Source organism: Artibeus jamaicensis, unplaced genomic scaffold (genome assembly GCF_021234435.1).
Source record: "Artibeus jamaicensis isolate MK-2021 breed Jamaican fruit bat unplaced genomic scaffold, CSHL_Jam_final contig_354, whole genome shotgun sequence".
Lineage (NCBI taxonomy): Eukaryota > Metazoa > Chordata > Mammalia > Chiroptera > Phyllostomidae > Artibeus > Artibeus jamaicensis.
The window spans coordinates 44,249,447-44,393,625 of NW_026521803.1; positions in this window are offsets into that span (position 1 = coordinate 44,249,447).

Sequence of the window (144,179 nt, forward strand, 5' to 3'; positions counted from 1 at the left end):
AGGGCTGAGAGGTAAAATCTGGACGACAAGAGTGTTCTTGCAAACACAGTCAGGCTGGACCCCCACTCTCCTATGACTCGTGTCCACACACAAAGGGGAAGTTTGCACACAGACACGCACAGGAGAGCTCAGTGTGAACGTGAAGGCAGAGGCCAGGGTGGTGGCTTGCACAAGCCAGCGAACACCAAGGACGGCGGCAGGCCCCCAGGAGCCAGAAGGGGACCCTGGCACAGACTGTGCCTCACAGACCTCAGAAGGAACCAGCCCTGCCGACACCTTGACTTTGGACTTCTGGCCTTCAGAGCCCTGAGACAATATACGTTTGTCGTTCAGGCCACCTTGCGAGTGGCACTTTGCTGGCGCAGGCCTGGCAAACCAATCCTTCTCCTACACTGTGACTCAGCCACCCTTCCCCCACCAGTGATTCCTCCCTGTTCTTAGTTTGCTTCCAGAATCCATTAAACTGTTTCCTTTCGCAGCCTCCCCACGGTGGTGTTAATGGGAGTCACCCAGAATTGTGTTTTCTTCTCATCTCAGCGGAAACTGCCTATTTATATTTCCAGCACGTAACAACTTCTCCGAGAGTAAATACACATTAGCTTACTAGTTCTCCGTGTTACCACAAAGTTCTTTCTCAGATTGGCTTCCTTTATTGTCAAGGACGTTTTCCACTTACACTCTTTTGTTGTTGTTAGTGATTTATCCCTGCATTAGAAATGGTTTTTATCTTTGTCAATAAATGTAAAGTCCGCTGGTTCTGTCTCTAACATCAGTCAAAGTGAAGGAATCCACTACAATCAACCTCGGTGCCCGTTTTACGGGTCCCCCGTTACAAGTGATGGTATTAAGAGCATTCTAGAGAACTACTAAAACATTTCCTCCCCACGAATGTCTGGTCTGGTGTGGGTCAGTTGGTTGGGCATCCCCCTGCAACCTGCGGGGTCACTGGTTCGATTCCTGGTCAGGGCACATGTCTGGGTTGCAGGTTTGGGCCCCAGTCAGGCTCACGCAAGAAGCAACCAATCAACATCCATCTCTCACATCGATGCACATCGATGCTTCTCTCTCTTTCTCCCTCCCTTCCCTTCTCTCTATTGTCAATAATTTTTTAAAAATACTTTTTATATAGGCAAATTGGATGGCATAAAATAATTTGGTTTTATTTGATTTTATGTGTGAAAAGTTTTATGAATATTAATAGAAATAAGAATCTAAATAATTCTTCCCAGTTTATTTTAGCAGTAGCTGTTCTATCATTGTGAATTACATACATTTACTTTAGTTGGAACTAAACACAGTCAAAATCAAATTAATTTCCCTCTGCTTGTGTACATTAGAGATTTTTTATAACCATGATTTTGTTTACAATATACATGCCATGGCATTTCATGATTTTTTAGTTATTAGGTGTTCTAAGTAGCAGTTAGTAGTCATCACTCGCGGCTAAAGTTTTTTCAGAAGTTTTGTAGACATTGATCCATACCCAGCCACTTCTTCAAGGTCCGTAATAAGCACCAATTCCTCTATAGGTACTTTTCAAACAACACTAACAGATATCAAAACTAGTAATGGCATCTCTTTAGGGAGTTCACAAATTATTTCCTTGCATATTTCATATTTAACGTTTTTTCTTTTAAACTGTTGTTTTATGGTTTGAGTGCGAGATCACTGAACACAGACAGCAGGCCCTCTATTTTGTTCCTTGTCTACAAAGCCCTGGGTACGGGATGGCACCTGGTGGAACACAGGTAGAATTCCAGTTAATTTACCGTATCAGTCTCGTTTTCGATATATTTTCAAAGGTGCTACTTCACAAAACGAAGCTGCTTTAGAAGAGTCATTTTGTTTTCAGAAATACAAAAGCACAAAGAAAACTTAAAATTCATGTCAGATTTCATGTGGTTTCAGAATATTCAAAAATTTATGAACATAAAATGTTTTACCACAGCACCACAATTACAGAGATATTTTTGTATCATTTTTATATCTTTAGATTTCTTAAAATTCAATTCTGAAAAAGCACTTTAGCATAAACAGTGACATTTGTTAGTCTGTCAAGAAACATTTATTGAATGTGTACAGTAGAGGCAAGAATGTTATAAATCATTTTAGTGTTTTTCTCAATAATTTTCCTGACGTGATATGTTTTCCCCAGAGAATGAATGGCAGGCCTACTCTGGTTTCGGATGGCCCTGCCGCACGTGACCGGTGTCACGGTTTTGTGGAGGTACAAATGCTGTTTTGTTTTGGGGGCTTTTTTTTGAAGACACCATTTTTCTCTCTTACCCTGAAATGATGTCTCAGCGTGTGATTGATAGGGTGGCAGGAACAATCAAATGGTGACATTCTTTAGTGTCAAATTGAAATAGCAATTCTCTAAGTTCAGAGATAATTATGTAGAACTGTTTTTAATACAAATATAGTATTTTTCTGCTTATATAAGACTGTAAAGGCAACAGTGACTTAGGGATGAAAAGTGTTATTAGCAGCACATGAGTCACACACATCATCAAAATGTCACTTAATACAATAAATGCAAAGACGTGTCAGGTGGGAGAGAGCGGCGTGTGCCAATTACCAACGGCAACTGCAGAAACGCAGGGTGGTGGCAGGAAGCTATCATTATCTCTGAAAAGAGAGTTTTTCACTGCAGCGACTACAATAGGGTTGATTGTGTTAATGTTATCACCCAACGTGATTGGTGACAGGTGTACCACATTGCTGAAACATCAGCAAGCATAACAGTTCAACATTTGTGATTGTTGACACCATGTGAAATAGAACGAGACAAAAACAGGGCCAGAGACCCCAGGTTGCTGCATCATGGCTTCCTTCTCAGGGAGGAAAGGAAGGGACAGGGTGACAGCAGAGGATCATATTTTATATTTTACAGAACAAATGGACAAAATATAGTTCACACCTAGTAACGTATTTCTGGCAAACTGCTGTCATCCCAACATTTAACGTTATTGAATTGATTTAAATTCAATTTGTATCTCAAAATGTAGCACGTTTTTCTTTTTTTCCAGCTTTATTGAGATATGATTGACAAATAAAATTTTGTATATTTAAGGTATACAAAATGATGTTTAGAAATATGCATGCATTGCGAAATAATCACCACAGCAATTTCCTTCCTTTCCCTCCTCCCTTCCCCTTCCTACATACAATTTTATCAACAAATTGCACTCGGGAGACATTTGACGACAGGCTTTATAAAAAAAGGTAAATGCAGCGAGAGTATACCAAGTGTGCACCTAAGTGTACAGGGAGACACCCGAGGGAGCAAACAGGCGGGAAAAGCATTGGATGCACAATCAGAGAATGGGTTCTAGATTCTGTGGGGTCACCCAGAGCATCGGTTCAACTCCCAAGCCAGACACCAAACAACAATGCCCATTGGAGTAATCAGAGCACCCAAGACATGGAATCCACTCAAATAACCTTGGATGTATATGTGTGCATATATATATATATATATATATATATATATATACACACACACACACATATACCATATTCATAATACACATAAATGCATAAATAATATATACAATATTAAAGATGAATACATCACAATACAAATACATATACAACGAGGTATTATTCAGCACACAAAGAAGGAGACCCTGACATTTGGGACAATATAGATGGACGTGGGGAAGTGAGACACGTTGACACATATAGCGAATGAGCTCACACATCCTGTACAAACCACGAAACACCACGCTGTACACCTTAAACATCTATGTCTTTGACTTGTCAACTATACCTCCACACAGCCAGGAGAAAACATGGACTAGCGGGTAAATTATTTAAGTAGTCTGCGTGGTTTGGCTTAGAAAGACTGGAAAAGTCAGAAATATTTTTAAATATTTATCTCATTATCATCACCATTCTTTTTTACTACAGAACCACAAATTCAAAGTCAGAAGTGAGCTAATACATAAAGAATGAACCTTTTTAATATGAATGACGCTTCTCGTAGGAACCTTAGAACCAGCCGTGTGCTGGCAGCCGCCACATGAAAAGTGGATCCGTAACTGGTGCTCTGGAACTGAACTTCAGATTTGCACCGTGGTTTTCCAGATCCTTCCCTGACAAATCGCTCAGTGCCATCGTATAAACTAAGAGATTCATGGTTTCCTCTGATGTGAAGTGTGAATAATAATGATGAGGACTTTGCAAAGTTTTTGAAGAAAAGATTGAGGTCATTTATTAAAGTTTTAGTGCAGCGGACAACAGAGTAAATACGGAATATTAGCCATCGGTACTATCATCGTTCCTTCATTGGAATGCATTCCTTAGGGTTTTGTTCTAGATAAACTTTGTGATTGTATGAAAGTGTTCTTTCTAATATAGTAGCCGCTGAACACATGAGACCACTGAACACTTGCTAAGTGACCAGTTTGACTGATGGCGTTTTATTTTACTAATTTAAATAGAAATAGCCACCTGTGGCTAGTGTCTACTATATCACTCCCTGCAGTTCTAGGGTCTTTCCTCATCCCATGCTTTGTGTCTGGGTGAACCGCCCCCCCCCCGCACCTGCAGGCTGTGTGAACACCTGTGTTCTGGCATCCCCCACTCTCCACAATGCCCTGTCTATTTATGGACCACTCTTTAAGAGCAGACATGATTCTAAAACCTCTGCATGCAGTAGGTCACCCCAGCCCTCAGCATCCCTGTGACAGAAACACAGTTGTTCTGTTTACACCACAGATGATAAAACCAAGAGCAAGCCGATTATTATTTGCACGAGAAATTGAGCACAATACCCTTTGGGGTGAATGTGATGATTTGAGCATGGGGACCTCAGTGGAAAGCTTTTTGCCCAAGGGCATGGCAATTTCTAACAAACCCAGGGGGCACTCAGATTTCCTTCCTTCCACTCTGCCACCCAGGGTCAGCAAAAATGCAAGAAACCTGTCCAAGGAACTACAGAGGCAGGCAGACCTTCCTGAGGAGACAGGTGAGTGCAGAACAAAGATGCTAAAACACGGGTCCCTGCCTGGTAGAAAAGGGACTCTCTGTGACCACGTCTGAGTTTGTAGCAGGAAACTGGCCTAGACAAGCTCAGACAAGTCAGAAGCACACGGTCCCTTTGCTGAGCCACTAAGATAAGGAGGGGTGAACAACTAAGTAACTAAAAAGTAAGAACAAAAGGACATTGTATGACCATATAAGCAGCCCTGCTTTCTCAGCAGCCCTGCTTTCTTGCTTCTGTAAACCTGCTTCTGCCACATAGGCTTGGTAAAATTGCTTCTGCATGCCACACTATATAAACAAGCCCCTTCCTGAGCTCAGGGCCCAGAATTTGGAGACTGCCTCCTCTGAGTCCATGCGCATAAATAAAGTTCTACTCTGTACACCTGAAACCGGCTGAGTTGTTTTCTGTAACAAGTTTATAAAGGATAAAACACAATATGTCTCTCTGAACCTTGTCACACGGGGACAGATTTTGAATGATTAGAAGATGGGACTTTTTGATGTGAACTTGGAGGGAACTAGGTTAGAATTTGTTTTTTTCTAGCTGGTCCCAGTGCAGGCTGGGGTGCAGTTTGTCCCCCAGACTCAGAAGACTCCTTCTAGTTCTCTGATCGCACGAAAAGTCAGACCTTAGCTTGACTTTAATTCGAATAGCTTAAAGAACATGTTGGAAAAGAACACACAAAGAAGTTCAAAGTGAGACACTGGAGAGTACAATAGATGTTTATGCTCTCCTTTGTTCAATTTTGGAGAACTAAAGATCTCTTGAAGCTATTAGAAAGAACATTTAAAAAGGTAATTTCTCAGCCAGGATGGCAAGAATATATTTAATCTCAAAAACATCAGAGAACATAATCTTCTTTTAAGAGCTAATGCCTCTTATTCTAACCCTAGAGCACTATTACGCACATTGGTAAAAAGTTAAATGTAATTTAAAAAAATAAGAAATTGGCTATGGCATCACGGTGGTCTGAAATACTCAAAGAAGCAATTGCATTGGCCGGATTTATCGACAAACACTGGCTTTTTTTTTCCTGCCAAACTAATATGGTAAAACTCAAGGTAGAAATTTGACAACTCTGCCTAGAAATGTTTATTTAGAGAGAACAAAAATATTCATATTCTGGAAAGGAAAGCATGCCTTGAAACTACAGAACAATAGGATTTGCCTGGTGTTTATACAAATTTATGAACTTGTTTATAGTGCCAACACATTTTTAAAAGATCACGTTAAAGTTTGTATTTTTAAAAATGTATTAACCAGAATGATGTAATCTTTATTGCCTCCAAAGGAGATGTGGCTACATTTTATAGAGTGTGAAAGCTAATTAGTGTCATTGCACTGGAGTTGGCCTGGACCAGCTCCTGAGAGCAGCCAGCAAAACCCGGGCTCAAAGCTAAGGCTCCCAGAACCTATGTTTTCTGACTTGCTGACCAGAGTTCACTATTTCAAAGCATGCCTCGTGAAATCCAGAGCATATGCTGTTAATGCATTAAAAATTTGAAAGATGCAGAGAGGGATTGTGGGGGCAAGTTTGCCTGCCAAGTCCCCCCGTCTGCCACAGATGAAAGTGAAACTACCAAGACGTGATCTGCTTGGGGAGGAAAGGTGGCTGATCCCTCAAAGGAGAAGGGCCAAGAGCCCCTGCTCAAGGGGCTTTTACTAGGTTCATTTGCACAAGAATACAGGTAAGGATCAAACAATAGATAGCATTCAAAGAACTATGAGGGCTTATTCTCAGTCAGGTTCAGATAGTTAACCAGCCATAAGACTTTGAGGAACAAACTTCTTGCTTGGACCCTTATCATTTAAATGAGAGCATTCTAAGCAAAGCAGGTTTCATGGGATTTTACATATTCTTTCTAAGGCCTGATCACCCCTGGGAACCTGCCCTTTCCAGCACAGGGGGGCATCGCCTTCCCCATCAGAGGTTTTTAGGCTTAAGTGGATTAGAGCCAGGAAGCATCTCTCCCAGATGGAAATGGGGACTCAGACTATGTCGCAATAGGGGGGACGCAAGGGTCCATTGTTCCCTCTTTGTTGCAGCCCCCCTGAGTCCTTCCTTGTTGGCCTCCCAAGTTATCGTATCTGGCTTAGGTTGCCCCTGTCTGTGTGAGAAGTCGTACCCATCATGGACGTCGACCATGCTTGGCGGGCAGGGGAATAAGCTGAGACGGCGTTTGCTACCAGAGACAAGCTTTGTCTCCTGTGGCTCGCATTCTGGAGGTTCCTTGTTCATCCTTAGCCATGGGGGTTAGTTACAACTGCTGAAACCAGGCAGAGTGGTCCCCAACAAGAGATCTCCCTTCCCAGATGTTGCTATGTGTATGTTTCCTACTGTTTAGAGTAAGCAGACCAGTGTTACCTGCAACCTGTTCTCTCAGGAAGGCTTTCTGACTATGACCATCAGTTTGGGGAAGCAGACCCTCCAAATGACGTGTTCTATAACAAACTACCCACATGTTTATCACTGCTTTTACTATATAACCATCATCATCACCATCATCATTATCATCTCTTTACATGTCTGATCTTTTGCTAAGCTTGGAAACTTTCAATGGCAGAGTCTGAATGATAATCATCTTCTAATTCCTGATACCAAAAAGCTAATTTGACATTTAACAACTGTAATGAAATTATGCTGGGGGAAAAAAAACAATAAATCAATGGAAGAGTAAATGCATGAATGAATATAAATTTGACATAACAACTAATGTAACTTCAGCTTTGTGTGGAGGAATTAGAAACCAAAATATTTCTGTCTTATACCAAGAGTTTTTGATTCTTCTGCCAGGGACAGTTTAGAAATCCACATGCATTTATGTTTTTGACTTTGCTTTTAGGAAATCCATACTACTCCATTAAAAATGATCTTTACTCCTCAAATTAGTTTCCGTGACCCCATCAGAGAGGACAGGTGTCAGGACTTCTCAAATGATAATCGATCAAATCATTATTGCTTCACAGAATGTCCACGCTGGAGATGAACTAGAGTGTGGTGGCTTGAGACCACTTGAATGAGCCCCGGGTGTTGGGAGCGAGACACCAGAGGACGGCGATGAGGTGTCGGATCGAACAGCGGTCACCAAGGGCGTAAAGGACCGGAGCGGGAACACGGCTGCCTGCCTGCGGAGGAGCAAGAGCAGGGGAGACACACCCCTCCTCCTTGGGTGTCTCCTCTAGACTTTGCTCACGGCATGTGCGGAGCAGATTCAGAGAACCTGAGAATGTGCTTGGGCTTCACCCCCCCAGTTCTGAGTGCCTACTGTCCAGTGATTGTGTGGCCAGGGAACAAACTCAGTTTGAAAAAGACACACTGCAGGACACATTTCTGTCCCATCAAAGGGACACAGAATAAGGAATGATTTTTCAAAGACAAAAATTGAAGCAGACATCTTCTGTAGACTGGGAATGATTTCTAAGCACAAATTCAGGCAAGGAAGGTAAATGTGACCATGTTTTAACATTTTAATGTCAAAGTGATCATAAAATTGTAAAAGAAAACAAATCAGAGAATTATGACTCATGCAAGTATAATTGACGCATTCTTGCAAATAGAAATTATAAAATCTATAAAAGTAATCCATCATCTACTCATTCGTTTCTCCAGCATAAAATTTGGAAGTCACACTTGACCTTGCCTTCCTTTAGCCCCTCAACTACCAATGTAGGAACAGCTTCCTTCTGACCATCCTCCCAGGTCCCCTGTACCAGGAGCTGGACCTGCCTTCCAGACCCTCTGCTTCAGGCAGGGCCCAGGCACCGACCGGGACTGCAGGAGTCATAGTCCTGACGTCACACAATGAGATCCAGAACCATCGCTGGGATTCAGCCACAGGGCCCCTCCCAGGCCAAGGCTGCTCTTCCTTCCAGGCTCCGCGGCCTGCCTCTGAGGGCCAGCCTCCCACCATCACTCCAGCTGCTGCTCCAGCAGCCGCAGACTGTGCATCACAGAACGGTGTATTCTGTCTGGACAGTGCACTGGTCTTATTATTGGCCGAGACAGGCCTTACACACACACTGTCTACCTGTCTACGGTGCTCACTCCTCCATCTCTATCGAAAGGAGTGTGTGTTGTGTCGTTGGTGGTGCATTGCCCTTCCAGCAGCGCCCCACATTCACTGCTTGCCATCTCTGTCCACCCCACTGCTGTCTGCTGGATGCAGGGCTGGCATTGCCTTTCCTGTTCCATCCACAGCCCCCTGGAGGCGACATGGTGGGGAAGGAGTGCCTCCTTATAAACGGCAACTTCTCCTTCCCTGACCCCTCCAGCAGCCCTCCTCTGGGGCTGCCTCAGCTTCAGTGCAGAGCCAGGCTCCTGCACAGAAGCCCCTGGCCAGTGACTGAACGCTGCGGCAACACCAGGACCAGGCCATTTCTGCCTGGTGCTTGATGCCTCCGACGAATGATCTGTGGCTCCCATCTGCGTCCTGCAGCTCCTCGAGGGGCCGGCCGAGACTTCCTCAGCTCCGCATCCGCACTGCGTGGCGGTCCTGCCTGCCTGCCCGCCCACCTCTCTCCCCACTTCCCTTTCCCAGGCACCGGGGACCAGGATTCCACACCCTAACTGATGTGAACAACACCGCAATGGGCATAGGAGTTCTGCAAGTGTTCTTTTCAAATTAGTGTTTCAAGATTCTTCAGATAAATTCTTAGAAGTGGAATCACTGGATCAAAAGGCAGTTCCATTTTTGAATTTGTGAGGAAAGTCCACACTGTTGCCCACAGCAGCTGCACCAGTCTGCATTCCCACCGACAGTGCACCAGGGTCCCCTCTCTCCACATCTTCATCAGCGCTTATGGCCATTCTGACAGGTGTGAGGAGATATCTCATGGTGGCTTTAATCTGCATTTCCCTGATAAGTAGTGGCACTGAGCATTTTTTCCTATGTCCACTAGACGTCTGTGTGGCCTCTTTGGAGAAATGCCAATTCAGGTCCTCGGCCCATTTTTTATTGGATTATTTGTGCTTTGGGCATTGAGTAGAATGAGTCGTTTATAAGTTTTGGGTTTGGAGCCCTCATCGGCTGTATCACTGGTGTCTGCCTCCTCCCTCTCACACTCCTCCAGGCGTCCGCCCTGATCCCCAACAAACCCTCAAGCCGCTGGCTGCTCAGCCCCCCTGGCACCTGCTCCCTGGAGAGCAGAACAGGCACAACAACAGGTGCCCTGGGGCACATAACAACAACTTAATGGCCTCTGTGGCCGGGATAAATCAAAACCACTAAAACACAATGAAAAAAAGAGAAGCAGGAAAAGAAAACCCACAGCTGAGGAAACGTGTTCCATTTCACTAGGAATCAAAACAAAATAACTCTGAAGCAACCAGTACAGCAGAATTGCAAAGAACATCACTGTTGTTTTCCTGGCATGGAGGGGGGAGATAAGCCCGCGCACGTTTAGCTGGTGTTCACAAAAATACAGCCGCCCTCGTCCCACCCTGTGGCTGATTTCCTCAGAGACGTGAGGGCAGGCTCAGATCAGATGGGATCGCGGGCCCAGATGCGGGCTCATGAAAATCTCACGAAAGACAATAGAAGAAATGCAGCTCCCTCTCTGTCTGATGTCTCTGTCCCTTGCTTGTGTTGTGTCTTTCTGTGTGTCTGTGTGTCACTGTCCTCTTTCTCTGCATTGCTCTGGGTCTCTCTGTTTTGTTTTGTTTTTTCAGACACTATGTATTGAGTCCCGTTGTTCAAAAACAAAACAAGGCGGAGACAAAAGCTTTGATGAAATGAGAAAAATTTAACTGTACATTCAATTTCTTTCAATGGTTATGACGAAGCCTCGGAGTTCATTTAAACAGTATCCTTAATTTTGAAGAGCCTCGTGTAGCCAAATTTTCTGTGCGATGACTGAAGAAACCAAGCCCAGAGGGCCCCGGGCACGTGGAGCCACCCTCCCATCCTACCAGCCTCCCTGGGCGAGGAAGTTGATGAGTCCTCCTGAGATGCTTAGTCGGCTGAGTGGTTAAAAGAATCTGATTGTAAAATAGGAAGGCTTTAATTTAGAACACTCTGATCTATTATTTAAACAACCATAGGACTCTCTGAGCCTCATATTGTCCCATTTTAAAATAAGCCTGAAAAGAGAATATTGTGAGCTCAAGTGAGACAACTTGATAGAATGTAAAGTGCGATAAAATGTCAGTGAAAAGATCGTAGATTTTACATGTCCCATTCAATTTAAAAGTGGCTGTTTTAAAGCAATATTGTAAGGTAGATCTTAAAGTTGCTTGCTTTTTTACTTTTCAATTGTTCGTACTTAAATAATTTAATAATCAAATGATAAAATGCGAGGATAAACTCCTGCAAAGTGTCAACAAAGTGACTTGAGTTTTCTGTCCTCACCTCATTTCAGGGACTATACAGTTAGTCCCACAGCTAAAAAAAAAAAAAAAAAAAAAAAAAAAAAAACCATAGAAAGAAACCATAAACCTTGATAATAAACTGAAAAAAAAAGAAATATTTAATTTTAAATTTCTAAAATGTTTCTGATAGAAGAAGCTATTGCTATCTTTTAAAGAAAAAATCGCTGTAATGTTTATTGGCTATATTTTAAAACTTTCAAACAAATCAATTTTGGGGGAAAATGTACAAAACCATCGACTCCTGCTGTTTCTATGTTCCCGATCGCATTCATCCCACATGTGTGTGCTATGTGGGAAAACCAGAATACAGCACAGGCTGTTCTAAAGAATTATGGTGAATTTTGCCATTTCTGTGGGATATTCCTGAATGGACACGTAAAAATAAATTTGGTCCTTTTCCTTAAAATGATTATAAAGCGCACTGTGAATTTTAAATTAGCTTTTGTGAACTATTGGTGACCATGATCCTAATTTAAATTAGATAAATTATTTGTCAGACACATGAAACAGGATGATGGCCCGACAAACTGAAACTGATCCAACGTAAACTTGTAACAAACGCGAGGTGCTTCCCACACATGCACTGTGCCGTGGGGGCATGTGTGTGGGCATGTGTGTGTTGTGGATGCAGGTGGTGTGTTTTGTAAGAATGTGTGTGTCTTTGTCGGCCCAGGCTGCTGTGACAAAATACCGCCGACCAGGTGGCTTATACATCATGTGGACGTCTCCCAGTCCTGAAGGCGGGAAGCCCACGATAGGGTGCCAGCAGATCGGATCCGGTGTCTGCCGAGAGCCCTCCTCGGGCTCCTGGGCCCTGCAGGGCAGAAAGAGAGACCATCTTCTTGTCTCTCTTTCCAGAGTGTGAGCCCCATTCTGAGGATTGGTCCCATTATAGGGGCTCTACTCACATGACCTAAGTATGTCCCCAAAGGCTCCATCTCTTAGTACAAGCACATGGGGGGTGTTGGGGCTTCCATATATGAACTTTGGGGGACAATTCAGCCCATAGTGATAAATGTATTAAGAACTGGAAAAACTTCCCCAGAGAAGAGAATGATCACCACTGATTTTGACTGTACATCAAGGGTGTCCAAACTCATGGCATCTCTGGACCACACTGCAAGAAGAGTTGTCTTGGGCCACACATTAAAGACATTGTGACACATAATCCAAAAAAATTCTGCAATATTTTAAGCAAATTTATGACTTTATGCTGGGCCACATTCCTGGCCATCCTGGGCTGCATGCAGCCTGTGAGCTGTGGGTTGGACACCCCTGGATGGTTATAGTTCAACATTGTCAGAAACCGCCCTGCCTGGTTTTAGAAGCTATGACCCCCCATGGCTAAGGCTGAGTAAAGAGACCTTGGGATCCTAAACTACTAAAGAGATAAAGCTTATCTTCCCGGCAGGAGCACCACCTCTGCTCCCTTTACTGCACCCTGCTTGGCCTTAGGTGGATGACCAGTTAGCCAACGATGAGTAAGATTCTTCAAGGGAGGGCCAACCTAAGACAGGCATAGTGGTGAAGAGGCCCTCAGGGAAAGACTTAGGGGACTATAGAAAAAGGGGGTGATAGACCCTCACCCCTCAGCTTAGACAGAGCCTGAGTCCTCATTCTGTCTTTGAGAAGTCTCCTAATCTCTTGGCTGCCTTATTTCCCCTGCCTGACTTAAATGTGAAACAATGCCGGAGGATGGCAGGAACAGGCAGTTCCCCAGGGTGATCAGGCCTAAGAAAGAATGCATAAACTCCTGTGAAACCCACTCTGCTAAGCATGTCCTCAATTTAAATAAGGTCCAAGCATAAAATGACTTTGTTTCCCAAAGTTTTATGGCCCTTTAGCTGTCGGACTCTGACTCAGAATAAACCCTCATTGTTCTTTGAATGTTATCCATTGTTTGATCATTACTGCCTGACAATGACTGATGAGCTTTACATGTATTCCTGTGCAAATCGAACCCAATAAAAAAGCTAATTGAAGAGCAGGCTTAAAGCCCTTCTCCTCTGAGAGATTGACCGCCTTTCCTCCCCAAGCAGATCATGTCTCAGTACACTTTTTCTCATCCGTGATGGCCGGGGGTGCTCTGCTAGACAAAGCTCCCCCACACCAAATAAGGATCATGCCATATAAATTATTACCATGAAACATATTCAAAACAAAAAAAATTTAACTTAAAATCTGTTGAGTTATATTAATGTTTATTAAAAAATTGAACATTGGAACTATGAATGTGCCTACTACTTAAATTGCTTAAATATAAAATATGTTTTTGTGCTTGGTGTTTTTCAGAAAAGAAATAGGTTCCTACTTTTTTAGGACACAAAAGGCCTGATTACTGATTTAAAAAAGCACTTGTAGAAAATGCCTATAATCATACAAAACAATATTGTAAGAAATTAAATTGAACAATAAAATAATTTTTAAAAAAAGAAAGTATACGGCACTCTAGAGTCTTATATTTTTCTTTATTTTCTTAATAATATTTCCATTTTAAATCATTGTTTACTTTAATATCAATTTTAATATCATAATAAAATTTAGAATATTTACTTTTAATTATAAGTTTATAACTAAAATAGCAAATTCTAAGATTATTTTCTTAAAATAAATGCTAATTTTTGATATTGGATTCCATTTCTTTCTTAAAATAAAAAACAAACTTATATTTTCTTAACTAATGTTGTTAATCCATAAAATTTATATTAATCTTATTTTATTTTCTTTGTGCATCTGAGAATTACAAAGCAAAGTATAAAATCAAAATCAGCAACTTAACAAGGCTGAATTAATTATTATATAAGGTGTTTGAAGAATGCACTCTACGTAAAAATTCCACCCTTGCAGTTGAACAACTAAGCCTACACCTAATTCCTAAATAGTTTAAAAACAAGGTTCTGCCCAATGTTCGAAGAGCAGATAACTCCCATCTTATAAAAGTATTCTAGAGAAACCAGTGGAAAAATACCCACATCACTTCCTGATACCTAACTAACCAAGGTGCTATGCCAGAAATAATAGCAGAAGAAAAAAGACTACAAATCTGTATCAGTGATGAGCATAGAGATGCACAATCCAACATAATATTTTACCATAATGCATTCAAACATATTAAAATAAAAAACACTCCATTGCCACTAGCATTTAGCTCTATAATTCAATATAGTTCCAATTAGATAATATGTTACTGCAATTATCTACAGTAATAACAGCAAAACTGTAATCATTTTAGGTGCAAAACAAGATAAATGAAACATTCAACATTCACTCTGTATCACATCCAAGAAGAGTTATTTAAGAAACATAACAAAATAATAAAATTTAAAACTTAATGAAAGAATAAAATTTTATGAGAATTTTAATAAAGAACAAAAGATGAGGTTATGTCTTTCCAGATACTAAAAAGTCCATATGCTTAAATCTGTATGAATGGAATATTGATTGAATCATCTTGGTATAGGGCAAGAACCAATATAAATGGAACAGATAGCCACAGAGCTAGACACAGTGTTATAACTATGTTGGAATTTGGTTTATGTTTCTAATAGTTAAACGTGCATTTGGTTGTGTTTAACAGAAAACCCAAATAACACAAAGTTAACTAAATTAGGCCCAACATTTCAGCACTGAAAAGAGGGGTTTAGTGGTGCCGTCAGACTCCGCTGCTGTTACCCTTCTGTCCCACCGAGCTTCCTTGTACATCTGGTCACACTTGGGTCTGAGATGTTTGCCCCTTCAAACTCACAGTCACATTCTAAGCAGGAAGATGCTGCGGAACAGAGGCCAAGGGGGCGGGCTGGTTTGAGTGTGGATGAACCTTCCAGGGAGACCCCACCCCTCCAGTCACTGCAGCAAACATCAAGTTGGCAGAACAGAATGAGCCTCGTGACGACCGCTAGTGGCAAAGGAAAGCAGGTCAGGGAGCGTGGAAGCTTCCTGTCACCTACAGAAAAGGAAGCACCGTGGGCAGGAGGTGGTAGCTGGCTTGTGTGGCCACCTCTCTGACAAACTGGACAAAGTCTGGCATTCAGATCAATAGGTGGGGGGGCTACTAAAACTGATTGTATTTATACTATTGTCTATTCATATAAAACTATAAGGCTAGAGTCACCCATCACTCCATTAAAACACGTTCTGGATGGATTTCAAACAAAAACATGAAAACATGGGGAGACAATATTGGCATGTTTATAAGCTTGGGCTAAACTGAGATTCTAAAACTAAACACAAAATTGAAATCCACAAAGGAAAAAAATGGATCCAACAGATTGCTTCAGGTTTTAAAATTGCTGTATGACAAAATATATTATCAATATTTTTAAAGTAAAAGGACAGATCGGAAGATACTATTGACACATAAAAATCAGAGAATTCATATGCAGAATATTTTAAAAATCCCTGTGTATCTTTATGCAAAAACAACCCAGTGTAAGAAATAAGCAAAGGAGATAAATAACTGATTCACAAAACACATCACTAAGAAAACTAGATGATGCTCAATTTCAATGATTATCAGCAAAATGTAAAGTAAAAATGGGATATAACTTTTCTCAACTGCCACTCTGGAATAATTAAGAAGCTAGAAGAAAATTGGCTGTGGAGATGTGATAAATGATGATAAAATTTTGAAATGTTACATATCATAGAGTGGGGAGTTCCGCCAGCCTATTCAAAGTTTCCCAAAACTGAATATCATTGACACGTCACTCAAAGATCCCAAAACTGCAAAATTCTGCATCAGTTTGGAAAAAAAATATTGGCACGGAGATAAAAGACATTTTTAATGAAGTATATTGCATGATTGTTTGAAGCAGAATAATTGTGAATTACCTGAATTTCTCCCAAGAGACTGGTAGACATATTTAAAATATATGAGATTCTATACACAGAAATATGAAAGATCTCTACAACATGGTATTTGTTAAGTGAAAATAAGCAGGATATAATACCATCTATGTTTCAAAATTAAAACATAGATTATATAGGTGGGCTGATGTTTGACAGGTACCAGATACCTCTGTAATATTCACGTTTTGTGTGTGTGTGTGTATGTGAAAGGATTAGGAAAGTTACAATTCACATGGTAACGGTGACTCTTTCCAGGGAGCAACACCTCTCCATTGCCTTTTTTTCAATGAAACTATGTCTAGCCACTTGTACAAAAGAGCAAGGTTAAAAAGTGTAAAAGAAGCTGGTGGGAACACAAAATACTTTCAAGACAGCGTTTCCTCTGCAACTTCACCAGGGACATAATGAAAGGGGAGACCTGATCTGCAGTTGACACTCCGACCCCTGGAGACGACCGTCACTGCAGAACAGTGAGATTCAAGTTCAGGCATCGGAGCAGAGGCAAACACAGAGTGGACACGAAACAAGATGGCTGCACACTCAAACACAATTAAAAGAGTAAATTGCACATCGTGTGTTTTTGCTATGATTAGGAATAGAAACAGAACAAGCAAAAAAGGAAAAGTACAAAGTAGTACATGCAACTTTTAGTTTATAAACGAACACTGTGAAGTCCACACAGTGACCGTAAATGTGCACTTGGGTAGAGAGAGCTGGCCGTGATCAGAGACAGAGAGACAGATAAGAGGGCAGGTGGAATGTGACCGGTGAGCCCGGAGGTCACTCTGGGATGCTGTACAGCTGGCTGTCAGCACAGGGAAACATATACCAGGATGCCCGTGGCGTTCATTTCAAAGTAGAGAGTGTTCCAGAATCACTTAACTCATCATTAACTGGAAGACAATGATTTAACGTGTGGTGCACATTCTAAAACTCGAAGTAGATCTATAGTATACACCACAGCATATCACACAAGGTGTGGACTAGTGAAAGGGCCGAGGACCAGAGGGGGACAATGAATACAGAGTGTGGGCCCATTTCAGATCATCTGAGCAATGGCTCTCTATTCAAATTTTATCAGATATTTTGGTTGTCCTTGATTCCACTTGTCCTTTTGAAACCTTCAGATCATCTGTTAAGAAGGGAGCTATAACATGATTAATTTAAGCCAACTGAAAGTCAAAGAAAGTCACAGCATGGTGTGCTGACGCGTACTTCTCTGGAGTTCACGGAGACTTAAGTGGCAGAACTCAGTCATCACACAGAGAATGTGGCAGGATGCCCAGACTCCTCTCCGGAAGAGAAATTATTTCAGCATCTTGTACATTAAATGCATCTTATTAATTTAATTTTTTGGTGTTACTTTGGTGGGGGGCGTTCACTGAATTTTATTCTCGAATATGTTTACGAAGTTTGTTTTTCTCTTTATATTAACATACATTTAATTAAAATTACAATGGAAATATGTCCACACTGGATGTCACTGAGGCTACAGCACTAAATTAAAGTGCTTAATTATTTCATTTAGACTTTCACGCACGCCTGTGTTTTGCCCGTGGGGGAGCTGGAGCGTAGGCAAGCTGTGACGGATAGTTCTAGCATCAGCTCGGTTAAACTAGAATTACATGTCCAAAGTCTTGTTCCTGTATGGTTCTCAGTGACCCAATGCAAAATGTTACAAATGCTGGAAATTGAAGAGAAAGTGACACATCAAACCATTGTAGAGAGTCAAGATGCCCCGAGGGAATTAGGGAAAGCTCTTTGCCAGAAACTCTTGACTGATGCCGCCTTTGAGTGGTGGTTGCTGGGGGCTAGGTGGCAGACAAAATGGAGAAGGATTTTAAAGGGAATCACACACATAGCATTTCTAGTATTTTATCTCACTTTGGACTGGATGCATAACTATTGCAACCCTATCCTCTCTACATTGATTTCTTGTTCCACAACTAATGCTTCCGCCTAATCACAGCATCATCCTTTAGTCTCTGCATAAACCCGTTTTGGCACCACCTCGAAGCAGGAAAATGCCAGGTGCTCAATAAATGTTTGCGAAATATTAGCAACATATTCTTTTCCATTCCCAGGGAGGTCGTTTAACACTTGAGAAGACGGTCAAGTCACTTGCATAGGAGAAAAGTGGAATGTAGATGTTTTATTGTCATGTTACAAACATAACGAACCTCCTTAAGGAGACAGAGTGCCCAGTGCCAGGCCAAGCATTCCATGTTTCTACTGATGAAAAATTCCTCACTTGTCACCCTTTGTCACCTCCTTCTGATGCCTTTCTGTGCTCCCTGCCAAAACTACCTCTCACCTCAACAGAGCAGCAGAATCTCATTGTTTAGAACAGGATCATGCTTCCATGGCTCCAGAACCTTCCTGGCTTCAGGGCGCTGCTTACTTTCGGGCTGAGCTCCTAACACCGCTGGCTTTGATCAGGGACATTGTAGGACTGGTAAAGCTTTAGTCAAAAGAAATTGCTTGCCCTGGCTGGTGTGGCTCAATAGATTGAGCACCAGCTTGCAAAACAAAGGGTCACCAGTTTGATTCCCAGTCAGGGCACATGCCTGGGTTGTGGGCCAGGTCTCCAGTAGGGGGCGCATGGGAGGCAACCACACATTGATGTTTCTCTCCTCTTTCTCCCTCCCTTCTCTCTCTCTTAAGGTGAATGAGTAAAATATTTTTAAAAAGAAAGAAAGAAAGAAAGAAAGAAAGAAAGAAAGAAAGAAAGGAAGGAAGGAAGGAAGGAAGGAAGGAAGGAAGGAAGGAAGGAAGGAAGGAAGGAAGGAAGGAAGGAAGGAAGAAAGAAAGAAAGAAAGAAAGAAAGAAAGAAAGAAAGAAAGAAAGAAAGAAAGAAAGAAAGAAAGAAAGAAAGAAAGAAAGAAAGAAAATGCTTTATCACATGTCTAAGGACCTTTAATGTCAACATTTTCAGGGATACTAAAATACACTATAATAGAAAGTCTTTATTTGGGCTTACCTTTCTAACCTAAGTCAGGGATATAAAATTATACAACTGGGACTTTACAGGAACGAATCAGTTTACAGGTACAACTGAGTCTCAAAGACGTCAAAGACACAAGGTTCACACTTATTCCAGCACGATGCCTCTAGAAAGTTTGAAGACTGTTTGACTTCAAACAGTCCAGTGTGTCACTGCCACCACAGGGATAAAAATCTCAACAGCCTGGTTTATTAGTCCATTTATTAGTCCATGAAGCTACTCAAGGTCTGACCCTTGCCAGGTATTCAGACCACTTTTATACAAGCTTCTGTCACTTTGTAGCTGAGATGCGATCAACGCAAAGTGCATACATTTTACATGCATTTCTACAAGTCATGACAAATGATACACCCATGGAATCACGCTCCCAGCAAAGAGATAGAGCATGCCACCGTTCCAGAAAGCTCCCCATGTCTCCTTTCAAACTGCACACACCTCAGCGGCCAGCTCCGCCATGCCCCCACCTCAGGACAGCTACTGGTTTCATTGCTGTTACTGGAGATTAGATTCATTATCTCTGGAGCCTTATGAAGCCCTTAAAACTAAGACCTGTAAGCTAAACCCGGATGGTGTGTCTGGCCGCTGAAATAGAAGGTCGATGCAGAGGAAAATCTCCTCTGGTCAGGCCCAGAAGGCCCAGAACACAACTGAAAGCTAAAACACCACACCCAGAACCAGGACCAGCCCAACACGAAGGAGAAAGACACTCATTTTACACCCATCTAATGTTGGAGGTCCCAGTTAGGACACCTGGCTGCAGAGGGGGGTGGGCCTCCTGGCCAGCAGTCTCATCAGCGAGTGAGGCTTTCTTGCCAGGTGCCAAGTAAGAAGCCGCCCTCCCCGCTTCCAGGCAACAGAGTGGGAACCCCCCAGTCCTATGTGTGGACATTGAACTACTCATGAAGGTGGTCAAGGACTTGGGGAGAAATGGCTTGGCCTCGAGTCTCGTGCCGTTCCCTCTTCACAACGGAAGTTTCTCGGACTTTTCCCACATGAGGACCCACTGCCAGATGAGGACGTCAGGCCTGAGGGTCTCAGTCTACCCCTGGAAGAGACAAAGTGTGTGCGCCGGGGCCAAGCGGCGAACGAAAACTGCACTGGAAACCAAAACAGCCCCCGGGGTGGGGAGTCCGGGAGTCCAGATGAGTGAGAAGCAGCAGAGGAGAGCCCTTGCCGAGGCTCTGGTCGGGGTTCCGGGAGGTCACAGCCACTCACAGCCCCACGTGGGACCTCAGGAAGGCAGAGTTCGCCGTGCGCTTACAGCAGGCTTCACTCGCATGTTAAGCTTTGAGATGGTTTTTTCTAATTTTTAAAACCCTCTTTGAGACTACAAGAGAGAGTACGCTATACTTATGCTAATTGTTTCAAGAGGGTATTTTAACTCTGTATCAATATTGTCAAAGTCCTTATGTTAATAATTTTATAAATTAGCCATAACATATGCAAGTTTATTTCCACAGATATCTGCCAACATAACTGATATATTGATTAAAATGTTGTCATCAATGGCAACTAATGAATGCACTTAATTTGACATTAACTTCACTGTAGTCCTTGAATTGCCTTTCTCACCAGTTTCCTGATTACTGAAGGCGAAGCTCCTCCCTCCCCAGGAAACCCCTGTAACTACACATCACAAGCAGCCCCATCCTTTGGGGATCGCTGACCGCTGTCTGCTCTCGCATCTTGTTCAAAAAAATGCCATTTTCTGTTTTCAGCTTTTCCCAGTCATTACTAACCAACACAAATTTTTCAGGGAAAAAAATAGCTTTTCTGTTTTTATTGCATCTCTCTCGGTGTTAGGTATGATTGATGTCAGAAATATGAATCTAACAAAACTTCCTTGGTATTTTCAAATGTCCAACAATAAAAAGTTTTCTTTTTTATCAACTCATTCCCCTCTGTAAAGATCTGCTTGGGAAATCTGTTGATAAAAGCATTAGGGGATAGGTTTTTGCTTCTTAAATTAGGAAAACAGATTTTATTTTGATTATTTTAATGAGCTTCCTCACTATTGAATTTCCCTACTTTAAAGTTACTTTTCAAAAATTTACTTTAACAGGTTATTCTAAAGTTTAATTGGAGACTATTTTTCTTCTGCATTATCTTTGCTGACGCCATGTTTAAAAACCTAGTTAAACGTCTAAATAGTTCTTTTGGTTACTTAGAATCACCAGTGCAGAAGTATGGCCTTAATTGAAATCTAAGGGGTCATAGTAAGGTTTACAATAAAATGTACACTGTCCTTGTTACGCAGGTAAAGGTCAGCATGAGGTATGGGCATTTCTGATACCTCAGCTGCCTGGAAATTATTAAACTACAGTCAGGTTAAGTGGTTTTAAAAGCTCCAAAAAACAAAAGGAAGCTATTTCTTGTTGGAGTTTACGGGGTTTGCATGTACCATGATGTAAGTAGGAGGTGTTCCAGAGAGGCCGAAGGAGATGAGAGAGAGAAATTTTAAAAATTAAATATTAGCTTTTTGGCATTGACGTCTATCTGCCACAAGCCAGGGTATCTCAGGACCGGAATGGAAATTAATGTTCTTTAAATGCCACGGTGCTGAGGTGACTCGTGGGTGTCTGAATCACCAGGGTGATGAGAAAACACACGATCTGGGCCTTATTCCGAGATTTCTGCATCGGGGCTGGAGGGAGACCCAGAATCTGCATTTCTAATGAGTGTCCCTGTGAAGCTGATGCCACCGGTTGGGATGGAGAACACGCCTTGAGGGCGATCATTCTAGAAAATGAAATGTGATGATATATGCCGGTTCTAAACCGCAGCTAGCTAACAGCAGCGGCCACGGCGGAGCAGAAGTGTCATTGGAAGCAGCAGGGCTGGGGCTGTGGGGACAGCTTGACTGGGCCCCTTTGTCTCCTCCCCACACCCTCCCCCCCGAGCGGGCTGGCTCTGTCCGGCCCTGGCACTGCCGGCATTAATGGAAATTTCGTGTCCATTTCCACCTTTATGGCTTCATACTCCCCCTGACCAGCCATAAGAAGGGGGATGGGAGAAAAGAGAGGATTTCGGTTCCTAGTACGTCCATAAATTTAGAAAGAAAGCACTGAACAACGGGAGGAGGATGAGGAAGGTGAGGCTGTTGTTCAAGAGCCACACATTTTAGGCCAGTGTTGGATTCTGGCAGAGTGCGTGGGGACAAGACCCAGGGACGGGGCGGAGCTTGAGTCTCGGGATGACACGGGCTGCGTTTTCTCACCACGTTGCCATATAAAAGCATCAGTTTGTAGAATCAATGAATGTGATTGACCAGGGTTGATTGAAATTGATAAACAGGGAATTCTAGAAGGCTGGATGGAGGAACACGTGTGTGCTGACTGAAAACGCCAAACAGTGGCAGGCACAGGACCACTGCTAGGTGGAGAGAAGTGGCCGGGGAGGTTGGGGACAACCCCAAACTGGACACCTAAGCAGGGGGGTGACCAGAGGGTCCGGTCAGCGAATGGGAGGACAGATGAGCTGGGGTCTGAGAGAGGACCCACCAGGAAGCCGGCACGCACTTCTGGAAAGTGTCGTGTCGGGTGTGCGAGCCGAGCTGTCCCCGAGGGAGTCATCTATGGAACCCCCGTGGAATTCGGGAACAGTCTAGAGAGGGGCTGATGTCTGAGCGCCATTCCTACACCTGAGCAGGAGTGTTCTGGTGGGGAAGGAGAGAAGATTAGGCGCACTGGAGGAAAGGGTGCTAGAGAACACAAGGGCACACAAAATAACAGGGTTGACCCCAGAGGAAGTTGGAAATCACTCATCACTATAGTCGAAGCCACAGGAAACCCCGCATGTGTGTACGCACTATGCTTGAGTGCATTACAGTCGTGCTGTGGTGAGGGGTCATTCCTCCTTTGAATCACTCAGCACCCGGCTGTCCAAAAACCTGGCTCGTCCGTTCCCTTGCCTGCGCCGAGCCCACACTCATAAGACTGGGCGTAGTCAAGTACAAACAGGTAATCATGCTGGTGTGTCCCATTTACACCACACACACTCACTTCAGGTGACTCCTCCACATGCCCTGCTGCTCATCGGACCATCCCATAGTCAGCGAGCATCTCTGAACCCCGAGATGAAAATTTCACAGTTCCCCATCTCTCCTCCCCACAGCCCGGTCCTCACCCATTGCACCCAGAGCCTGGCGGACATAAGACCACGGCCCTATTTTTCCAGCGCCGGATCCAGCCCTGCTGCAGACAGAATGCGTGAACCCCCCCCCCCGGCCCCCAATGCCTGTGTCGGGCCCTCGCATCCGGTGTGATGGTATCAGGAGCTGGGGCCTCTGGGAGGAGATGGGTCCGGAAGGTGGGATGAGGGTCATTACCAAAGAGGCCCAGAGGGCTCCCTGACCCCTGCTGCAGGAGCAGTGAAAAGACACCTCCGCCCTGGAGCGGGCCCTGGCCCGCAGCAGACCGCTGGCTCCTTGGTCACAGACAGCCAGCCCCCAGGGCTGGGAGAGTCAAACGAATGTGGTTTATAAGCCACCCCGTCTGAAGACTGAGCTGCCCCAACTCTTCCAAGTAAAATTCTTTAGTGGCCACCACGTTCAATGTGTTACCCTAAAACATGAAGCGCTCACAGGGCAGGGGTGTAAATCAACCCCATCTGTATTTATTGAGTAACTGCTTCACAGAACTGGTCCTCATTGAGAGCTTATCAAGCATTAAAATATATTACATCATAAAAATGAAATAAATCGCTCTAATCGAAAACCTAGCTCTTAAATTTTCTGACTAGCCATTTGAGAAGCTAAACTCTCAGCTCCGAGGATGGAGCCAGAATTTTAAGTGTTGTCTAATGAACTGTGGTTCGCAAAGAAACTTTTTTAAATCTTAAAAAAAGCTATTCCATTGATCACTACTTAGGAAACAATAAAATAGCACTGCTTTTCTTTACTAGTACAGTTCATTTTGATTAGAGAGGCCCTCCATTAGAAAAATCTTAATCTCTTCTCGAGGTGGTTCATCAAAAATGGATCTGATGTGCTTTGAGTGAAAAGTAATTGAAATGATATGAGGAATTAGTCCAAAATTAACTTACAGAAATACGAATTGTTCACAGATTTGTTTTTCACATTAATGATATGTCCTAGAAATGCTTCGACTCATATAAATTCAGGCAGGACCTGTAGAAAAACCTGACATATCAAGAATTACATTTTAACTTAGTTTAAATCTTAAAAACATCACCAAACTCTAAATGTTGAATGAAGCGATGGCAAAAAGATGGAAACTACCGGATGAGGAGGAGGAGCCATGCCCTAAAGTGTGCGAAACGGCCTCACAACCACTTGTCACTGGATACTCGTAAGTCTCCTGGAGCACAGGTGAGGAGGAGAAAGGTAAAGAGCAGATAAGGGTCTCCCACCCTAGAGACTGAGTGTGTGATCTCAATGGATCAGTCATGTGCCCACAGGGACAATGGCAGGTAGGGCCAGAGGGAGGACTGACGTTCTTTGTTTATCTTTGTGACAGGAAGACGTGACTCTGATGACTTAGATTTGGGGCTCGAACTCTGCTTCCCAGGCTGCACACACCCAATCATGTGTGAAATTCTATACTGGAAGTTCATTCGCCCATCGGGCTTTATGCAAGACCCCAAGGAAGCCAAGACGAGAAGAAAATAGGAGACCCTCTTTCACTGGAATTCCATGCCACTGAGGTGGCAGGTGTCCAGCAATCGTTCCCATGTGTGTTTAACCTACTTAGTGTATGTGCGTGTTCATGAATGTGGATGCATGATTCTGCTTCTGTCACTCACTAGCAGTGCGCCTGAGCCACCCTCAGAGTCTCTCTGCCCCTTAACATCCTCACCTTCACAGTGGGGCCCCTAATAGTGTCCCCAGTGGCCGCAAAGACTAAGTGGAGAATTCTGTGAGTGCTGTTATAGGCCGGCCTGGACAGCTAGCAATTTTTCAGCGAATTTTGATACCATTCTATTATAGTGATTATTATCACTCCCCTTATGCAAATAAAATACCCTTCTTACATAAACACATAGGATTTGAAATATTATATGTACAACTGTTGTAGAATAAATATATATTTATTAAAGTGTAGAATATAGTTTCAGATACATTTCTCAGAGGACTGTGTTTTTTACCTTCTAAAGAGTCGTTCAGAATCACCAATGAGCCATTCAATTACACTTAGGTTAATTTGAGGTGTGAGGTAAGTTTGTTTACTACTCGGGGTCAGTTCTCATGAAATCCACGTGAACAGTGAGTTGGAGGGCGCTGGGTCATCATCGCCCCTAAGGGAATCGTAGGGCTGGTTTCCTGTCTCACTTTCACCAACAGATCAATACAATAACTTGTTTAGCATGTGTTTTGTTTAAAGGCCCCTTAGCACACTGTGGATGCGCAAACATTGAACTCACCACCCACAGGGCTACGAGCCCCACAGTAATCACCAAGGGGGTCTCTACCCACATTTTCTCTGGGAGAGCCCAGCCTTTTCAGTCTAGGAACACGAGACAGAACTTTGAATGGCAAAATCATAAACACACGCCCACACACAGGAGAGACAAACGTGACGCTGAATAGACCGAGACCACGACACCAGTCTACAGGACAAGAGCTGGAACCAGTGGGCAGGTGAGCCCGGGGAGCCCCCTGCCGGGAAGGTGGGATTCAGATGACCAGGCATGCCCAAGAAAAGTCGGCCAGCTGGCACTGAGTGCCCAGACTGCCAGCGACTCGGGACTGCAAATGAATCTCCTCAGTGAGGTGATTCTGCACATACAGAGTCTGGGAAATGAGGATCAACTCTGCTTGCTGTCCATCTTCCTGGAAGCGAAGCTGGCGGAAACTGGGAGCCCTGAGGGTGCCGCGGAGCTGCCCTGAGCTGCGGGGCCTTCTTGATCCCAGAGGGACCGAGTGGAACCGCAGGGCTAGCAGGAAAGAGTGTTCACACTCGCTCCTGTGTCTGGGCTCCTACTGCTTTACCTGGGTGGATGGCCATGATGGTTCGGTGAACTTTTAGAAAATAACTACAGGTCTCACTCCCATATGCTGAAGTGTATCTTTCCAGTAGACAATGGGAAAATAGAGTTTGATTTTGAAAAGCATAGGACGATTTGGGGTTTTTTTTTTAGTCCATACTTACAGAAGCAGCTCAATGTTTTATAACATACCGTGGTCATCAACAAGTACCAAGTAGAATTACGGTTGACCGCAAACTGTCTCACTGGTCACTGCGTTTTCCCAGAACCCAGGATTGCAGCCTGTGGTTTCAGTCTGACGCCTCGGCCAGGCTATACCGTTTTCTGCTGTTATTCAGAGTTGAAAGAACAGAATCCTGAAGCATCTCCTTCATCTCTAACAAGGAACTAGACATTTTCAATGCACGGCAAAAACAGTGCTGTTTCTTGAGACAGAAGTTTGACCCTCCCATCCATCAATTTCTGCATCCCTGGGTATTGGTGTGTTTCAGAATCTCCCTCTCTGGGGCATGTACATATGTGGGCTTACAAAACGTAAGCTTTATTTAAAGCTCCAGAGTGCTAAAATATGTGCCATATCTCCTACTTTTGAACTATTTGCTCATTTCATTCCTGAGGCAATTATATTTCTTTCTTTTCTCCCTTCCTTCATTTCTTCCTTTATTTTTCTATTTGTTAGAAAAACTTTTTTGAAATACAGCGAATCTTTCCAGGATGATATAAAAGATTGAAATGTGTGTGTGTTCTGTGCGTGTTCACGCACACACAAGTGCTTCTGTTCATAACACAAGCAAATGTTTAGCACTAACTTAATATTCTAAGATTATGTTGTACACTATGGGGAGGAAGGGAGGGAGAGAGGGAGGGAGGAGGAAGGAAGGAAGGAACAGGCCTGAACAGTTTTACCTCAAAATAGAAACTACCAGCCTTTCTTAGAAAGAAAAAAAACAAAATAAGGTTCTGAAGAAAAAAAAATCTTTCAGGAGGAAAATTCTTCAAACTCTTTAGAAATTTCCTAGAGAAAATGTCACTTTCCAAATTCCAAAGAAGACTAAAAAAGTATTCTTCAAGGGAAAAAGGCTTTCACTTTTTATTGCTGCATTTCATTATCTGTGCTATTCACATTCGTAGGTATGTTCACACCATTCTTAGATGCAACAACTCCTGCGTAACATCCTTGGTTCCAATCCCTTCTAGGTGTGCCTTCTCCATTCGTCAGCTCCTTGTTTTCTGTAATGGAAATGTTCTCCCCGCCATCTGTCCGCATGAGTCGCACCCACATGCCCACGGCAGGCCCGCGCCGACGTGCACACAGCATTTGTACACGGGCCAGATGCTGTCAAAGATTCGAATGAGAAATGCACCGGAAGTGCTGGAAGGGGGCCCTTGTCTGTCGTCACCACTTAAATGTAAAAAGTGGGGAGAGTGTATTCGCAAAGAGCTCTGTCACCAGGCAAAAATCATTCCTTATTTGGATTCTGAACTGAGGTTGAAGATAGGAAAGTGAGAGGAGATGAGTGACCCAAGAGGTAACAACATGAGCAAATTATTAAAATTCTGTTAAAAAGAAAACTAGTGAAAAGCCCTGCTCCTAGAAGGTGTCTGAGATCAGGAAAAAACGTTACAATCTGTGATATTAACAAGGAACTATACCTATTCGTGTATTCATGTACATGTATACAAGGTCTGTCCAGAATATATCCAGCTGTGAGCTATGAAAAATAGAGACATTTATTGAAGAAGATACAAGAAACATTGTACACAGGACAATGATACCTCAGTCCCCCTCAAAGTAGGCATCTTGGGACCTCACACAGTTCTCCCAATAGCCATCCACTGCCCCATCATATTTTCCTGAATCTCATCCATGGTCTGAAATCTCTTCCCTTTCAAAGGTGATTTTAGTTTTGGGAAGAGCAAGAAGTCTCAGGGCACCAAATCTGGGCTGTACTGGGGCTGAATCTCCTGGGTGATTCCATGTTTCACCAAGAAACTCTGCAAGAGATGTGATGCATGAGCAGATGCATAATGAAGCTGTCAATCACCACCTTCCTGTAGCTGTGACCTTCCGAATCATCCGAATAGTTTTGTTCAAGCTTAACGCAAAATTTGATGCAGATTCTTTGCTCTACTCAGTCATTTTGAATGTGATGGCCACACAGTACACACACTCACTCAACATCTACCGCCCCCACTGACTAGTACAGTGAAGTCGCCAGGGTTCACACATGTGCATTCCAGTCCACTCCTTGGCTGCCAGGTGACATCGATGTTGCGCAAACTGCTCTGATTACATTAACAATAGCTGGACTTTTCCCAGAGAGACCTTGTATATTCCATGTTATCAGGAGTAATCACACAACCATCTTGACCTATTAAGTGGGATGAAGTGATAACCACACCCAACTTCCCCAACAAATGTGATGATATTAAACTACCCATTTCTCACATGACCACTGCCAAAGCTTACAAAGCCAGATACCTGTTCTTTGTCTTCTCTGTCACCTGGGGCACAGGCTTGTTGCAAAGGCACACACTGCCTTGTAGGACTTTAAGTGGGATTGGTGTTTATAAAAATCTCGTGCAGGTCAGAAAACTATGCACAGCCTACAATGGTGATAGTTTCCCATCCGGGTTCAGTGGGTCAGGTTTGCCAGTTTTTCTGTTCGAACCACCTCTGTCCTCATGAGCATTCCCACCCTCTGGTTTTCTGTCCAAGAAGAGGTGTGTTAATTAGGATTTTGGTTCAAATGTGACTTTGGAGTGGTTTTTTTCCTTGTAATTCTGTCAGTCTTTGCTTTATTTTGAAACAGTCTGATTGTAAGAATATATTATTTAAATTACTTTATATTCCTGGTGAGGTCAGATCTTCCTCACTGTGTAGTGGCTTGTATGTCCAGCAGTCCTCTTTGTGTTAAAGCCTATTTTGTCAGGTAGTAATAGATCTAAACTAACTTTTTTACTTAGTATTTTCTTGGTATATCTTGGTGGGGGGGTTTTGTTTGATCATTTTACTTTAATTCTTTATAGTCTTATGTTTCATGTAGATCTCATAAATAATTCATAGTTGGACTTTTTAACCAGGTCCATACAATTTATTCTATGAATCTTTTCTCTATCTTCCCTTGCCTTCTTTTAGATCATCTTGTAAAAGTATTACACTTATTCCTCTCTTATTTGGAAGTTATCTACACATGTTTCTGTGATATAAACCACTGACAGCTTTTTAATGTATCAATATTTAATATTAATCAATACCTATACACTCCCTGAGGACAGTACAAATTGAGAACACTATCTCCTCTTAATTTACTTATTATTCATGGTGTGGGTTTTAATTTGATATTTATTAAATACTGTAGAGTGCTATATTATGCACTTAATTTAGAGTTACCCACCTATCTGCTATTTTCATTTTCTTTTCAGCTCAAAGTTTCATTAATATTAAGTAGATTTTTCAGTGTTCATTATTCCTCAATATTCAGAGTAAGTTCTCCCCACCCCTCTCTTTTAATCACCTCCAGGCTTATATGAAAATAATATCAGATATTCTTCAATGTGTAGTCCTCTCATTCTGTTTGATATAATTTTTTATTATTATGTCTCTCTTCCTCCATGGGTAATTTCTTTTGATCTGGTTATGTTTCACTAACCCTCTTTTCATCTATGTCTAATGTGTTTTTAAAGTCCTACAGCAAGTTTTCAATTAGGGTCTGGCATTATTTCTTAAAGTTTTATTTGAGATTACCTTAACTACAATTGTCTCTTTTCATAATTTTTACTTTACATCTATATTCAAGCTCACTTCTAATTTCTTGTAACACACTCTTTGTAAGTCTATTTTTTGTTATTTTTCATTCGAAGATGCTAGATTGCTTATGTGCCTAGTTATTTTTGACTCTGTGTTAGACAAAAATCGTGAAAAAAACTGTAGAAATAATGTAAGGCTCACAAAGTTTGTTGCTATGGAAAATGAGTTGAGTTTGTTGCTGTTGGTTACCCATAGATATTATTTCAGGACAATCATAAGCTATTCCAGGATTTGAACTTTTCTAGACTTTCCAAGGCATACAGAATAGTGAGGGGAGGTGACCTGTGAAAGGAGGTAGTTTAATTCCACTTTGCTTTACCCAAGTGTGTATCTCCTTGGGTACCAGATGAACGTAGGTGGTGGTGACCAGCTTTCCCTCTTGGGTCACCGTCCACCTTCAGCCCCACCCCTCCACCCGAATCCACACCCAGGCAAATGCCCTCAGGCGAAATCGCTTCACCTTTCATTTTACCTTTCCTGTAAAATGAAGCCTTCTCACCTTTTTGCCCCTGTGACTCCTCCCTGTCCTCTTAGCTTATAGAAACTTCTGAGAAGGTTGTTATCTTTCCCCTAGAATTATAGTTGTTCTTACTGAAAACACGTCTCTTAGTTTTTCTGGCCCACTGCAAGCTGAAGTAGTACGATCCTTGGCCCTTTCTGAAAATAAACACGCTCCGACTCACCTGCAGCTAGCCTGACTCCAAAGCCCTATAGTCAAGGCAGGACATTTGTGATTTCCAAAGAGGTCCCCAGGTGATTCAGACAGAAGCCCCCTCACCCCACGCCCCTCACCAACACTGGTGGTTTTGAGAGCCCCTCATTCAAACCATGCAGTCTGCACAAAGGACTTCCTTGTCTTCCATATACACACCTACTGCATGAATCGTACCCCTCGTGTGCAGTGGTGGCTCACAGCTGCAGGGCGTTTGCTCACAGACAGGAGAGTCTGGGGGAGACATGAGTGCACAGTCTGAACAGGCACAGGGCGGATGGCAGCATCCTCGCCACCGGCTTCTGCTCTCGCTGTATCACCCACCCCCTCCATGACGTAGACTGCTTCTCGCAGGTTGACGCACTTACAGAAACCAACAAAACAAATGCTGATGCTAGTTCTGTCTGTAAAGATGACGGCTCTTCCTGCTTCAGCATCCTTTGAGTATCGTAGTTCTCACGCCGTACCTTTTTATTTCAGAGGGTGGTATGTGCATACAGAATGCAGAAAAGAGATCTTTAAAAGTCCTTGTTGCCCCCAGCCTACCTGATGTCCCGCTTGAAAATAATTTCACAAAAATAAAGGGGAAAAATAAGACAGTTTCTATTATTTTCTCATCATGGCTATTAAGTCCTACGGGAAAGGCATGCAAATCAAATAGTGATTTTACAAATGAGGCACCTAATAACCCAGATGACATTTAACTAAAGCTCAAGTGTTTGTAACAGATCTGCTGCTCTTTTCAATAGCAGAAATCAGCAGCACACAGAGCCAAGGACAAGGGAAAGGCGTGACCTCTAGAAGGCCTTGTCCACTGCACCGTTCCCTCACTCCTAGGCACACTTCGGAGATGTCAATGTGGTAAAATGCACTTAGAGTGATGTAACTCTCAAAGTGTTGAAATGAGTTCTTTCCACTGGGTGAGATGGTCTTGAAGAATCCCTGCAGATACACCTCAGGTGCACGCACTCCTGGTGTAAACAAAATCGACAACAGGTGCAGTCAAGGTAACACAGCAGGAGGTTCGAACGAGGGCCTCGCCAGATCTTCACTGTGAAATTCATTCAAATGGCAAGATCGCCTCATGTGACTCTCCTTGGATAGGATGGAGACAGAGAGGCGGGGTTCTGGGAGAGACAGTACGGGAGCACTGTGAACAAGTAATGGGAATTTGCGGAAAGACAAGGGGGCTCGGTAGGAAACAAGTTGACCACAGAGAACAAAGCGAATCGTCAACAGGGCACTAAAAGGTCCTTCAGTGAACTGCACATTAGCAGAAACCTGGGGGGTGGTCACAGTTTGAGCATGAAAGAGGCCTAAAGACCGTTCTCAGAGGGTGCCCAGGCCATTGTTAGTTTCCTCTGTGTGGGAAGACTCTGTGGCTAATCCAGCCAAGAGTCCAGGCTCAGCCCACTGACATGACTGGTGCTAAAATGATTCTGGAGTGGCAGGCTAGCCCAGAGCTTTTCAGGCAGTAGGGACAGAGTCCCACACTCACACTGAGCAGAGAGTGAGGGAGATGTATGTGTGCCACGGGCAGGCACGAGAGGAAACATCAGAACCGCAGCTTCACGGGAGCACAACGGGTTGGGGACGTGATACCTTGTAGGGAACAATGGCAATATGCCCAGGCCATTTACAGTTTACAGCAAGCCCCAGTGCCCAATGGGACGGTCTGCGGAGATGGCACCTTTGGGGGTTGATTAGGTCCCAAGGGAAGAGACTTTATGAGTGGCATCGTAAAGGTGACCCCAGAGAGCCCCCTGCTCCTTCTGCCCTGTGGGCTCACTTCAAGAAGACAGCTCTCCATGAAGAAAGGCAACGTCAGGAGAATAAGAGTACAAGCTACCAACTGGGAGGAAATATTTGCAAAAGACAGATCTGATAAAGAGTTTTTATGTAAAACATACAAAATATCTAAAACTCAACAATAAAAAAATCCAATTAAAAATGGTCCAAACCTTAACAGACAGCTCACAAATAAAGATACTCAGATGGCAAATGGGCATATGAAAAGATGTTCCACGGCATGTGTCCTCAGAGAAATGCGGAGTAAGACCGCAATGACGTAGGGCCGCACGCCTATGAGAATGGCCCAAATCCACAAGACTGACAACACCTAGGGCTGGCGAGGCTGCGGAGCAGCAGGAACTCACGGTCACGGTCACAGCCGGTGGGAGTGCCACACGGGGCAGTCCCTCTGGAAGGCAGTCAGGTGGCTTCTCACAAAACTGAACACACTCTTAGCATGTGATCCAGCGACCACGTTCCTTTCTGTTTACCCAAGTGAGCTGAAAAGTCACGTTCACAGACGAACCTGCCTGCAGACGTTTATAGCGGTTTTATCCATAATCAAAACACGGAGGCAGCCAAGACGTCCCTCAGGAAGTGAGTGGCTGAAACAGTGGGCCATTCAGACAATGGAATATTTCAGTGCAAAAAACTATGAGCTATCAAGCCGTGAAAAGGCACAGCCCAAACCAGAACACATTTTGGTAACAAGCATTTACTTGGTGAGAGAAGCCAGTCTGAAAGGCTACACTCTATCCACAGGTTCCAATTGCCTGACATTTCAGAAATGGCAGCACTATGAAAGCATCCGTGGTCCCCAGGGGTTTGGGTGTGGCGGGAGGTGAATAGTCAGAGGTTTTTTACGGTGCCCTGTATGACACCATGGTGACAGACACATGTCATTACACGTGTCCAAACCCAACAGTGAGCCATAGGGGCAACTATGGACTTGGGGTGACAACAATGTGTCTCCACAGCTTCAATTGTAGTCAATCAGTCTTAACAAATGTACCACTCTGGAGAGTGACGTGATAGCAGGAGGGGGTCATTCATGTGTTGGGGAGGGTCATATGGGAAATCTCTCTACCCTCGCCTCGATCTTTCTGTGAACCATGAAACGGCTCTAAAAAGAGTCTTGGAAAGATTCAGTCTTTACATAACGCCGCCCCATTACTGCCTAACATGTTACAACTGATCTTACCCAGCACAAGGCACAGGTGAGGACGGGGGCCACTGTGTCCCGTCCTTTCCAATGCACTGTCAGGGGGCAAAGGCCAGTGTGTGCTCTGCGTGTCAGGAAGTGTCCTTGTGCAACACGTCGAACACAACAGGGCGCTTTTTTCATAAAAGGCGTCTGCCTACGTGCTCTGCCATGGCTGCCTTTTCCCGGTGAACGCCACCACACAAGTGGAGCAAACCCAGACGGGCACAGGCTTCCTGATTGAAGGGGTAAAGCTAATTCAGCCGTGTGGGGAGTGATGCCTCTCTAATTTGCTGGGCTGTTACTATGAATTAAACAAAACATACGTGAAGACTTGTCATGAGCTACAAATAAATGCACAGCATGCTGCCAATTTCTTAGCTATACCCATTATCTTCAGGTTGGTAAACAGAATTACTCAGACCAAAGGAAAAACTAAAGATGTGTTCTTGAGTGCTAATGTAAGCAGACTACAGGACTCAGGGCCTCGGGGTGACCAGCCTGTTGTTGAAAGTCCCCCATCACACATCCACTTGTCCTCAACTACAACAGGGAAGACACACGACAGGCTTCACAAAACATAGGCTCAAACAAATGTCTTTTTTATTAACTACTCTATCCAGGGTGTGGAAACTGTTCGAAGTAACGGATGGCAAACATTCTGAGTCACTGCGGCCATCGGGAGTCACGGAGTTTGGCACCATGGGTGGATAAAATGAAACGATGACAGAAAACGTGCAAGTGACTGTATAAAATGTTCACACAGGGACTCGTGTTTCACGCTAGTCTCCCCCAGTCGCTTGTCTTGGCTCCCCCTGTACGAGTACGGGGTCTCTGCTTCAATTTAGGGAGGATGGTGATGGAAAGTTGTAATTCTGCGCTGTACCTGCAGCCCCGGCCCCAGGGCTAGACAACATCGGGCAACTGATGTCACGCTTCCAACACAAGGGCAGCTGTCAGGGCAAGAGACAGTAGGTTGGCACTTGGTGGCACCATAATTTGGGGTGCTCCAGTCAGGGGGGCCAGTTTGGGCAATGCAAGTGTGCAGCACCTAATTAATTCAGGTACAATTTTCTGTGGAAGTACGTTCAAATACTGCAAGGTCTCTTTAAAAAGGATAGATATGTGTGCACCTGAAATTCAGATCTAACTGGGTTTCCTCAACTTCCCCCAACGGACTGAAACTCATTGACGTCCAGCGATGACGTTAGAGAAGAGACCTTATGTCCCCGGGATGAGGAACGTTTGGGACATTGGACAAATGGTCAAAAGGCAACTGACGCAAACCCGCACATGAAGTTAACTGCACATCGGCACGACTGAGCACAGAATACGACCTAGTTTTAGGGGAGTACCAGGCACCCGAACATTTGAAGTTTATGGTCTGGGTTCCAGCACTCCCTGTGTGGGTAATGCAGGCCCATAACAAAATCTTTCATAGCCTGTTGAAAGATGGCAAAAAGATGGGCTATTATACCATCTTTAATGTGGGAATACTACTAGTACTAATAATATTTTGTCTTTGTAATTACCATAAAATTGCCCACTGAAAATAGGTATATTATACATTATTGTCCCACTTCTTTTGATTTTATGAGGACTAGAAGGCCCCTGTGTTTCCAAAATGAATTTGCCTCTTGTTAAATTTCTACTTAAACTCACATCATTACAACATTTCTCGGCTCTAAAAGATTTCGTCCTTTAGCAAATGCAAGCAGTAAACGCAACCTGCTACCCTGGAAGCTGCATCCATCTTTACTGGAGAAGCCCCGATGATGTTCCGGTCCTCAATGGGAGACGACACAATCTCACTGAGCCCTTAGGCAATAGAGGGAATTGCCAGAGAACCGAGGTGGGAGACAGACAGGCTCGGCTTACCTTGAGATTTCTACCTGGCCTGCTGCCTTGATGGCTATTGAGATGTGTGTATGAAGAGCAAACAGATTTCTTAGCAAAGATTAATTTTGCAACAGATCAACCTGTTTAAAGCCAGAGACGTGCCAAGAGTCTGGCCTGGAGGAGAGTCTTAAATTTTAATGACAGGCCAGAGAAGTGACCCTGTGTTTTTATGTCAGGTCTAGGTCAGTGTGAGAGTCACACGTTCAGTTTTCTCAGGGTGTCACATGACCCCAGGGCTGATGATGTGCAGCAGAGTTTTGGGGGGTTTCTAATGTAGGAGATGATTGGGCAGGTCTCATGAACAAGAGAATTGATACAAAGACTAGAGATTTTTAAGAAATGAAGGTATGGGTCACCATTAATATTCTTCCTGAGATGAAAGTACAATATTGTGGTTTCTTTTCTTAATACTTTTGGTTTCTGGAGTGTGAGTACATACTGGGGCCTACGGTCCCACATACAAGGTACTAGAGTAACATCTGAAAGGTCCGTCCCTGCAACATCCAAGGGCTCTGCCCACGCAGGATAACGTAGCCACAACTAGAAAAGAAGAAAAGGAGGCAGGGCCCTTTCATTTTACTCCATTGGTAAGACAATGAGTACACTTTTTACTTTCTAGTCTTTAAGGTGTGGGAGTTTTCAAAACATGTTTTCTAAGCAATATCAGTCTATACAGGAATTTGGAGAAAAGATACTGAAATATGTATTTGTACATTTCAGTTGTACTGGTTTGACTGTTTTAATAAAAACAGACTTACTGTTAAAGAATGAGGAAATTAATTGTTCTCTATCTACTTAGGAAGAGAAGAAAAGCTTAACCTAAGTTGGTTCTTTAGTGACAAACATGTCAGTTGCCTTTTGATCATTTGTCCAAAGATGGTGCTCACCATTGACTGAGCGCCAGCACCCCCGGGAGGCACCCTGCCTTGACCACTGTGGCAATTGCTGAAGTGTGAACAAATATTCTAGGACGTCGGTCAAAGGCAAATGGACAGAAATTTCGCCAAAGAAGACAGACAGCAGGAATAGGAAAAGTTGCTCACCTCACGAATCGTCAGGGCAACGCAAACCAAAATCTCAGTATCACCTCACACTTGGTAGACTGGCTATTGTCAAAAAGACAGCAGATTAAAATGTTGGCTAGGATGTGGAGAAAGAAAACCCCATACACAGTTGGTGAGTGTAAATTGGTGCAGCCACTATGGAAAACACTGTGGAGGTTCCTCAGAAAATTAAAAATAAAATTACCTTACAATCCGGCAACGCCACTTCTGGATATATATATATATATATCAAAGGAAGTGAAATCAAGATCTCAGATATCTGCGCCCACGTGTTTATTATCTACAATAGCCAGGACACGATTGGATACAGGAAATGTGACACATCACACACACACACATGCACATGCACACACACACATGAAGTGCCATCCAGCCCCATAAAAAGGAAATCCTGCCATGTGTGATAACATGCATGAAACTGGAGAACATGAGCCGAGTGAGGGAAGCTACACACAGAAAGATAAGTTATGCAAAACCTCACTCGGGAACGCACCAAAAAGAGTTGAATTCATAGAAGCAGAGAATACAGTGGCGGCTGCTGGGGTCTGGCAGGGATGGGGGTGCTGGTCCCCGGGCACAGTGTTTTAGTGACAGTAATAAATGAGTTCTGGGGACGGGATGTGCAGCATGGTGGTTCTGGTTAGCAAGTTGTGTTGTCCGCTTGAAATTTGCTGTGAGGGTAGAGCTTAAGTGTAAGAAAGAGAGAGGGAGAGAGGAAGGAAGGGAGGGAGGGAGGAAGGAGAAAGAAGGAAAGGGAAGAAGGGAGGAAGGGAGGGAGGAAGAAAAGGAGGAGGAGGAGGAAGGAAATGGTAACTACGTGATGTACCAGACCCACTAATTATCCTGACTGGTGATTTTTTCCAAAGCACACCTATTTTAAAGCATCAAGTGGTACACCTTAAATAAATACAATTTTATTTGTCAGTTATATCTCAATAAAACTGGTAAAAAGATAAATTTACTGAGGTTTGAGGTGCAGCTTGAATTGAAATAAATTCAATAATATTAATCACTGGGATGACAACAGTTTGTCAGAAATGCATTACTAGGTCTAAAACCATTTTTTGTTAATTTTTTCCGTAACGTATAAAATAGATCTAACCTGGGGCTACGCTGTCGATTCTAATTAGGCTGCTGAATGACAGAAGACGGGCCACTCAGTGCATTCTCGTGTTCACAGTGGGGTACTCATACGAGTTATTTAATCTTTGGATAATTACTCCTTTGGCTTTTCAAGTAACTAATTAGGTCAATTTTTAGCAGCATACAACTTTTCAGTTCCTAGGTAAACAATTACGGATTTCAGCTGGGAGTCGCCTGTAAAATAATTTACATCTCCAAGATAACACGCAGGCGCGTGTAAGGGTACAAGACATTGGACAGTGTGTTTACGGGAAAATACTTGTGGCATATATCCGATTGTTCTTCTATGAGAGGTCTTTTGGGTCTTAAAAAGCTACCTGGTGAAAGATAAATAAATACTTCTTTACTAAGAAATATATATTTTAAAATCACACAAATAAGGGATGTTACATATTTGGTGGGAGAATCAACATAGAAGCTTCAAAAAAAAAAAGTATGTTCCTTTGTATGAGAAATAGGACGGCTGGTAAATTTCCTCTAGAAATCACACCTTTTATCCAGACAATCAAGTTCAGAGATATTTAATCATCAAAAATGGGAATTTACAGCAAGGCTGAATGTCTGTTCACCGTTTTTAAAGGAAAATGATGGTCTTTTATTCTCTTTTCCAGCCCACTCTAACCCATTTATTACTATGTTATTTCTGGAAAATTCAATCCCCCACCCTTTTTTTAAAATTAGCTTATCGTAGCTTTGGTTAGTGGGATGAAATTAAAGCTGCCTTCATTTCTATTTCCCTGCCAAAAGTCTCTGTTTCAGTAGATTTTATGGCACTGACCACTCCTGTCCTTGGGAAGGATTTGAACGTATCACAGTGTTGTGGTATTTTGCAATAACATTACAGCAAAGTATGAATTCCCAAGTACAGTTCAGTGAACTTCAACTATTTTTTAAATTTAAGATCACGATCTATGACTATAGTATTTGGAAAAAATCATCCAATGATAGGTAAGTCTTTGGAGGTCTTATTAAAATATCCTGAACCTACTTTGTATTTAAAAGAAAATAGTTAATAACAGTTTGTCACATTTTAAATAATTGATTAGGCATTCCCTGAAAGCTAGCATCCCAAATTAAAAATTGAACATTATTTCATTTCTAGTCTGCCATTAATTAGGTCTTCCATACTCTGAGGTTCTTCCAATGTGATGTGCAACATTCCAGTGAAACTAACCACCAGTTTCCTCTCTGGGTGGCCTCTCGCTTGGTCCCGTCTCCGGTCTTTAAGGGCAGGGCATGGTATCGCCCCTCATCAGAGAGCAACTGAGATCCAACATTTGCTCCTAACAGTCATGGTGGCTTGGATGCCAGGCCAAGGCTGTATATTCAGAAACACAGTTGATTCAAAAGGCGCCAAACTCATCAAGTTAATGAGGGTTTTTCAGCACCCTCTGTGATGCCTGTCACACAAGGGAGCGTATCTATGAATGACGAATGGACAACTCAATAAACATGACAAGGTTGTGCATGGGGACTCCAGGGTGGCGTATCACTAACGCGTTCATCGACTGAATTTGCACCGACTTCCGGCTTTGCACACAGCGCCACTCTGGGGGCTGCAACAAATCGCTGTCCATGCAGCAGGGCGTTCGTATCATCTGATGTCAAATCTGTGGCCTCAGAAACTGCGCGTTGTCTGGGAACTGTAACTCCCTGACTCACTGCTCCCCCACAGTAACTTCCAATTTCCCTACTTTAGTGTAGACTAGCAAAATTATCGATAAATGAGATTAAAGGGCTTCGCTATGAGTGGCTTACAACTGCCAGTTTTTCTTCTATTTTTCTGCTCTATGCCTTGCTAATTGGGCATTACTAATGGAGGGATCCGAGAATGCGTTTGAGTCGATTAGAATGAAATTAGTGTTGGGTGGGAACAGCCACTCTCTGTGACGGGCCCGCTGGCCAACTTTCCAGGGAGGCAGAGAGGCAGGGCTGACTCAACCAACACGTGGCGGAGACATCGCGGCGTGGGTGAGCTCTGCACGCCTGGTACCAGCCCTTCACTGATACCACAAAGCACCAGAAGGCATCTCGACTTCCTCTTATCCCACGGATGATACTTAGAATGTGCACTTATCACAAGATTAAAATCGTCATCATCTTTGCAATGCAACTGAGTTAAAACCTGGAGAAAATAGTCACTTAACATACAAAATATATTAATAAGGTGACTCCTCAGTAAAAGTTAGGAATGCGGCTATGTGTACTCCCATAAGTATCCAGGTTAAATGTTTTTAACAGTTGGCGATTACATATAATTACGCTTCAGTCATTTTATTCACAATAATGTCGCCTTAATTTTGAAACTGACAAACCCTAATGTATAACATAATGAAGCGTAAATGTGTTTTCATCTTTTAGACAGTTGTAGAAGGGATGGGCATGGAAAACAGATGACAATGCTTAACAGGTCAAAGAGAAGGAGATGCCAGACTATTGGCATGAACCCTCTACTTCCCAGGTCACGCTGGGGCCGTGATGAAGCACAGATCGACAGGTCACGTGACCAACAGGCCATGTGCAGGGATCCTTGGACGTGTGGCCATGTCGGTGCACTTCTTTCTCCATGACAAGTACACTGAAGGCCTGCGACAAGCCATCTTGTGTCACATGGATAAGAACATCACATTAGGCTGGATGACAAGACAGAAAGAGCTTCGACTCCTGATGGCTGGCAATCTGCTAGAGCTGGGCTGCCACACTGGCCTGAGAAATAAGCATCTCTTTCCTTTCGAAATAATGATTCACGTGCCCCATCATATTCACACAAATGTACACCCTGAATATAAGTGCACACCATCACGTTTGAATAAAAATCTTCACCCTCTACTAGTAATTTCAGTCCCTAAACACAGGGCTGGGTTTGTCGGCCTTATGTGACTGTTTTAATCAATATATCCTGGTTATCTTCTGCTAAGGTCATGATTAGGTCATTTTTCTTAAGACTGAAGATACAGGGACTTCTGCAGTGTTAAAGCCAAAATCCGTGTCCACCTGGAAACTCAGAATATGATATCCTTTGCAAAATAGAGTCTTTGCAAGTATAATTAGTTACAGATCTCAGAATGAAAGCATCCTAGGTACAGTTTGGGTGATACATGCAATGGTCGATGTCTTCCTTAGAGAGAGGAGAGTGGTACATGCAAACACACAGGAAGGCCATGAGAAGACACGGATGGAGACTGGAATGGCACAGCCACAGCCCAGGAGCTGCCGGAGCCAGCAAGAGCTGGGAGGGGCGAGGAGGGACCCTCCCCTGGGGCCTTGGGAGGCAGAGTGGCCCTGTCACCACCTCGATTGTGGACTCTTGGCCTCTAGAACTGTGACAGAAGAGCCATCTCTTGTTTAAAGCCACCAAACTTTCGGGGCTTTTTAACGGTACACCCAGGCAACTAACAGGGGAGCTAGCAGATTTCGGAAAGGCCTCTGTCAGCCCTGGAGGTTTGGTGTGCCAGGGGGTCTCAGCCAAAAATGAATGGCACACTCGAGGGTTAAGCTAAAGGAAGTCAAGATGAAGAGAATGGAGGGAAGCCACGAGAGCCCCCGGGGAAACCGCCTCCCCCTGAGGACCGGTGACTCAGGGATAATGCATTTCCAGAAGGGCCATCAGGGAGGTCCTGCAGCGGACAGCCCCTGAGTCACAGGGCAGGAGAGGACAGAGTAAGGGTCCGGATGCAGGCGCCGCAAGTGGACACAAGAGAGCAGGGGTCTGAGGAATGGGCTGGCCAGGACCTGCAGCCATTCAGGAGGGCAAACTGCACAGTGCGCCCCTCAAGGGCCATAGACCTCGTCATTTTTGCCAACCCAGGGTCTGCCAGGAAGCTGAGGAAATAAGAGGCAGCATCAATCTACTTAGATACATGAATCTACAACCCTGGTAGTAAACACTATTTGTGGCAACTGCACTTACTGAAGATTGGAATGTATGTTGTCACCCTGGCTGCTGTGGCTCAGTGGATGGAGCTCCCACCTGCAAACTGAAGGGTTGTCTATTGGATTCCCAGTCAGGGCATATGCCTGGGTTGTGGGCCAGGTCCCCAGTAGGGGGCGTGCGGGAGGCACCCACCTACACACACTGATGTTTTCCTCCCTCTCTTCCCCACATCCTTAAAATTAATAAATAACTTTTTTTAAAAAGAATATATGTTGTCTACAATTTGGTCGGATATTAGGCACATGGTACATGAAGTGGGATGGCCAAGTAAATGAATAAAGCGACTCCGTGTGAGGACTACCTGATGGTCCCAGCTTGCACACTAGGAAAAGTGTGTACACGCATGCGCAGCTGGTGGGAGAACGATTTCTCAGAGCTGTGCAGTAAATTTCTGCAGGTTTTCGGGAAAGGCCAGGCCCAGCTCGCTCCTGGCCCAGCTGATCTGCTTGAAGAACACCCCACATTTCCTTCAAAGAACTTTTTTCAACCACAAGGAAACATTGTACACCCGCAGCCCCCAGAGACCCCGACTTCGCATTTTCCAATGGAGTGGAAAGGCGGGGCACCGGCCCTGCTGCAGCCCGGAGCTCCCTTATCTGCAGCTGCGCTTCCAAATGAGGCAGCCAGTTCCCAGCCACCGCCCCTGGCGGTGCATCCGGGAAGCGCTGTGCGCCCTGCAGGTTCAACGGAGAGGAAATTAATAGAATGTGTCACGCATTTGGTGCATTAGAATTGAAGTGAAGTCAACATGTGGAGAGAAATTTAGGGGGAAATGAATTAGAAAATTGGCCAAATACGGAAAGGAATAAAGAGGGGAGCACATTCACCAAACCGGAAAAATGAAGTTATTAGATGGATTCAGGCCTGACCCCGTAGGCCATCGCATTCTAGGAAATGGGGAAGCAAAGAACATCTTTACAGGCGGCAGCTTCCCCTTCTCCGCCCTGGGAATTTCATCTGAGGAGCATGGACCGGTGATCAGAAAGTGAAGCAAAACTCCCGACGGCTCACAGCCTGTGAAGGAATGCCAAAAATGACAAGGCCCCTCGCAGAGTCAACAAACACTGACAGAGTCCCTCTCGGAGGCCAGCTCGCGGGAAGTGGGGACAGGGAACCTGAGGACACAGTGCCCACTCTGAAGGATCTCTGGCTTCTGGGTGAAAAGAGAAGCAGAGCATGACTTCAGTGTGATTTCTATGTGTGATAACATTCTCAGGGTGGTATAGGAATTGAGAGGCAGCTTCAGGAACTTGGCCGTGCTTCCAAGAAGAGCTGACACCAGAGAGGAAACGCATGGACTTGTGGAGGCTGAGCGAACGGGTGTGGGAATGAGGATTCCGCTGGAGGAGAAATTCACGTGAACAAGGACAAAGAGGCACAGAGGGGCTTGAAAAAGGTAACTCAGACAGGTGCATGGCTGTGGGAAGGGGCCTGGCTTAGGGGTGGGTGGGGCTCAGCCAGGGCGCAGTGAGTACTGGGTGAGCAAGGCTGCAGTGAAGAGGCCGCTTTGGGAGGATGAAAGAACATGAGGCTAAAGTGGATGGAACGTGAAATCTGTGATAGAGCGTATGAACTAGATAAATGCCGAAAGAATGTCAGGCCATTCTGAAGGTAATGGAGTGAGACTAGAAGTCTGTAGTTACAGGAATCTCTTCAGCCACTGTATAACAAATTGAGACAGAGAAGATTTGGGGGGGGGGAAAGAAACTGGAAAACTAACAGATAATCCAGAAAAGGGACAGAACAGCATGAATTCGAACAGTAGCAGTGGGAACGGAGCGAAGGTGACAGATCACCATAAAAAATGCAGCTGCAGGGCACCGAGTCCTGGGGCTTCACCCAAGCCTGGCATCTGCTGTGCCTCAGGGAGCCTGTCCCCTGGCCACTTCTACCCTCTGTCACCTCTCAAGAGTTTCCCTTCTGGCATCTTTAGGTGTGTTGAGCCACCTCTTGCATGAACTGTCTGTCAATCCTCAGAATCTCTCCATGACATCTCTTGTTTGCCTTCACCAAGACCACCGCAGCCTTTGCAGTTTCTTCAGACCCGCCCTCTTTCGTGGTCCCTTCCGTTCTGCCTCTGTCGCTGGGAGGTGCCAGGTGCTGCGCCGAGGCCCCTCCTCATCCCAGGAGACTCACCTGCCTCCTCCCTTCAAATGCCACTCCTGGTGCACACAGTTGGAGAAGGCCGTCCCTGACCCCTGTGCTGACTTCCAAGTCCTGCACAGACGTCCCTCTCCTGGACACCTGCTCCTCTGTGCTCTGTCCCCAACCAGCTCCAGGGCTCCACCCCCCACCCCCACACACGTTCTGAGCCTGGCTCATCTCGGAGAAGAACCCCGTGAAGTCAGGAGGCTGGGCATCCAGCCCACGGCTCCCTTTCTCTCGCCTCCTGTGTTTGCTTGGTGACTGTCCTATGGAAGAGTGCAAATGAAAGGGGTTTGTGCTTCATTTTTTTAGTCTGGGAAAGTAGGTTTCAAGATGCACTTCTAGGCAGATGAGACACAAGCATAAATGTGATTGGGCAGTTCAGTTAAATCCCAAGGGTCGTTTTCCAGCCGAGAAACAAGAGAATGAAAGGAAAGCAATTTCTACAGTTCCCTTCAGTTTGGATGTGTTTTAATTTACGATCTCTGAGTGCAAACTTTTCAGAAATACATACTTTCAGATATATTTCTCAAATTACGTCTCCAGAATTTTACACTGAAGATGCCTCAGTATTGAAATCTCTCCACACTTAGAAATTCAATCTCACCTTCTCTCATAATTCTAAGTCCATAAATCGATGTAAAAAAAATACAGACGGGCACAAGAGGTAGAAACCCGCACTCCCCGGCTAGAATATGCCAAAGTGAAAAGCACTTAGCAGAGTGAATTTAAAAGGTAAAACATCAGCTGCCTGAATGGAGGCAAATGTATGGGAGTTGGGGCATTGCTGTAACCAAAAATACATTCATATAAAATATTCCAAAAGCTATTTTTAACGTGTAGGAAATCACATAGACTGTGACATGCGACCTTTTTGAGGCTGCCTTATACTGAGCTGGGATTCCAATCCAGAAGGGGTCAGAGGTTGATCAAAAAGCCTCAGGCTGTGTTCTGTACAGCAATATTCTGTACAACAATGTCTCGGTTATTTACTCATTGAGTAATCTCCTGTCTTCAGCAATGATATCTGAATGTTGTACTAAAGGAGGGCTGGGTTGTTGAAGGCAGAATCCAACTGGCATTGCAAGCTGAGAGGAGCATCTATAGGATCAAGATCACTTCCGAAATGTCCAGCTCTCCAACACATTGCCTTTTTTCTAACCGCCGCTCCTTCGTATTAACCCCCAGTTTCCCAGTTGGTGGCACTGCAGTAGACACTGAGAGGTCAGGTGTCGTGCCTCCTGAAATGTCAACCACTCCCCTGTGACGCTGTGACGCGGCACTTCTCAGCATTACCTTGAAGACAGAACAACATCGCTGGTGTAAAGATCCCACCACCTGCCTGATGGAAAACTCATTAACTGCAGTTCTGATGACGATGAAGGGCAGTGGGACACCGTGGCACCTTCGAGCCAGATGGTGACACCCATGGCGGTGAAGAAGGGGACAGTGCAGGGGGAGTGGATGATGATGGGGGGAGGGGAAGAAGAGAGGGGGGAAGGGGGAGATGGAGGAGGAGAGGGGAGGGGAGGGGTGGAACAGACAGTCCCCCCCACCCTAGACTGACCAACCAGCTGCTACCTGGAGTCATGAGTGTGGAACTCAAGGTGAAGTGGAAATAACCAGGTAAGTACAGACAAAATACTCCTATTAATAGAAATGAAAAGTGTGAGTTGTCCTCAAAAAGAAAAAGTAGTTCACCAGTGAAACTGTCCTGAGAAGAATCGGTTCGTCTCCTGAATCACAAGGTAAAGCACTCGCCAGCTAACACGTCAGACTCTTGCGACAGCTGTGCCCTGGGAACCTGTTGTAGGACCCGTGGCTGGTGGAAGGAATGGGTCGCACGCATGTCCGGTTTGTGCCTTACAACTCTCTGTAGCCCGAGCCAAGCCTGGGACGATGGGAAGAAAGTGAGGTCACGTGTTTTATGCCTTGGGGTGAACTTCCACGTCCCCAAGCACCAATGGCTGAAAACTGAGAATGCTACATTGAGCTAAAAACTTATAAATAAAACATCCAGTAACTGTCAGAGGACATGACATTAACTGTGAAAAGGGTTTCTCTACCCCTTTCTCAGCCTGACTCCTACAGTCAGCAAAAGGTCAGAAAACGACCACAGGAATGAATTTTTCCTTTTTAAAATAGCATCCCTACGACCAAGAACGGACCCTCCGTGCGGGGCCTGGGCACTGCACACACAAGTGTGTGTTTGGAGGAGAGCATGACCTCAACGTCAGGATGGTCGGCGTCAGACTGCGGCCATGCAAACCCCATCACCTACTAACCACGGGGTCTTGCGAAAACCAAGCCCTTTGAGCTCAGGGCACATGTCTGGGTTTCTGGCCAGGCAGGTGTCTGGGTGGGGGCCCCGCTGATCGATATTACTCTCTGACATGGATGTTTCTGTCCCTCTCTTTCTCCCTCCCTACTCCTCTCTCTAGAAAAGGAGAAAGAAAAAAAGTTAAGATAGCAGTAATGTCTACAAAAACTTTATAAATGTCTGCCATAAATTAAGCATTCCATACATGATAGTTTTATCATTATTTACACATATACCTGTTAAATAAAGAAACAACTTTAATTCATTTATTCTTATATCATAAATGTTCAACTCAACAGAAAAAATACCAGGAAAATAAAATAAATAGCACAAGGTAATATATACAAATGCATTATATATAATACGTGTGTAAAGTGCAAATATATTACATAAATAAAAAATTTATATTTCTGTATTTTACATACAATTACATAATTATATAAAACATTTGTATATAATTATATGTGCATTGTATGTAATTATATATAAATTGTGATTTATATATATTATATATCACTGTGAATTAAAAGGAACCCACACAGAATGACAAGAACTGGAGACTTACTCATTGAAAAACAGTGTTTTTCCCAAATGAAAACAAGGTTGTTCCTAATGACCAACTGTCAAGCAGATGTCCCGTCTTCCTTTGTACGTGGCACAGCCACGTGAACCAGCTCCTCACAAAATGACCAAAGCTCTGACCGAAAGGAAGACGGCTGCCCGGTCTGCGGGGCTGCCAGGTCCCTGCACCGGGTTCCTCGTGGGCAAGTTGCCAGGATGAGCAGGGCCGGCCTGCGGCCACCAAGGGCCAAACAACGAAAACACAAAAGTCCATCTCCTGTGTGTGAGTCCACAAATGTCCTCTGATATCGAAAAGAGGTTAATCAATAACCTAGAGAAAGAGGAGAATTAAAATCAGCCCTAAAGTATTCTGGTGGCAAGTGTTTCACAGTTTTACCCTCAAAAATATCGACACTGTCCATGTCGTCTCTCTGGGAAAAAGAGCATCAATAACTGTACGAGACGGAAGCCAGGACAAAGCGCAGGCTGGCCGCTATTTTTATTCCATCATTGAATATTTCCCAGGGGCTGTCATCCCTACAGACAGCGGCAAATGTTAGCACAGGCTGTGAAATAATCAGAAGCATCTTTCTGTTGTTTAAAAAGACATAGGTTCAGATAACAACACTGAAAAGAACACCACGAGCTGTTGTTGGGTTAATGATCATAGACGACGGGATCGCTGCCCAGGCCCCTGGGGACACTCCAGGACCCTTGGACTGAAGCTGCCGCCCAGCCTCAGCCAGACTCACGGCCAGCCCCCCCCAGCCCTGCCTACTGCCCTGCAGCCACCCCGCCCCCGGGCACCTGGAGGCCCTGTCCTGTCTGCTCCCGAAGCACGCCCTGCCCTGCGCCTGGCGAACACCGTTCAGCCTCCTGCTCTAAGGAAGAAGGAAGAGCAGAGAGATCTTCAACGTCTCCTCCTGATGGCCCCCTTTCATGTTTGCTGCTGTTGCGTGTTGGGTTCCTGCACAGGCACCCACAGAACGAGCCTGCGGGACAGGGCGTTTTGATTCTCCGAGGTCACAAGGTCAAACGTGGCCTTTCTGCACTTGTCTGTGGGACAGTGGGATTGGACCCAAGGTCCCCTGCAGGGCCTTCCATCTCCCTACCTCGCTTCCTGTGCAGCTTGTTTTGTAACCTGGGAGGGGCTACACTCACCAGTAATTACCAAATGCCAGAAATAGGCATTTCATGAAAAAATACGATTTCATGTGGAGCACTTAACAAGAGAACAAACACGAGTGGAAAAATCCAGGCTAACAGTTTAGGAGGTGCTATGACATATTCAATCTCAGAGGATGATTTAAGATAAACTGTTTGTATTAGGAAGAGTCCTCTGTAGGGAGAAAGACAATCAGTTGGAAGTACATGCTCAGTCGGGAGGTGCCGAGGATAACCGCCACCTCGTCACAGACAAATTCCTGGTGCTTCAAAAACAGCTTCCTTTACCGATTCTGAGGACAGGGGTGCAGACACACTCAAAAATCGATTCCTGTTTTTAGGAGGGAAGTCAGACGAAAGAAATGATCTCTCTTCTTCGAGAACACGCTCACGTCTCACTCACCCTGTAAGCGAAAAGCCTTCCGCTTTACCTGTTATGTTTTATTTACTAACTCAACAATCGTTCATGGAGCACGTCCTCTGTTCCGGCTTTGGTTTTAAACTCAGAGAGGATTCTAACGCACGGTGGAATCTGTCAAAACTCCTTATCCTCACGGAGCACAAATTTCTCTCTTCTCATTCCAGAAGCGGTCTTCATGGCTTCCCTTCCCATTCAGAATAATCTCATTAATATCTGGCTTATGCCACCTTATTTGTTATTTTGTGACAGCTTTCATGACAAAGTTAGACTACAATGTCACCAGCAGAGTGATGGGTCATTGGGTTTTTTTTTTTATTCATGAAGTTGTGCAAGCGCCACACACTGGGCTGGAGATCACACACCACTGTAGCTGAAGGTCTGCAGGGAACAAACCAGAAGGGCACGAGGCCACTCCTGTCCCCTGGGACAGCTGACAATGGCATGCATGCGGTGGTGTCAGAGGGACTGGGCACAGCTATCCTGGGCTTGAGAGGACACAAAGGTAGAATTAGTGGCTTATTGCCAAGATAATGGGCTTCCCTGCAGCCGACTGCCATTACTCTTCCTTCGGAACACTGTCTTCTCCCGGTGCTTCAGGGCCGTTTCCGGCCAGGGGTTCTCTCCCGCCTCCTGGTCACTTTTCCTCCGGGACCCTTCACTGGGCATATCCTGTCTTCCAACCACTGCCCTCCCAGCTTTACATAAATGCCCATCTGACCCTAATCCTTCGGACATGAAAACTATGAAGTTTCTATCTCCACATACATTGAGCAAGAGAAGGGTGGTTTCTTCTTAGGCAGAAACAAGGTTTTTAAGCTGGAGAATTCTTTCTCTCCAAAGGTCCTCACCTCACGTCTCAGCTCCCACCCCCTCTCACCAAGGGCCCAGTGACCCAGTGGGTTGGGTCGTCTTGAACCTTGCCATGCAGGGACACTTAGAAACAGTTCTCTGATTTCACGCACCGCCATGGTGTCCCTGTGATTATAAAAAGTAGGATATGCTACTAAAGTCACCCCAGATGCTTTCTGGTTCATCACCCAGGCACCGGGACAGGAATTCAAGGTTGTTCGTTGATCTCCATTTGTTCAGTGTCCACTGCAATGAGTGGGTTTTCAAGGACAATCAGAAAGAGCCAGCTGTTTTATATTCTCTGTGATCTCTCTTGCCGCCTGCAATGGTTTAAAATACGTCCGTGACCCTCTCTGGAGCAAAGTGGGACCCCATTCCCCGCCTGCGGTGTGTGGGCTACACGTCGTGCCTTCCCCCTAATGAGCGGAATCAGGCAGCCGTCACGGCTTCTGGCTTCCACACCACACGCTTCCACAAAAGGGCACTGCGCTCCCTCCGGGCCAAGGCGGTCACGTGTCAACACTTGACGGTCCCTACAGAGAGGCCTGCCTGATGAGGAACTGAGCCTTCCTGCTAACGACCAGGAAGAAATGGAGGCCTCTTTCCTACACTCACCCGGGTGAGCCGTCTGGGGAGCAGATCCCTCAGCCCCGGTGAACACTTCAGAAGGACCATTGCGACCCCAGTGGGCACCCTGGCTGCAGTCCCCCTGAAGCTCCTGAGCTAATGGAAGCTCCTTGCTTAGACCCTCCTGACCTCCTAATCCCCAGAAATTGTGAGACGGCGGTTTTGCCTTAAGCCACGGCTTTTGGGGTTATTTGTTATGCGGTAGTGGGCACCTCAAACGTCTGCACGGTGACTAAGTATCACAGTCTGTTGAGCTCCGAAGTGACTTGTCCTTCCCTCCATCCCACGTCAGCGTCCGGAGAAACTCTCCTTCTCCTGGTGTTAGTTCACAAGCTTATCACACGTCTGAGCGACACAATCCCAGAATCCCAGTTTGGAAGTCAGTTTCCTGGGTCCACTCTTGAAACAAATTCTGCGCATTCATGGATCATTAGAAAAATGGCTAACTTGGAGGGGTAATTCATTAAGCAAGAGATTATTTGCAGAGTTGTAAAAGATGAAGGTAACTGAGAAGGAGAGTGAAGCACCGGGGGACTAACAACAACAGCAAACCTCTCTTTCTGCAAACCCAGAGGTCATCACAGCCACGATTCGAAAAAAAAAAACTGTGGCCACAGGAGGGGGGAAGTGAGGAGGAGGAGTACTCTGGCCCCTCCCTCCCCCTCCTTCCCAAAGTCTCATCCTGCCTCCCAGCAGCCAGAGTCAACCAGGAGCCACACGGTAAGGGGATCTGGTGATGTATGTAAACAGCAGACAGCAGCATCTCAGGTCACAGAGCAGGTGAGAAGACCGCTGAACAACGGGCCTGGAGAAACAAATATAAAGTAGCAAGCACGTGATTTAAGCTACTCACCAAACCGCTGCAGTCAGCGATGCTCTGCACAGCCATGCTATAGTGGAGAACACAGTTTCCCTGGCTGACCACGGTCACTCAGTGCTCTCACTCCACAACGATGACAATCAACTGAGAGCAAAAAACCCATTACTTCTCCTTCCTAGAGCTTACCACATGGCAGCCATAGTTCTGAATTTCCCATGGGACAGAAAGACAACAGAAATGAGGGGTTGTTTGTTGTTCAATGTGTCCTCTTACCACTCAGCCCAGAGTACAAATGGCGAGTTTTAAAAAAATAAGAAAGTAAGTACCTAAAAACTCATATTCCTCCAAATAGTAGTATTATCTATGAGGTCTTCCTAACAGTTATGGGAATGACTGAAGCCCATAGACTCCAAAAGAAACAAGTTAAAACTAACTCTTGCAGTCGATTTCTCAATGTCGTTGGAATGCAGGGGTGTTACGCTGCATTTCTCCTCCTCCTCTTTAACCTGACGGTCTGTATAACCAGGGTGTCCTTAAGCTGGGACCCCCTTCTCCCACCCGCCTCCTCTGTCCCCAAGCCCTACAGTAAATGTCAACCATCATGAACTCATCCCCCCAAAAGAATGAAATGCTGAAGCATCAGAAAGCCCTTCTGATCAGAAAATAGTCCTGCAGTAGGACACATAACATGTGCTATCACCTAAAGGCATGAGAGGAAAGTGAAGACGGAGCAGAAAGACTTGAAAACGCTCATAGTCTAGTTAAAGTGATGTTCCATTGCAGTTCCCGCTGCTGCCGTGATGAAGCCAGATGGCGAGCTCATGTGCTCAGAACACCTAAAATCTATGGACCACCAAGGAGCAGCCACACAACCTTACACCAACGACAGAAGTGATTACAAGGAGGGCTGGCCTCAGGCAATATCAAGAGGGCAAATTTTGGTTTGGGGTCCTTTACTGTTTTCAGAACCCCACCCTTTTCTAAACGGCCCCTCCAGAACCATACTCTCTTCCCTCACACAGATAACCCAGCCCCCCCCTGTTGCCCATAGGTCTTTACCACATTCCTAACTGTAAACCCATCCAATATTTATGAGCACCTTATTCATGCTGGGCACTGTGATGGCTGCCACCCAGACCTAAGGACGGCAGACAAGGAATAAGGGACATTGGATGTAGCGAGAAAGTAGAAGCCCTGTGCGCACACAGCAGAGGAGGAAACAGAGCATGGAGTGGGTGATGCATGACTAGGGTCTTGAAAATAATTCACACCCATAGCTCCACCATTCTTCAGTAACCAGACACACGGAATTCACTTACTATACATGACCATTGGTTCTCCACAGCACGCTCTGTGGTCGGTACGGATACAGTTATCTTATAGATGAGGAAAGTGGAGTTTCAATGGGTCCATTAAGCATCTTGTCCAAAGTCATCACATGAATACTCAGAGTTGAGGAAGGAATGTGTTTCAAAAAACAAACAAAAGGAAGAAAGGGTGATAGTAAGTGGGGTCGCAAAGGAGGACTCTGGGTGCTTTCTAGACCTTGAACCTAATCGTGAATGAAGAGACACCAGTCTGGAATCAGAGCTCAGCGGAGTTCTCAGAGAACCCACCCTGGACTTCCCAGGATGTGTGGTCCTGTCCAGAATGGAGCTGGGGACATGGTGGCACTTGGCAGTCCTAGAACCAGAACTTTAAGGATCCTCTTAGTGTTCTCATTCAAGAAAGATCGTTATTCAGCCATTAGTCTGTCTCAGGCACGCTACTGAGTACTAAACACAGAAGTGTTTACACCAAGATGTTATACTAATCTGTACAAAATGGTATTCACTCTATTCAGCTGCACCTCGCTGCTCTTCTCTCTAAGGCACATTTAAACAGTGGTTCCTGAAAACAGATCTTGCTGACGTTGTCTCAGCCATAGAAGTGACTGTGATAACAGGAATTACAGATCAGATGAGGGCAACAGGGGCAATTTGCTTCCGAATGCTCGAGGTGGGATGTTGAAGGCTGCTGAGGCCGACTGGTGGCCTCAGCTCACACCTCTGATGCCCTGTCCTTGCCTCTCTAGGCTTCTGGGGGTTGGCAAACCGTGACTTATAGATGTGTCACTCCAACCTGTGCCTCCGTTGTCTCTCCGCATGGCCCTGCCTTCATATGGCTGTGTCCTTATTAAAAGGAGACAATGCTTCAGTCATGCTGAATGAGGGGCCCACCTTAATCCAACATGACCTCATCTTAACTAACGACATCTGCCACAACTCCATTTCGACGGAAGGGAGGTCACACTCAGCCTCAGTGCATCAGCACGCATGAGTCATGCCGTGAAGGGTCACTAGCGGGACGAATGTGAAGTGCGATGACCGTCAGTGCTCTCGGGCACGGCTGGGGTCCTGTGCCCTCTTTCTACCCTGACACATTTCTAAATGAGATCCGATCAGCCCTGTCTCGTATTTGGCATAGTCATTACAGCAACTAATATGGCTTTGAGATAGAAAGATTGCTATAAGTGATTTGAAAACATTTTTTCTCAGCCCCTTTGAATGAGTTGTGTGTACAGTTTTTTTAGTGAATTGCAAAATCCATTGAACAGATGTAATACGTGTATTACACAACCAAAATGTGAAAAGTAAAATCATAGAGGGATATACAGGGATAAAAATCCCTCCATGAAATGAAGACATTATATACTATGCATTTGTCTTTAGACGCTTGTGAATATGTGTCTTGCTCCTATAGAGTCACATCTACTTTATTTCTTTTGATAGTTATGGTCAGAATACAAATAAATCAAACAAATTAAAGAAAAAGATCTATGTTTGAATAAAACTTGACCTTCCATTTTTTGGGGGAGTACTGTTTTATAACCATGATGAATTTTTAAATCAGTGATGCCACTAACACACCTTTCTGTTGCACCAAGAAAGGTTAATTAATAAAAGGGTTTCTGTGCACTGTGTTAAGCAGCTTCTAGACCTGAAGAGCCCTGGGCCACTGCACCTCTTAGACCAATGCCTGGGACTGCCTTACTCTCACTCCGCCCATTAATTAAATAGAAAACTATTATGAGATGGAAGAGTCCATCTCCGTGCTCAAGATGTGATGACCCTGATTGGAACTCTGAAAGTAATACAACAAATGTAATAAAGTAAGTGATCAAAGGGTGTGCGAGAGCGAGTCGAGGTTGAAATGTCAACTCCAGGGTCACCACTCTCCGAAATGACAAATGGGGAAAGCGTGACGACGGTGGAAATGCTGGAGACGTGGCCACCAGAAGCTGCTACTAACAGAATGACTTCAGTGAAGGACCCTCGTTGCTTGAAGGAGATTCTTGCTTCATTATTTAATGGACAGTGATTCGATTAGTAAGTGAAGTCAGCCTCAGTTGGAATGATAAATCTGGCATTTTTTTCTGTGTGTTCCCATCTGAACCTATCTAAACAATAACGAAAGTCATCTTTATTCAATATACACGTTCATACAACTCAGGTTTGTGATGTCTTAGTTAACCAGCAGGGCTGAAGTACGAGGTTAATGTGCTTTTCCCCCCAATACTACTGAACCATCTGCATCCCAAGACCCCAGGCTTTCTAGTAGATCAATCATTCATTTAACAGTGCAACATTTAGCAGTTTATTATAGTAAGTTTCTCATCTTGAAGCTAAGTATTTTTTGGGAAGTGTACTTTCTTCTTCTTTAAAATTAAATTTGTTGGAGTAACATCAGTTAACTACACAGGTAGCTTGAAAAGGAAGCACAGCTAATTATTTTTTAAAATATTAAAATTTGGAGAGGCTTACCAAATGATAAGGGTGATTTTTCTTTAAAAGAAACATATAGAGAAAGCCCAGAAACATTTTATCCCCTAATTCAATATTTTGCTTATGATTGGCTATGCTGCAAAGAGCATATTGACTCCTCAATGTCATGCTGTCCCGGGCGGGCGCTCCTCTGCAGACTTCAAGCAGTGCGCTCGGGGCTGACTACATATACAGTGAAGTCTGTCGGAAAGCTCCCGAGGTCACACTGGCATTGTGTCTAGAGTCAGACCTCACTCCTCTTTCTGACTGAAGCAAAGGTAAACCTTGCTGGGGTGTATGCACTGTGTTCTGCTTAAGCAAATGACTCTCCTCAATGAACCGTGTCTCTGCACCAGGTGGCGTGCCAAACAGACAAGGCGCCAAGACTCCAGCCGGCACCTCCACGGCTTTGTCCATACACGGAGACGACACCCATTGTTCTGCTTTCAATAGTCAGTGTCAGAATGTGATCCATCCTGCCTCCGGCTGGGCACTCAGTACCGGACAAGCCCTCTAACTGAACATTTATACTGGGAGAGGTATCAGAACAAATGAGTGCTGGACCAGTAAAGACGTGTACATCATATCTGCAGAGGGCTCATTTTAATCTCAAACAAGGAATATTTGGAGTCTTGTGGGTTGTTTGGGGCTGAAAGCTTCATTGTGCCAACTGAATTCTAAATTCCTATGTTCATAGTGGATTAAAAATGGCAAAGAAGTCTGTTCACCTCCTCCCATGAAGCAGAGAAGTCTGTCCCCCCTACCCTGAGCGTGGGCTGGCCCTGTGACATGCTTTGGCAAAGAGAATGTGGCGGAAGTGACACCATGGGACTTCCAAGCACTGGCCTCAGAAGGTCTTTCAGCTCCTGTTCTCACAACTGCCTGCCACATTGCAACCAATCCAGGCTGGCCTCAGTGAGGACAAGGGACCGAGTGGGGAGGAAGTTATGCCCCAGACAGCAGTGACACCCTCCAAGACCAGCTGTCCCTAGACACTAACTGGCTGCAAAGGCAGAGTCAGCCTGGCCACTGCCACACGGAGCAGGAGACACGCCCAGCTGAATGGAGACCTGACATCAGCCCAGAATCACGATGTGGCAGCGGCTGGAAGTCAGGTTGCAGTGGCCTACCCTGCGGGTCTAGGTAACTAACTGGCTATGCTAGCAACACCAAGGCCAACATGCTTGCACAGTGCTTCAAAGGTCCAGATAACTGTCTGTGACCCTGCATGAACCCGACCAAGCCAATAATCACACACACAGCACCTACAACAACAACTTGGAATTCACTGGTGATTCTTGCTTATACTGTGCAGTCAGCGCCCTCAGCTCAGATTCAAAACTCAGGAATCCAAGTATCAGAAATTAATAGTTGTAAGTAACAAGCTCATAAAAAATAGACTAGGATGAAATAAAATCATCGCTAAAATGAACTAAATGCTTCCTAAATACGCGATAACTCCAGCATTTCCGTCTGTTAGCTTCCGAGGCCTCACCTCTACTGAGTGTGCTAATTAGTATCTGTCTCGTCGTTTGCAGAAAACACAGATTGATACGCCTCCTCCAGAGGGCTCTGCGGGAGTCAGAGACGCGACAACACACGAGTAGTCCCGGCCCGGCCCTGCCTGTGCTCATCGGCGCTGCCGAGGAATGCTGGGAGCGCTCTCCACCTAATCCAGGAACACAGTCCAAAAACGTGAGAAAAGAGGGTGAAGATACACATGAAGTACATGAAAACGAATATGTCACACCACACCAGATAGGTAAAATACAAACTCATGAAACTGATGTATATAAAATACCTAAACATAAAAACCGGCTATACAACAGACAACGCCCTATAAATAATAAACACATGAGGACAAGAGTTTTGAAGGTTAGCGAGAGCTCGGGAGCAGCAGCTGGCGGGGTTGCCCTGCGTGCCGGTGGGGGCGGTGTTGTACCCAGGCCTGCCGCCCCCTGCAGAGCCAGGGAACCCGCCTGGTGCGGGACCTGCGAGGGGGATGGGCAAATTCGGGAGGCCCGCTGCATAAGCTCTGGACCAGCGGATAGACCCATCTGGGCTTCTCATTTGTGCGCCTGCCAAATCCCAGCTTCCATGGGGTGTCTCCCCAGGAGAGACACGGCAGGCCCTGCGAAGAGGCCGTACCCTGGTGGGTATGGAGCCCGCGAGGCGCGCCATGCCCCGGGAACCCGGGCGGGTCGCGTCTGGATGCAGGAGGCAGGCCGCACTGTGATTGATGCACAGACCCCGCCGAAGCGCGCCCCCTACAGGCCTTGAACTGAACGGCCCTCACGCCCTTTAAAACCTGGATGAGTCCTGCCCTCTTCACAGAACCAGCAGAGGTGAAGGTCTAGATTTCTTATATAGTTTTATACCCACGTCAAGGGGCAGAATTCCAGAGGGATGTGCAGCATATGATTTTACCGAAGGGCCAAAACTAGAGATTTTTTTCAGCGCTATTATTTGATCAGTTTCTCAGGCTTGTTAACCGCCATTAATAATCTGCAAAGGACTCAGTCAACAGTTTATGGAACAAATATTATTTGTATCATAGCATCATATTACAAAAATGATATATTTGTAAATATTAAGCAGCCCTTGCCTCACAATAAACTCGGCAAGTTATTCTTAGCTTTTAAAGTGTTTTCACATATACAGTAGACATATAGCCAGCTACGTATGCTAATTTATGCACGTGATAAAATGCAAATATACTAATTAGCATGAAAATTACCATGGATTGAGACGGGAAATATATTTTATAATAAGAATTTAAATGCAGCACAAGTTGATAAATGTGTTTCCTATTTAAACATCCCATTTGAGCACAGAAAAGCGTGCATATATATTGCACAATTTACAGCATTAAACAATTTATCTATGCAAAATTTGGCTTGTATATTATAAATTATTATTTACAAAGGAAGCATATTTATTTTCTTGGCTAAACCATCAACATATGCACACAAAATGATTTATAAGCAGCCAGATAGTCATTTATTTCATCTTAACTGAAAAGACACTTCTTTTTATTATTTTCTGTTGCCTTCGACATCAGAGAGAAGGTTAAAACAGGACTTACTGCATTTTACTTACGGGGATATTATAGTTTAGGGTCTGCTCACTGTTTGGGGAACTAGATGACAGCAATGAAGCAAAGTTTACACACAGAACTTTTACTGTTGCTCTAATGAAATATCTGTCTTGTTCTTTTTAAAATAGTAGCTCCCTACTTAATGCAAAATACTTACAACATCGAGACACTTCAGTTTTTCTAAAATGTAGCATCCTTCTCATTCCAGATGCTTCATAAGTAGGGAACAGGTTTTTAATGTGGATGCAGGTCATCTATTGCCCCCGGCTCTCTAAAGAAACGGTGTCAACTTTCTCGTGGCTGCCGGGTAGAAGGGAACCGTCCAGCTTGCCTTTGCCCTCCGACTGTGGCTTCGATTATTACTCCCCACAGGTCTCGGCTGTTCCTGTGAAGCCTCATTTTCTTCCTGTGCCTCCAACGCCTCCCCCCACCTTTTCCTGGTTTCAAACCAGTGGAACTGATTTGACTGATGTGGTTTGTTCGATCTCCCAGGCCAGGTGGTCTCTGAAGTGTGAGGTTATTCACACACTCAGGGCAAGCACTGAACCCACGATACAAGTAAAAACAACACAATTTCATCAGAAATATGAGACACAGTGGGATTTGTCACCATGTGGAGCCCAGGCGGACACTGCCACAGGCATGTGGTTGGAGTCTCAGCTGGGGTCCTGCATGGGGGTACAAGGGTCCTGGGGACAAGTGTGAGCACCCAGGGCAGCGGGTCCCATGTGTTTGTTTTCGTAAAGTTTATGGTTTACGTGCAGCCACTTAAGTGGGTTCAAGAGGCCATAAGATCCAATGTTAACTAAACTGATCCCTACAGGACACTGCTTAATTGAGAAGGTTCTGGAAAAGCAGCTGTGGAAGAAAAGGCAAGACGTGATGACGCTCCTCAGGAAGGACAGAGCCGTCTCGCCAGCTGGACGCCCTTTCCAGAAAGCAGGGCCTCCGTGTGATGGGTTATCAGAAATGTGACACCATGAAAGGCACAGCGTGACAGCCTGACCTGCTATTTTAGCAGGAAACTCATGGGCTCCCCACTGAGGTCACACTGGGCGACGACCTGGACGCCATCAGCTCTCCTGATCAGCCACACTGTGGTTCTCTCGGAGGGAAAACGAGGGTGTGCCCCCCACGTTACTGTCACGACTGGGTCCTATGTCTCTGCCCTGTCATGAGACAGAGTCACCTCGTGAGCCATCGCCATGAGCGCACACAACGAACAGAAGACAAACTGATACAACATTTTGGGCAAAGGTAACAAGAGCCTGTGAACGTTAATGTTACATGTTTGCAAGTGCCTCTGCAGTTTTTAAAATTACGCCATTACAGCCCCACATGAATATCAGTCGTACGTATCAAAAGAAGACTCTCACAGAAGGAATGCATGACAAATAATCTCAGGGACACTGTCCTGCACCAGCGACTGTCAAGCGCCGGTGTAAACAAGGTGACCTTGTTCGAAATAGATGCCCAGCCCGCTCTGAGGGAATTCTGGGGCGCCACATCGGGAGACCCCGCCCGGAGAAGTCTCCTTGGAAACCTCCTGGCGGGTCCCTGCACCCCGTGGCTGTTGTCAGGGACAGCGCAGGTGTTCCCATTGCCATTTTTCTCCTGCAAGTCACAGAAGTAGGACAGGGTGTATTTAAGGCACAGTGAAGCAGGGTGTCCTGAGAGAAACCTAACCAGGGCGACAGAAACAGGGAAAATGAGCCAAAGGACAAGGCGGAGCTCGCCCAAGACCCCAACCCCTGGACAGCAGTTTCAAGGCCAGGTCAGGGTAAACCACTAAGTGCTGAGGGGAGGCCTCTCCCGGTGGCAAAGGTCACTCCACCGGAGCGCACGTAAAATAACCCGAGGTCGTGGTTCACTCTGGCGGTGACCCTTCAGAAGAGGTTTTGAAAATGACTGCTTCCTTTCCGTGTGCATCAGAAAGCACTCAGACGCCGGGTGTGGGCTTTAAAGACAATATTTATCTTCCCCAAGTCCATGGGGTGCTGCTGCGGCGCTACCAGAGAGTTCTGATGCTCCGGCAAGCGTGCCGCCGCTGCCAGAGTGGGAATAGCTCTGGGCAGCAGGAGGAAATCACCGGGTCAGGCCGAAGTTAGACAACAGCCTACAGATCTGAAAAACACATTTATGGTAATCCGTCTAGTGAAAAACAAAACAAAACTAAATTTAGGACCAATTGCACAGTTATGGAAATAATACAGAATTAGGAAAAATAGCCTATTAGGATACAAAAAGGTTACTGTTTGCACTTTTCAGCTTTGCTATATAAATATCTTCCTGAATCTGATTTCCCCTAAAAGGGGGCATGAGTTTGGCAAGTCACTGGGCTTGCTTATTTTTACGTTGAGATTCATAATGATGCCCAATGCACAAAATTGGCTTGAAGATGAGATTAGGTCATGTTTATGAAAATATTCCGAAGTGATGATATGTAAAATATAACATATACATAAAATGAGATGATTGAGACAAGTCATTTGTGAATTTAAAATATAATTTTGAATACTATAGACTTAATTCATCTCTGTTATGGAACTCATTTGACTTGAAATGAAAGTCTGGAATATTATTGCCTGCCATACCTTTCTGCTAACTACAGAACATTACCTTCCTGTGGTTTTCGTTTATAACCATCTCCTTCATCAGCTGCACACACATAGTGGGTAGTGCACCTTATAGGTACTTCAGATTCCTTGAGGATTCCCAATACATTATTTACTATTTTTGAAATCCTTCTTTTTTTTTTTTTTTGCTTTTTTTTTTTAATTTTATTTAGTTACTTTTCAAGTACATTTTTTTTTCTCCCCCCCCCGCCCGGTCTCCCACCTCCCTCCCATTCCCCCCCCCAGTCCTCATCTCTGTGTCTTTCATACTTGTTCCTCAAAATCCCTCCCCCTTTGAAATGCTTCTTCTTATATTACTGAGTTGTTTTCATTATCGCAATAAGAATCTTTACCCTGAGAATCTACATAGGCTAATGGATAGTGAAAACACCCGCTCTTATAAAAAATGGTACCTTAACAGGCAGAAACTATTGGAGTAGAAGAAAAGGTTCTTACATCTACCAGTGCCCAATCGATCGATCACAGAAACGATGCTTCATGGGCCCTGCACTGTGGCAAAAACTGCACATCCTTTGACGGAGCAAATGTTGCATCTATCAGTATTCCAGCATCAATTTCATACCTAACGCACAGCCAGGTCTAAATCACGGTCACTCGTGTGCGTGCTGCTGCGTCCCCCTCTTCTGCATGCGGATGACACACCCATGGCCCTGGGTCTCTCTGAAGTCCGCAAGGCCGAGGCTGGTGGCAGCATGACCTGCACGCAGCACAGGCCCACGTGGGCCTACATGGTGCCGTGTTCACCCAGCCCATCTCCACGGCGCCTTATCACCACCCACCCAAAGAGGAAAGAGAATCTCTGAGGTCAAGTTGTTACCTCGAGTCTGAAAAGGAAGCCAAGACCAAGAGTTAGGAGGATTTGAAAAACCTGCTTGTCATGTTGCTTTCTCCTCAGTTTACACAAAACTTGTCCCCCCAGTGAGCAGATTTCGCCCTTTTCTTTGAATTTGCGCCTTTCTAGGCCATTCAGCTTATTTAGTGTGTGGCATCATTAAGCAACGCAGACATATCAGATCGGTGTCTCCCTTTTGGTAATGGGACGTGTCTTGTAAAGTGGTTGCCTCTCATCCAGCAGACTTTCCTTGTGGTCAGGAAAAGACTTCTCGTGATGTGGAGCAGCCTGAAATTCATAAATTCCATTAGCATTAGTTCCAAAGGAGAACTTCTGCTTCACAGGCCAACATTCTTTGCTGCTAAAATTAGTCCGTATCATTTGGGGTAGGGGGAAAAAATGGTCATAAAGCATCCTTATGTCATCAGTAATGCAAGTGACAATCAGCTCGCCATGCAGCCAGTGGAGAGAAAAGTCGGAATCTTGGTGTAAAAAAAGGGGGGGCAGGAGTTGGGAGAGAACCTATCTTTATGAAAGTCACACTAGGGTTAGGAACCTCTCTGTGGAGCCCTGACTAGTGAGCGAAGAAAACAGCAGGTGCATGCACACACACACACACACAGGGGGGCTGGACCTGGGGGCCACCCGGTGGGCACCTGCCCGAGCGCTCCCCCTCGACCACGTGTCACCACCACTGGACACAGCATCACCACCGCGTGGCACAAGATGAGCAATTACTCCATGAATTCACTAGAAGTGAAGGGAGAGCCCCACACGGAGAAATTACTGTCCTGAGAGACACGCCATTCTGGATCCGATGCTGGCAAAATTCCTCTCATTCGCTCAGGTGGCCCTGCACTCTTTTTCTCCAAACCAGCAACACCACTGCCCTGCGCGTTCACGCGAGATTCTTCAAAACCGGGGCCCATAGACTCCTCGGTCAGGAACACTGAACTACACGGCACAGGGGCTTCCCCTGCTGCGCCCTGGGTGCCCACTTAGCCAGCCCTTGGATGGGCTCCCAGGGGCTCTGTGCTCTTCCCCCATAAGTCTCCCTGCTGCTGCTCTTCCTCCCTGCACCACGCTGTCCCTCGAGCTGCCCCTCCGACCTGCGCCAGAGCCATCCTCTTGAAACCATGCAGTGAACCTTCCGCAATGTGCCCCCTGTGCCACATTTGTTACCTCTCCCGAGCTGCCAACGTGAGCACCCCTACTTGGTGCGGCGCCCACACCTCCCCGGGCACACTGACAACCTGTGCTACTTGCACCGTAACTCGTGGGGAAGCGGAAATGCATTCACAGTTGTCGCCTTGGTTTCCTGGATGGTTTCTCTGTGCTTTCTCCTCCAGCCCCAACTTCCTGCTCGCCTGTGTGGGCGCAAATCCATCAGCCGCCCCCACGGCACACGGACCATGTCCCCACCAGGTCCTGCTTGGGGTGTGAATCCCAACAAGAAGTCTCTGGCTATCCTCCAGCACTTAAATTATTTATGCCACCTCAAGAGCATCTTTCACGCCGTCGTCTTGCTCTCCTTGAGACACTGGGGAAGCAGGTGGGAGGGAAGACGAGTTGCGGGAGCTGAGACCCCCCACAGACAGGCAGCCCCCGGAGAAGTCCGAGTGGTGCCCGGTCCTTCCAGCCTCTCCACGGTGGCCCTCCACTTTCCTTAAAAATCATACCTCGTTGCAGAAGGAGCACCTACCATGCCCACCTTTGTACTAAATGACTAAGTGTGCGCAGTGAATGATTAAATGTAGCAACAGATGAAAGTGTGCAAGTACTGCGGACTGCAGGCACGACCTGGCCCAGCGGGTCATGGGAACTGCCTCGTCTTGCTTGGCTGAAACGTTCGGCCCCTTGTTGGGTAACTCTTTACCGAGAAAGAGGATTGAGACTCTCCTGCATTAAAGCAAGAGAAAATGAGACTCGAATACAGAAGTAGTTGGCAGTAACCACCTAGAGGCAGAGATGTGACCCGTACACAGATAGGAGCCCCTGCCCCCAGTTCAGCCCCCTCCTCTTACACAGAACAAGGCGGCCTGAGCCCCCCACCCCCGCAGGCGCACTTTCTCCCACGAGGGGAAAGACGTACCGTTCGATTCCAAGACTGAGAAAATCTAAGTCGTCACCATTTGACCTCACCGGGGGCCACTTAAAGGTTTAAACCACTGAAAAGCAAGATCTGACACCCTGTGTGACCAGAGACCGTTGGTAACGGTCAGCCCAAAGTGTTTTTGTATTTCTGGGAGGTGAAACATGCAGCGCCTTGCTGTGTCCTTCTGTCTTTCCCTGGTGGGCTGTGCCCTCTGACAGGGTTCCTTTCCTTATTGACTCGCCAACGGGGAAGCTGTCCCTCCAAGGGACAGCCATCACGCACACGCTGGGCCACTCCATTCCAACGTCACGTTAGCGTTTAGCTGGTACTAACGCAGGCACATCTACGGCCTTCCCCCCACGTGGAGGAAGCCTGAGACTCAGACATCGCAGGTGTCGCTCCACGTGAATCCGAGTCTCCAAGAGTCAGGTTATTAGACGGGGTCCCGTGGGGTCTCCTGTTGCCATGAGTGAGGATACTGCTGGGGCGGGGGACTCTGACAACATTTATGCAATTCGTTCCCAGATTGGAACTTTGGGAACAGTAGGCCCTGCCATTTTATAAATTTTATAATAATATATAGGAAATATCTTCAAGTCAAAGAAAAAAACACAGAGGGAGAAAAAGAGCACATTTTTGAGTCAGGCTAATCCTCCCATTTTAATTCTTTCCATTCCCTGGCACCCCACGGTCACACCCACGGCCGCGCACTGCCCACAGCTCTTCGCATTTTTATCTCGGGGAACACATTTATTTACGAAGGCCCGTCTTACAAAAGTAGCTACTAAAGGGTTTATTACTCTTTAATTCCATGCCAGTCATAAAGAATGTTTTAAGGCCAGTAAATAAGCTGTCATAAAAATAGAAGCTTAGAATTAAGCAGTATAGGTGCGAGATAATTTAGGCATGGTTTTGCCTGAGTTTGTCTGTGTTAATGTGGTGTGTGTGTGTGTGAGAGAGAGAGAGAGAGAGAGAGAGAGAGAGAGACCAGATGAGTTGTCACAGTTGATCTCAAAACTGTGCTGGGAGACCAGCTCTTGAAGTAGGCACTGCTGAACAGAGTAAGACTTCCAAAAACATTATTTTTTTAAATGTAGGTTGTTGTTTTTCTTAAAAATATTCTTTCATAGTCTAAGAAGAGGACTTCTCTCATTAAAGCGCTTTAGTCATTCATTCCTTTGTTCATCTAGCCCACTGTTTGTGTTCTCACCCTATCACAGACACTTCGCCAAGTGCTGGGGACACACAGAGGGAGGCACCGCTCCCATCCCTTTGTGCCCACTGGGGGCCGAGAGTGACCTCCAGCAGGGACGCCCTGGGAGCTGCGGCCGCCCGAGGAGCAGTGACCCTGACATCGGAGGAGCTGAAGAAGGATCCGCAGAGGAAGGGCCTTGAGTTTTCCTGGCAGGAGGGACAGGATTTTCAGGGGAGCGGGAAGAGAAGCGTGTTCTACTCAAAGGACCCAATGTGGGAGGGGCCCTGGCTGGAGAAAGCCTGGTGTCTCTGAGAAGCAGGACTCCAGCCCAAGAAACAGAGGGGACAATGGCAGGCAGGGCGGTTGAAGGACCCTTACCGCCCCCCCCCAAAAAGTCCTGTGAAACAGGAACTGGCTCCATTAAATTTCTTATTAAGAAAATGAATTCAAGAGCAATTGTAAAATGAAAATAGAGTGCAAAATAGACTGAAGGTAGGAATTAGAATAAGACGAGAGAGTTCTGATTCAAAACAGAAACATCCCACCACCCCCCATCCTGGCGAAATGGCAAAAAAGGTAAAAACTTGCATAAATATACAGTAGCACTGGAAATCTTGCAGTGATTCTAATCACAATGTCAGCACAGGATTTAATTTCTGAAGATATGAAGTGCGACGTGTATGATTAAACACCTATCAGAGACCCACTTCCCCCCTTTTCTCTGATGATCGATGTCCTTGATTCGTGAAAGCTGCTGACCGTCCCCAGCCAGGAGGCCCGCCCTCCCATTGTTGCAGCTGAGGGTGGCAATGGAGAAGTAAGAAAACGTAACTTTCAAAGTACTTTTGGGAAAAATATTGTCTCCCTGAGAAGAGAAACACCCCCACAGTCCACCCTCTCTTCTCATCTGGAATGTGGACATGATGACAGGCACACAGCAGCCATTTTGCCACCAGAAGGAAAGGCCAAGACCATCACAGAGAAACTCGGTCAGCATCATCTAACCGATACATAACCTCTGCAGACAGCATGCGGCTTTGAGATAAAGAAAGCCTCACTTTATTAAAATCCTCCAAGTTAGGTATTTCTCTTACTTAAAGAGAAAAACATCCCAGCACAGTGAAAGGGGGGAGAGAGTGAAGACACAAATAGCCCGGGAAATGGGATCTCATCAATAAATGAAGGGTATTTCTATAATGAGCTAATTACGATCACCGTGAGAAAGAGAAATTTCATATCCACAGTTTTAGCCATCAGCCATTCTACCATTCACATATGCAGGAATCTAATTAAGCTTTATGTTTAAAGCTAAAGGGAGAGAGGTTGCCGGTTGGTAACCAGGAAACAGAGGAAAGAACTGAACGGGAGGGAAGCTTCCGCAAAGTTAGTGAGGAGAAGGGGGCGGAAAGCAAGGGGAAAAAAATGCGTGGCAATAGAAAACACCAGAGTAAAAAATAAACTCCCTCCTTCCTGGGTGTCGCAAACGTGGCCCTGCTTGGATTTCCACTGGACTATGTCTGGTAAATCCACCCACGTTCGGTTAAGGGACTTGTTTTAGTCAAGGTTCAATCAGGGGAATAATATTAATTCATATTTCAGTAAAGAGAATTTAGTAGACCAGTGCCCAGGTCTCCAACCACACAGACAGGCATAGCTGACTGGCGGACAGCCCATTTGCCAGAGGTGCAACCCTCCCGTACTGCAGACAAATGGGTTTGAGATCTGCACACAAACATTAGAAACAATTGTGTTTGTAGTTACAATGCAAAATTTTAACAAACTCTTCTCAAAAAATCAACATAGTACCTAGAAGAATAGGGAAAAACACGATGGCTTAGGTAACCCACTTATCTTTGGTTTCATAAATATACTAAACACAAAGTTATACACGCTAAACTAAAAATGCTCATAGTTTTCAAATGTTTACAGATGTGTAAGCAAAGTAAGCATTTATTAGGTCATGGAAAAGTTAAATTCCCCACAGTGGAAATGGAATCAACCACATATGTAGCTCATAATCTGTGACCACCATGTGGGGACAGGCAGAGAGGGGGTCTGACGACAGCTTCGGAAATGATTCCTGGATGTTAGGATGTCATGACGGGACCTGCGGTCCACTGAGCATTGGACAGCGATGACAAACCCGTGTCGTACAGTCAGCAGAGGGTGCTTATGACCTCAGATGCACTTCTGCTAGAAAACAGGAAACACTGAAAATAAAATCACTAGTCATCCAGTCTTGAAGTTCCTTCATTGTGAGCCAAAGATAATTAGCTATAAAGAAGAATGCTGCTATGGAAGATTATGATTTAAAGTAACAGGAATTTAAGATATATCAGTGTTCATCAAAACTGGTCTCCAAACAACCAATAGAACAGATGTTGATTAATTCTGATTAGAGAATGTGGGAGAAAGGAAGACTAAACATTAAAATGGTCAAAAGAAGCCAGGGCTAAGATGCAAAGGGGGGGTTGTAAAAAAAAAAGTCTTTATGAAAAATTTAAAAAGCAAATTGATGTTTTTTTTCCTAGAAGAATATGTTATAAAAATGGCCTCATGCTGGAAAACTTGATTAGACCAATTCTCATAAAACAAATTGAAAACCTAATTTTTCATTTTTATAAATTTCTCTTAAAAACCGGACAAATCCATTTTCTCTATCAAGGCTAACAAATCTCTACAGAAGAAATATTTCTTACATTATCTAGAATATTCCAAACATGTTGTCTTAGCCTGCTCATGCTCCCATGATAAACACCGTGGACCGGTGGCCTCGACGGCAGGAGCGTGTTTTCTCAGGGAGACTACAAAGTCCGAGACCAGGGTGCCAGCTGGTTGAGTTTCTGGTGAGGGCGCTCCTTATGGCTGGTAGACATTGCCTCCTTACTGTGTCCTCATGTGGCTTTTTCTAGGTGTGTGTGAGGACAGAGAGACAGAGAGAGGGGGCAGGGGGACGATGAGAGAGCACACAGCAAGCACTTGCTCTGGAGTCTCTTCTGACAAGGACACTAATCCGGTCTGATCAGGGCCCCACCCTTATGCTGTCCTTTTACTTCAATCACTTCCCTCAAGACCCCAATTCCAATACGGCCTCCCTGGGGTGGGGTTTGAACAAATGAATTCTGGGGATACACAAACCTTCAGTCCATAGCACCTTTAAAAGAAGAGCAAAATTGCCCAACTCATTCTATAAGATATCTAACTTAGAAATTTAGGTGCAACATTCACCCAATTAAATATGAACGAATTAACTCCAACATTACGATACATGATTAATGCAAGTAGGATCTATCTCAGGATTGTTTAACATTGAGAAATTTATAACTCTATACTATGCTCAAGTTAGGCTTCATATTTTCCCAAAACAGAAAGTTTCTTATTCTTCAGACAAGAGCAGGCAGAAGCGTTAGGAGGGAAATGAGGGAAGTACAGGCTCCCTCTGCCTTGAGTTCGGGGCACCACAGTGGCCTTGGCACTTGCAGAGTCACATGGGGAGCGTGTCTTAGGCGATTCTTGTTTCACTGCAGGCTTCTATCCCCCCAGTCAACACATTGCATTTCTGCTGACATATCTTATGAGGAAAAGCTTTGGTCTATTATCAGCACTTGGCTGATATTGTTCCCTTTAAATGCTTAAATTGCACTTTATTCCACATAGTGATAAATTTAGTAGGTTGGCATATTAAGCAAGAATCTGTAATTTCTAATAAAAGAAGATAAAGGCCAGTTAATTGCAGATTAAATGACTTAGCAACAACTCGCTTTACATGGAATTTGAGATTATAGAGTTAAAGTGGAATTTAGTATTAATAGAAAGTGTCCTTCCTAAGGTGACTGGAATTTCCTCTGTACACAAAATACTTTTTTTCTGCTATTGATCAAAGACTTTCAGTTACTCTTCATCCCTGCAGGCCCGTCCCTGAGGCCCGAGTCACTCCCCTGGGTCCCTTCCTCAGCTCCCGCACCCCGAAACCACCTGGCGCTCTCGTGTTTCTCATCCCCGCCGAGCGCTGCCTGTTTATTTTCATTTGAACCTGAAACTCGACTTTAAAAGCAAGGACCCTTTCCCATGACAAATCTTATCTAAATCTACTTGGGACTTCGTTTGTGCCAATATTAATTTTCTGAAGAGTAACCAATAGCTGTGATCTACTGATAATTTTCTTCTTTGCTGTACCACTGTTTCATCTGAAAGGAAATAGCATCGGAAAATTAGAGAAAGAAGATGGGGGAAGGATGCACATCAATTAGTTTGTCCTTAAAGTCACAGAAGAATTTTGTAATTTGTTAGCAAAGTTGGAAGAAAATCAACTTTTGGAAGCGGAGTCAACCTGGCATGTGAGGGAACGAGAGGCTCAGTGACGGAGTGGCTGGGACACAGTGCACCTCAGGACTCGGTAAAAGTCTCCCACTGCAGGGATGTATTAAAGACAGATGCGCGGGTGTACTGGAGCGAAGGACACTTGGAGGACCACAGCAGCGAGTGTTGGACGCAGTCAAGTTCTGGCTTTGGCAGAGTTCAGCGGGTCCGCGCCCCTGTCCCATCCGTGAATGGAGAGCCCGCACCCCACAGCCCCTCTGCTGGGGGCAGAGAGCCCACCTTCAGGTGTGCGTTCCACATGCCAACCGTGAGCAACAAACGCCACTGGCTCCTTCTGAGGGCCTGACTCCCTGAGCAGGTCATCTTCATGGTGCAGATGAGGCGCCTGAGATTGACTGAGGTTGTTTACTTACTTCAGGTTATACCCAATGAAGCCAAGATTTTAATTAAGATCTTTCTCTATAGCCTGTTCATTCCCCAAATGGGACCTAGGAATTAATACCTATAATATAAGGGGAAAAACTATATTTTCAAATAAACTTTGGAAATCCTGTGATACACTAAGTTACAAAGGTTCATCCACATAGAGTTTCAAAGCACATTTCATGTGACGATGGCGTCGTGAATCCCAGCGAGGCGACCCTAAGCCACAGCACCCTCCCTGCTTAGGGAACATGGAACTTTGTCATTGTGAAATGCCTAACAGGCTGAGTTGATTGGAACATGTTCAAAACACTGGACTCCACCCAGGTGTAGCTTGAAAGAGATGGCAGGTTTTGAGGGTTTGAGGAAAGGAAAGAAAGAAAGAAATAAGCCTACGAGAGACCATAATGAAAAGTAAAGTTTTATTTCATGAGATGATAGGTATTTGTTCGGTACTGTTTAAAGAGACATGTTACAATAGAGCACATTCAAAGGAACATTTTGAGTATTACAACTGATACAGAAAACCTACTAAGCAGAAAAGAAGATGGTGAAGTCAGCGTTGTATTAAACCAATATATTGGCTCTGTCTCTTTTGGTCGTAGTCGAAGCAGATAAAATGTGTGTTCACTGGAAAAAGAGGAAGAGGTAGGAGACAGCATGTTCACCCACCCACTCAATGCGTGTTTATTAAGAACCCGTGTTTTTTGGCAAAGAGTTCTAGGAATACTGAACAGGACAGACGTGAGTCCTGTTCTCATGAAACGTGCAGTCTGCTAGGCAATGGCAACACATCACAAATAATTACAGCTGTGCTGAGCGTATCATTGAAATGCTAAGAGTATCAGAGGGGGATATTCTAGACGGATGCACCTGGTACAAGGGCTTGATGAATCTCAGCATTGTGACCTAATCTGAGTGAGTTAGGGTGAATTATTTACACTTCTGAGGATTAGTTTCCTCATCTGTAAATGAGATTAACCTCTTACAGTGTCCTTACAAGAAATAAGTCATACGTTGTATGTGGTCACCTAATAACACCTGATCATAATAACTACCATGTATGAAGGGAACACTGTATTCCTGGACTCCTTGCATGTGTCATTTAATGAGGTCATTAATTCCTTACGACAACCCCATGGGTTTGGGTCCGCTATCCTTTTTTCCCTTCCTAAATCTATGGATTTATAGGGGAGTAAATTGAGATGCTGAGTGTTAAGAGGTTTGTCTAAGATCACAGATTTAGAAAGCAAAGGATTTGGGGATCAGAGGTAGGCTCTTAACCCTACTTTACATTGCCAAGGGCACTTGAACTTGAGGGACGCCGCTTCCCCTAACCTACCTGTACCCATGGAGCTAGAGAAACTCTGAGGTCAAGGTGAATATGGAGTCCTCAGGAGGTCCAGGTGTCAGTAGCAAACAGTGTAGTCCTTTAGGGATCTTTTAAAAGATACCCTGGCCTTGCACTTTAGGGTTTTCGATCCCATCATTCTATTTGTGAAGGTCAGACCCCTTCCTCACAAATAGGAAGTTATCATGAAACTGTTGCCTGAGGGAAGCTCATGGGACAGGACATGCGGCTCATTAGAATGGATAGAAAGAACCCCACCTTCCTGGGCAGCAAGGAGAGAAATATATGCCACACGCACCGAGACACCACGACTATACAGAAAGCGATGTTTTTGCATGTGCTTACGTGCCACAGGTTCAAATTGATTAGCTATAGGCGGTCAATAAAGTGAACTGAACACATCATTAAATCATGATAGAATCAACAAACTGGCATCATAACTATGGCACCATTTGTTACAGAAACTTACAAATACTTTAGCTTCTCAACAGCTCTGTCAGCGGGACCGTGGGTCCTGTGTTTGCTGACTGGTCATTCTGGAGGCAGGAGTCTCACTAGACCATGTCTAAAGGGTGGATTATTCAGCTAAGACTAATGTAAGAAGTTAACTGTGTTAGGACACAACGAGATTCATTAGTAAATAAGTCATTTTCAATATTATAGTAGTTTAAACCATCAAAAGAAAATAACAAGCTCGGTAAATAAAAATCATTCAGTGATTCATGGCTGAGTTCCCCAGAGGAGCTGACAAGTGTGTCCACTGTTCTAGAGTCACAGAGTTTGCATTCAGGTCCCTCATTTAGCTGAGAGATGCTGAAAACTCAAATACATCTTAGAGCCCAGGTGGCCATGTTTCTTAACAGATCTGGGGAGGGTAAGTTTTTCTAATTAGGGTCAATAGGAATTTAGGCCCAGCTAGAGAAACCTGAGTCCACAGACTTAAAGCCACACTGTTGGGACAAGAGAGAACTTGATTCGGGGAGAGATGGCAAGCTAGCTTCCTCCAGGGGCTTAGCACTGACTGGGTTTCCTTAGGCTCCGGGCTGCCTTTGATCTATCTGTAATGAAGGGCAAATGACACCTCATTCAAAGTGATCTCGGCATCAATACGCTGACATTTCTAGGCGCGTGCACTGGAAAACACATGTGGATTCTAGTTGCCCACCAACAATAACCCCCCCTTTCTATTTGCCATTTACTTTGCACAAATAAAGCTTTCCTAAATTTAGAACTTTGACTTTGTTGGCATGTTCTGAAAAGTCGTTGAAGAATTGTATGGCCACTGGTGGAAACTAATTCAAAGGATATAATGGATAATTAGAAATGGGGTTCTTTCAACCTTCTGAAAATGCCCCATGGACCCAAGCAAGACAATGGGCTTCGACGGGACTCAGAAGTCGGGATAAATGTTATTCGCACTTAGGTTGTTTACTTGGGAGGAGAGAACCAGGACGAAGTATATAAACAAAGTAAGCTATCTGAAAAAACAACTCCTCTAACAATGTTACTGAAACAGACGGAGTTAAAGAAAAATTTCACACACTGCCCAGGTTTAGCCAAAAGAAACAAATGATTCAGCAAGTTCGATGCCAGGGCTGTAAATGGCTTTACATAATTTAATGAAATTTAAATATAGTAAAAGGATAAAGCTTTGTTACTCAAATGCCTATTTCAACATTTTGAGCTGTTGAGTGAGGAAAAAAATCCACAATGACCTTGCTAAGGTGTTAATCTTAATAAGATTTTCCTGTGAAATTACTCACTTGCTGTCATTTATTTGCGCTGTTAACACAAATTCGACTTTGGAAAGTATTTGGCACGATAATAATTTCCCCAATGAATAGAAGGGAAAACGGATTCTCCCTAATTTGACATCATAGCCCATTCTCCTCTCCCCCTTTTCATTTCTCAGCTTCTGCCTGTGAGAGTAAGGTAACCAATGGTTTGTATTCTTCTAAAATAATAATGGCAACAGACACCGCCGTGACCTGATCTCCTCCACTGGACGCTCCAGCAGAGGCCGCTGTGGCAGGGGGGACCCGGAGAGGGAAGATGTGGTGGGGGGGGGGCAGGTTTGCTTTGTGGGTCATATAAAGACATTGTTTATTCGAAAACCCTACCATGTGTTTAGTGTTTGAAGAGTGAAACAGAGGTATACAGAGTTAACACAGGCAGGAGAAGGAAGAGGCAGCCATTCACTGCCCACCCACAGGGAGAACCGCTGCCCCTGCTGTGGAAGGGGACACCTCTCTGTTGACCAGTGTGTTGTGACTGTGTTGTGAAGTCAGAGGCAGCCTTTCAACTGCTGTTTTTCAGCGGGCACCCTGTGCAACTGCACCATGGGTTCTTCGACCCCCCACCAGGGGTCAGGGACAGGGACCGTTCCCATTTTTATCTGTCATGAGAAGACCGCAGCGCTTTCTCTACAGCCTCTTTGCTGTGTGAACATCCCCAGCCGTTCTGCGGGTTAGTTCCCTAAAAGTAGGGATGCTGAGTCAAGGGGTAGAAGCTTTTCATAAACACTTAAAAGTTGCTTCCAGAATGTCCATGTAGAGTTATAAGCCTACCAGGAGTGTAAGAGGTCTCTATGTCCCCAGACCCTTGTTGACATTATCATTAGTATTCTCAATTTTCAGCATTGTGTGAGTAAAATGTATTTCTTATATTTAGTTTTCATTGCTTAGAAGTAAGCTTGAACAATTATACATGTTTATTAGCCATCTGCGTCTAAAGGAATCCTGTAGCATACATTTGCTCAATACCACTAATCTTGAGGGAAATGCAAATCGAAGTCACAATGGTCATCACCTGGCACCTGTCAGAATGACTGCCAGCAATACATCAACCAACAGCGAGTGCTGGCGAGGATGTGGGGGGGGCGGAGCCCTTGCACACGGTCGGTGGGATTGCAAACCAGGGCAGCCACTCCGGAAAATAGAGTGGAGGTCCCTCAGAAAATTAAAAACGGAGCTGACTCAGGGTCCAGCAATCCCACTTCTGGGTATTCATCTGAAGAAAACCAAATCGCTGATCCAAAAAGATATTCACACCCTTATGTTCACCGCAGTGTTACTAGGAAGAGCCCAGATCTCGAAGCAACCCGAACGCTCACCCACAGGTGGATGGACAGAGGAGCCCTGTGCACACACACATGCAGTGGCATGTTCCTGAGCCACAAAACCGAATGGAATCGTGCCATGTGCAGCAATGAGAACAAACCCAGAGGGTATCGCGCTAATTGAAATAAGTCAGGTAGAGAGAAACAAATTCCATGTGATTTCACTTATTGTGGGAATCTAAAGGAATAAAATAAAATAAATGAATGAACAAAACAGAATAAGACTCACAGATACAAAGAATACACTGTCCACCGCCAAAGGACCGGGGACGCCAAACGCGGAGGAACAGTCAATGGCATGGACGGAACCCGCAGCCCAGACTCGGGGACCAGCCTCGCACACAGGCGAGGGGCTGTAACTTGCTGACACCCCACTTCCCCACACGGAACAAGGGAACGAAGAGGCCGTGCTTTTATTAGGCGAGAAGATGATGCCAAAATAGAAATGCTTCATTTTGGCAGCAAGAAGACATTTTCTGCATGCTGAGTAGTTTAAAGTATTTGGTTTCAAAAAAGAATAGATGAGCAGATGAGCAAAATGCAGTTGTTTTTCCCATCAGACAGATTCGTACATTGAAAGTCAGCAGAATGCGGGCTCATGAACAGAGAGCCACCCAGGGGAGGCGCTGGGAGGCCAGGTGGCTCCGGCCTCCTGCTAGCTCCGGATGCGTCTGCTGACGTTGGGAGAAGCTTCCTTACTGTCAGGGCTCTCTCTGCCAGGATTCTGAGCCAGGGGAGAAAAAGCAGCAGACCAGAAGCAAGTTACTACCATCAGCTGTGCTATGGGGAGTCTGATAAGGGTGTGGCAAGCTGGACCTGATGACCGACAGGCCCTGTCCCAGGAGAACCGAAGGGCTGGGGAGTGGCTTCCACCACCACCTCCAGGGAAGAGGTGGCTCAAGACCTGCCCAGCTCGCCTTCCCTGGGGAGGGGAAGAAGGGAGGAAAGGAGAGGCTGAGGAATGAAATCGGAGACAGCGACTAGAACAGACTAAACAAATGGGCTCCGACGTAAGGCGGGATTAAAGCGAGCTGTCATTGTGCCTTTAAAGGTACACTGATCAGTAACAACTGTGTCCTAGAGGGTGTTTTACCCACCTAGAAAATGTTCAACTGGGGAACCATAAGCACGTTCTTTCCTAAGTATCTCATAGACGATGTCTTACGCCCTTATAATAAGTGAGATTATAAGAAGCAAAATGCGAAAGTGAGATGACAAATCAAAACAGACACAGGCCTTGGGATAAGAGTTGAGACAGAGCTCCACAGGACACGCAGGTCTGCTTTGTGACTGTGCCTGTGTGATTGTTTGCCGGGGCTGAGGTGGGCCGAGTGGGCCAGCCAGGAGGGGTGTGGACCGGTCTCCGGGTTCCCACAGGGTTTCTGGATGGAACCTATCTCATAATGAGAAGCTTGAAACATGTCAAGCGAGGCTAGGGCTGAATCTGATTGTTTAGCGGTCTGGAAACCTACGGGTTTTTTAAAAAGAGCAATCGTCTGTATGTTCCCAACACTGAACCACAGAACACTCTCACAGGCGGGAATTGTCCCCGGGGCATTCGATCACGTTTGGGCTGAAGACACTGGGGACCCACATTGCCACGCGATTCCGTGGAGCCTGGGTTTTGATGAAAGAGCTGGGATTCCGATCTGTAAGCTTTAACTTCCTCAGGTGCAACGTTACTCTCACTTACCCAATCGGCCTTCCAGTTGAAGTAAACTGTGCAATACATTTTACCCCCTTTCCGTCCACACCCAACCACTTCAGAAGTCTCATCGGCGAAAGTGTTTATTTTATTGCACACCCCAACTCCTGGGCTGCTTTGTAAAGAGCAAGAGCTTACTTTTAGCTGCTCCCAGTTAGTTGGAGACAAAGGAGTGGAATTTGACCTTGATGCATTTTCTAAGGGGACAAGTACAACCAGCCACCTCCTTTACCCCTTGTATTTAGTTAGTTAGTTAGTTAGTTAGTTAGTTAGTTAGTTAGTTAGTTAGTTAGTTATGGCATCCTCCTCAGAGGCACAGGGAAATTAATGTAACATCTGACTCGATCAGGTGACTAACGGAAGAAATAATCCTGAAAACAAGGTTTACCTTATTGATGAATTCCATAGATAAGAACATAGTCTTCCATGATTAATATTAGCCAATGCAAGGTGTCATTTCCTGAGTGACATAAATCACATTTGATTGGACTAAAATGAAATTCCTACCATCTTGCACACCAGTAAAACCTAAGGACAGCCAGAGTTGAAGGACATATTTCGTTTCTGTTTTAACAGGAAAAAAAGATTCAATTTCTGCTTTTGTAGCCATTTCCTGGGGTTTTTACAAGAATGTAATAATTACTACATACGCGTGAGTCTGAGGCAAGCTATTTTTAACTAATTAAGACAATTTCGTAGGATGATGAATAGAGGGAACTATTCAGAGGGTCTGAAGCCTGTGGAGAAAAGCACAAGTTCAGCTCCAGGACACTGGGGCTGAGTTGCTTCTAAGACACCCATGGGAAATACTACGTATATATTGAAAATACAGACCCAGCAGAACTCGGAAGGAGAAACTCAGCAGGAGAATAAAGCAGGGAATACTCTGGATACCAGGAGCTGAGGCTACAGGTAAAATAAGACAAAGGAGCGGCACCGAGGCTTAAAGAAGGGATGGAAGACAACCCAGTAACGGAGGCTGAGGAGGACTGGTCTGGGGGAGGTGGGCGGCAGGAATGGAGAGAGAACAGGGTTCTAGGAGCCCAGGGAAGAGAGTACCAGAGGGAGGAGGGGGCGTTCAGCCCGGCTGAAGATGACTGAAGGGCTGCATCAGGAATAGATGAAAGCTCCCCCCACCCCCAGCTTCACGGATCACGGCACGAGTGGGCCCCAGCAGAGCCCACTGCCCAGTGGGGCAGAGCCCGTGGAGTCGATGCTGCAGAGTCCATGGGAAGTGGAGAAAAGGAGTCTGCGTATCCAGCCATTTCTTTCAGAGTTTGGTTCTGATTGGATGGAGACACTGTGATCTTAGGACTTCTGGAGTTATTTTTGTTTTGTTTTCTTTTTAAAATGGGAGAAACTGGAACATATTGCAATACTGATAAGAAGACCAAGTAGAGAGAGAAATGCTGAAAACATGGAATAAAGATAATTGACTGGGTAAGTTCGTTCAAAAAGCACGAGAGGAGTCATTCCCAGAGGAGGTGGTGACCTCCGTTATTTACCAGTGGACGGGTGCGGGAGTATTGGTGGGTGGAGAATACTCCTATTTACTTGCAGGAATGCTGATGGAGTCTCTGTCTGATGCTGTCTATTTCCATGCTTTAGGAGCAAGAGTAGCCAACCGCTGAGGCTCAGAGCGACGTAGGGAGGGATGGAGCTGGGAAGAGAGCTTATCACCGTTGACATGGCTCCTGGGGCGCAGCGGGAGTGTGCAGCAAGCCAACCAGGGGAAAAGGGAGGAGAAGCCAGGCAGCTGTGAAGGATCAGCTGACTTTGGTGACTGCATTGCAGAGACGTCAGCTTGCCAGGCAGTGCAGAAATAACCTCTGTGTCCCCATGTGAGAGACGCTGGTCACCAAGGAGTGTGGAAGTAAGTCAGCGAGAGTTTAAGGAAGAGGCCACAAACCAGTAACAACTGACAAACTGAAATAAGTTCTAAGCTGAGTCGTTTTTGCATTGCTTACGAAGTAACACGAATGAAAATAAAGATCAGCATCCAAGTTGCAGGAAAATTCAGGAGCAAAAGAAATGATTAGTTTCTAGTACCCTGTGGGACCAAATTCAAATGACAGCACAAAGGAAGAGCTCTCATTAAACAGACAGGAACAGGAGGGGTGGGTTACACACCCAAACGGAAGCGTGGACGCACGGTTCTCCCCCACTCACGTTCGCCTGGACTCGCCAACCATGGGCTGACTCCTCTGAGCGCGGCCTTTGAGGGCCCTGGCTGGGCAGCGTGTAGAATTCCACTACCTAACAAAATACACCCCCATCGGCTCTGCCTCTCGCCCGGATTATTTTGAACATAATTTTGGACTCCATATCATTTCAACTTTCAATGTTATAGCTGCATTTCTAAAAAGACAAAAATCTCAGGAATAACTACAGTATCATTGTTCTCCTAAAATTATTATCAACTAAATCCGTACTATCCTCCGACACTGCGTATCCACACAGTGTTCAAATATTTCCAAACGCAAAAAATTAAGTTTTCAGTTTGTTTAAGATCCAAGTAACGGTTATGGCGTGATAGGCCCACTTTCAATCTGGAGTATCCTCTTTCTTTTTTTCTTTTGTGTTTGCTCACAATTCATTTCTTGAAGTCAGGTGGTTTGTTCTGTAGGATTTCCCCCAGCCTGCACTCTGGTCCTTGCATTACTGAGGTTTTATTTCACGCATCTCTCTCCTCTCTGTATTTCTGCTGAACTGCTAGATGAGAACAGCCTGAGGTCTGACTTGTGGGCAGTAATGTTGCGTAGAAAGTGGCTGTTTGGGGCCCGGTGGCTGTTTGCCTTTCCCAGGGTTGGCAGCCATGACCATCTTTGCGTGGAGTCATTATTTCTGCAGGGGTGGCAAAAAAAAAAGGGACACCCTAACTCTGTCATTCCTTCTTCCTTGATGTTGAAGAGTTCATAAAAGACACACTTTTGTTCATCAGCCCCCCGTTTTTCACCTAGAAAAATGCACCTGACCTGCTTTGACCACAGCAATCACAACCCTTCCTGGTGGTCAAGTCCAGTCAACCCCGCCCTGCGCATCTGGACCCCAGTGGTGTTTCACAACTACCGTATTTGGCCATGTTTAATGCACACACTTTGCCCAAATTTTCGAGGGAAGAAATAAGGATGCTCATTATACATGATTATAATGATTACATACTATGGGTATGATCATGGGTATAATAATTGCGTGTGTAATATGTACAAACATGGGTGTGCATTATAAACAGCCACGTGTGGTGCCTTGATTTTGGGTGTAACAAGCTGTTCCAGGCTCATTTTCTACACTGGACCTGGCACTAGGCAGCTCAGTTCTCAAAGGCCTTCTCCCTCTAAGAGGAAGTGACAGTCCAACCCCACAACCAGGGCGTTAGGAGCTAATAAATATTTGACCAATGTCCCGGCTTCATCAATGCTTCTCTCGAGAGCTCAGCCACATCTGATTTTCTTCCCTTCGCCCTTGACCGTGACAGCGTGACAACTCTTCCAAAAACACACTAGCACCTTCCTCAGCTGAGAACCGGCAGTGTGGCGGGCCGAGCCCACGGGGAGGGTTCAGGGGAGACGCTGTGTGTTGTCAGAGCAGAAACCGAGTCTTCGAGTCAGCTGTCCAGCCATGCTCCGAAGCAGGGTCACCCTGCCCGGCCAGCCTGGGCCTTGGGGGCAGTGTTAGGAGGGACGTGCCCAAACCCACTCACCTCTGTGTCACCGAGCACTTCTGCCCCTCACCCACCTCTGTAAAGTTAGAGAGCACGCTACAGACTCTCTCTGGGAACCAGCAGCTCCCACAAAATATCCCCTTCAAAGAAAAACAGGGCTTCGTAACGGGAGTATTTCCTGGGGTGCCCTCAGAATTCTGACTAAAAGTCAGCATATTGCGATAGGTTGATACATGAGTCGGTTTGAGAGGTAACAGTAGTGACTGAGTTAACATAGTTATTTAATTATTTTAATATATGAATAAAAGTTTAAACTAGAAGACATAGCCCACATTCATCTGCCTTTACCAAGGGCTTACTTCTCTACTATGGAGCCCACAGAGAGTTTATATCTTGGATGAAGCTGCTTTTCTAGTTACCTCTGACATAAAAATCCTGACCCACTGGACAGTCCTTAGTCTTTATTTTACTCGGCTTCTCTGGGACTTTTGACACTTTTAAGCCTTCAGCCTTGCCTTGCTACAGCCTGTAGAATGAGTTACAGGACATTTCTGAGTGTCCTTCGATGGCACCTACATAACAGCCTCCTTCACTGGGTATGTCTTCCTGGACGGCCCCTCAAATATCAGCATTCACCTGGGTCTGCCTCCTGCTCTTTTTTTTCTTCTTTATCTCAGAGATAGTGAACCACCCTGGACTCACCCCAGCTCTCCTGCCTGGTCCCCTGTCACTGAGGGACTCTGCGGCAAGCTTCCTGCCTCGGCTTCCCGATTGGCTCTTCACCTTCCTGGCCTGCCTGCCTCCAGCCCAAAGCCGTCCCATACAGTACTCATGAGTCATGTTTGGCTCTTGAAATTCTACTTTAAAATTCAGCCCCAGTAACACCTGCCACATTCCAAGTGCTCACAACCACCTGGGCAGGTGGCTACAGTGCTGGACAGTTCAACTTGAACCCTTTTCATCATCATGGTGCTTTGTTACACAGCCCTGTCTCAGTCCTGCACCCACGTTCCAGTGCGTGCTCCACGGCCAACTACGCAAAACCCTCCCTCTCCTGACCCGACTCCTCCAGCTTCCTCAGTGCAACCTTGACCTCCACGAAGCTTCCTCTGACCCTTGGAGGGTCCTATGAGATGACCCCTGTAGGAGCACTGGTGACATTCTCAGCCTCCCTTTATCACTATCACTAGCACTCTCTTTAACACTTGATAGTTGTTGATTATCAAGAACAACAACCATGTGTTCATTTGTCTACTGCACCCACAGGGTGCAGCCTTGAGGACAGGCGTTAGTTCTGCATCTCAAGGTGGTGATAACATGCACTTAGTCACCCACTCGTTAATTCCACAGATGTTTCCTGAGTGTTGCTAGGAAGCGCACAACCCTATGTGTGCAACAAGTAAAAACGTTTCCTGTATCGAATGCTCATAGTCTAAATAAGTGTTTGTTACTAAGTGTCTGTTGACTACATACATCTTGACTGTGACTCTGGAGGACCAATGCCATGAAAGTGAACTGGTGTGTGCTTGCCATAACACATTTGGTGGTACTGCCATAAACAGACCACTGGGTCATGAAAACACACACCTTTACCTGACAGAGGTTCCTTTGCTTCCTCCCAGGCAAGAACAGATGGGGGTCAGGGACGGGGAGCAGAGTCGTTGGTTGACTATAATCTTCAGGTAAAAAGACTATTTCTCTGTTGTTCAAAATTTTACCCTACCCCTAGCCAAGGGCCAAAAATACAGCAGGTGCTGAGAAAACACTTCCCGAGTAAATGGTGCGTGAACAGAGGTGCGGATCTGTTCCCTGTACTCTTTCATCACAAATGAACAACATTCTGGAAAAGGCCCTCTCTACTGCAAACCGAATGTCTTCAAAGCTTTGTTTTAGAAATTTTTTAAATACATGAAAGACATACAGAAAATGATGCAGTATAAATAAAATGCACCTTTAAAAAATATTTTAGAATTAGTATGCTGGAAGAAAGTGGCAATTACATTACCCACTTCATTAAATTAGGCAGTTTTCACCATTCAATTCTTCTTTTGTGATGTATCCCTACATCACAGAGAGGAGACCAAACTATAATAGTATAAATATTTTAAAAGTGATACTGAAGATATAAAGCAGTCAGAATTCTATCATGCTTGCTCTTCAAGTAATTTCAGAAACATACATAGAGTATCAGCAATTTGAAAGATATCAAGAGGGGAAAATGTGATAAAAGATTATGGATTGAGTGTTCTGTATCGTTGCTTTAAGGAGTAATTCTCATAAAAAGAACATGCTTTAAACGGAAGGGCTTCTTGGGCCAAAATAGACAACGTGACATGGAATATTTTGCGTGAATGACAAATCCAGTTCACCGAGGCATCCAAAACTCAATTGTTTCCAGGGGCATTTAGCAACTTCAAATCATTGTTTAATTAATTTAAAAACACCTGAACATAAATGTTCTTGCATTGAACAGAATAAGCAAAATACTACATTATATGTTATTCAGTAGCCGTAAATAAAGTCGGTTGTCAATAAGCCATTGATATGACAAGTCCTCAATGTTCATGGAATAGAATAGAAACTTGACTTATTTAAACTCTTTTATGGTATCTATACAGTCTCAACTTATCTTTCATCTGCACTTAATCAGTTTCTAATTATTTAATTCTTATTTACTTTACACCATTTGTTCAATATTTAGACCAAACCCAATTTCTTTGTCAACTCGCACACAGTGTTTTGAAACCTGTAAAGGAGATGAGTCGACAAGAATGGGACATGGGTGTGGCTATGTGGCCTCTGTCCAAACCTCTCTACTCCAGCTACTTTCACTGTGGCGGCGACGTTTGCAAACAATAAACTCAGGAAAAATACTGCATGGACCCCTGTGGCTCCGATTGACTGGCTCCCAGAATAGTGCCTTAAAATTTTTATTAAAATAAAAAAGATATTATAAAATACAAGCCCAGTAAAATTCCCTGTTTAAGTAAGGAAGTGAAAATTAAACCAAAGGAAAGTAATTTTGTTAAAATATCAGGTTTTTATATACAGTGGCCAAAATCTATGAATCAAATTGCTTCCGGTCAACTCTACACACAGTCAGATACAGGCCCAGTAAATGCGCACACACATTCTAATTAACGGTCAGTAGTTTAGGGACATCCACGCAGATTTGTGTCTGCTTTGCAAACTGGGCTTCCTCTGAACTTGGGGTGCACAGTGCTGAGCCTTCCCATGTTACAGAAATCAATGCTCTGTTGCTATTAACACAAAGATGCAAAGGAACAGGATGCAAAATCTGTACACACTTCCTAGCACTTAGACCTTCTCGAACAACTATTAAGCAGTAGAATAATCAATGAATCTGGTCTTAAGGTAAAGTGTTTCAGGTTTGCTGAAGTCAGGTCATACCTTAGACATCTGGAAATTAACTCCCATCTACCTTTAGAAAGGTTTTAAGAGAATTTAAGACAGATTTACACTGTTAAATGATTTGACAGAAAACTAAAATCACACACGTCAAAATAACAAGTTCATATACATCGTCAAAATTATAAGTGTCAATATTAGTGTCTCACAGGGAGATGAGGTCTTATTATCAATAAACTAAATTACTCTCAAAATTGACCCCAAAGTGACTAGAAGTACACTATGACTCAAGGAAACGTGTCCTGGAAAAGCACTGTGACCAGGTGAAGTAAAACAAAGGCTCCTCGTTCAGTTTAAGTGGATTAATTATTCAGGAAAATTCACGCTAGGTCAACCCCCACTGCGGTGCCGGCCAGAATTAAAGAACAGCTAACTATGCATAGCTATGACCATGTGCTGAACACTTTACTTAGATCGATTCATTTTGTCCTCATGATAAAACGACACCACTACTATCCCACCTTACGGAGAAGATAATTAGGCCCCAAAATGTAAACTAACTTTCGTGCATATTCACCACTCAGCTGGGATGCAGACAAGCGGGCACGGGTTCCGAGGTGGGGTCCCTGATCCCTGCACCATCTGTCCTCTCTGCGTATCAACGACAAAGAGCTCCCGGAGCAAGGAGACCTACAGTTCACCTGGGACGTGCCTCAGATACCGATTTGCACTGTTTGACGAGTACAACGTGCATTCAGATCACATCTGTGAGCTGCTGTGTGCACTTGTACATAACTCTTCACTAAATAGAGCATCGTGCAGGTGGATAGTGACTCATGCTTCGCCGTCTGTGCACAAGGAAACAGAGACACAAGCAGGGCTTCCTGGCCGGACGTGGGGCACTGGAGGTGGGGTGTCGTCTCCCTGTGCCAGCGCCGCGGTCCCACAAGGCTTTCCTCTCTGTGCAGCCCAAGAGAGGCCGCCAATCTCCCTCCGATGTCCCTCTAGCTGTTTTAGGATTGTCCTGTTCCCCTCATGAGTTTTCTTATGAATAAATTTAGAAAATATCTGCGTGACTATAAAATCAGAATGTATTGGGTTGGCCAAAAAGTCCCATTTGTTTTTTTCTGTAAAATAAAAGACGCATTTTTCATTTTCACCAGTGACTTTATTGATTTTGATACTTTGAGTATGTCGCCTATCTCCTGCATTGCATGAAGTTGATTGGACTCTATTAATGTCTTCATTTGATCACTATCAACTTCAGCTGATCCCTCCAACTGCGGAGCGTCATCCAGCAAGAAACCACCAGCATGGAACTTCGCAAACCGCTTCTGACAGGTCGGATCGTCACGGCACCTTCTCCACACACGGCACCTTCTCCACGCACGGCACAAGCCTTTCTTTGCATTTCAGTTGGGTTTTTACCTTTCTTGAAACAATAAAACATAATATGCCAAAAATGTTGCTTATTTACTTTCATTTTCAATATTAAATTGGCTACCCCAAAATTCACCAATTTGGTAAGTTTTTCTTTTGAAATGCCCACTGATATGACCATGGTCACAATAATATCTAACAAAGTTGTTTTCAAGTCAAGATAGAGACAACTAAGCACTACTAGAGCCATCTTACAGAAAAAAAAAACCATGAACTTTTTAGCCAACCCAATCATTGTGAGGTAGCACCATGATTGTCATTATCGCCGTTACGGGGGGAAGTAACCCAGGATCATTTACAGAAAGGAGGAGGGTGTGCTCCCTATCTTCTTAAACTGCAGTGATTCAGTGTTAAAAGAAAAAAAAGGATGTTTTCCTGAGCCTGAAAAATGTGTTAACTATTAGGAAAAGCATGAGAGTGCTCTTCAGGGCGCTTGAGACAAGCCGGTCTGCCGGCACAACAAGGCTAATAATGTCCACGCTGATGCGCTGCTCTCGATGTTCTTCAGTCTTTAAATGCAGTTCTGCATCTTCGTGACCCCCCTTCCACAGCTCTGCCTGTCTGATCTAAGGCGGAACGTGGTGAAGAATCGACTGCGTCACTTCTTCTCGGCAAGAGCAACCGCACCATCCATAAAGCCACATGTGCTGAGGTGGTCCTTCCCCAGCAGCACCTCCTTGTAAATGGATCCAGAAACATGAATGTTTTACCCATCCCTGGGCACGTCTACGGAGAGCTCGTACATCATCTCTCGGCAGCTACACTCCATCGTCCGTGCCTCACAGGATCACTGCTGACTAATTTTTAAGTAATTGTACATCTGCTCTCAATGAGGCATTTACTAGGGAAAACAGTCAATAAAATTATATACATATTTGCTGAAGTCTCGCACCATTAATCAGATTCAAAAATGAAAAATACAGCCAAAATGGTATCATTCCACACACTAATTATCCACCATTTGTAACAGCCTTGCTCATTTTTCTTGAGACTTATTTCCCTGCCTTTCTCCCCCACGGGCCAGATGTCAACAAGCTGCTATCTCAAATGAGCCAGATTCCCTTTGCTGATCTGCGCTCCGTGCCTTGTTTCTTGGCTCATTTCACACACGAGAGGATGGGAGTGCAGAGGCTCCGTGACTCCACCACCAGGACCCGCTGGTACAGAGGACCCTCTGAAGGTCTCCGCAGATCTGCCACATGAGTCATGTGACGCTTGCTTTGGAGAGTGAGACACCAAGAAGACAAACTTCCTCGTGGGAAAGGACAAAGCAGTGAGTTTTAACTCATTTACCATCAGTAACTGATCGTCAGTACAACCAGATGAACAAAAATGTTCCGTGTTAATGAAAATTGCCCATGGGATTCACATGTCCGTCCAGCTTTACTTCTCAAAGACACGGTCTCTACACAGTAACTGACTCCATCACTCAGTGAGCGATGGAGTCAGCTGGAGCGAGCCAAGCTGACCAGCGTGGTGACCGGCACCCAATTCTGTACAATGATTCTTACCTTCCTCAAAGACTCCATTCTGGGTGGAGGGTGGATTCCAAGCTTTTTAAGGTTATTCTAGTGTCTTCTGATTTCAGTGTCTGTCGTACATAATAGTCACTGCTGAAGTGATAGTCAAGTTCAATGTTCAAAATTCCTCACCAAAGCTGCTGCTTCTGAAATAGTGCTACCCCTCTCTGCCCCCCCCACCTCACGCCAACCAAGGCATCTCCACTTAGGGACCAGTTTTCACATTCAGGGGACGTGGGGCAGTGGGCCTGGTCTACTGCCTACTGGGTCATCTGTCACCTACACACCAGCACCCCCTATGCTGTTCCGTTAACTACTGCTGTGTAGTAACCCTTAAACACGTTGCAAACAGCAACTTTTATATTTGGCCCCTGGACTTTGTGGATATACAGTCACAGAGGTTTGCCTCTGTGGTGTCCAGGGCTTCATGGGACTCACAATGTCACTCGGGGAACATGGTCAGGCAGGTTGCTCACTGTCACATCCGGTTCCCTGAGTGATGAGAGGGGGAGGCTGGACTCAGCTGGGACGTGACCAGGCTGCCCCAGGTGGCCTCCCAAGGCAGCTGGAGCCCGAGGGGTCTGCCGTGTCAAGGATGCATTTGCTCCACAGAAACATCCCCAGTGCTAGACGCAGCCCCCATCCTCTCAAGGACCCTCGTGTCTGTCGAGGGAACTCTAAAACAGATCTCATGAAACCTGGCATGGGTATGCAGGGACACCTGGAAAACGGGCTCATTTCCTCTACATCCTCATGGCTCATGTATGAGCACAGTGCTTTCGGGAAGATCTAATGCCACGCCCACTTGTCTGCATGGAAGAGTTAGGGTGCCCAGGCCAGGAACGCCCAGGCCGGCTCCCCGTCCTTCCCTGTGACTGCAGGAGACGGTTGCAGGGGAAGAGGATTTGTTTTGCAGGATTTAATTAGATTTACACTAATTGCTTCCATTGGGCCTGTGGAGCTTTGTGAGCTAAAGGCTTCAGGATACTTTCTAAAAATCTCTCCACCTATTTCAGGTAATAGAAAGTTTCTCCAGCGTGTTTATTTAATGACAGTAACAAACGCTTGTGGGCAAGAATGAGGTTGCAGGTAAATATATGAAATCCACGTCATGAAGGAGTGAAGGGGCTGATTATCACGCAACAATTTTTTTGGACATTCGTGAATAGCAGGGTTGACTTTCAGCTCTTGGCTCATAAACTCTTAACAGGAATGAATCTGCAGAAGTGGCGTTGACTCTCTTTTGACATAAATCTGGCAGGTGGGTCGATCTATAACTTGCCCTGGCTGCTTATAAAAAAAAAAAGACTTTGGTTTTCCTCATTTTAAATATCTTAGTTGACTTGCAGTCTATTTTCACCAGGCCTGGAAAAGCCCCTGCCATGGATGCCCCAGGGAGTATAAATGCCGACCAATGAACAGCAAGCTTCTCCTGCCTCTTGATACTGAGAGGCTAAGAGGAGAGGGAAGGCTACAGACGGGTTCATTGGCATTAGAATGTCTTAGGGAAATGCCCTCTCTCCTTCCCCCTCGGGGAAGGGCCTCACAATGGTAAACAGTGGTTGAGTGAGAGATGCTAACTCTCAAGTTAGCATTTATGTGGAAAGACAAGAAAGAAAAGAAGTTGGCTAGTACCTGGATTCCACTAGCTGTGCATTAGCAGGCTTGGCGCTTTCCCCCGAGCTCTGTGCAATCAGCGGTGTGTGCAGACTATTGTTCTCAGCGCTGCTATTATTATCATCATCATCATCACTTCCTTTTATTAGACACCGAATCAATGTGATGGCAGAGAATTCAGAGCTCTAACGCTCTGAAAATGTACTTAATTACTTTCATCATAGTGAATTCATTCCCTGAAGGAGGTACACCATGTTTTTAAAACAGCGATTGTACAGAACAAAATAAAAATTAAAAAGAAAAAAAAAACAAAGAAAGAGAGAAAACGTGTTAGATGACGGCTTGTGCATTCATAGCCTGGCTGATGAGCGGGAGGTGAGACCTGCACATTTTGTTACTGACTGTGAGGCAGCTAGGATGGAAAAATAATGCCTGGAAGGCACACGAGACAGAATTTCTACAAAAAACAGAACATTTCCACCGAAGAATCCTGGGGTGGGATTCTTCCCATGTCTAAGCTTTAAGAGGATTGTAATTGCAGAACTGGCCACTGGGGGCAGAAGAAACGACCAAGACCTGCGATGGCTGCAGTACATGCTGACATGAGGAAACCCAGAGAGCCACTGGGTCCTCGAGTTATATCTGGAAGGGCTTCTTTAGTTCTTAATGAGATGGGGCGCAGCTGAAGATCGTCGGCACACTGGTGGAGCAAAGCCGGAGTGTCGAAGGCAGGTGACCGGACCTGTGAAGACGTGGGGGCCGCGGGCAGTTTCTGCGCTTAGAGACTCAAAGGTACAGCATCGTGAGAAAGGTTTCTGCGAGGTGCCCGTCAAGGTCGATAGATTTGTCAACAGATTTAGAGAATGACTTTATCCCAAGGCTACTAAATAGTTTACAATCTTTTCAAAGCCTCTTTCCTAGAGTTTGCAGCTATAAAGAAATTCTCTACCTATAACATGCGGAGCACGGAACTCTCTCGACTTGAATGTTTGCATTTTGGAGGAACAAATCCACATGTACTATTATTTACCAACTATGAGGCCGTGTCGGAGAGCACTTTCACCCTGAAACAGCGATATTCTGGGCTCCTTGTGTTTTCATGTTCTTCATGCTGTCTTCCACGTGAACTGATGTTCCCCCGGGGGCGGGGGAGCCATGTGAATTGCACATTTATCCCTAACCCTCTTCCTCTTGCTGGCACAGAGTGGGTGTTAGTGTTTATTCAGTAAAAGATGAAAAAAACATGCTCGTAAAAGTCCATCCAAGTGGATATAGTGACAGACACTGCCCGGGTGCATCATTGGCCAGAGGCTCTTCCAAGTGACACCTGGCCTTTTCCATGCAGACACTGTCCCCAGTGAAACCTCGTATCACTCTGTTCTGCTTCACGGGGACCAGACTACAGGCTACTTGGGTTTCCACCCGAAGTGACTTCCCCCTGGAAGCCACCTTCCAGGGGTGCCCCCAGCCCCAGGCGGATGGCCTTCTTCAATGTTTCTATAGCTCCTGTACTGTGGGTCCCATTTATCACCCTGAATGCAATTTCCTGTTTCCTTGTGTATCCCCCCCAGCCTGTAAACTCTGTGACAGCACATTATACTTTGTTCCTAAGTCTAGTTCCAGAAAGAAACACAGCGCAGTCACCTGGGTGGACCCTCAGGGCCAACCTTCCTCCAGCCCCAGACCAATACGCCAGGTCTCTCCATCCCGCCCCTCTTCCAGCACCAACAGGACCCTGTGCCCAGTTCTCCCAGAAGGGCCTTGGGCGACTACAGGGGGAATTTTCTGTGTTCATGGTAAGTACCAAAAAGAAGAAAACACCTCTTCTTCATGGGATGGCACCCAGTCTGCACGTGGCACCTGGAACACTGTGCCCCACAGAAGTGAGGGCAGAGTCTGATTGTTAATGTGGCAGAGACAGACAGACAAACGCCACCCGAGAGCTCAATGAGGCCACTGAACCACCACCCCGGATCTGCCACCACCCTGGTTAAGGACCTTCAGTGACATGGGAAACAGAGGTGAGTGTTGGAGAAGCCCCTAACTGACTCACCATGGCACCCACGCATCAGGACCGACCACGGGGTCCGGGGCCCAGCTCAGCACTCACCCTGGGGCTGTGAGAAGAGACGCAATGTCAGTGTTCCCAGGCTCAAGGGCTGAGGACGGCGTGCCCTGCCGCTGCCAGGGGGCAGACCCACTACCACGTGGGGCTTCGTCAGAACACCAGGCACCTGTCCAGCCCCCATATTTCATCAAGGCCTAGTGAACCCCAGTGATTTACGACACCCAGAACGTAGCAGCCTGGCGCTGAGCCGAGGTAAGTGCATGGCCCAAGGTGAAGTTGAATGAACAAAACCCAGAGTATATATCACTTAGTGTTTACACTATGACTTTGCCTCTAAGATCGGACGAGGTAAGTTACACAAATTAATATTTTCGGACTTTGGGTCTGATGTCAATATGCTAAATTCTACGGGGTATCAAAGACGCATGTGGAGCAAAATAATAGTAGGTAACACATATTCCTCTGTGGAGGCAATACGCTAAGCTCATCCTGTGTATTCACACCTCTGAGGTGTACGTTGTCACTGTGATTTCATTCCCATTTATAGATGCAAAACTGAGGTACACAGAAGTCAGGTAACTTAACCAAGGTCGCCCTGCTAGTAACAAGCCGAGATGCAGCGCACACAGGATTGAGTTCTGTGCCATCGCTGCTCAAAAATTCTGGCAACGCAGAACAGCATCTGACTGCACAGCCTAAGGAATATTCCAGAAAAATGATTGACAGACACTCCCCATTTCCAGGCATATTCACGCAGAGACTAGGAAACCAGCTAACAGAGGGCACAGAAGTGCTCCAGCCTGTGAGGAAAGCTGGCTGAGGGACATATAGCATGCCATTCAAATATAATTGCCTTTGAGCTTATGATAAGCCCAGATAAGGGTATTACTGGAGGATGGAATATTGCAGAAGGTCTTCATGGAGAAGCAGAATCCCACGCCACACCAGGAAGAGAGCTTCGGTATGGGAGACCCAGAGGGCGTGGCAGCCCGAGCTTCCACAGGCTTGTCTGTGGACACAGTGTGGTGTGGTCCCACGCCATCATTTTGCAGGCATGGAGTGTATCGGACCGACCCACCTGTAAGGACAGGTAACCCCACCCCCTCACTCGACCATCAGCCTTCTCCTCTACACAAACGGGTAGTCACAGAGGACAACCTGCCAGGGCGGAGGAGCCAACTTTCCACCAAGAACCAAAAGCCTGAAAATAGGCACTTTAGGGAGAAAAACAGAGAAACAGAGAGGGGTCTGGCTGATTGTCTGTGATCACTCTGCCCCGAAGCTGTGATGGAGAAACAACACACGTGTTAGACACAAACCAGCATGTGACGGCAGGAATCGTCACCGGGACAAGCAGGGCAGGACTCCAGGCCGCGCGCCCTGGGTGAGCTGAGCGGACTGAGCCGCTCTGGGTGGGCCAGGTCCCTGCACACGGGTGAGAAGGCGCACTAAGTGGTTTTCCTGTGGCTCAGAGGCAACACTTTCGGAAAGCGGCTGCATTGCACTCTGGACCACGGCCACAAGGACCAGAGAGGCCCTGTATCCGAGACAGCAGTAAAAGGCCAAGTGCCATACAGGGTTTGGCTCCATGGGGCTCGTTACACACGTCAGCTGGGTGTCTGGGCAGAAGGGTGAGCTGGGAGGCAACATGATGTCCAGGAAAAGTGCTCTATAACGTCAGTGTGTTCCCAAAGCACCTACCGCTGACATCGGGGCGTGAGGAAGAGATGGGTGCCTGATGAGACAGCCCCTGGCAGCCGCCCCCTCCATGCCAGACACAGTGGGAAAAGGAGACGGTGACAGCTCATGGACACTGTCTCAGCATCCCTTCCTAAAGTGCCTGCTGGGTTCCGGAGCCAAAGGACGCTGCAGCTCAGGTGCCGACCCTGACCTCATTGAGAAAATGTGCTAAACACAGTGCCCGGAGCCGCTCATGTGCCGAAGCCCAGGGCTGCCCTTCCAGCAGAGCCCCAAGCGGCCCCGGCCATCCCCGGAGCTGGGGTGACCCTGGGGCCCTGTTCCTGCGGGGGCTGTGCCGCTCAGAACATCAAATCCTGACTCCAAATGACGACAGTGCCAAACTTTCCTGACAATCTTAGACTGTGTTAAAAATAAACTGTATGATGTAGTCAAAATGGCATGCATTTGAATAATGCATTGGAGTTTTAAATACTCAGTCTAGCCAGTGCTTACTCACGTATTCCTGACGTATTAATAGAATACCTTGCAGCTGCTATGAAATTTGAGACGCCAAACCAGTGGCCAGGAAAGGCACAATCCTTGCCCTCAAGGGGCTTCCCCACATTTCAGCAAGAGTCAGCCGAGGACAGTGGTCCACGGGACCCTGCGGACAGTACATTCAATAGTCAGTGACACCTGTAGGTCCTCATGGTTGGTTTTTTTGTTTGTTCTCTCGTTGTTGTTTGCCTTCCTGTCTCTGCCACATACACCCATCAGCCTCTGGTTCCCTGTAAGGGCATCAGATTTTACTCCAAGTAAAATGACAAGATGTGGCAGGATTCTAAGCAGGAACATGGAATAAATTAGTTCAAAATCTAAAAGCAACCTTTTTGCCTGACACTTTCATGATTTTTATTCTCACTAAAACAGGAGAAGGACATTCATCGTCGCCTCTATTCAAAGCACAAGGACACTGAGGCTCAGAGAGAGCCCCGTCTTGTCCACAGAAACCCAACGAGTCACAGAGAGATAAGGGGCAGGGAACCCAACGCCGCCTCCTCCAGGGCCTCCTGCCGATTCCTCTGCACAGCGGCGGCCTCCTTCAAACCTCCCCGCGGCCAAGTTCCATGCAGCAAAAATCAAATGTCAAATAGGAATGTTTTCTTTAAACATCTGCATACCTAAAATTACTTCTGATTGGGCCAGTGGCATTAGTTTGAGCTGATGAGAAATGAAACCATGGCTGAAAATGCACTTAAAAGATTTACTCCAAAATAAGAATAATGAAATGTTTCAAATAAGAAAGATTGGACCTGATTCACTAAAATAGGTTGCATATGACCAGGCCAGCAGGACTCCATTTAAACGTTCCATGTTAAATCACTATTTTCCATTTCTTTCTGTAGACAGGAAATAACCTGTCTGGAGAGTCCCCTACCTCCGCCTCCTTTGCTAGGCTCACTTCTGCTCAAGGTCGGCCATTCCTCCTTCAAGGTCACTCCACACAATGAGCCCCTCTTGCTTTTCATAGGACTTCCGGCCTGGACCACAGTGCCTGCCACACAGAAAAAAGGCAACAGGTTAATTATCCTTAATGCCATTGCTCTAAATGCATTGAAAACACAATGATATGCGCAGTTAGCATGTTGAGGGTGAGTTAGAAAAGGTTAGGGTATTGTCCGGAACAAAAGAAAGGACCAAGGAAATAAAACTAGGGAAGCGGTCCAAAAGCCCCTTGAGAATGTAATAAATCTTACAATTAAGAAGGAATGAAGCCTCTATTTCTGCTGGCTTCAATGTCTAGACACTTTGACTGCCCTTTGGCAAAAACAACTAAAACTGTTGGAGAAGCTTTAAGAATACATTTAAATAACCGTACCTTTCTTCAAGAAACGAAGTCGTCGCCAAAGCCCCCAAGCAAAGAGAGAGTCTGTCTTCACGGAGGCAGGGACTGCACAGAAACCAAGCTGTCCCCTGAAGACACTGACTGAATGGGCTTTTCTAGTTTTCATCACAATCACTATCTTCTAATGTGTAGTTGTGAGCCGGCACGCAAGCAGAAGAACACACAAGACAGAACGCCATTCTTGTACAACACAACACAGCAGAGACTGAACGCACGCTGTCTCACTGCGTACACAGGGACGAATATGCAACAGTGAGGTGTTCTACACACCATGTTCGGAAAAACAGCCACCCCGTGTGGGGGTGGGGGGGTCTGTATGTTAACAGTAGGGCAAAGTGGAATATTTCTTAAGTAGGGTGTGTGTGTGTGTGTGTGTGTGTGTGTGTAAATGTTAGTCATGTAATTGGTATTTATTCATTAGACATAATCTAATTTTTTAATTGTTAATAGACCCTAGAAGGGCAACAGCTTTAAATTGTCACTGTAAATTAAATTCTGAACTACGAGCATTCATATCTCCTGTTTTATCTCGTTCAGGGCCCAGAAGCCCCCAGAATCATCATGATTGTCCCCAGTTTTACAGATCCCCCCGCCCTGTGTCCCCGTGGCCTGGCCTGGGACAGAAGGCCTCCCTCGGGCATGCCAGCGGCAAGGCTTCCCCTCCCAGGAGCCCGGTCTCAGGCTCACGCCCCAGGTGTCACTACACAGTGCACAGGCCACCTCATATGTAAAGCAAGAGTGAAAACACACTACCTCTGAGCTTCTTTAGACTTGTCGTGACCTCTTCACTCAAACCTATTCGAATGTTAAAGATGTGAGAACGGGTCCAACACGGGGTCGCTGGTGCTAAGCCCCATGTCACCAAGCAGCCTTAATTTTGGTTTCTGCTTTCCCAGAAGTGGAATCTTCAGCCAGTCAGTCAAGAACCATGGGATCAGCTAGGGCCCCACCCTCCAGACCCCAAGGGCAGCTCTGCCATCACCAACTGCTCTCTTTGCCATGTAACCAAACCCCTTGCTCCTTCTGCCGGTGAGTTTTTCATTTTCTACTGCTCCTTAGAGCTCCCTTCCACCTGCTAGACTGGATGCTGCCTGATTCAAACTGAGTTTCGCTCAAATATAAACTCTTCCAATTTCTAGTATGCTTCAGTTTACCCTGTACCGCTATCTAAGATGCTTTCACAAACACGCTAGATGGCTGATTGAGTTCATTCACAAGGAGGAATGCCCTCCACCCGCCGTCTGCAATGACACTATCAGCACAGATGTGTCAAGTGCCCGGGAAAGAAAAAGAAATATGCCTTCAACAGAGATGTAACATGGTGAAAGATGAACAAACAAAGTCATCTTTGAATACAACGTATTCTGAGAAGGTAGCATAATTTGCTTCTCTCCCTCTCACCTTTAAACAAGTTTACATCATGACTACCGAATGCCACACTGCCTGTTGCAAAATTAACCTCTTCATGTATCCATCCATCTGTCCATCCACTCACGGCTGTGTGTCCAGCCATCACTCCACGGGGTTGGGAAGATGTTCTCATCTCCCTTCAGAGGAAGCACTTTTCTCAGAACTAATGACCCTGTTTGTCAAGAATTCAGGAAGTATGACCTTCAAATGTTCTTGAGTCAACGTTTTCGAAAACCCATATGCCAATACACAAGCGAAACTTAGACAAGCCCAAGCTTTGTGCAGTGTGGCACTTTACCCTCCTGCCATCTGGGTCACAATGTTTATAATAAACGTTGATGAGTCGCGTGGGAGGCTGGCCAAGCTTGCTTCTGACAGTCACTCAGCGGCAAAGCGCGTCAGCCACCTGGTAGTCTCCGTCCCACTCCGACCCCGTGACTGTGGGAGAAGGACCCTCTGTCGAGAATCAGAACACCAGGAATTCAGGGCATGGGATCTTGAAAGCTTAGAAAACTACCCAGAACTTGCATTTCCATACTTGGAGTTGGGGGCCAAAAATATGTCTCACAAAGCTTACTAAGAATTATGTGACACGTTGCACCTGAGTACCCGCTAAATGATAAAGATATATAGGAAACCTAAGGCATTACCAGAGCAAGGTAGTGGCCATGATGGATGGAAGTAAAAACACTGGAAGTCATCACCTCTGACCTATATGACACTCAAGAAATGGTGAACACGAAGAAAACGGAAGCTGAAATGTGAAAAATGGGCATACCAGAAATCGCAGGACTGGCAGGGGCATTACAGAGGGTGAGAAAATCTCACCAACCTGCCGCCACCTTCGGCCAAGAGAGCTAGCAGGCCCCGCTCAGCACCACCCAGAGGAAGTGATGGAGTGGGAAGCGGGCTTGCCAGGCCAAACCGTGCTGTTCTCTGCCGAGGCTGCAGCCAGGCCTCAGCTCACAGATCGCTTCAGTCTCCGCAGAGAGGAGGGATACTGTGCTGGGTTGAGTCCAGGAGCAAACTCACACTTTTTCATATGGTAAGCAATTCAAAGTCTCTGGGTTTTGCAACAGCAGGAAGCACTGACCTTATCCAGCAGCGGTTTAGAAGTGGCCAGGGCCCCTGTCTGACCTGGGAGGCAGCAAAGAGAGGCAGACGGCTGCCACGGGGATCGCTCACCTGTGTGCAGATGTGCTCAGATTTGGAACAAAGACAAACACCACAACCTCTCTGCATGTTCCTTCCGTGGACCTTATTCTCAGGTCAAGCCTAAGAATTCTTTGCCCAGGCCCAGATCTAAGATCCTGTATGCTTTTCCCCCAAAAGTTGTAGTTTTGTTTTACATTTCCCTTTCCCTCCATGAGTCCATTTTGAATTTTTATGTGATAGGCGTTTTTGGTTTTGAGTCAGTTTTTGCCTGTGGATGTCCAATTGCTGCAGCTCTGTTTGTTGGAACAGCTCTCCTTCCCCCACAAGCTGGATTTGCACCTTTGTCAAAAGCCAGTTGAGCACATATTTCTGGGTCTGTTTCTGGGTTCTCGTTCTCGTTTTGTGAATCCACAAAACTGTCCCTCGGCCAATGCCATACGGTCCCGATCACTATAGTAGGTCTTAAAATGGTGTGATCTCTCATTTTTCTTTGCCAAGATTATTTTAAGTTTTCGAGGGTATGTGGCTTGTTCCTATCTACAAAATACCTTGCTGAGATTCTGACAGGAGTTGTATTAAAACTGTCAATCATTTTGGGAACTGATACCTTTACTACGTTGATCCCTGTGAGGGAAAATGGACACGTTTGCCATGCTGAACCTGCCGGTCCATGAGCATAGTATGGCTTTCCAGTTCCTCGGGTGGTGTTGGTTTCTGCCATGAAGCTCGTGTCATTCTACAGGTGTTGTACGTGTACCATTACATGTGTAACCAGGAATTTCACATATGTTGGGGTGGTTGTAAGTGGTACTTATGGGCTACTTTCATTGAGATGCAATTGACATATAATGTTATATGAGATTTTAAAAATTTCAGAACATAAAAAGAGAGAAAAGGAACTCCTAAAAATTTATGAAAAATTTGATTGGAATATGAGTGACTTCTATAACAAATCCAAAACAACAGTGCTTTCCTTAAAGAAATGGCATGCCTATTTTCTCCTTCTAAGTATTATTATTTTTAGCAAATGCATTTATTACACCTCTGTATTGTTTTAGCATGGCAATATGTCATTTCTCAAAAAAATGTTTAGACATGCCAACTTTAACAAATGAAACTATTTTTTTCTTCAAAAATAATCTTTTTATATATCTTTTTTTATTATAACCACTGGTATGTATCTATAATAATTTCATGATTTCTATTGAACTCACGCAATATTGCATGAGCTATGCAAGGTTACTATTGTTTGTAATCATTCCTGACCTTCTGTGGAGATCACATTTTAAGAGAGCTGATTGTCAATGACTGACCTTTTTAAAGCCTGCTTTGTTGACAGAGGTATAAAAACCAAAGAAGCGTGGTCAGCGGAACCCTGAGACCCTGGGCGCTGGAGTGCACCCATCCCCCAAATCATCCGGTCAGCTGCCCCCAAGGGTACCACTCTGGAGGCATTTATAGCTTAATTAAGGCCCCAAATCAATTTTCCTTAAGATCAGGGAGATAATCTGAGTGCTGTTAATTGAGTCACAAATCCGTTGTTAGATGAATAGAAGATATGCAACTAAAATTGGTTATATGGAAATAGAGAACTTTTTAAATAGTTAAGCATGAATAAAATAAGAAAAGTTAGAAAACTTTTATATAGTTGAGTAAAACCTGCTGATATGACAAAACAAGATCAAAAGTTCTCAAAAATAGTTTTGTGTGAAATCCTAAAATCTCTGTATGCCCAAAATTACCCACAGAGAGAGAGGAGTCGAGAATTTCTATGACTTTCAACATCACAGTGTGTCTCTAAGTGACGGCCGAGAAAACCCAGAGTCTAACTCGCGCTGTGCATGGAGTCACACGTCACTGTTACTCTAACAATTCCCACTTGTCTAGCACCCGGCACTTGGGCAAAGTGCCCGGAACACAACTCGACCCATTTTCATGAAAAGTCGGACCAGACCTCCTGTCTCTAATTCTCACCGACCTAGCCACACTCTTCTCCTCATTGGGATCCAGCCGTCACCCCTGCCACTGTGCTCCTGTCACTCTGGCAGCAGTTGTCACCAAGGTCCTCATCATGAAGTTGAAGGTGGTGCAGCACCCCTCTGCGGCCTTGGAGACTGCTGCCTCTCGGAAATGGCCTTACTTCCTCCTCCCCAGTGTCTCCTCTTTGGTGCCCTTTGGAGTCCCTTTGAAGGTCCTTGCTCCTTGGCTGGTGGCGTCCCAAGGGCCCTGCCTTACCCATGGCCCTTCCCGTACAAGACTCCAGGGACTATCGATGTGCATCGTGGGGCGATGGCCTGCTCACGGTGTGAGTGAGGGGACCCGCTCTGTCTCCTCCAGCTACTATTAGTCCAAACGCAACCCCTTTGGTGCTTCTAGTCCTTTGTCTTCCTCCGCTGGGGACCTGGAGGGAATTCAGGAGAGTGACTGCCACTGAGAGTGACTGCAGAGGCTTTAGCACGATCACTCATACTCAGGTCCCTTTTTTTCTGACTTCCGAGTTCTCACCCAGGGTGCACCCACAGCCGGGCCTGCCGCGAGTCTGACCTCGGGAGGAGGCGATGGGCACTTATGAAAAGTGGGCCACTGAGAATCAGAAATACCTTGAATAGAAAACCACTTGGTTTCCCGATGTGGACAAAATAAGCTTAATGGTCTCTGAAAACACCAAATAAGAGGGAAATAATTGCTTCATCTTGTTGAGGGTAGTGATCTCTGAAATTGGATAAAATGAAACAGAAGAATCAGCCACTTTTGCCATCGAGGGGAAAATTAACAAAAGAATACGGACAAATGGGTGAGGTGTTCACTGCCTACCCCATCCAGCCTGTTCATTTCAGACAGGGTCAGTCTTTGTGCACCACTGATTGATAGCAAACATGTTATTTTTAAATAAAATTCATTTTAATGCATTTGGTGAACTACCTAACATGTCCTACCACATTGACCTGTTGGTTAATTATAGCCCGGGTAAGAGAATGTGGGGCTTTTTAATCATGCGAATAAATAAAAGTGAGACAAAAACTGTGCTTGCCAAGTGCTGCCTTGGTGGCTGCCATTACATCCCACCACCGTGACGAGCTCAGTCTCAGTGAAGTTGGGAGAAGTCCATTATTTGCAGTATCACACTCCACCTGGGGGTCCGCTCAGAAGCGAATCAGTTCACGGCGAACACTGACAAGGGAAAAGTGCTTTATTTATACCCCTTGAAAAATGTCTTTGAAGCTTTAGCACCAGTCCTTCATATATTTAGGAAATATCAAACGTCAAAGAAATGGCAGGCAATTAAAAAACCAAAAAAGCAAAGCAACCTGCAAACGCCCGCGGGTTAAACCAGAAACATCGCTCGACTCGTCGCGCGGGCTTCATGTTTCACTGACTAAACCTGATGTTCTCTCACTGGCAACAGAAGCTCAGATTACATTATGTTCATTTTCTTCATACCCTACTCTTTTAAACAGGCTTAAAAACACTCGCAGGGAAGGAAGTCTGTCTCCTTTTTATTTTTACAGCCAAACCATATTCCTGGTAATCGTATCTAGCACAATGCTCCAGGCACTGAATAGTTAGTTCCCTCACTAGTAAAACCCAAAATTAGGCTTTGCTTTGTATTTCACAAGTTTTATGTGCAGAAAGACCTCCTGAGTTTAGCTCAAATAAACCCTTAAAAATTTTAATGAGAACAAATTAGTTTTACAAATGCACATACAGATTGAACATAAAATCGGCCGTCTTTGGGGACATCATATCCACAGGCACGTAATTAATCGTAGCCATGAAATACAATAGAAATACCGTACATCCAAATTTCAAAATGCGAGTGCGGACACATTTGATTCATTCCACCTGACAACCCAGAACCGTCCAAATCCGACAGGAGCCTTTGGATTACAGAGCAATCAAGTCTCTAATTAGGACTGGCACTCCCCCCTCATCCTCCTACCAAAATCGCTGTGGCCTGGGGGTGACAGTCCGAAAGGAAGCTGGCTGGGACAACTAACAGGGACACAAATGACTTCAAAAAAAAAACAACTGTGGTAGAAGTGTGATCAACCCAAAGAGCTCTAAAATTATAAATTTCAAAAGACAAACATAATGCGGTTAACCGCAAACGATTAGAATTTTAAAACAGGGAACTTTGCATTTCCCCTTAACGCCCAAGACAGTGAACGCGGCCAGCAATCTGCTTCAGTGATTATTTTATGAAGTAACTTCCCAGCCTAGGTTTTCTCAGATTAGACCTCTCTTCTCAGCTTTGCCCTGCACTTGCTCACCCTCCGGGTTTCTAAATTCATGCCCTTCTTTAACACCTGGAATTCAGCATGCCAAAAGCGAGCTCACACGGCCCCTCTTCAACTGAGAAATGGCCTTACCTTCCTCCCATACGTTTATTCTGGAAGCTTTAAACTCAGCTGTAACCAGCCCGTCCACCTGAGGGATTCGCCTCCGAGATACTGTCTGTTCCCATCCACCCAGGTCCACGGACACCACCCAATGACAGGTCCGCGTTGTCCATCCTCTGGCTGGGCAATGGCTTCTTACCTGAGGAAGGTGGAGAGGCAGCTCCCCCCAACCCCCCTGTCGTCTACCTGCTTGAGAACACAATCTGCAGGCCCACTCCCTCACCTGGTACTGCTGGCTCCTCCTGTGCCCTGAGGAAGGGCTTTCGAAGCTGCCCTAGGTATACAAAGCCATGCTCAGACATATGTAGCATAAAGGAGGGGTGGGCCCTGCGGTGGCCCATTTCAGAAGACCACCGCAGCAGACATCAATGGCCCCCTTCATTAGGATCTCTAGTCTCCGAGGTGAGAATGAGCACAGGCAGCCCAAGAGGGCAGAGCGGAGCTCAGGGTTCCCCGCACGTTTTCTGGCCCCCAAATACTATCTCCAGCAGACTTGCTTGTAGGCAGAAGGATACAATTCGGGATCAGTTGGCTTAGAGGATTCACTCTAAACTCCGTAATTAAAAATTTTTCTCTTGAGTCCCATATCCAAATTTCAGATGGGTCCGGAAGAAATAAAAGGCTTTCAAACCAGCAAACTCAGGGAAGAAGACACTACAGAGATGAAAGGAAGGATTTATGTGCAGAGAAGCTTGTTTTAAGAAAGCGTTCACTGTCGGCGAGGGTGTTCACTGCCTTTGCACTGACTTCCGCATTGTAGAGTGTAGCTTTGATCAATCAGAACAGAGCTTCAGAGAAAAATAAGGACCTAGGTGGGCAAAATTTCCAATCCGACTGAGCAGCTGCCCCTCTGAGGGGGTTCTATAGCATCAGGTCAGGGAGAAACTTCGCCATGATTCAGTAAGTATGGGACCTGATGTCTCCAACAACTTGGAACTCTTTCACGCCATGACACATGAATATATCGATGCTGCTACTTCATTACAAAGCGATCACATGAAAATACAGGATACATTTTTCATACCAAGTGACATGCACCACGGGCCTCTCTTACCCTCCATCTCTGACCCTTACCTGGTCTAATCCCAGCCTAGTTACAATCCCAGGCATGGCCTTGGCATTGGAGGCTGTGTGTGGCTGAGTGCATCTCCCACAGCGCTTGGTACGTGAGGTCTCTGAAATAGTCACACTCACGGAAAGAGAATGGTGGTTGCCAGGGCCTGGGAACAGGTGGAAACTGGGAGCTGTTGTTCCCCAGATATGAAGGTGAATAAGGAAGCCCGGAAGTCTGCTGCGCGACACTGTGTCTGCGGTCCACAATGCAACACTGTGCACCTACGACTGAGGGCCAGTGTCACGCTACACATCCTTACCAAAATACAACACAGTGAAATCCAGCAAGCTGAAATCCTTTTGTATTTCGTCAAAGTCAAAATGCCTCTCCGTCTACATGACAGAGTCACTGGCATCCAATTAACTCTCAAGGTAGTGGCTTCAAAGTGTCAGTGACTCTTAGTTCTTCAATCTCTCAGCGTGTCCTGGGGACGGTGGTGGCATTAGTGAAAATTGAAAGCTTACCTTACGCCAGGCACTAGGGTCAACTATGCATCTATTATCCCATTTAATCTTCTCGATGACTTCATCTCACAGACGAGGTCGGGCGCTCACAGCGGTGGCGGAATGTGCCTGAGGTCTGGTTCTCAGCGAGCGGTGGCGTTGAGCCTGCCCTGACCTGACCGCACGCCCTGACCAAGGAGAGAGCCTACTTGCTGCCTCTGTCCTCCGGAATACCTGCGTGAGTCACTGCACACATCCGAGCACAACCTTCCTTTAATAAAATAAGGCTTATTTTTCCCGCACGAGATGTAATTTATTTAAAAAAGCTATTAGTGCAGACAGGAGCCATAATGAGAAATGTGACCAGACATGGGAAGGAATGGCCAGCCTTGGGGACACGCTTCACCCCAAGACTGTATTTTACCCCCTGATGCTGGGGTCCAGATGCAGTGAGCTGGGCACAGGATGCTGCCTCAGTGACTGTCTGCCCACGAACCCCGCCTATGAATTCTTCCGCGATTTCCTAAGAGGTACAAGTGTCAACCTTGATTCCCCACAGCAGAGGATTAGCTCTACTTCTGGCAAACTAGAAATAGAGTCCTTTTCCCTCAAACACAGAGAATCATTTGATGCTGCTGTTCTGCATGCCCTTTCCCTCTGCCTTCCGGGCTGGACAGCTGCTGTCTATCACGCTCTCAAACTTGTTAACTTCGATTTAATTAGCGCAGCAGAAACACTTAGAGCATAGAGGCATCGGGACCGCAGGGGGGAGCTTCCCGCCATGTGGGGCACTCAAATTCTGAGAAATTCTTAAGGTCAAGTGCAGCCTTCAGAGAGAGAAAAGAACTCGAATGTCAATGACGAATCTGCAACGGTCTGACTTTGGGGTGGGGGTTAAGTGACTTGGGGTCCTATCTCGCCCGTCCAGCTCTGCGACATTCCAGGGAACCCCTCAGAGCGGGGACAGTTCTCAGTAAAGACTGAGAAGCCTTCGTTTGTTTGTTTTCCTTCCAAACCAGGTAAAGCCAACCTACAAGGCTGAGGAAGGGAAATAACACGCCACGAACATCGCAGATAGAACTGTGTTTGTAGAAGGTTCTCCCTGCACTTAATATTTGGAAAATTAAAGAAAGGGAAATTAAGTAGCTTGAAACCAGACAAACATTGGAGCAAGGTCAACACAGTGGAGTCTCCACAGCGCCATTTGATAGATGCGGTGGTCGACGAAGCTCCGTGGTCATTTCCGAGCTCGGCCCCTGTCTCTCTTATCTGGCAACAGCGACAGGTCTGCTCTGTGCACCGCTGCTGTTCCCAGATGCCTGGCGGTGTGTGCGTGTTGGCTAAGAGTCATCCACAGAGAGAACCCTGGCACACGGGGAGAGGCCGTGTGGGCGCCCAGCAGCGCACCACGGGGCTGTTTATTATTCAGTCAGCGGCTCCAGGGCCAGAGCAAATGGAGCGCAGGCTGGCATTTCTGACTGTGGAGTGTCGCAATGCCTGACTCTGTAACCTTGCTTATGCAAATGCCCGCATTTCTTTTTGATGAGGTGGTGAGGGAGGACCCTCGGTCTCATTTAGCCGTGATGAAGGCCTTCGGCAAAATGCTGGACATTAGCACAGAGAGGGCTTCCGCGGAAGACGCAGATGCCCGAGTCCCTCACAGCTGGTTGTGGTCTCGAATTCCCAACTGCGTTTATTATTCTCCACAAGCCTTTATAAGCTTCATTACTTTGGAGGCTTTTAATATTGTATGGACTACGAGGCGAAATCTATTACAGTTTCCCAGGCCACGCCCCGTCTGTGGGCCGGCCCGCCGCTGTTGCGAAGGTAGGCATCGCTGTGAACCTGGCCCGCTCCCACTGCCAGGGTTAAGGGGCAGCTCTGGCTTCTGTGCAAAAAACAAACCAAACACTGCGGGCCTTGTCTCCTCGGGAAGTTGTAACAAAATTCCACAGACTGGGTGGCGGATAAACAACAGAAGTGCATGTCCCAGCGTCCTGGAGGCTGCGAGCAGCAGGTCGGGGTGCTCACGGGGTCAGGTTCGGGGGAGCACCCTCTTCCCTGGTGTCCTAACCCAGCGAAGGACCGAGAGAGGAAGGAGCCCCTCCCTGGGGACTGTTACTAAGGCACAGCTTCCTAGCACAGGGCCCCACCCTTGGGACGTGATGTCCTCTGACCCCAAGTTACTCTCAAAGGTCCAACCTCCAGACACACGGAGAACAGGTCCTCAGCACAAGAGCTGAGGTGGATATGCACATTCAGTCCATAAAAATCACCCAAGAGAGCGTTCAGACACGAATTCATTCATGCAGGATTTTTACAATCTTGGATGACTGGATACAATAGCAGGAGACCTTAGGATGCTGATGGGGCTGTTTGGTTCTCAGCTGCCTGCAGGAAGCTGGGGCTGCGGGCACATCTGACCCAGGTAATTCATTGCAGTAGGAAAGGGGAAAGGTGCAGCCACTGTGGGAAATTTCAGAAGAGTACCTGAACTAACTGAAATCCGTCTGCTTGTTATTATCGCCATGAAGTGGTGATTCTAAACCAGATCAGTGATAAAATACATGTCATGGGGGAGGGGCGCATGTTTCTGTTGGTCGGAGTTCTAAATGGCTGCTGTGGCTGCTAGTGAATTCTAGTAACATATGTGGGAGCTAAAATGAACACGTTTTTATTAGTCTTCCTTAACAAACATCATGACCTCCATGGAAGTTGTATTTGGGGACCTGCGGACTGTACAGTCATTCTGTGACCCTGACGGAGTCGGAGGCAGGGCTCATGTCGCCCCTTTTCTGCACACGGCTGCAGTTAAAGGGCACATGTGAAAACACAGCAAAAAACTAACAAGGCAGTGGAGGTAAAGACAGAGAAACGGGACTGAGTTCCTGCGGTTTTGTCGCTCTGTGGGACCACTTGGAGGTGCGTATCCGTGTTTACACTTTAACGCTGTGAAATAGTTTTAACTGGGACGTGTAATATTTGTGTTTAGTGAGTGCAAATTGTAGTTCACGTATAAAACATTCAGAAAACATGTTACTGGGTGTAAAGATTATGTTGAAAATTCCAAGCACGTCTTTTTTTAATAATTATTTATCTTTGTTTTAAAACCCTAAGAGCCCTGAAACACCAGCTCAAATGAGCCTACGCACCCCAATGTTCATAGCAGCACAATTGACAATAGCCAAGTGCTGGAAGCAACCTAGATGCCCATCAGTAAAAGAGTGGATCAAAAAACTATGGTACATATACACAATGGAATTCTACGCAGTAGAAAGAAAGAAAGAAAGAAAGAGATCCTACCCTTTGCAATAGCATGGATGGAACTGGAAAGTATTATGCTGAGTGAAATCAGCCAGGCAGTGAAAGACAAATACCATATGATCTCACCTATAAGTGGAACCTAATCAACAAAACAAACAAGCAAGCAAAATATAAGCAGGGACATTGAAATAAAGAACAAATTGGCAGTAACCAGAGGGAAGAGGGGAGGGGAGTAACTAGAAAAAGAAAGGAAAGGGTTGTCAAGGAATGTATATAAAGGACCCGTGGACAAAGCCAAAGAGGGGAGGGACTGAGGTTGGGAGGTAGATGGGGCAGGGGAAAGTGGTGGTGGGAAAATGGAGACAACTGTATTCAAACATCAAAATAAACAAACAAACAAACAAATAAATAAATAAAACTATAGCATATACCAGGAAAATGAAATGTGTTATCGGCAGTATAATTTTACAATTTCTCAGTTCTTTGAACTGTCACCGTGAGGGGTGGGACCTGTTAGGAAACACTGTGCTCTGCAGACAAATGCCCTGGCAATGCCATTGTCTGCAAAGTTTCTCAAAGTATTGACCTTGACAAGGTGAGTCTCTGTCACTGCAGGGAAAACGTGAGTCTCCATTCTAACTAATACGGATCGTGATCAATTAACCTAAAGTTATGGGAGCCTCTGTGCTAATGAAATTTGCCATGAAACTTCCCAAACGGTTTTTGCAAACATGACACTTCTCCATAGCAGGAAGACCTCTTGGCAATGAAGACATTTGTGTGGTCTGGGAAAGGGTCATCTTGTCTCTTCTTCTCTGTCTCTCATGCCAGCCTCAGTGAAGGACCACAGGCGCATGGTGAAGGTCACGGGCAATGCACTGAAGTTCCTAGCCAGGTACCCATTGCTTAGTTTCCCCGGGCACCCAGGTTTCCATCTGCAAAGTGGGGCTACGTTTCTCCCTCCCATGACTGCAGCAGAGCTTGTGAACAAATTTTTCCAAACTGACTTTGGGAACTTTGGGAAATTAGATGCATGTTTGCATGGTCATCCAATTGCACAGCTTACCACAAATAGTTTCTTAGAAAGGTGTGAATGGGAAAGAGGTTTGGTTCCTCACTTTTTTGGTTCCCCAAAGGAGAGGAATAATTTGCATTTAATACAATTAGCTTTTATTTCTGAAGAGATCAGTGCAAAAACAAAACAACCAACAAAACCAAGTCACCTTTTTAGCCTCTTGAAATTAAATGTAGAAAGTGTTGTTACACATTTGAAAACATTCCAGATAAGGAACTATGATTTTTTTTTAATTCTTTACTGAACTATAGTCCAAATGATATGAAAAATGTGTCTCCAAGGTAGACGTTCTTCAAAAGGAGGGAAGCAATGGGGAGAGAGCCAGAACAAGCAGTGCTGGGCTCTTAGGGTGGCCAACAGAATGTGACAGGCCACCTGTGCCCATGGTCTCAAAGCCAACACACTAATGAGGAAGATGGGTACAGACAGTCAGACATCCTCTCTACGGTGACCTAGCGTTATGGGCTAAATTGTGTCTCCTCCAAAATTCTTATGCTGAAGCCCTATCCCCCAGTACATTATAACATGACTATAGGAGGTCTGTCTGGAAAAAGTCTAGCCATTGCCCAACATCCGTGCAACCTGGCAGCCAAGAAGAGTGGACCGGTATCGCATGTGTGAACAATGATGACTTCACTGTACTAGTCAGTGAGGGCAGTAGACATTGTTGAGTGAGCATGTGTGGCCGTCACATGCAAAATGACTGAGTGAGTAGAGCAACAAATCTGCATCAAATTTTGCATTAAGCTTGAGCATCCCTCTGCGGGAACTATTTGGATGATTCAGAAGGCCGCAGGTATGGGCCACTGCCGATTGGCAGCTTCATCATGACAACACGCCCACTCACGCATCACGTCTCCTACTGTAGGGTTAGGTATTAGTTGTCATGTACACAAACCCAATTTCAAAACATTGACTTTGCTCAACCAGGCCCGCATCCCCGCTTTAACAGGTGACGCCAGTCTTCACACAGACTGGGAGCCCGAGGACCTGGTCTGACTCTGCCGACTGGGCGAGGCAGGGACCACCTGGCAGAGAACAACCCCGAGGCCTGTACCTCTGCACCTCTGGCCAGGAGTCCTCTCTGCCTTTTCACTGAAAAATAACTGTCAGTCTCTTTCCGGCACTTGGTCGTATAAGTAGCACTGCTATGAACACTGGAGTGCAGAGGTTCTTTTGAATTGGCGTTTCGGGGTTCTTAGGATATGATCCTGGTCATGGAATTGCTGGGTCAAAAGGCAGATCCATTTTCAGTTTTTTGAGGAAATTCTGTACTGTTTTTCACAGTGGCTGTACCAGTCTGCATTCCCACCAACACTAGCCTAAGTGCCCATCAGTAAATGAGTGGATAAAAAAACTGTAGTACATCTATGCAATGAAATACTACACAGCAGAAAGAAAGAAGGAGCTCCTACCCTCTGCAACATCATGGATAGAACTGGAGAGAATTATGCTAAGTGAAATAAGCCAGGCAGTAAAAGACAAACACCCTATGATCTCACTTATAAGTGGAACCTAATCAACAAAACAAACAAGCAAGCAAAACAGAACCAGAGACATTGAAATAAAGAAAAATCTGACAGTGACCAGAAAGGAGGGGAGGAACAGGATAACAGGGGAAAGAGGGGGAAGAGGGGAAAGGGTCATCAAGGAACAAGTGTTAAGTCCCATGGACAAAGACAATGGGGGTGGGAGGCTTGATGTGGGAGGTGGGTGTGGGTAGGGCAGGGGAGATTAATGGGGGGGAAATAGGGACAACTGTAATTGAACAACAATAAAAATAAGCAAAATAAATAAAATGTGAATATGGTCCTTTTTTCTAAAGAGAAAGCTGTCGGTCCAGCTGATAGTTGCCTTGTTGGCCTTCAGGTCGGTGAGCTACATGTAGCATCCCCACTGTCGCCCTATTCAGGGCAGAGGAAAGTGAATTCCGCATGTAGATTCTAAGCAACAAGCAGGATTTCTCCACCTGAGCACTGCTGGAATGTGGGGTTAGAAAGCCCCTAAGTGGAAAAGCTTTTCAGTGTATCGTAAGAGGCTGGGCGGCACCTCTGGCCACTACCCACTAAATACCAGTGGCATCACCCAGTCTGGCAATAAAAAATGCTCCCAGACATTGCCCAGTACCCCCTGGGTAATGAAATCATCACTCCCCAGTTGAAAACCAGTATAAAAAGAGAAGATATAAAAGAGAGGTATTTTCTTGCACCCCGATCTGAAAAGATGACACAAAACAGGTGACAGAGGGTCACCAAGTAACGAAAGTTATCACATAGATAGTCTGCTTTTTAAAGTGCCCCAATCAAAGGACAGTATAAGATTAGACAAATAATGCATTCCATAGGTGGGTCAGCCAGGCAATCGGTGGGCTGGACCCACGTCGGAGCTAAGTGAAGAAGGAAATTAAACGTGCTGTGACTTGCTGTTGCGCTGCCCTCACTGAGGATACACACGTTCCAGGAAAAACAGTCTTCAAACGTGCGCACTTTGGACTTACAATAAAATTGGATGCGCACAGCCCAATCAGCCCTGCCCACACTTCGTGATTTTAATACACTTAGAGTTTCAAAGGCTTTCGGCACAGCCAACTTATGTATGGTCCTTTATAGTCCCGAAAGAAAAAACCATTGCAAATTCTGCTTCTCATTTATGATTTTAAATGAATTCCAAAGTGGCAAACCATGCACCCCAAGCTCTGGTCACTCCCACCAGGGTTTAGAAAGCTTTTACATACTCTCTGGGCAGCTTCTCCTACGACAGTTGTTCCATTCCCCTGCAGGAACGGCCTGACGGCCAAGGGACGCATTCACCTGCCCTCTGACATGGCCCTGGAACCACTGTTTGGGGGGCCCGACTTGCCAGTTGAAACATCTTCCATCATTTTTCCTGGGGTGGCACATTCTTAACCACATTTGGCTGTAAGGTGTGATTTGTCATTGCTGGCTACGGAGTTCCAATGATGTGCGTAAAATACTCCAAGCGTAGGGTAAGCACCAGCTATTAAACTTGGGTGGTCTGTCACTCAAAAAATATTAAAAATGTCAAGGTGACAGAGAAGTGTCAACACTGAGCACAGGGCCCTTCTCAGTGCCAGGGCGGATGTATCCAGCGGGTCCTCGGAGCCAAGGATGACACTGAGTCAGCTGTGCCCCTGGGTTTCTGGGCAGCTTTGGGGAGTTCCCCTGACTGCTGCACATTATTCTCCCCCAAGTAAAAACACAGGAAATGGCGTGTTCTGAATCCAGTTGGGATGGAAATTAATAAAATCCATTCCTTTAATCCTCTCGTATTTAGAATGCTCTATCCCGAAGGCCAACCCAGAGTATTTGTGAACATACATTCGAATCGCTATTATTTCTGCCCTGACCCCCCTCCACCCGGCTCGCATTAATTTGCTTCCAGACTAAAGGGCGAGTTGAGTGGGGTGTCTGTGCTGTGGGCACAGGAGGCCTGCGGAGGGCTGAGAGCGGATTCCCTGGAGTGCACAGGAAAGCCTGCTCTCATTATGGGCCTTAGACAGATGTCATTATTTTGTGAAGTCAAGGATTTCTTTGCCTGTGAGGGATTTTATAATAGAGAAAAATATAGCTGAGAATTGAGAGGGCTCCCTGTCATGCATGCGGTTCTTTTGCAAAGACTCTACCTTAAAAACGCGTAGCTGCAGCCATTGGCTAAAGAGCCCTGGGCCTGGGAGCCTGGGGGTCCGTAGGAGCTGGAGCTGAGAGCGCAGGTTCCAAGGGAAGGAGCCCTGCTGACGCCCTAATTACCTCCCAGAGGCCTCCCTCCTGACAGGGTCGCGCAGCGGAGGGGGGAGACTTCACAGTGACTTTTGGGAGGACATTCATTCCACAACGGGGATAACAGAGCGTAGGGCCGTGTACAGCCAGAGGGCACAGCGCGACCCAGGGAGGGGGTGCAGAGGTGCGCTGGGCCTGTGGGAAGGCGGCTGCTGAGAGGGCACCGCCACTCCCTGGCGCCTGAGCACCCACACGGTCCGAGAACACCCCTGCCGAGCCAGCGCTGGCTGAGGGGACATAGCCTCCGATCCCCGCAGCCCCTTCCACTGGGTTCTCAAGAGTAGCGCGGAGCCAGCCACCCTCCAAGAGGTGTAGTTGTCCAGAGTGGAGTATCGGGCAAAGTCACTGGGAGCCACATACAGCAGGAACTTGACACATCAGTCTGGATGGCTGGTATCCAAGAGTCACTCGGAGAAAAGGAACCCTCGGGTCTGCTCACTGCCATGTCAGAGAGGGTAAAACGGTTGGGCGCTTGCTCTACCCACTCCCATTTCCCACCAGGAAATGCTGGGGCTGCAGATTCTCTCTCCCTCGCTGGCTGTGATGGGGGCTGGCGGCCCGTGGAAGGCAGCCTTGAGGGTCTGAGGGTAGCTTCCAGGCAGCGGGCGGGAAGACACCACGGTGCTCGGCCGGTCACCTGCAAGCTCTAGAATTCAGCCATCACCGTGTTAGAACACGGCATTCCACCGCGTGACCTCTGAGGGCTCTGTCCCCAGCCAGCCCCCGATGACGCTGCTACTCTGGTCTGGTCCCTGGTTGCCGTGGTGAGACGTCACTTACCTCCAGACCCACAGCCGCGAGGGGTTGCCTCCAGCCACTAGGTGTGTGGTGCCCTTGTTATACTGCAATGACAACAACCCCCCTTCAAACGCTCTCTCCTTTCTTTCCTTTAAATATTGGCTCATCTCCAGCTTCAGGAGAGACTGTCGTGTTTCTTCCGCTCTGTAGCACCCTCCTTGGTGAGCTCATTTGATTGCATTTCCACAACCGGAAGGCTGCTGGTTTCTGAATTTTTAGTTCTAGCCCAAATCTCCTTGAGCTTCAGACATGTGTAACCACCTGCCACCCACATTCCCCAGAGCCAGCTCGACATCCACACGGCTCAACCCGTGTCTGCCATCTGCCCGCCCACGGCCTGTCTTCCATCCCTCCGTTGGTGGCTTTAGGCCAAAGCCAGCAGGGATCTGGGACTGGCCCTGGGCTCTTCCTGCTCTGCCCGGCATCTCCAGGTCACGCCGGTGGGCCTTCTCGGTGTTTTCCAAATCGCTTCCTCTTGTTCCACCGCCACCATCTCAGAACACGTCCTCGTCACAGCTCTTCTCTGCAATTGCTCCTTTCCTTACTGTCTCCCCTCTCGTAGCCCCCGGAGTGAGCACTGCCCTGCCTACACAACACCCCCAGGGCTACCTCCATGCGGTGTCCACCCTCAGGTCCCACCTGCCGCCTCTCCAGCCTCACCTCGATCGCTACCCAACAGTACCCTCCAGGGGAGCCGTGGTGCACCAGACACAGGACCGCCCTTTGTCCACAACATCCCCCCTCTGTCCACTTGTCCTTCACCCCATCAGCCTTTGATTTCTTAGGGCAGCCTCTGCCGCCCCAGGCCTCCCATGTGTCCCCATGATACCCCGCAGCCTCGTCTGGCCATCACTGTTGCTGTGTGGTCCTTCCATCCAGACCTGGGGTACCCGCCCTGGCTGGGCAGTGCTCTGCCCCCGCCATCTGATGTCACACTAGGTGGGTGCAGGGACTTCGTGTCTTTACTGTTGTGTCCCCAGCATGTCCAAACATGCCTGAAACAATGTAAACACCCAGTCTTAAAAATGTTTAAAGGAAGAAAATTACAAACTGATGGTTTTAAAATAAACACAACAATTCCCATTTGCACCCTTAGAGAAATGTTCTCAACTTAATTTAAATGTCAGGTCATGAAACCGTCTTTTTTTAATTTCCATTTTCCTAGCTTTATGATTGACAAATAAATCTGTATGTTTAGGTTATATACAACATGGCATTTTTGCTTTTTTAAAGGTGTATATATATGTACATACAGTGAAATGATTATCACAATCAAGCTAATTAACACATCTATCCTCTCACATAATTACCATTCCTGTGGTAAGTTCATTTATGAAATTCTCTCTTAGCAAACTTCAAGTATATAACACACTACTGTTAATTATAGTCACTATATTAGACACATGAATTAGGCCCTCAGAACTTGTTCACGTTATAACTGAAAGCATGTCCTGAGTGACCGACACTGCTCGCTTCCCCGCCACCCCTACCCCCCCCCACCACCACCACACTCTCTGGGTTTACACCTTCCACTCTCACAGATGCACCTATCAGTGAGCTCATACAGTATCCGTCCTTCTCTGACTGACTTTTTCCAGTGATCATAATGTCCCCTAGGTCCATCCATGTTGTCGCGAATGGCAGAGTTTCCTTTATTTTATATTGTTGAATAACATCCCATATACATCTCACCTTTTTAAAATCCATTCATCCATCAACATACACTCAGGCTGCTCCCACGCCTTGGCTACTGCGAACTTGGCCACCACGAGCGTGGGGTGCACACATCCAGCAATGCCTCAATGCCATTTCTCTGGGATATGTCCCCAGAACTGAGGTCTCTGGGTCCGACCGCCAGGTCTGTCTGTAACTCTTTGAGGACCCTCCACACTGTCTTCCGTGGTGGCTGCACAGACTTCTGTTCCCACCAGCATCGTGCTGACACTTGTCGCCACCTGTCCGTGGTGACAGCCGTTCCAACCGGTGCGGGGCAAGCAAGTCCTTGTGGCTGGGAGCAGTATTTTTCATGGAAATTAAGGCTTTCTGTGCATATTAATAAGCATTTTCTGGGGTCCCTCCTTCCCTTCAATACCACCTTTAGATAGTGACAAATACAGCAATAAACTGTCTGCTAGACACTAGCAAGAAACTTCAGAAGGAAATTGTACCAGCAGAGCCATTTTCCGGCACCAGAGTTCAGTGATACCTGCTCCTTCTTCCAGCTCAAATGATCAGCGAGCTATTTTACCGAGGGGTAATTATGATGAAACGAATTTCCCATCATTGCCCTCCACTTTCCCACTTTCAGTAATCACACATAAAAATGCCCTTTTGTCATGAGAGAAGGCTGAAAGTCACAGAAGGTTTCACGAAGGGACAATTGCTCCTCCGAGCCTTCTCAGAATAAATGCCTCCTTTCGATTCCTTCCACCGCTTCCATTCGGGTGGTGGAAGCAGGAGCCCAGCGACGGTCGGATGGCCCTGCCGGCCCCACGCATCTCCGCCTGCATCTCCTCTGTCGCTCCTCAGGCACACAATGGCCGACACACCACAGCAGTTATGGAAAAGTGGGGAAATTAGTTTTGAATGAAAAGAGAACAGCCACGATGGTCTGGAGCAGGAACATAAAGTGTGATTTAGATGGCCAAATTGCTAGGAATCTACAAACACGATTCTGGAAATCAAAGGAATTACGAGGATTAGGCACTCGGAAATGTGAGCCGAAGGAATCCACTTTTGAAAAGCATTTTCCAAGTCTCTGTATGGGCCTCTCAAGTGGAGCATAAGTGCTGTGTTCTGGGCCCAAGGAGCCCTTCATCCACTCGGAGTCAAGGGTCCACCCTACAAAATAGGTTTAGGTAACAAATTTAAGCATCTGTTAGAAATTTTACAGAACCAGGGAAAGCCAATACAATCGGCAGAAATTTTCACAGGGAAAACCCACTGAGAAATAAAGGTTTTAAGAGCCAGCCATGCTCTTGAACTTCTGTTTCCGTAGGAGGCAAATATGCTGCATCCCAAGCAGGCGCATAGCAAATGCAGCCTGCGGCCTGTGCAAGGAACAGCAGAAAACAACTCCAGGAAAAAACGTTTTAGCGACCGGAGTTCAGTGGTCCCAGTGTGAACATGTTGATGAGCATGTAACACCAAAGTCAAGGAGTTAGCACTGGAACAGTGTACGGGGCTGACAGAGAGGTCGCCACTTAGACACACACTCGTGTCGTGTGTGCACACGTGCACCTTGCTGAAGTTTTTCACACGTACAACCTTCTGTGACCACTAGCACGAGCAAGATACTTGTCATCACCATGACATCCTCTCTCATTACCCCCCTGGAACCACACCCACCTCCCTTCCCAGCCACCCCTACCTCCTCACCACCACTGACTAGTTCTGTCTCTAAAATGATGTGATTTCATGAATGTTATAGCCATGGAATCACATGATATGTATCCTTCTGAGACTGACTTTTTTATGATTCAGCGTAATTCCTCGGCACTGCACCTGGGCAAGAATTGACAGTTTGTTCCTGTTGATTACTGAGTGCTATTCCACCGTGTGGGTGGTGTCCAGTAACACAAAAGGTGGAAGGAAACTAGTAGGATTTGGGGGAAATATACACAAGATTTTGAAGATATAGTAATAAAAAGATAAAGTAGTTCAATCATGGCATGTTTGGATGTATAGGGCTTAATATGATTAAAATTGCCCTTTAGTTCTTTGCTAATATGGCCACTAGAAAATTAAAATGCACAGACATGGCTCATAATATACTTCTGTTGCACATGTTTTCTCCACCAATTTATGTCCTATTCCCAGAACACTCCCTGAATATTTTAGAAATATTTCATCAACATAGAGTTCCTTCCTTCCTTCCTTCCTTCCTTCCTTCCTTCCTTCCTTCCTTCCTTCCTTCCTTCCTTCCTTCCTTCCTTCCTTCCCATATTTCTAAGGCAGAAGCTCACCTCCTTGCAGCCGGCCTCTGTCTGAGAGGCGCCGACTCCTGGGAGTGCTCAGTGTTTCCCGTACCTGTGGGGGCAGACACGGGCAGATTTCTCAAATGCCAGAGGTGGGTTTCCTTCAGTCCTCCCCACCTCTGCTGGGTTATTTTTAAAGAACAATGAAATGAGATGACTCACCCACAGCCCCCAGGAAAGGAGTAAACCCGCGTGGATCAACATGTGGTTCTCAGAGTTAACTTTGGGAAAAGTCAACCCGCCTGTGCCGCTACCCCCTTAGAAGACCTCTGCCACCTGCACCCTCAGGTCTGGGGACGGACTTGGCCCTGTGCGGCCATCAACAGGCAGAGAGTCGAGGGGAACAAGACGTGCAAATGTTCTCCCTGCTCCTTCTGGGCTTTGAGAACGTCCTTGAGTGGCTTCGCCACTGACTCTTTCCCCTCCCTCTTTCTTTAGCTCCGCCTCACTGTATCGGCCTTCCATCCTTAACTCTGTCTGCAGATGTCCTCCGAACTGCTAACACCAGCGCACACTGCCCCTCTTCCACTTCTTCACCACCGCGGCTGGGATTGCTGGGGGCTCACCAAAACCTGTTTCCTTTTCACCTGGGGACACAGGGAGGTGACAAGCCTCGGCCGCCTTAGGATCAGATGTATTCTTCACCCATGCCGCACTGGGCATGTCCACATCGGTCTCAGATGCCCGTCCACGGAAGCCTCCCCGCCATCCTTCCAGACTGAGGCCTCAGCGGGCCCCCGAGGCCTGGGGGACGTGGAAACACAACGGAAGAGAACCTCTCGGGCCGAAACACCACAGGAATGGCCGCTGGACAGCTCTGCGAGGCTAGCCCTGCAACAATTAGGAAGAAATTCCATACTCGTCCTGAATCCGTACAATGGAGGAAGCAGACCAAAGACAGATGATGGGCTGATGACTGCTGAGTGGCATTCACAGGGAGCCGAAATCGAACAAGCCCCGATGGGAGGGGGCTGCCTTTTCAGCAGGGGGACAGGAAAAAGCCCCCCAGGTAGGAGCCACCCACAGATGGAAAAGCCCCCTGCTAAGAGAGAGCGAAGGCCCACACTGGTGTCTGCTCTGACGGCCCAACGACACTTCCGTGCGAAACAAAGAATTTCATTCAGCATTGCAGTTCAGCGATGACATGCTCGCTGCCACCAGGGCAGGTGCGGCCACAGGACTGAAGGGACAAAGGGCACGACCCCACAGACCACCCAGGATGGGGCCCTGCGATGTCTGGTCGGGGGTTTTGGAAATGTCACCCCCAGGCGTGGTCCGCACTCCCCATCCCCCCTTTGCTAGATGAGACCTGTGCCATGACTATACCGTCCCTCTGCTGCACTGAGCCCTGGGCTGGGGGAAGAGCCCACACTCCCCTGAAGAGCCTGGACCGGGCCCTGCATGCTGCGGCTGTTGGGGTGCAGGCTGAGCACACAGGCAGCGGTGCGTTCTGTGGTGGCCCGAGGCTGAGGAGTATGTGTAGTGATGGCCAGAGCGGGCACGACAGGTGCTTTTACGAGTTCACGACGCCATTTTCTTCTCCTGCGCAGTGCTCCGGTCTGCGGGTCCCACCCGGCCCTGAGGACTGCTGAGCCACGTGACAGTTTTGGTGAAAGGACCCAGGCAGCGCTGACCCATAAAACAGTCTCCCCGCTCGCCCTCTCCCCGTTGGCCAGCCGGCGTGGCAGGGCTCTGGGAACCCGGGCGGGAGTGCCTGGGCCCCCGCGTCACCACATGGAAGCCCACCTGCCGACGGTCTGCACTGTGGGATTCCACCAGGGAAAAACAACCGTCCACCTCGATAATCCAGTGAGATCCGGGGACAGTTTACTGTGGCAGTAGGACCGCTCGGCGTCATGAAGACCGCCTTCCTAGACTCAGCAGAGGCGATGAGGAAGGACACTGTGACCCCATTACATTCTACCGGAAAGTCCCTGTGCTCATGCAGCACACGCGGGTGTCCTCGGGAATCCGGAACCACAGAAATGTGATTTGCTCCCTTGAAACTTTTCCAAAGAGCCCTAACCTGTAAAAAATCCGACGAAGTACCCATACCAGGGGAGAAGTTTCCTGGTAGCCACAGAATACAAGGAGACCAGGAGATGGTCTCTGTCCCCAGGGTGCTGACAATCTGCTAAGAGCTATTTGATATCTACTCACACGACCAAGTTTACTGCCCAGGTGGTTTCCTTTCCAAAACCTTCATCCTAACCACAGACAAGGATAGAAAGACAAGCAGCATGCTTTCTAGAAACAGGAGCAGGTTGCCAACTAAACTCACCGAAATTTCAGACTCTCTCCCATTCTCCAAAACCATGTTGCAAGAGAACAACAAATGGCCGTGGAACAGACACCAGAAAAAAAAAAAAAAAGACTGTTTACATAAGAGCAGTCCCAGTCTGGTCCAGCGCTCTGGCTCCCCTGGCGGGTAACTCTTCCCGGGCCATCAGTAAAGCACGTGCCTGTGTGATTGCAGAACTCCAGAGCTGGGTGGGATTTGAGGGATGATAGATACTAAGGGTCAAAGGATCAAGCATGCCCAGATGAGTAATGACAGAGATTAAAATCCGAGCTCATCCCCACGTTTACTCTCCCAGCCTGAGGAGTTTGTGATAACTCTGCCAGAGGAGGAATTATTAGCAATTTCCATCCCATCTTCTCGTCATCATCAAACAAACCTACTGTGACCGGTCACTCTCCCTCAAGGACAGTGTGGCTCTTGCGTGCAGCCGATCCTTTTATGACTGTGCCTTGCCCTGGAGGAAGTCGGGAGGCTTCCGTGACCTGTTGGAGGCTGCACAGTCACCTGCCCCGAGGCCCTTCCTCACCCTGATTTCCCAGTCCTGTGCCTGAGCTCGCTCACTGCACATCTGAACACCCTTGTCCATCTTTTCTTCCTCTGTGGGTTTTTTCCGTGACTGTAAATCGCTTTCCAAGTATCTTCAAATAGCAAATAGCAAAGAAATGTTTTAGGCAGTGGCTATAATCTGTGACCACAAATAACTGTTTGCAAAACTGCTGAAACCGGAGGGGATGGAGGGACATTCCACTCACAGACAGAAAAATAAACAGTTAAATGCAAAGGAGGAGCAAGTTGAGCAGAGGTCAGAGGGAAGTCGTTGGCGTGTAGGTTTTGCCCTTGATGGTGAAATGCATTAGTTTGTCATTAAAACACACAATGATTCCTTTACACTAAGAAGGAAATACAGAGCAAAGGCCGAGGGGTTGCCAGGGATCTACAAACAGGGGAGCCGTGGCTATTTGAATTTCTAGGGTATGAAGGCACAGAGGAATATACAAAATTGTTAGTGCCTTTGAGGAGCTTGAAAAGTTATGATTGTAAATAACTAAAGAGAAGACCAGCCACCAGCCTGTTGATCCTCTTCTGCACCCAAGACACAGGCAGAAAGTGGCCAAGCAGGGCCTGATGTGGGTGGGACTGTGTAGCCAGGGCAAACGCATGACCCTGAAGTTGCACGCACCCCTGACCCCGCGCCTCCGTGTCTGCGTGGCGATCTGAGAGACCTGAAGCTCGCCGGGAGGGTTCACGTGAGTTCTGACACCACAGGGCTCCGGAGCAGCTCGTTTTCTCCCGGAGTCGCCCATCAGCCCCTTCCTGAGGTCGGGATTCAGGCTTCTCATTACTCCTGTGGATGCTCCAGGCAGGCCTGGGCGACCGCGGCAAACGTTCTGCTTTCCCTAGTTCAATAGCACATTCCTTTTCACTAGGGTCTAAAAACTGTCTTGCTTACTAACTAATTCGGCTTCGGTTAGTTACAAACGAGGCGGTTACTTTTCTGTTCAGTCCACGAGTGTGAGTCTAGTGAGGTCCGCTGAGGCAGCACCTCTCCCACCCACACTCTGAACCCCCCTTCCCAGCACTGCCTATGACTCAGGGCTTCTCTGCCAGCCTGAGTCCCTGCCTGGGACAGTCCGCACCCTGCCTCACACTCTCCAACATCTGGGGTCCTGACCCACCTCGCACTCACCTTCACTGAGGCCGGGCCCCTCTCTGCCCCACGCCACACACAGCCCGCCCACCCACCCACCTCCCTTCTGCAGCTACCTTCAACCTGAAAACTAAACCACAACAACAGCGAGGTGACTGTCGGAGGGCAGGGACCGGGAAGGTATGGGGGGGGGGGGTAAATGGTGATGGAAGGAAAGTTGACTTGGGGTGAACACAACACCCCGATGATGCATAGAGAACTGTACACCCGAAACCTGTACTATTTCATTAACCAGTGTCACCCAATAAAGTCAATGAAAATAAATAAGCAACAAAACAGAAGCAATAGAATATAATGGTGAAAAGTGCAGAGTTTAAGGTCAACAGGGAATTCAACACTGGTTGCGCATCAAAGCACATTAGCTCTGGAAAAACGACACGGTCCAGTTTCCTCAACTGGAGAGTGGCGGCCTCTAAAACTTTGCTTCGGTCAGCAGTAAGAATTGAGTCAGATGTTCGTACGTGGTATCCATCAAGGCTTCACTGGGTGGCAGCCAGGACGTCACTGGTGGGCTCGATGACACATGTGGAGAGAGCTGGGAAAATTCTCAAAAATCTCTTCTCAGCCCGGGAAACTTCCCCACAAAGGTCGAAGAAATAGAACATTTTGCTGGTGACCAGCACTAGTTCTCGAGTGGCATGTGCATCCCCGACACTGCAGGGCTTGTGAAGATGGAAAGTACCTCCCTCTTACACAGCCATGAAGATCTGACGTGCCCTTGAGACAGACAATGGCGAGGCCGGGACAATGCCCGCGGCACAAACCACTCATCCCAGGTGCGCCTGGTGGTTGGGGGTCACCTGTGTCAACTAACCAGCCTAGACAAAGGAAAAACAAACTCCTCCTAGCTCTGGAACAGGAGGCAGTCCGGTGGTCTGGAGCCAAGAGCCCACCGACCTCACGCCCCTCCCCTCTGTCAGAGGGGGAATGGTCGTCCTGCTCTCTTCCTGATGGTGACCATTCAACAGGTGGCATCCCAGGTGCCCGAGAAAGACACTCCTGCCTCCTGAGGCCCAACCCAATCTAGCTTTTAAAAAGATCTACATGCATTTCAAAGAGACAAGGAAAGAACTTACAATAGAAAGTGTCGACAGTAAATGTTCTCAAATGGAAGAGGTGAATCACTTCCCTTAGTTTTGGAGAGAATTAAGTCTCTTATTTTAAAATTAGTATTTGCCCTTATAATGAGTTAGCTATAAAAATAGGGATGACTTCTAAGAGGAAGGAAGACACAGGGAACCCGAGGTCATGGAGTGTGTTGCAGCGCCACCAGTCTGAGAGCCTGAAACATGTTGATAATATGATACGCGTCCGCAGGAAATGAACCTTCTTTGGAGTAAGTGCGGGGGGGGAGGTGCCCTAGGACCATGTTTGGTGACAGCTCTGACTCACTCCCGTGCCCAGTACTGGACTCCATGCTGCTGAGACCGGTGAGCGACACCGCACCCCGAGCCGCTGGGAGTCTTAGCAGAGAAACCTCACAAGGGAACAATGACAACACATCTTTAACCCTGGCGCGGACTTCAGTGATGGGTCATACAAGAGGCGGTCAGGTCAGACCTTGGGAGTCTGCAGGAGGATAAAGAAACAACGTAGCTTTTTGTGTCCTGGGAGATTTATATTTTCCTCTATCAAATCTGATGCCACAGAAAAAAATGCCACAGAAAGATAAAGCACAACAAAAAGCCACTCTGGGGATTGAACTCACTTCACCAACCGAAAGACATGTTTTTGTCCAACTATAAATGATTTAGTAACATACTGCTTAAGTAGCAGAAGTAGATAGCATCTTTCCCGGGTATTTCTAATAAAACCCTTTAAGCTTTGAATTGTAACTCTTGGACATGCTTGGCTGTGGCCACAGTCTCCTCTTTTTAAAAAGTTCTTGTCAATGAATTAGGCTGTGCTGGCTACTGAAGGCAATCAAAATGACCTGCAGTATCATAGGGCCCTAGCAGCTATGCATTGAATAACTGGATATTCCACTTGTTCCCCTAATCCGTTGTTTTTGCAAGAGATTCCAAGATGCCCTTGTCCTGCAAGTCTCTAGATTCCTTACTAAACCCTGGAGCATGACCACACGGGATGGCTGACTTGATGGCTTTACTGTCTAAGATCTGGTGAAGATACCAATAAATAGATAAGAAAACAAGCTTAAAGAGCATAAGGAACCTTCCTAGGATTCCAGACCCTAAGTTTGGAATTTGAGTCTAACTACCACGGGGAGGGAGGTGTGCCAAGAGGGGCCACGTGGCCCTGAGCCCCGCTCCGGCTCTCGGCTAAGGTCACATTCATGTGGCCCGTCATTAAAGAGGTCAGGTGAGCACCAACCCCCCCTCTGACCGGGGGCGAAGGCAGCCCACACTGCTGCACCCTGCTTTTGCCTCAGCTCTGCAAGGCTCATTGTCAAAAGGATTTTTTTTTTGCAAATAACTAAGTGGTATTAAAACATGCCCATTTTCTCTTCATTATACATAGAAGGTTATCAGTGGGGGGTAGGAGAATGGAGGAAAATGTGGAGGGAATAATAAGCATAATTGGTAGGTACAAAGTAGACAGGGGAAGGTTAAGAATAGTGTAGGAAATGGAGAAGATAAACATGTTCATGTATAACCCGTGGACATGAACTAAGGGGGGTGGAGTACTGAAGGGAATAAGGGCACCTGGCAGAGTGGTATAAAGGGGGGAAAAATAGGGCAACTGTAAAAGCATGATCAATAAAGTAGACTTAAAAAATACATACACTTTAAAACATGCACTCTACATTTAAAAAGCACGCAACTTCGAAACTATACCATGCCAGTGAGAACACTCAATCAGGGCTCTGTGTGTTAACTTCAATTATAACAGTAAGTTTGAGCTTGAAAGATTTTACCTAATTTCTCTACTACAATTTGCTGACTTCTAAGACTCCTACCTAGCTTCTATGAGGTGGTGAATTTTGACCATGAAGCTTAAAGTTCTATAGAAGCTGCGATACTTCTTTCTTACATTTATATCACTTTTTTATATTCGTACCCATCACGGACTTCAGCTCATACCAGGGAAATGCTCAGCCTGTATTTGTTGAATGATTATCACAACAAGGCAGGCTAGCTACAAGGATCAATTGAGTGAATGGATTTGAAAGTGCTCTGAATGTCATACACTGATTTATAGATACCAGGTGTCACTTGGAAGAGCATTATTGTGACACTTTTGGAGAGCGTAGTACCTGAGCACTAACAGACCATCTCAAGCACACGTCACTATAAAGGAGGGCCCGTGTCTGCACTTCGATGTGTCTGTGAGACACACGCTCACAGAGGCAATTGGGAGGGAAGACGTGTCTTGAAAGTTATTCCAGGTTCCCACTCTCAGAGGCCACTGTCACGGAGTGGTTGCACCAGCTCCCACCAGCACGCGCTCCGAGTCCCAGAGCTGTGCATGGCGCTTGGGCAGGGACTGCTCACTGATCTTCCTGTCAAGGAGCCATGTGTTGCCAAGGAGCCATGAGCATCTCGGCTTCTCACGATCCCTTTGGTCCGTGGGGGCCTCGCATATCACCCAGCATCTTAGGAATAACTCTTTTACACACCTTCCTCCAAAATCAGATTCCCACAATCCTATTTATTTTCCTGGACAGAGTTGCTGCTTATCTGTCTAGACTAAAATCTCACATCGACAAGATGATTGCCAAGAGAAGAGGAGACCAAATTCCCGGCCACCAGAGACCTGGCACAGAGTTGCTGGTGAGCACCGGCGCACAGCATGTAGCCTGATTTCATGCTGGAGTTTTCAGGTCCTTCACATTTAAAAGGAATTTCACAAGTGAACCTCGGCTCTGTAGCCCTAATGCATGAGTGTGCTGAGATGCTTCGTTAGTGTTTTCTCCAGGTTTGTCGTGACTCCAGCACTCTGGTCCCAGGCATGGGTGGTTACTCAGGAGCACAGTGGAAGAGGGAGCAGACTCATCCCTCCACCGGACCACCCACGGGACATGCCATGGACTCTTCTGTGCCTCTCGAAAGCTCCCGCCAGACTTAGATAGATTCTTACAGACTGGGAGATAAGGAGTGATTTCTAAATAGAAAGAGAAATGGGAATGTGATGCACAGATAAGGGAAAAAGGCATTAAAAACTTAGCTCACCTCCCCACCGAGGGGGGAAATAAACTGAGTATGATGTGCCCGAACACCCTTCTTAGCCTCGCCTGTGCTCTGGGGCGGAGCAGGCTGAAGCTTCCATCCACCCGCTATAACATACCTACAGGCGGTACAGTTCCATGTTCAGTAAACACCCCATAAGTCCTATCAACACTGTACTAAATTTTTCATACAAGAACAGAAGAAACATATACAAAAAATAAATAAACAGAAATACTCAGACCCAGACAAGAGAGCTGGCAGATGTGCAGAATAAGAAATCTGCTCTCTGGACTTGCAAGGACAAAGACTTTTATAATGAAGTTATGTTTGTATAACCACAGGCCAAGACAGAGATATTACTCTCATATTTCAGGGATAGAGACTTGCACTATCCAAATTATTCTACCACATCCCCAAGTAAGTGTGTTGGTGAAAGTGTTTCTGTCCCACACACCTTTGTGTTTCTTACACATGGAACATTCTGTGTTTGCCTGGGTCCAGTGGAAATGTCTATTTTAAAATGAGCTCAGAAAAGTCTTTGCAGAGTTGACCCAGGGATTTGCTCCCAGCTGGGAGATGACTAGAATTTTAATTCAAATTTCAGGAGTTCATGGCTCATAATCCTTTTCCTATAGTTTCCCTGCCCTAAATAGTCCTTTCCACTTGACCTCATACAAGGTATCTTAGGTGTATGAGTCAGTCTTTGCTGCAATAACAAACAGCCCCAGGGTCCAAGGGTCATAACAACAGACAATGATTTCTCACTTGGGGCCACACCCAACGGCACATGAGCCCCGGCTGTGGATTTCGAACTACGTTGGGAATTAACGTGCCCACTGCGGTGAACAAGGACAGTCCCACTGTGACCCGATCCCCCTCTTCCCGGCACACTTCACTTGCAACAGCACCTGGAACAAGGGCCACCCATTCGTCTCTGAAGAGGACCCCGCAAGGAATAGCACCCATGTTACTATTCTCCTTGGAGCCACAAGGCTGTAAATTCAGCGAGGCAATAATTCGATGTGCACTTATTAGGCATTTACTCCTTTAAAGAATATGAAGAAAAAAGAAAGACACAGTCCCTGATTTCTGTCCGCTCAGCATTTATAGGGGCAGGGACACACACACACCTCTAATAGAAGACGTGATTAGTGTCAAAATATAAATAAAGCCTCATAAGGGAATTCATTCTGCCAGGGGTGGGGGCACTGGAGGTAGGTACCAGGCAGTGGAGAACGAAGCTGTGTGTGGACAGACGTCGACGTCTTGTGCGCAAGACACTGAAGAGGAAACCGTCCCACACTGGTTCCCAAAAGCTCATGAAAACAGAGATTCCGGCCTCTCTCTTTCATCTTTGCACCCCCAATACCCAGAGTAGTGGCTAAAAGCCTAAACGAATCGATAACTCCGCTCTTCCTGAGGGGAAATGTAAGACCAATGCAAGGGGGTTGCATTAAAGAGAAACCTTGCTGACCTTTCAGAGAGAACTCCCTCTGTTCTCCGGGTGACCTCCTAGCTGCCTCCCCCCATGGGCTTGGCCAGTGCAGCCCCAAGCCTGCCCTCACCCGGAGGGAAACAGGCCCAGCTCTGCAGACCCGTCTCCGGGTAGACTGCTCCCCTCCACAGCTTCCTGCACCGCGGGCCATTCTGCATTAATAGTCTTCTTTTATTCTCTAGACAATTCTTGGAGAAATACATATAATTGCTCTCCGAATGATCGGCACCTCACACTCTGAGTCCACATGCTTCTCCAGGAACTGAAGCTTAAAAGGGCCAGCGGACCTGCTTACAGCAGGTCACATTTAGCACGGCGATCGTAAAAGAACGTTCTCTGCTAAGGACTAATAGCGTCCTCAGAAACAGACGCGCCCACCTTGCAAAAACATCAAGGGGTGACACAGTCTGCTAAGGCGGGGTGAGGGTCTGAGAGCTTTATTTCCACCCTTGAGGGAGGAAAACAGGAATTATTCACATGAATCAACAATTAGTCATCCCTTAATCTACCTTCGTATCACGGAACATACATTTTATTTATATTTATGCTTCCCAAATGTACATAACAAAGTCTCCACTGCTGGTGTTCTCCAAAATTAACTCGTGAGGAGATGTGTATGTGCCTATGAGTGTAAGTGATTTGTATCAGCATCGATGAAAAGGTTCCTACTTCTGTGCTTGAAGCACAGGGCATTCATTTAGAGTTGGACTCCAAAGGCAACCAGGGAAGCGCATTAAGGAGATCCATCTGGGGGTCCTGCAGAAAAGCTGGCCCCTCGCAGAGGGCACTGCGGTTTCTGAGCTCTGACCCCCGTGGCCCCTCTGTAGAGGCCAGGCAGTCACCCCCAGGAGTCACTGTGAGCAGGGATGAGGAGGCTCTAAGGAGCTTAACGGGTGGAGAAGATAATTACTGAATACCCAGTCCATTTCATAAAAGCCTGGTGAAGTCAAATAATAAAAATGTCCTGATTATAAATTGTGGGATTATCTTCCCCAGCGAACTCTATTCCAAACAATACAGGGAAAATGAATTGCTTTATCTGCATTTAATCACTACACAATATACATTTTTCAATTCTCCTGTAAGAACACACGCTGATTTTTTTCCCCTGAAAAGAGCATTTTCTGAAGGAATTATGTTCCAAAATTTCTGTTCTACATTTAGTCTAAAAGATCAGGACACGTTTTATTTTCTGAGAGTCTAGCCTTGTCAATGCTGGAGACCCCATGCCAACACTGTGACATGGAAGAGGCGGCATTTCAATTAAACTGCAGCGTCCTCAGAGCCAGAAGTTCGCTTAAAAACAATCTGCCTTTGATTCGAGTTCAAACTGCATGAGCATCCCGAAAGTGCCCCTGTTTATTTTATTAAGGATAGTAATAATACATCTACAGGAGTTTTGGAAGCTACTTTAGTAGAAGGTGAAAGATTTATTTTATACGATCTGAAGACAAACCAGAGTATTGGAAGCTACTTCAAATGCCACTTCTCAACACGAGAACTTTTATTTCTTGCACATTCAAAAGGCACTGAAATGGTTAGAAAAGAAGATCCCCACTAAAAGAACAGCTTGTGCTGTTGTCCAAGGTCCTTACAAAGAGACTGTGCGGAGTTCCTCTCAAATTGTGTGACCAGTGTGAATATAACTGAGGGGTGGGGGGACAGTGGGGAGAAGGGTTTTCAGGAACCACTATAATGGACACATGCACAAAACCACAGGGGAGGGTGGAAGCAAGAAAGGGAGGTGGCTTTGGAGGGGGTAGGGGATAGGTGTGGGGAGAAAACACAGACAACTATCATTGAACAACAATAAAATAACTTTTAAAAAAGTAAAAAAATTAAAAAAGAAAACCATAGAAAAACACCTGCCAAAGCATGTTTCCAGTGACTCACACAGACCCCGCCCCAGATCGACAGCTCTGGTCCCACCTCCCAGCACACAGTGTAAGACCACGTAAAGCGTTCTCCCAGGGCGTGTGCAACTGCAGTACCCTGTAGGAAGCTCACTGGGGAAGCTGCACCGTTATTTGAATGAGGCTACCACTGTCCCAGCTATAGGTAAAAAGTCATTTCAGAATCTCTTTGTGGACCCGTCCACAGGCCACGTCATGAAAAATCAAATTCATGTCTCTTACTTGCCTGGGCTTGCTAATCAACAACTGTGCTATTTGGCCTGACTGTGTTCATTATCAGTACAGTTGGTTTTACTGTTGTTATTCTTCTCGAGTCTCTCCAGACCTCCAATTCACCCTCCAATGATGAAGAGTCACTGTCTCCACGAACATGTGAAAGAATGTGCCGGCGTTCATGAGGGTCCTCCCGGAAGATCTTCTACATGTCGCCTTCTGAATAAGACCGCTCCGGGGGAAGTGTAGCCTCCCACGGCCATTAAAGGGACATTGCTTAGTTTGAAGGACAATTATAGGAGATTATTAAGGAACTCATTTGCCCAAATATATAAAGATAACTGAGATGTAATATTGAATGAGATGGGATGGTACTCCTGGAAACATCTTTAAGTTATTGAATATAGTGTAAGTTGTATCCCTTAATGGGTTTGTCTCACAATGGAGACTGGAACCCAACCACATGGAGATGGTTAATTATTTTTGAAACCGATATCTCAAATATTATACAGTGCCAGGCAAGAACTTATAGTGTAAGAATTTTCTCTGATACAATTTTACATAATTTTAGTTCAAACAACGGGGTGAGTAAAAGAAGAGCAACAAAGACTAGAACCCCATCAAAGCTTCCTTTTTCTTGTAAGTTAATCAGCCAGGTAATGCAGGGTTGTGAAAATATGCTCTTTTGAACCAGCCTATCTGGGAAAGTGTGCTTTGTTCTTCAATTACCAAAAGCTTTCTTCTGGTCTAAAGCGACAAGAAAACAGATTGAAAGGGAAAGAGGCATTAAGTTTCAAACCAAGTTATTGGAAGAGGCAAACAGAGGGAACCGTTTCTCTTCTGTGCTGGCAAGAAAAGGGAATGACCACTGCGTGTGCCACGGTGGAACGACGGAGGCGCAGTGAGGGTGCTCACGCACGTCTTGCCCCTCAGCCCCTCCCTGCTCCCTGGCCCTGCGTCCATCCTGCACCATTCGACGCAGAGCCTCCAGGGTGCTCTGCCGCTCCTGGCAGGCGGGCCAGCCCTGCAGTGCTAAGTTAGGAACTGTTCCCACACAGCGATTCATTCTGCTTCCGGTCCCAGCTGCCACCGTGTTGGCCCTCTCGCCAGCCTTGGCAGTCTCTTCCCGAATCTATATTTATATACCATACGGGGTTTTTTGTGTGAATTTGTTTCTGAGGAAAAGTGCATACCCAGTGCGAAGGTTTGATCTGGCCAATAAATCAAACCAAATAGATGCAGAAACTTGGCTAGTGCGGCCTTGGAAGGGTATTAACAAATCCAGGAAACTAACTGATCTTTGGTCAAGATTCAAGCAACTTTTGAGACACAAAATTAATCTTCTTGTAATCTGGAGAAAAACAGTCGAAGCATGACAAGAAGATAAAAAAGAGATAGAAGGGAGGAATAGAAAGAAAAAGGGAGGGGAAGCTGGGGGATGAAGATTAATGAGGGAAATGTGAGTCTCCTACCATGTTCTCAACAGTTCACTGGGCAAAGGTGCTGGGTATAAAATGATCTGTCCGTGGTGCTAAGGTCAAGTTCACAACAGAGTTTGATTTCAAAAGATTGACTTTTTGAGCAAACTCTTTTCTAAACGCCTGAGATCACATCCCAGTAAATCACTGCTAATATATCAAATGTGTGTGTATGTGTAGTATAAGAGTAAGAAATACACAACCTGCCATTCTACAACCAAGAAGAATGTGAAAGGAAGATAAAGAAGAAATAAACAGAGACTGAAGCAAATAAAAACTTGAAAATTTCACCCCAGAAGGCCAGTATAGACAAGCTGAAAATCAATGAGCTAATTAAGAGCTATCCAACAAAGTTACATAAAGGGCAGCAAAGTCTATTCAAAGAAAGTAGAGAAAAGAAATAGTAAAAGATAAGAAATCCAACAAATTACAACAGAGAACAACAAAATAAAGTGTGGCCTCTTTGAAAATGCTGATAAAATTAATAAACTTATCATGGTAATAAGCAAGAAGAAAAAACTCAAATAGTCAATATCGTACATGAAAAAGGAGCATCTTAATAGGAATTGAGCACGTTTGAAAGATATTAAGAGACATTTTGAACAAATTTATGCCAATGAATATTTAAGTTGAGATACAATTGGCCGATTTCTAGTAAAAGACAGTTTACCAGAGCTAATTCAAGAATTAGAAAACCAGAATAGTTCTAAAATGTGCAATGTCCCTAGAAAGGAAAGCATAAGACACTATGAAAAGAAATCACTATGGAAGTGAATGAAGGGACAGAACTAAAGAACTCAAGATTCTAAATGCAGCCGTTTTCTCCGGGTTGCTCTACTTACTTAATATCACCCCAATAAAAAAATCCAGCAGGTAACTTTAAATTCTACTTACGTGTTTTAGAGAGGGTGGGGGGAGGGAGAAAGAGAGAGAGGAAAACACCGATCAGTTGCTCTCACTTTCACCCCAACCAGGGCCTGACCCACAGCCCATTCCTGTGCCCTGACCGGGAACTGAACCAGAACCCTTTCCCTGGGCTGGACGACACCCAGCCAACTGAGCCGCACCAGCGGGGGCCCAAAAGAGGGGGCGGGGTGTGTGTGTGTGTGTGTAAGGCTTGACGAGACCACTTTTTTTTGAAAAAAAAAAGTACCATATACTCAAGATTCTTTTAAATAAAAATAAGATGTGCCAGATGTCAGGACTGACTTGCAGAGTGCGGCGTTGCTGCCCGAGGGAAAGGAACCTGGGAAAGAGAGCACAGCGCTCAGGCTGCCCCAGAACTGCGGGGTAAAGGACAAATTCGGAATAACCCTATCATCAGACCAGTGTACGGTGCTGGGGTAGTCGTGTATGCATGCATAAAAATTAAAGTAGACTTTTTCCCAATTTACCCATAAATTAACCACAGATTGAGTATATATCTTACATGAAAAGTAAAATATTAAAGCCTTAGCAGAGAATATATGAGGATCTCCACATCCTAACCCCCACCCAGGGAAAGAGCTCTTAAAGAAGACACAAAGCAACACTAGGTACAGAAAAAAAAACACGAGGTGGTTTACCATGTAAAAATGAAGAACTTCTGTCCTTCAGAACAACTGCAGAAAAGCCGAAAGATTAGCTGCTCACCGGTGACTCGGTTGCCTGAGCCCCCATGACCAGTGAGGAACTAGGCAGAGAGAGAGCAGCCCCAGCCCCACGCTGGTCCCCAACACATCGGAGCAGAGGCCCAGGCCCCTTCGTTGGGGCTGGTGGCAACGCGGGGCTCGCTGTCTTACACCACATTTCTTCAGCTTCCACTGAGGGCTGCGGCCCGAGAAATGGCCTCGCACAGAACAAAGCAGCGCCCTCCGAAACCTGGTCCCAATTCTCCCGCAGTCAGCCAACATGATTTCCTTCAAAAGTCCCACGACAGGCTTGAGCTACCAACAGTTCCCAATGACAAACACAGTGTGTTTCTAACCTGTCCCCAAAACAATTTTCTTGATTTTTTTTTAAGTCAGGAAGCACTAAGACTGAAATTCATTTCAATTCTATAAAGCAAACCAATTTTTTAGCACCCTAGATGGCATCTTACAACATTCAATCTATGAACGTGAATTCCTGCATTAACCTTCAGTAAATGCTATCCTAAGATTCTGAGGAAGTTAATGTCCAGAGCGAGAAATTATATTCATTACAAATGCATTTATATGCTAAGGTCGATCTTTAAAAGGCAGTAACTCTACGTGCATATTTAAATGGAAGGGGGAGGAAAAGAATTGTGATTAGCTTTTCAGTGCAGTAAGACTTTTCTTTGAGGCCAGTATTGCTAAATCATACAATAATAGCATACATGTCTAAACACAGATGATCCGTCTATCCACAGAGACCGCCCACAAATCAGTCACATTTGAAGGAGCCCTTAGAGAGCCGGGAGCCCCATTCCCCATGCCTGCTACCTAAGTTTAGTCACGACAGTGGGAGACCTTTTGTGCGTGTGCAGAAGATTAATATCTTGACTATTAATCAACCGCACTTACTCCTCATAGGCTCCACATCATATCTAACATGGCAACAACATGGGAATAAGGCAGAAGAATTCATGCTGACAAGCAGAGAGGTAGTTAAGTAACAGGATTTCTTTTTTTAAGGCACAGAAATGATGCCATTAAGTGTTAGGAGAAATTTGGAAAGTCTGAATTTAGGAGGGAATGGCTGTTTTCTCCAGAGCTTTGTGAGCCATAAACTGTTATGCAAATGATGGTGTCTGGGGGGGGTAATTTTACCGCGTTCACCATGGTTGGCACCAGAATCACTCCTGGCACTGGGGTTGTTCTGTGAGGTGGGACCAGAATGGCCCCCCTCGTTTCCTGTGAAAGGAGTCAGACGCCTCACCTCCCTCGGAAACGCGTGGGCCTCACCCGGACCTGGACGTTCCCAGGGGCAGAGCTGGGTCCCTGGGACACACATCTTTCGATTTTGAGCCGGGCTCTCAGGTTGTGGCATCCTGTCCGTCACTGGGGGTTGGGGTGTGGCCGTGCAGAGGCATGACTGCCAGGTGCGAGGGGGTGGGGACGACCAAAGGCAGACTGCAGAGGTGACTTGGCATCTCAACACGGGATTCACTGTGAGTGGAGAAGACTTGGGCAAACGGGGCAAGAGTCCATCCTGGGTGCAGTGACACCACACTCACCTCGACTGGTTCATTCCAGCAAAGTCAAGGCGTGGGGGAGAATAAGGTTCCTGGGCCCGAGGAATGCCCTGTGGGACACCCCTTGATTAAGCGTGACACTGAGGAAAAGTCTTCTCCCATCACGGGAGTGTCACTGAAGAGGCTCCACCACCGTGGTCACGGGAACAGTGGCAGTGTGTCACTCAGGGCTGCAGAAAGAGTCAGGGCATCCAGGGGAATGACGCCCAGACCCGTTGGCTGGCGGGTGCCCCCCTCTCCCAGGCTCCCCCGATGCTGTGGCTCCTATGAAATCATTGGCACAGGAGCAGCTGTGTCAACCCATCAAGGCTGTTGGCTCAGCCAGAATGTGACTGTGGGGGATGTTTGATACACGGATTTGGCTACCCACAGACAGCGGTGTGGGGACCGGCTGCGTCATGAAACACTCAACGCTTGGGACCCAAGCCAGATCCCCTGTACCCAAAATGATCAAAACACAGGGCAGAATTTGTCATGTCACCAGAGAGATGAACCTGCGGGTGACAAAGGGGTGAGTCTTCAGTTGACTGCACCCAAGACTGAGGACGTGCTTTTTCTGGATACAGGTGAGCACTGCAAGGCCCGGTTAGAGCTTCTTCCACAAGATGAGACTTTTCACTGTTGGCCAAGGGCAGTGTGGGTCCCCAGACACACAGTTTTGAATATCTGTGCTCCCAGCTGGTGCAGCGGCGAATTTTAAGCTAACTTGATTGGGGAAAGACTGCTGCTTAAACCTGGTGAGTCAATTCTTGGACAGAAGTGTCCCCTCCTGTAAACAGAACTCAGCTAGCCGGCACCCTCCTGCCATTCCTCCTGCAAGAGTGTGACCCCAGGGCTGCCCTGACCCCGGGCTCTCTGTCCCCAGCTTTCCCTGGGTATCTACTCCTAGTCTTCCTCACTCCAAACCTAGACACCTGGACAAACTCCTACCACCCTCTGGAAGCAGCGGTACGTGCAAACAGAAAACTCTTGGTTTCAATGATAGAATAAGGGTTGTTTAGAACTTCAACACTATCCGGAAATGCAAAGCTCTTTCCCCATATTAGACAGAGGGAATGAACTCCCCTGGTCTCCGTAAATCCCAAAATAGAAGAGCATCCTCACCCCAGTTCACCATCTGTCGGCTGGTGACCTGCACGTAAACAGATGGCGCGATCGCTCTGGTGTCTGGTGCCCAGTAGACACATCACAAGAGCAATCGGCACTCCAGGAAGGCGGGATAAATATAGGCTGCCTATCGGTCCCCTCCCGCTCCAAGCCTCCGCCGGCCAAGGAATATGGAACGCTTGATGGGAAGTGAAAGATACTTCCCCATCTATAGTCTGCATGCATTTTATAGGGAAACCAAAGACAGTAATTTGAAGTAATGAAAACCCAACCCCCCGAGAGGTCTAAATTCAACAGGGGAGAAAAGAGAAGTGTATTGCTGAGGGGAAAAAATCAATTTAACAGGCAGTAAAGTCTGTGCCGTGGAATATGTATCAAGATTATATCTAGACTGTTCTTTAATTAAAAAGTAGAATTTGTGTTAGACTCTGGACTCTCACACATTTCAGCGATCGCTTGAAGTCTAAATCCAGGAGTCTTTTCCTTGCGCTCACACACTTTTTCACCCACGTTTCTGCCTTTCCTGGAAGCTCTGAGCCCACGATGCTCACGTCAGCCTCACGGGTGTTTCCCTGATCTGCGCAGGCCCGCTGTCCTCACTACCACTCCATCGCCCACCTAGAAGCCAGCACCGAACTAATAAGCAACTCACGTAAAGTACCCCTGCTGTTATATGAGATGACCTTCTTGGATTTGCTGGTTCGAAGTTTTGTTGGGCGTGAGTGTTTGACATGGTCCAATGCAAAGACTTTGCTCGTACTGATGGCAGAGGCCATGGTGGCACGCGACTACAGTGTGGTGACAGAATTGTTCCTGGGCTGGCTTTGTTAGGGTATCTTGAGGGGTAAGAAAGAAGCCTTGGGTGGATTGTTTTATTTTTATCAATGTTTGCTTAATTTAAAGTATTATTTTAAAATAGTTTTAAACATTAAATAGTTCTAAGGAGCTTGTAACAAAAATAAAACAAAAACAAGGTTTCTTGTCTCTCGATCTTCTCTACTCTTTCCCCCAAAGAAATCATATTCAGCCCTGGCTGGGGTAGCTCAGTGGATTGAGCGCAGGCCTGGGAACCAAGCAACCATGGTTCAATTCCCAGTCAGGGCACATGCCTGGGTTGCAGGCTAGTTCCCAGCAGGGGACACATGGGAGGCAACCATACATTGATATTTCTCTCCCTATCTCCTTCCCTTCCCCTCTAAAGATAAATGAATAAAATATTTTTTAAAAGAATATATTTCCTTGAATTATATATATATAAAAAAAAGAAACCGTATTCAACCCTTCCAGCTATTTTCCCCTCCCTAATATTTCCAAATTTTATATACTAGGTCTGTCTGGAAAAACTCCAACCATCATTAATATGATGAGAACAGTTTTTGTGACATCAATGTGACCTGGCAGCCCAGGAAAGTGGACTGGAATGCGCATGTGTGAACAATGATGACTTCACGGTACCAGTCAGTGGGGGGCAGTAGACGCTGTTGAGTGAGCATGTGTACTGTGTGGCCGTCACATTCAAAATGACTAAGCGAGTAGAGCAATGAATTTGCATCAAATTTTGCATTAAGCTTGAACTTTCCTCTGCAGAAACAATTCAGATGATTTAGAAGGCCACAGCCACGGGCAACTGGTGATTGGCAGCTTCATCACAGCAACACACCCACTCATGCATCACGTCTCATGCAGAGTGTTTTGGTGAAACATCAAATCACCCAGGTGACTCAGCCTCCCTACAGCCCAGGTTTGTCACCCTGCGACTTCTGGCTTTCCCCAAAACTAAAATCACCTTCGAAAGGGAAGAGATTTCATATCATCAATGAGATTCAGGAAAATATGATGGGGCAGCTTATGGTGATTGGGAGAAGTGTGTGAGGTCCCAAGGTGCCTACTTTGAAGGGAACTGAGGCATCATTGTCCTGTGTACAATGTTTCTTGTATCTTGAATGTCTTGAATAAATGTCTCTATTTTTTTCATATTACATGGCTGGATACTTCTGGAGAGACCACACACACATACACACACACAGTGTTACAAAGTATATACTATGTAAATATTTAATTCCAAAATAATATATAACTACATATATTTAATTTACATTATATATTTAACTTCCAAATTAACATATTAAAATTGTATATTACAAAATATTTCCAAGTCATAATATTATATTACAAAATATTTCCAAATTACATATATTACAAAACATATATAAAACTATGCATATACACAAAAAATAATAATGAGGATCTCTACCTCGTATCCTCTTCCCAGAGAATGATTTCTTAAACATGACATAAAACAACACTAATTCTGGAAGAAAAAATATGATGTGCTTTATGTGAAAATAAAGACGATTCTGTCCCTGGGTTTGCATCTGTTGAGGACCCGCAACTGCCTGCATCTGTAGGTCTTCGCTTCGGGGGTCAGCTTCTCCAGAGGAAGGTCTGCCTGCCTCTTTACCTGGAGAGGCACCTCCCCCACCACCACTTCACCTGGCGCAGGTGGGGGGAGGCGGGAGGTTTCCCACCCGCGGTGCAGCCTGCACGGCGCACCTGCTGTCGCTCAGCTCCTCCGAGCTGCATCTTCTGGGCCTGAGACAATGTCTGGGACACAGTCCCCTGCGGTCCCACCTGCCACAGTGCCTGGCACTTCCCATTGCTGGGTCTTCCCAAGGTTGCGGATGCAAAGCCGCCTTCTCTCCACTGCCCCCGCACCGCCATCTCAACAGCCCGGGTCCCGTGCGGGTTCGTTGATGGCGAGTTTTGTGTTTTCCATTTCTTTTCCTCCTCCTCTGGGGGATGGTTTTTGAGAAAAGGAGAGGAGAGAGATGTCTTCACTGTGCCATATGGAAACCCTAAGACAATCGAATTGTTTAGTTTGACCTTTTTAAGACAGTAGAAAATGTGTCATTAATTACATTTAGTATTTTTTTTCTTTTAAAGCAGCAAACGCACAGCATTCCTGGTGGAGATATTGGTTACACCTGAGCAGGTGCAGGTTTGGGCTACGAGTCATTTCGCTAATTGGAGCTACGGGAAAAATTCTCCCACACCTGGTCTTTTAGGCAGTCTTATTTCCATCAAACAGGAAAAAAAACTAGAGAGAATAGAACCTTTTTCTAGAGGATTTTTCCATAATGAGCATCCAGGAAAGGTCATTTTCAACTGACCGCTGACCCTGTGTGAACAATCCTGCATAGAATTTGCTGGGCTGCCCGTCTGAAATAGCCCATTTCCGCAACTGTATTTCCATCTCCAACACGTCAGAACCTTGCTTGGCTCCTTGTATCTTATGGCGCCTGAAAAGCATGGCTTCTGCTGGATCCGGGTGAGACCCCATGACACGGCCCAGAACAGCCCCAGACCAGAGGGCTGGCACCCCTTCACCTGGGCATCCAGCTGGTGTTCTTCTCACTGGAGTTTCAGACTAGTAACAAGTAGTTTTCAATCATGCACTTTATTTGAAATTCTGAGATAATCAGAGATTTATACTGCAGATCACAATGCACATTTCTTAGGGGGAATACATTGCTTAAATCTTAAATCACCCACATACCTCTAACTCAGGTGGCAGCAATCTGTGCTATGGGGCTGGGAAGAAAATCAAACATGAGTGATAGGGAGAGGGGGCGGGGAGAGAGATTCATTGCAGCAAGTTAAATGGAACTCTCTGAGCTTTGCTACAGGAATCTGACAAAAACACTCATATTTCAGCATTTCACAGGAAACAGAGTTTTCTAACTTCTCTCCTGTCTGCCAGAACTCTATGCAGCTCCAGACACAGGAGTGACTTCAAATGAGAAGCGTTCGCCCCTTTTCACTTGTTCTGATATAAATTAAAATACTGTGATAACTATGCAATTATTCGTGAGACTCTCCTTTGCCATTGAGGAAAATGGGCTTTAACTGAAATGATATAAATCTAGCAAACAGTGCATTGAGTGAGCAGTTTTATTATTACTGTCACCCTTTTAATAATATATCAATTTATTAAGAGGTAAAAAAAGATGTGTTATAAATGAAGGACTAACAGGTTGTCAAGGAGGAATAAAATAAATATTTTCAAAATAAGAAGTTCTAATGAGTATTCCAACCCCTGACTTGAAACTTTCCACCAAGCGTATTCCCTCCATATCCAGCTTCTGTATCGTTAGATTAGGAAAACTGAGGCTCTCCCTGCACCTCAGTCATGTGACTTGATCCCACGCACCTCCCCCTGCCAGAGTAAGAGGCCCCACCACTACCTCCCTGCAGCACCCCCCCACCCCCACCAAGGACTTAACTCATTGTTGCTCCTGGGTTATCAGCCTGCATAAGCAGCACATTGTCACCTTCAAACAAAACACATCCATGAGGCAATGGGAGGCATGACGGTGACCGTGAGTGTGGGACAGTGGAGGGTTCGAACACAGGAATCTAGATCTTTAACAAGCTCCCCAAGAGATCTCAGTGCCGAGGGCCCACGACCACTCCCAAGAAACGCAGCTCAGGGTGTGGGCAGCATGAGGGGAGGGCGGCTCTGGATATAACACACGGCGAGATGTGGCTAGACCTTCTAGGTGGCGGGAGGCAAACAGCAGAGGAAGGGAGAGAGAGGAGGACTGTGTTGCCATAGCAGAAGGAATATAGCTGGAAATCGAGACGTGATAATAAAAATAAACAAATCTAAATAATTCACGGTGTTTCCTAGCCCAGCCTGCCTGCAGTTGTTCATCTATTATGCAATATTTTCACCTTCAAATTACATCACTGACCCCAAAGATATTAAACTGTATCTCCTAACTAATCACATAGACGCTTGACCCTTAAGCCTTTCTGAGACCAGTTTTCTCATATGCAATAATGTCTCCTAAAGTCCGAATGTTTTTTCTTGTGGAATTCATGGCAATTGAATGAAACAAACATAAACTACAAACCCTGCTGAAGCCTCACAATGTCCAAGAATCAAGAAGAACTTGAGCTTGAGCTTGAAGGCTGCGGTTGTTATATTTAGCCTTACGATGTAAACCTCTGATCACGTCTGGGCTCACAGAACGTGGGTGTGGAAGGTGAGCCTTCCGCTCGGCCATCCACTGGCCAACGGCCCGGCCACAAGGACCACTGGCCCAGGGGGCCCCTCCCAGACACCAGGCCTGTTTGCTCGCCCCGGCCCTGACCCACTGGGTCACTGGATGCTGCCCGCGATCACACCGAGGTTCCAGTCTCCCAGGAGGAACAGTGTGATGGTTCACACACCATGTGTCCACTTGGCTGGGCCATGGTCCCAGGTGTCAAGTCGCAGACCAGTCCGGATGCTGCTGTGAAGTTAATCTTAGGCGAGTTAACACAGAACTAGTGGCCTTTTACTGAAGCCGAGTAGCCTCTCAAAGGTGGGTAAGCCTCACCCAACCAATTCAAGGCCTTAGGTGGGAAGTGGTAATCTCCCCAACGAGACAGAACTCGGCCTGCAGACACCAGGGACTGGAGCTGCAATGCCAAGTCCACCCTGGGTGCCCAGCCTCCCTACCTGTCTGAAGGATCTGGGGACAGGACAGCCCCCATGGTCAATCCAGTTCATTAAAATCAACCTCCAGGTGGGGACAGAGAGATCTCACACTCACCGCCCATCCCCCCACCCCCCACCCCCGCTGGTTCTGTCTCTCTGGGCCTCCAGAATGTAAGCAGTGTGGTCTTCAGCTCCTAAATCCCTGTCTTTCCCTTCAACTCCGTCTCGCCCATGAGAGCCTGCCCTGGGTGCTCTGCTGGGTTCCCTGCTCGGCAGTAAAATATGCTCGCAACGCTCAAACATTAGTTCCAGAGGGGGGCTCAGAAATGTCCTCACCCAATCCTGTCACTTTTATTTGCCTGAACCCCCACCCAGAGACTGGAGTCACCGGCCCAGGTCCCACTGGTAAGAACCCACGGAGGCAGCGCTGGGCTCTCCCAACAGGCCAGGATGCCCGGTCGGCTCCTCCCCCTGTTGTGCCTGCTCCGCTGAGTCCTAAAGCATCAACCTCCTCCAGGATACAAGTGACCACACAGAGGCACAGGTTCCTTATGGATCTTTTACTGTTGCTCATTAACCCCGATGATATTTACGGGCTTGATCTCCCCATGAAGACTTGACAAATTCGGCTATAAGGAAATACAGATTGAATTCCCCAAAATTAAAACTCGAGAATTTGACCAATGTCAAAGTGAACCTTGAGCTCCTGTCCTGGGAAGGAGGAAGGAGGAGCCAGACCAGGAAGGGAGAGAGGCAGGCAGACCCCCTCAGAGGGGGCACTGGCTGGGTCCCAGAGGAGCCTGCAGGGGGTGTTTGCTGCACCTGAGGCACCCTGTCCCCACCAGGGCCAGGAAGCTGGCGCATGGAATCATCCACACCCATCAGGCATTGGTTAAGGAGGGGTAATTAGACCCCTGGGGTTTTCTGGAACTCTACCCCGGTAGCTCCCTTCACAGAGACACAGCGCTGCTGCTTGAAGTTCAGGTGCAGCAGAGTGGGTATTCACAGAGGGGGAAGGCATTCTGGTGTGAGGACAAAAAAGGAAGGAAAGCCCTCGCTACCTCCTCTGATGACTGGACTGGAGGAGACTCACACTGCCCGGAAGAGGACACAAAGTCCCCTGGCCAGCGCCCACTAACCTAATTGGAGATATTAACCTGGACACCAAAAGCACGGGCCCCTCAGAGAGAATGGCCACTACAAGCAACAGAAAAACCAGCCAGGAAGGCGAAGTTCATCAGGGCCCCCTCCCCGCACTTGTGTGCCAACCCCAAGTCCCAGCCCCGAGTCCCTAGTTTGCTGACACCTTCGAGAGCAGAGGTCCCCACTGGAACTCAGAGCCATCAGCGTGAGGAAGAGCCTTTGGAACAACACCGTCACATCTTCGGCCACTCTGAAGGGGCCCCTGCAGGAGACCTGACCAAAGTGGGAGACTGAGACACCAACCAAAACAAACGTCCAGATGTCCTCTCCAGAAAATGCACCAGCAAAACCCTGCAAACTGAATCCTCATCTTAGCCTCCAGTCTGCAGGAGTGTGGTCCGGGCGAGTCTGCCCGAAACGTGGGCTGCCTCCTAGGCAGGTGACGCTGAACCCCACACTCCAGTCCCACTACTGGCAAGTTCTGCAAACTCTTATTTCCTGCGGGGACTGGTCATATTGTCCCACTGGCCTACCCGACAGTGGGGCATCGTCCAGTGGGAAGTCGCCAGCACGAAACTTCGGAAAGCATTTTCGACATGATCAGTCACAGCGCCTCCCCCAGACACTGCACAAACCCTTTTGTGTGTGTGATTCAGTTGCATTTATACCCTTCTTGAAATAATAAAGCATAATATGCTGAAAATGTTGCATATGTTCTTCCATCTTCAATATTTAAATGGCTACACAAAAATTCACCAGTTTTGGGAAGTTTTTTTTTAAATGCATGCTGATGTGACAGCTGCCACAATACAGTCTAACAAAACTGTTTTGAATGAAGTTGAAGACAACTAAGTCTTTAACCTATGGAAAAAAACCAAATGCAGTTATTGGCCAACCCAGTACAACCTGTGAGAACCCCAATAAGTAAGAGAAGCCAAAAAGAGCTTAAGTTAATGAGAAAAGCCAGGTAGTCTACCATGCAGTTACTTCATTAGGTAGAAATAAAAACAGACTCCTAAAAAAGAGAGAGAGAAGGTTCAGCCCAACTTGATCTTGGAAATGTTTCCCCTACAACCCCACCTCTGTGTCTCTTGGCTTGTCATAACTGAGAGGCTCATCTTGTAAGAAAGGCCTTCTTTCATTCCAAGAAAACAACCACAGAGTAATGAGAGAAATCCTTAATTTCTTAACTGGTCCCTGTGAAGGTTTCATTTGTTCATTCATTCATTCATTCATTAAATCATAATGTCCTATCATTACGTTTAACAAGAAAGAACAAACTACAGAGGAAAGCAAAACATTTATTTCCAAAGCTGAGCTAATCCCAAGAAAATAATCAAATACAAAATACATGAGGTTTGACTTCTGTGCTCCCTGCCCTGCTTGGCCTTTCAAGACAGAAGGGCCCCTGCCCAGGGGGCCACGCCCTGAGCTTCCCCACCCTGTCCTCCTCCCAGATGTTCCCGGAGAAGGTCTGATTAAATCAGTCCCTCTAACATCATGCTTATTAAGACAGGAAAGCAGTACAAATACCTGCACTCACACCGCCAGGAGTGTTTGCAGAGGAAAGTGCCGAGAACAATTTCAGAGCCTGGCAGAGCAACTCAGATTTTTGCATGAGAAAGATTCTCAGAAAGCCCCAAAGACCCCTTGGAGAGGAGCACTAATCCTGAGGACGTAGATAATATTTACTAAAGAAGTCACTGTGCACGAAGCTGCCCAGCAGGAGAACGGGTTTCTGACACTCCAGGCTGAAGGTCAGAAAGCAACTCGGGATCCTTAGGCCGCTGCTGTTCCTTCCCCACCAAGAACCTTCTTCTGGAAAAAGTGAAGTGTAGGCACCCGCGTTTATTCTTAGCCTGAAAAGAACATCTGCTTACATCACCCATACACGTTTTCGAGATGTTAATGCAGTCAGAATAACCAAAAGGATGACATGTTATTTCCATTTCAAATACCAATTTCGTTCGAGAAGAACCACTAAACAACGGCAGTAACGACAGGCTTGTATTGACTTGGGCCGATCACAGCTGCCTTTGTGGAAACCGGGGAACAGCAAAGGTGAGCCGGCAGATTTATCGGAGTCCATAATCATAACACTTTTTGGGGAGGTTGGTGGGAGGTAAAATGACATTTGCTATTGACTTTAAAATAACTACCTCCTCTCCCCTTCAGAGCCTTTAACTCAAAGACGTAACAGCCTACAGAGAGGCTGCCTTTCCCAACGAGGTTTTGAGTAATACCCCTTTTAACCTTAGCAGGGGCGATGGCCCCATGCAGTGATCGTGGAGAGGAATGCTGGACGCCATGAGCGGTGGCTCCAACTTGTGCACAGAGGCAGCCCGGGGCGCTCCACCTGGGGGCAGGGCAGTTAATCCCAGCACCCTGCCCCCACTGGCTGGAGTGCTGGCAGCAGTTCTGCTAGTCCAGCTGAGCCCCCCCCCCGACCCGCCTCCTTTATTATTTGGGGCACTTGTATCAGGAGGATATCAAAATTTACACATTCAGCTAGTTGAAATGTTTGGGGAATTAGTCACTAGAAAGGAAAAGACGACTGAGGGTTTAATGCAATATTTTTAATAAGGTGCTACCAGGAAATGTCGCTGCAACCCAAGTCACACTAAGGCAATAGAACGGGAAAATGAGTAGCCTCTGGAATCTGCTTCAGATCCTTTGAGATGCCACAGACTCGATAACAGAAACCTGCTTCTCTCCCTTTGGGAGGCTGAGAGCTGGGAACTGGCTCCCCGCGGGGCCAGGTGAGGACCCGCCTCCCAGGCAGCGGTCGACCTCCTGCTGTTCACTCACCTGGGGGAAGAGAGGTCTGCAGCCCTGAGACACCAATTCCCGTTTATGAGGGCTCCGCCTTCATGGCTTAACCACCTTCCAAAAGACCCCATCCCCTGACACCATAATTTTGGGGTGGTTAATATTTCAACATATGAATTTTGGAGAGACACAGTCAAACCATAGCAGGTGATCAGTGTTGAAACGTGACACAAATGGTACAATCCAAGAAAGGAAACATTAGTAGGTTAAAATGTATAAGAATTAAAAACACATGCTCAGGGGTAGGGGGGAGAAATGGGGGGAAATTGGGACAACTGTAATAAACAGCAATAAATAAATCAATAACTCAATCAACCAGTCAATAAGGCATATGTTCTGTGAAGGACAATGTTAAGAGAATTCTTAAAAAGCCATCAATTGGGAGAAAACACATTCAAAACACATCTCTGATAAAGGACGTGCATCCAAAAGATACAAAAACTCTTGAAATTCAACCAGAAGAAAACAACCGACCCAACCAAAAAGTGAGCAGATCAGAACAGACACCTCACCCTGGGAGGGTGCAGAGCAAGTGAGACCCTCAGTCACTGCGGGCAGGGACGCGACAGGGTGCAGCCCCCTGGGAGAGGGTCTGGCAGTGTCTCAGAACACGGAGCAGTCTCGCCAGGCACTCTGCAACCTCGCTCTCAGGGATTTACCCAACTGATATGAAAACATGCCCACACAAAACCTGCCTGTGAATATTTATAGCGGCTTTATTTATTTATAATAGCCAAAACACTGCAAACAACCCAAACATCCATCAATAGGTGAAGGGGTAAACAAAATGTGTTTCTGCTCACAGTGGAATTCTCCCCAGCCACAGAGAAGCATCAGGCATTGGTAAAGCCGCAGCATTTATCTTACGCTGAAGAAGCTAGACACCAACACTTGCGTTGTTCCATTTATACAAAGTCCTAGGAGAGGCAAAATGAACCTACGGTGTCACAAACCCGACCACGGGTGGCTGCAGAGGGGGCCAGGGGACTGGCGGGTGGTCCCCAGGGAAACTTTGGGGGTGGCGCAAGTGTCTGTATCTGGACTGGGGGGGGAGGGGGGTCACGTGAGTGTCCACTATTCTTCAAAATTCACTCACTTGTGCATTATAAATGGAAACATTTTACCTTAGGGACGTTATGTTCAGGGAAGTGGAAGGGAAACCTCCGTAACAAATCAGAGCTAAACGTTCAAGAGGAACCAGGTAAGTCTCCTTTTCGGTTCTCCCTGTCTTCTGAAAACCTCCCCTCTGGTTGTCAGCAGGACCAGGATCTGGCTGTTCATCCTGGGTGATGTGACGTCACCCCAGTCTGTGGGGAACACGGAGCGTGTACAGAACCTGACTGCTCGTCCCAACAGGCTGGACAGATGGCCCCGTTCTCCTCCCCCCACGTTTCATCCTGGCCCAGGCCAGGAAGACCCTTTCGCTACCCCTTCTCTGTTGCAGTTTATCGTCCCTCACTTTTCTGCTGGAGGCCTTCATTTCTGCAAAACTTTCCCCTTTGCAGAAATCTGTGATGCCTTTAATGCCGGTAGTCTCTGCTTCGTCTGGAAAATGGAAGAAAACGTTTTGACACGAGTCAAGGTGGAAAAGTAAGAAAAAGGAAGGACTGGGAAAGCAGGAGGTGAAAACCGTGGGTCGTCACGGGAGTCGTGACAAGCGATGTTCTTCTTCACAAATCACACGTCTTGAGTTACATGAACTCGACTGTCCTTGGCCTTGCCAGGGTGAAAAACTACTTCTATGGAAGTACGTGTGATGTACATCTTATAAAAATGAGAATGATTTTTTGAGCACCTTCGCTCTCCCTGGGGCACTCACCATCTGGCCACACGCCTGGAGGGCGGCTCCGAGACCTGGACGATCTGTCACTCTCGATTTCTGTGAACGGCAGTTTCCCCCACACCGAAGCGTTCTGAAACCCTGTTGCTGGTCAGGGGCCAGCTTCCCACTGCTTTTCGGACAGCTGTGAGGAGCTCCGGTTTTCACTGACCCGGACGAAACCACAGGCCAGCTCCAGGGGCCCCCCACTGACACAGAAAGCCCCCGACACAAACAGCGGACACCAGGGCTCTGCTCACAAGATAGCACCTGGCCCACCATCTTGCAGTGAAGCCCAGCTCTGATAGAACATTCCAGAAACTATTATCTTAAGGTCAATATTACCTTAAACATTTCCTTTTTCCTTACTTTTTTTTACTAATTTATCATTTCCTAAAGCATGATTTCCTAGAATCATTATATAACCACACCTTTTTGTTAAATACCTTTGACAAGTACCTATCTATTAATATAACAGTCTATAACATTGATGAGTCTATATCAATTTATGTCATTTACGGCGCTGATAAAGACATCTAAACCACACATTCTGGAACCTGGCCGTAGTCACAAAATCTTTCAAAACAAGAGACCTCATTGGGACAGATAAACGGAGTTCCCCTATGGTCACCATGCAACCCACAGGACTCAGGTCCTGTTTCTCCAACTGCTGTGACACCAATGGGCTTTCCCAAACCTCACCTGGACCCGCCATTTCAACTCAGCTACCGAGTCTCCTGCATCAGCTGTCAGCTCCCTTCATCCACGTTCGCCCCAGAGGCACCTTCGATGGTCAACCCCCACCACCTGTGCCTTTCGGCTCCTTCCGGGACCCGAAGACAGGCTGTCCATCAAGAAAAATAACACGTTCCAAAAGGATGCTTTCTGCATCCGACAAAGTGGAACCCATTGTATAATTAGACCACCTTCTGTTCTCCCCAGTTAATTAAATGGAAGAACCGTGATGAAAATGGAGCGAGGCAGCAGATAAACCGTCTTCCCCTCACTGACCGTGGCGGGCACTTGCCAGCCGCGAATGCCAGCCCTTGGATCTGGGAGGTCACGTAAAATAACCTGTCTCAAGGTCTCGGATCCTAGACAATGCAGAGAAACGAGAATGACCACTCTGCTGAAGTGCAAGAGACACAGTGACCACCCGCTGAACAAGGAAAATGTCGCTAACGTGAGCACCCTTATTGCACTGCGCTGGGAGGGATGCCTCCTTCTGACACCTCGCCGAGCGTCACCTCTTCCCACCCGCTCTCCTCAGGACACGCACGACGTGAAAGAAGGAGGTCCTTCATTTTCCTTCAGGAAACGCTTCAAAATCTGGGAGCTTCCGACCTCAGCCCCACCCGTGGGATGCCCGGCGCCGATGCCCACCGCCCCCAGGCTCAGCACCGCCAACGGTCCCAGCAGGGCCAGTGACACTCCACCACGGCCACGCTTTGTCATTCCTGTGAGGCTGTACTTTCAGGC